Source organism: Pristis pectinata, chromosome 18 (assembly GCF_009764475.1).
Source record: "Pristis pectinata isolate sPriPec2 chromosome 18, sPriPec2.1.pri, whole genome shotgun sequence".
Taxonomy (NCBI): Eukaryota; Metazoa; Chordata; class Chondrichthyes; order Rhinopristiformes; family Pristidae; genus Pristis; species Pristis pectinata.
Genome location: NC_067422.1, coordinates 2229431 through 2373609, shown reverse-complemented (window position 1 = coordinate 2373609; position 144179 = coordinate 2229431).

The following is a 144179-nucleotide window of genomic DNA, read 5'->3' as shown; positions in this document are numbered from 1 at the left end:
TGGAAAGAGGCCATTCAACCCATCAACTCTATGTCAGGTCACACAGCAATCCGATTTCCCTGTAACTCATTTCTCTCCACATCCTCATCAACTCCCCTCAGATTCCATCCCTAGCCCACACACTAGGGGCAATTTACTGTGGCCAATTAACCAACTAATCCACACGTCTTTGGAATGTAGGTGGAAACCAGAGGACCCAGGAAATCCCACACGGTCACAGGGAGAATGTGCAATTCCACACAGACAGCACTGGAAGTTAGGATTAAACCTGGATCTCTGGAGCTGTGAGGCAGCAGCTCTATGAGCAGCACCTTTCAAACTTAAAAGTTTATTCTTAGAGAGTCACAGCATGGAAGCGGACCATTCAGCCCATTGAGTCCATATCAGATAGGATAGATAGAGTCTTTTTCCCAGGGTAGAGGAATCTAGTTCTAGAGTGGCAACCAGAACTGTACACAATAATCTTAAGTGCGGTCTAACCGATGTGTCGTCCAGCTGCAACATGATGTCCCAACTCTTCTACTCAATCCCTCAGCCTTTGAAGGCAAGCATACCAAATATCTTTTTCACTACACCATCCACCTGTGTTGCTACTTTCAGTGAGCTATGGACATGCACTTCAAAGTCCTTCTGTTCATCAATTCTCTGAAGATCTCTGCCATTTACTCTGTATGTCCTACCAGAATTTGACTTCCCAAAGTGCATTAACTCACACTTGTCTGGATTAAATTCCATCTGCCACCACTCTGCCCAACTTTCCAGCTGATCCATGTCCCACCGCACCTTAGACAGACTTCTTCGCCATCAACAACTCCACCATGCTGTCTTCAAACTTACTAATCAGACCACTTACATTCTCATCCATATATTACAAACGACAAAGGTCCAATACCTCACCACTTGTTACAGACCTCCAATCAGAGAACCACCCTCTGCCTCTAATCACCAAGCCAATTTTGGATCCACTTTGCCAAAATGCCTTGGACCTCTTGTGGCTTAACCTTCCCAGACTAGCCTACTATACAGGACCTTGTGAAAAGCTGAAGTCCTTGTAAGTCACATCTACCACTCTGCCTTCATCAATTTTCATAACCTCTTCCCCAAAACACTCAATCCATTTGTGAGACATGATCTCCCCTGCACAAAACTGTGCTGACTTGTTCTAATCAGTCCCTGCCTTTCCAAATGAACATAGATCCTGTCCCTCAGAATTTTCACCAACAATTTCCCCACCACCAATGTTAGGCTCACTAGCCTGTAATTTTTGAAGAAGGTAACAACATTAGTCGGGCAGGCACAGTAGTGTAGCGGTTAGCCTAACACTATTACTGCGCCAGCGACCTGGGTTCAATTCCGGCCGCAGTCTGTAAGGAGTTTGTACGTTCTCCCCGTGTGTCTGCATGGGTTTCCTCCGGGTGCTTGAGTTTCCTCCCACATTCCAAAGACGGGTTAGGAAGTTGTGGGCATGCTATTTTGGCGCTGGAATCGTGGTGACACTTGTGGGCTGCCCCCAGAACACTCTACGCAGAAGTGGCATTTCACTGTGTGTTTCGATGTACATGTGACTAATAAAGATATCTTATCTGATATCTTATAGTTATCCTCTGGTCTTCTGGTACCTCATCCATTGTTAATGAAGATGCAACAATCTCCATCAGAGGCCCAGCAATCTCCTTCCTTGCTTCCCTTAGCAGCCTGGGATAAATCTTTTCAGGCTCTGGAGATTCATCCACCCAAATGTGCTCCAATGCTTCTAATACTTCCTCCTTCGTGATCCAGAATATCAACATACTCCCCCCTTTACTCTCCAGCCTCCTTCCCTTGGTGAATATCAGTGAGAAGCATTCATTTATAACACTGCTTGTATCCCCTTGCTCCATGCATAGATTGCCTCTCTGGTCCCCAAGGGGATCTATTCCTTCCTTATCTACTCTCTTGTTTCTAATATACTTATAGAAGGTTTTGGGATTCTCCTAAATCCGACTTTCTGAGGTCATTTCAGACCCCTTTTTTGCCTTCCCAATTTCTTTCTTCTCTCCTATATCCCCTAAAAACCATAAACATTGACCTTCACCGGGGGACGGTACCACACACATTGACCCTCACCGGGAGACAGTCCCACACAAACTTCCCATCTTTGCTTCTTACCCTTACAGAGACATGCTCTCAGTGACTGAGCAGCTACAGCTCCCTGGGGGAGAGATTCCACACATTCACAAACCACCCACAAAGGCAATTACTCTTACCTCACACCCTCTATCCTGAGACCCATGAGCCCTGATTCTAAACCCCCAGCCAGGGGAAGCAAGCTCTCAGCAACTTCTCTTCCTTAAGTCCTGTGTATCTCTGAGATAGACCTAATGTCTCCACAACAGGCCATTTGGCCTCCAATTGTACTTCTTCCCAATCTTTTTCAGGAACCTAAGAAATAGAGGCAGCTGAGGCCATTTGCCCTCATGCCAGCTCCATCACGCAACAGGATCACGGCTGATTTTTCTACCTCAGCACCATTTTATTGCATTAATCTCATATTCCTTGATTCCATAAAATCTAGGAATCTATCAGCCTGTGTCTTGAATAAACTCAGTGGCTGAGCATCCACAGCCCTTTTGGGAAGAGAATTCCAAAGATTCACCATCCTTTTGAAGACACTTCCTTGTGGAATGGCCAACCACATATTTTATGACTGCAACCCCTGGTTCTGGACAATACAGCCAGTGGAAATATCATCCCTGCATCTGCCTTGTCAAATGCTGCACGTATATTTATTGCATGTTTCGATGAGATCACCTCTTTTTCCAAACTTGAGAAAGCATGGGGCAAGTCTGATATCTCTCCTCCTGGCACAAAGCCACCATCACAGGGATCAGTCTGGTGAACTTTTGCTGACATGTTTTTCTTTCTTATAGCAGTGATTGTTTCTTTAGTAGAGTCATAGAGCACTACAGCACAGAAACAGGCCCTTCGGCCCACCTAGTCCATGCCGACCTGATCTTCTGCCTGGTCCCATCCACCTACACCTGGACCATATCTCTCCAAACCCCTCCCATCCATGTATCTATTCAAACCTCTCTTAAATATTACAATTGAACCCGCATCTACAACTTCCGCTGGCAGCTCGTTCCACACTCGCACCACCTTCTGAGTGAAGAAGTTCCCCCTCAGATTCCCCTTATATATTTTATCTTTTGCCCTAAACCTATGTCCTCCAGTTCTAGGCTCACCCAACCTTAGGGGAAAAAGCCTGCATGCATTCAGCCTATCTATACCCCTTATAATTTTGTATACCTTCATAAGATCTCCCCTCAATGTCCTGTGCTTCAAGGAATAAAGTCCTAACCTATTCAACCTTGCCCTATAACTCAGGTCCTCAAGTCCTGGCAACATCCTTGTAAATTTTTTCTGCACTCTTTCAAGTTTATTGATATCTTTGCTGTAGGTAGGTGACCAGAACTGCACACAATACTCTAAATTTGGCCTCACCAACATCTTGTACAACTTCAACATTACATCCCAACTCCTGTAGTCAATGCCCTGATTTATGAAGGCCAAAGTGCCAAAAGCTCTCTTTACGACCCTATCTACCTGTGACACCACTTTCAAGGAACTACGGATCTGTATTCCCAGGTCCCCTTGTTCTACCACACACCTCAGAGCCCTACCATTCACTGTAAGTCTTACCCTGGTTTGTCCTACCAAAGTGCAACACCTCACACTTATTTGCATTAAATTCCATCAGCCATTTTTCAGCCCATTTTCCCAGCTGGTCAAGATCAATGAATATTGCTAACCCCCTCTTCAGGGAATCGTGGAATCATACAGTACAGAAACGGGCCCTTACAGCACACCTCAACTATACTGACCATGGTGCCTATCTACACTGTTCCCATTTGCCCACATTACGTCAGTATGCATCTACTCCTTTCCAATCTAACTACCTGTCCAAATGTCTTTTAAACTTTGTAATTCTATTTGCCCCTACCACCTGCTCTGGCAGCTCATTCCAGATATTCAGCAGTCTCTGTGTGACAAACTCACCCTTCAGATCTCTGTTAAACTTCTCCATTGTCTCCTTAAACCTGTGCCTTCTAGTTCAAGACTCCCCTGCCCTGGGAAAGAGATTCTGATGATCTATCCCATCTAAGATAAGGTTATTTATTAGTCACATGTACATTGAAACACACAGTGAAATGCACCTTTTTGCGTTGCTGAGAATGTGCTGGGGGGCAGCCCACAAGTGTCGCCACTCTTCCGGCGCCAACATAGCATGCCCACAGCTCCTAACCCGTACGCCTTTGGAATGTGGGAGGAAACCAGAGCACTCGGATGAAACCCACACAGACATGGGGAGAACATACAAACTCCTTACAGACAGCAGCAGGAATTGAACCTGGGTTGCTGGCGCTGTAATAGCGTTACGCTAACCACTACACTACCGTGCTGCCCCATCATAATCTTATAAACCTCAACAAGGTCACACCTCTACCTTCAAGTGACAATAAACCCAGCCTATCCAATCTCTCCTTATAACCACAGCCCTCCATTCCAGGCAACGTCTGGTGAATCTCTTCTGCACTCTCTCTATTGCTACCACATCTTTCCTCCCCTTTTTCTGACTTCTTGTGTCAACCTTTCCAACTCACTCTCTACAACCGCAAGAGAGGGCCAGTGAACCTTCCACCTTCAGAGGCAGCTTGAAGACTGGACAACCTGCCTCACGTGATGGGTGACACCTCATCTCTCAGTGCACTTTAGGGAGAGTGTGTTCTTGCAGCTGGGGGACAGGAGTATGAGGAGGCAACTCACGCCTGTCGATTATAACATTCGATGGACTGTTTATTCTTCAGCTCTCCGCCTCATTCTTCAATTATTATATGTGCAATACTGCTCTTTCAAACCAACAGAAACAGTTTTTTTTTAAATGGCGTTGCAGTGGAATTCTGAGCAGCTCACAATTATTCAGCAAAAGACAGTTTTGCTTAGAACTGGATTTCCATGAAGAGCAAAAGACATTCTGAAATCTTTGCAGGATGCTTTTATATATCAAAGATGCCAAAACTTAAACCACGTGGTATAAAGTGTTGATTCTCACTGGGGTATTGTCCTACACACTGACCCTCACTGGGGTACATTCTCACTGACACTGACCCTCAGCTGGAGACAGTTGCACACATACACCAACCCTCACAGGGGGACAGTCCCACTCACAAACTGACCCTTACTGAGATACAGTCCCACACACATTGACTGTCACTGGGGGACAGTCCCACACACACTGACCCTCACTGGGGGACGGTCCCACAGACATTGATTGTCACTGGGGGACGGTCCCACACACACTGACCCTCATCGGGGGACGGTCCCACACACACTGACCCTCACCAGGGGACGGGTCCCACACACACTGACCCTCACTAGGGTACAGTCCCATACACATTGACTGTCACTGGGGGACAGTCCCACACACACTGACCCTCACCAGGGGACGGGTCCCACACACACATTGACTGTCACTGGGGGACAGTCCCACACACACTGACCCTCACTGGGGGACAGTCCCACACACACTGACCTTTACAAAGATACAGTCCTGCACACACCGACACTCACTGGGGGACAGCCCCTGACACACTGATCCTCACTGGGGGATGGGTCCCACACACACTGACCCTCACTGGGGGATGGTCCCACACACACTGACCCTCACTGGGGGACAGTCCCACACACACTGACCCTCACTGGGGGACGGGTCCCACACACACTGACCCTCATTGGGGGACAGTCCCACACACACTGGGGTACAGTTTGTTGGTTGTTTAGTCTTAGGGATGCTGCTTCTCTCCAGTGACAGGACAGAGGATCGGGAACCTTCCCAGCAGGGAGAGCTTTTGCCAGTGCAGGCAGGTGCAGTTTGTTGCATACAGGAGGAAGAATGGAAAGGGACCAGTACCAGAGAGGGAGGAGATAGATGGGCTGGAGTGTGAGAACTAACTGACCAGTATCTATTGCTTTTATCTCCAACGACTGCAGTATTTTGCCTTTGGAGCTTTCTCCTACTCTGCTTCCTGTAAGGACTCTTCTTTTTTCTCAGATCCTTTGTCTCCATTGTATTTGCTTCAATGATGAGACTTTCCAAACCAGTGTTTTCCTTTCTCCTTCACCGTGGCTTCCTCTCTACCAGAGTTAACAGGGATCTGAATCACGTCTCCTCCGTTTCCCACATTTCAACTTTCATCTCCTCTCCTCCCGCTTAGCACAAGGAAAGGCTTCGTCGTGCCCTCACTTTCCTCTCCACCAGCCTCCACAGATCATATTCATCACTTCCTACATCTTCAACAGGATTCCACCACCAGGCATGTTTTCCCCTCCCCTCCCCTTTCGTCATTCTGAGGTGAACGTTCCCTCCCCAAATTTCTAGTCCATTCTCCCACCTTCACCAGACCCTCCCCTACAATCACTGGAGATGCAATGTCTGCTCTTTTACCTCATCTTTTCCCGCCCTCCAGGCACTCAAATAGTCCTACCAGGTGAAGAAGTAATTCACTTGAACTTCTTTCAATTGGTCTCCTCTGCATTGGGTGACCACTTTGAAGAAGATCTCCATTCAGTCCACAGTGGTGACCCTTAACGTCCAGTTCTCCATCTCACTCACACTGTGATGTCTTTGTCTTTAGCTTCCTACACTGTTCTACTAAAGTTCAACATAAGCTCCAGGAACTGCTATTCATCTTCCTGATGCAAGGTTTTGACCTGAAACATCAACAATTCCTTTCCCCCCACAGATGCTGCTTGGCCGCTGAGTTCCTCCAGCAGATTGTTTATTGCTCCAGACTCCAGCATCTGCAGACTCTTGTGTCTGCACCTCATCTTCTGTCTGGACACATTGCAGCCCTTAGGACTCAACAATGAATTTGACAATTTTGTGTTATCGGTGACTCTGGTACCGTATCTCACATTTCCAGCATTTGGGAGGTGAAAGGCAGGGCAGAAATCTAAGCTCGTTCTCTTATTTTCCAGCAGGTGACCACATTTCGGCAATGTGTTGGAACTAACACTTCAGTGCACCCAGAGGACATCACGGCCTAGTGGCTGGGAAAGGAGTCAGGGAGACAGCAATGACTGATGAGGAGCAGTCACGGAGCCTGACAACCTGTAGAGAAAGTGAATTAATGCACGCAGTGGATATGACAAGATATTGCAGCCCCTGGAATTAATGCCTGCAGTCTTTGATAGTGCAATTGATAACTCCCCAACACAGCATGAATTCCTCACCTCCTCAACAGTCCACTCAATGACCTTTCATCGCACTGGCAGTGCCAACAATTACAAGTAGGCAGGGAGGTCCTTGGGGAGGGAAGGAAGGAATTTCACCACATAGAAATTCTGCACAGGCACTGATTAGAAATAAATTCATCTGCCACCTTGTAGATGACATGATTTATCAGTGTGTGTGATGGGACAGGGAAGAGGGAGCTTTACTCTGTGTCTACCATTTATCTTATATTTGTCTGTTTCCCTTTTATTGTTTTAAAATAAATTTACTTACAACATTTAAATTAAAATATGATTTTCGCTACCCAGGGTGCACTCCAGCCCCTGCAGTGTCACTGATCCCAGAAGACCTCCAACAACTGCGCGCTCCTAATCGGTTTTACCTAATCCCTTTACCCCTTGGTGTGTATTTTTTGTTTATTTCATTTGGTTTCAAAAATAACATGATTAAGGTATTAACAGAACTTAACTTGAAATGTTGTCTTTGGTCTCCAGGATGTAGTCCAGCCCTGAGGTGCCCACCAGTCCTAGAAGGTCTCCAGTGATCCAATGATCACACCGCGCAATCCCATTAATGCATCCTCGGAAGTTGTGCAGAGAGCCAACTTGGACAGAACACCCTAACATCTCCCTATCAACCACCTGCTCTGTGGATCTCAGATTGGCTAGACGGTCATGGAAGTCCCTGGACCCACCTGCCCACCTCCCTGTTCCCGCACCTGGTGCCCAAAGATCAGGAGCAGGGGGCTGAAGTGCAACCAGAACATGGACTGCACTCCTTCAGCAGGGATGCAACCTCTCAGAAGCCAGGTAAATATGGCAAGTGCTTCCAGTGTAGAGGGAGCTCCTCTAGTTTTTAACCCCGGCTGTAGCTGCACAAGGAGCTATTGACCTCAGCACTGCTTTTCTCCCTTGTTCCATCTTCCACTGTACAAAAACAATCTTAAAAATCAGTCACCATGTTAATAGAAGAAGCCCTGTATAAAGAAAAGATTCTGGGGAAATGACCAGGAACAGCTACAGCGACAGAATCTGCCTCACAGACCCTCAGACCGGCAGCTCACCCCTCAGTTACATTGCCATTTCTGGTCTGCAGCCACTGATTCCTCACTCTGCCTGGTCCAATTCCAAGCAAACCTCCTGCTCACACCAATGGAAACACTGCGATCACGTCACAAAATTAATCAATTCTACTGGACTGTCACAGAACTGGAGAGTGCAAGAAACAAGTGTGCAAGGCCTAGGATGTACAAAGGCCTGAGCATTCAAGGAGCTTGGGTGTGTAAGGATCTGAAATGTACAAGAATCTCAGGTATGCAAGGACTTGGAACGTGCAAAAGCCTGTAATGTGGAACGACCCATAAAATGCAAGGAACAAGTGTGAAAAGACCTGATGTATGCAAAGTCGTAGAGTCAGTCATACAGCGCAGAAACAGGCCCTTCGGCCCAACTCGTCTATGCCAACTAGCCCAGTGAGCTATTCCCGTATTTGGCCCCCAGCCCTCTGAACCTCTCCTATCCACGTACTTGTCCAGATGGCTTTTAGATGTTGTTATTGTGCCCGCCTCAGCTACTATTTCTGGCAGCTCATTCCAAATACGCACCACCCTTTGTGTGAAGAAGCTGCTCCTGATGTCCCTTTTAGATCTCTCACCTCTAATCTTAAACCTACGTCCTGTTGTTTCTTGCACCCCCTCCTTGGGAAAAAGACTATGTGCTTTCACCCTGTCTATGCCCCTCATGAACTTATACACCTCTATCAGGTCACCCCTCAATTTCCTATGTTCCAGGGAATAAAGTCTTAGTCTATGCAATTCAGTTGTAACTCAGGTACCTAAGTCCAGGCAACATCCTGGTGAACCTTTTCTGCACTCTTTCTAGTTTTATAACATCTTTCCTGTAACAGGGCGACCAAAACTCTACACAACACTCCAAGTGCAGCCTCACCAATGTCTTATATATCTGCAACATAACTTCCCAACTCCTATACTCAAAGCCCTGACTGATGAAGGCCAGCATGCTAAATGCCTCCTTCACCTTCTTGGAGTCTGTAAGGACCAGGAATCTGCAAGGACCAGCCACGTACAGAGGCTTGGGGTATAAAGATATTGAATGTGAAAGGAACTGGTGTGCAAGACCTGTTGTGGAGTGACAGGTCCTGAAGAGTCTAAGGATCTGGAGTGACAAGTTTGCAGATGATACCACCATTGTAGGCCGTATGTCAAACAGCGATGAGTTGGAGTACAGGAAGGAGATAGAGAGCTTAGTGGCATGGTGTCATGACAACAACCTTTCCCTCAATGTCAACAAAAGAGCTGGTCATTGACTTCAGGAAAGGGGGTGGTGTACATGCACCTGTCTACATCAGCGGTGCTGAGGTCGAGAGGGTTGAGAGCTTCAAGTTCCTGGGAGTGAATATCACCAACAGCCTGTCCTGGTCCAACCACGTAGATGCCACAGCCAAGAAAGCTCACCAGCACCTCTACTTCCTCAGGAGGCTAAAGAGATTCGGTTTGTCCCCTTTGACACTCACCAACTTTTATCGATGCACCATAGAAAGCATCCTATCTGGATGCATCACGGCTTGGTACAGCAGCTGCTCTGCCCAGGACCACAAGAAACTGCAGAGAGTTGTGGACACAGCCCAGTGCATCACGGGCACCAGCCTCCCCTCCATGGACTGTCTTTACCTCTCGTTGTCTTGGTGAAGCAGCCAGCATAATCAAAGACCCCACCCACCAGGGTCATTCTCTCTTCTCTCCTCTTCCATCAGGTAGAAGATACAGGAGCCTGAGGGCACATACCACCAGGCTAGAGGACAGCTTCTACCCCACTGTGATAAGAATATTGAACGGTTCCCTTATACGATAAGATGGACTCTGACCTCACGATCTACCTTGTTGTGACTTTGCACCTTATTGCACTGCATTTTCTCTGTAGCTGTGACACTTTACTCTGTACTGTTATTGTTTTTACCTGTACTACATCAATGCACTCTGTACTGACTCTATGTAACTGCACTGTGTAATGAATTGACCTGTATGATTGAACTAACCCTAACCCTAAAGCAAGGCAAGTTTTTCACTGTACTTTGGTACAAGTGACAATAATAAACCAATTCCAATACCAAAGATCTGCAGAGAACAAGGTGAGCAAAGGCCTGGGGCCATTCCATTGTTCAAGTGGGATGATGGCTGATGTGTTCTCTCCAAAGCCCCTAACACCTCTGGTTCACGAAAAACTTTCAGTCTTAGGTTTTAAATTAACAACGGGCCCGGCATCAATTTCCATTCATGGAGAAGAGTTTCAAATCTCTCGCACTCTCTGTGTCCAGGCCTGCTTCTGAACATCACAACTGACAGAGAGACAGAAAGTGCTGGAAATACTCTGCAGGTTAGGCAATATTTTCCATTTTTATTTCAGATACAGAGAGAAGAAAGAGAAGGCCAAGAGGTGGCAGGGACAGCCAGGTCAGAGGTCAGCTAGGAGGTGGCTGGACCGGTAGGTCAGATGTCCACCAGGAGATGGTACCAACACTTGGGTCAGAGGTCAGCCAGGGGATGACTGGTACAGGCAACCTTACGAAAACAGAACCAGGCAGTCCTTCTGATGAGAAGAATATGGCTAGATGCTCAGCTCTATGATATTCCAAGGGGTTTGGCTCAACTGGATGGGGTGGTCCGAGAACAGACAAGACAAATAATGAGATTGTCACGTCATTGAAGATCCGATTCCAAACCTAAATCCTGGAACACCCTGCACAACAGCACTGTGGGAGACACAAGAGACTGCAGATGCTGCAATCTGGAGCAAATATTAAACTGCTGGAAGAACTCAGCAGGTTGAGCAGCATCTGTGGAGGGAAAGGAACTGTCGACATTTTGGGTTGAGACCCTGCATCAGGATTGTTGGGAGCAAGTTCACCAGAAGTTCTGCAGCAGCTTAAGATGCTGATGAACCATTGGATCCTCATCACCGCCTTCTCAAGGGCAATTGGGGATGGGGAACAAAAGGCAGCAACACCTACATTCCATGTATGAAGATTTACATTAAATGCTGTGAGGGATTTTCTGATATGAAAGGTGCTGTTTAAATGGCAGTTCTTTCTTTCTGTAGCTTTCTTAAAACTACATCTCACTGCAGGTTTTAAAACAGGTTTCCAATTACTGCCAGTCTCATTGGTTATAAGCGTTGCTCCTAAATTGTTCCAATGCCAACAACACTGGTAAATTTGCTAGAATACGATAACAGTGTGTCACTAGCTTTCAACATTATTGGGATAAAATGCCACGCAGATTCCTTTCTCCCGTGTGAAAGGAAATAATAATCTGGTGACCACTCAGTGCCTTTCAGGCAAGCTTGGCTTACTCGTCAGTTCCAAATCTCAGAGGAAGAAATCACAACTGTTCACTGTTTCTATTTGACAGCCAGTGCACCCATTGTGGGAACCTAGTTCTATTATGCCTGAAGAACTCAGTGCTAGTTACTCATTGCCCAGTTTCACTGGTGCTGTTACATTTTACCTATCTGAAATCATACTCTTATTGCCGCACCACCTGGGCCGTGTCATCTTCTCGCAGCTACCATGGGGCAGGAGGTACACAAGCCTGAAGTCCCACACCACCAGATTCAGGAACAGCGACTTCCCTTCAACCATCCGGTTCTTGAATCAACCGGCACAACCCTAATCACTGCAGCTTAGCAACTATGACCACTTTTCACTAAAATGGACTTTGTTTTTATTGCTCTAATTGTGTTCTTTCTTGTAAAAATTGTGTATAATTTATGTTTAATCTATATTTTTCTTGTGAATGCTGCTTATCTAATGCTATGTGCCTGTGATGCTGCTGCAAGTAAGTCTTTCATTGCACCTGTTCATACACGGACTTGTGCAGATGACAATAAACTTGACTTTGGCAATGAAGGAGGCCCATTGAATCTGCGTTGCCTCCTGGTACAATAATTCTGTCAGTCCTGTCACCATCCTTTATCCATGTAACCGAGCAAATTACTTGCTCTCACATGCCCAGACAACTCCCCTGTGAGAGCCCACCACAAACTACCTAATAGTGATGACTGATTAACAGGACTACCTGCTTCATAGAGCCCAGATTCACTATTAACAGGTACAAGGACCTGCATTCATTTCTTCATTTGTTCACCCTCAGGATGTGGGAAAGGCCAGCACTCATTGCCCACCCCTAATGGCCCATGAAGTGGTCGTGAGCTGCCTTCTTGAATTGCTGTAGTCCTTCTGATGAAGTTGCTCCCAGAATGCTACTGGAGAGGGAGTTCCAGGATTTAAACTCAAAGATTATTCCAAATCAGGATACTGTGCAACTTGATGGGGAACCTTCAGGTGGTGCACATGCTGCCCTTTCCCTTCTTGGTGGGAGAGGTGGTGATTTTAGGAGGTGCTGTTGGAGTAGCTTGGGTGAGTAAATGCAGCGCATTTTGTATCTGACGCACACTGTAGCCACTGTACATTGGTGGCGAAGGGAGTCAATGTATAAGGTGATGGATTGGGTGTCGATCAAGAGGGCTGCTCTGAGCTGGATGACAGTGAGCTTCTTGAGAGTAATTGGAGCTGCACTAATCCAGGCAGGTAAGGAGAATCCCACCACACATCTGTCCCTTGTAGATGGTGGAAAAACCTTGGGTTGTGAGGGGGTGAGTCACTCGCCACAAGATACCCATCCTCTGACCATGGTATTTATGTGGGGGTCTTGCGAAGAATACCCTTCCAGGAACGAACAAAGAGCCACACAGTGAAGTGGCAGAAGGATGTGCATCCATGCCATGACAGCCAAGAACACCCGAGAGTCAATTAGTATTTTTCTGAAATGGAGCAAGTATTTTGGCAAAGTGCCACAAACAGTGAGATAAATGACCAGTTAATCTCTGCAAATAACAGATAAATTTACCAGGGTCTGTGGGAGGGGCAAATGTGACAAACACTTTACAATGATGAGGGTGAGAATGATAACACACCATCAGTTGCAGAAGGTTCTGTTGCTTTTTGCTCTTTATTTGAAGCATCTTTGAATCCATTGGGATTCAGACATGAGGTGGCTCCGTTGGCTGCTCTGTCAGTTCTGAGGCAGAAGCCTGTGGGCGCGAGTTTCTCTCCAGGGATGTGAGTACGAGTCCGTCTGCCAATTAGTTGTAAAACACCTGGTGTTGTTGTCAGAAGTAAACCTGACCTCAATTACAATGTCCTACCACACTTTCTGATCTTCATTCATTTGTTGGCGAGCTCTCAGAAGTGGGATGGTGTAAGATTTTGGCTCAGTCAGCATTCCAGTCTCTAAATCTGAAGCTTCAGCAATTAAACACAAATGGAGATGGAAAATCTGCCTCTGCATTTGTTAGACATCCAGTAGGGTTCCTGTACCTGCTGGGCATGGGTTCTCTTGCTGTCTCACCCCCCACTCTGTCCCACCAACTGCCTCATTGACTGGAAGAAAAATAGTAATGGCACAGTAGTGTCCAAATCCTTCTAATACAATCCTTCATACTTTTCACCAGGTTTCAAATATTAAAATAGGAACACAACAGTTGGATCTCATTGACAGCAAACCACACTGCATCCCAGCAAGATTTTCTTCAAACCATGGGCATTTTCACCAGGAGCTGCTCTGTCCTTGCAGCCCATTAGTAAGTTCTTTCATGAAAACTATGTGTTTGCTGTGTTGGGCCCTGAGTTGTTCTGCCATAATAATTCAAGGAAAAATGCCGCACAAGAGCTTGTTCTGCCCTTCAACAGGACTGCAGTTGGATCTTCAACTTTAGCCGTAATTCCTCACCCAATTCCCATATCTCTCCAGTATGTTCTCCTGTCTTGCTTTCAACCCCATCTACTCAATCAGATCCATCTCAGTCCTGAATACACCCAGCACCCACAGACCTCAGACATTAACTGCTCCAGGTGTTGGGGGAGGTTTTACATTGAATCTCCAGGGGTGGATGGCGAGGACCACCTCATCAGGCACCTCCTGCCCCAACTCTGGCAGAGTCACACACTGGACCGATTAACCACCTCAGAAACCACCAAGCCGGAGTGGAAACATCCTTGATCCCGAGGGAACCTGCAAGTGGAACAAGATATTGCAACTGAAGGAGTTATTCACCTCGGTGGCCGTTTAATTGGCGGTCGGTGTGGGTAAGCTCTCCGGACCCATCCGAGGAGCCACCGAATCCTTTCGGAGCAGAAAGCACCGGGCACCGACGGACGGGAGGGAGGGGGCGCACCGATGGCGGGAGCGGTTGCTAAGGTGACGCGGCCTAATGGCCGCTCGGTGGCAGTGGCCGGACGGAGAGACGGGGAGGCTGGGCAATGGCGAGCAGCGACGGTGCCCCCGGGCCGTCATCCGGGGAGCGGCTGGACACGGCGGCGGGTGGTGAGCGCGGGGAGTGGGCGGTCCGAGGGCGGGGTGAGGGTGAGGGTGAGAGGGGGGTGAGGGAGGGGGTGAGGGAGGGGGTGAGGGAGGGGGTGAGGGAGGGAGGGGAGGGAGGGGGGTGAGGGAAGGGAGGGGAGGGAGGGGGGTGAGGGAGGGAGGGGAGGGAGGGGGGTGAGGGAGGGGGGTGAGGGAGGGGGTGAGGGAAGGGGGTGAGGGTGGGGGTGAGGGAAGGGGGTGAGGGTGGGGGTGAGGGAGGGAAGGGGGTGAGGGAGGGGGGTGAGGGAGGGAGGGGGGTGAGGGGGTGAGGGAGGGAGGGGGGTGAGGGAGGGAGGGGGGTGAGGGGGTGAGGGAGGGAGGGGGGTGAGGGAGGGAGGGGGGTGAGGGGGTGAGGGAGGGAGGGGGGTGAGGGGGGGAGGGAGGGGGGTGAGGGGGGGAGGGAGGGGGTGAGGGGGGGAGGGGGTGGATGGGGTGAGGGAGGGAGGAGTGAGGGGGTGAGGGAGGGAGGGGGGTGAGGGGGGGAGGGAGGGGGTGAGGGGGGAGGGGGTGGATGGGGTGAGGGAGGGAGGAGTGAGGGGGTGAGGGAGGGAGGAGTGAGGGGGTGAGGGAGGGAGGGGGGGAGGGAGGGGGGAGGGAGAGGGAGGGAGGGAGGGGGGGAGGGAGGGAGGGAGGGAGAGGGGGGGAGGGGGGAGGGGGAGGGGGGGGAGGAGGGAGGGAGAGGGGGGGAGGGGGGAGGGGGAGGGGGGGGGAGGGGGGAGGGGGAGGGAGGGAGGGGGAGAGGGGGTTGGGTTGGGTGAGGGGGGAGGGGGTGGATGGGGTGAGGGAGGGAGGAGGGAGGAGTGAGGGAGGGAGGAGGGAGGAGGGAGGGAGGGGGGAGATGGGGTGAGGGAGGGAGGGAGGGGGTGAGGGAGGGAGGGGAGGGAGGGGGGTGAGGGAGGGGGGTGAGGGAGGGAAGGGGGTGAGGGAGGGGGGTGAGGGAGGGAGGGGGGTGAGGGGGTGAGGGAGGGAGGGGGGTGAGGGGGGGAGGGAGGGGGTGAGGGGGGAGGGGGTGGATGGGGTGAGGGAGGGAGGAGTGAGGGGGTGAGGGAGGGAGGGGGGTGAGGGGGGGAGGGAGGGGGTGAGGGGGGAGGGGGTGGATGGGGTGAGGGAGGGAGGAGTGAGGGGGTGAGGGAGGGAGGAGTGAGGGGGTGAGGGAGGGAGGGGGGGAGGGAGGGGGGAGGGAGAGGGAGGGAGGGAGGGGGGGAGGGAGAGGGAGGGAGGGAGAGGGGGGGAGGGGGGAGGGGGAGGGGGGGGAGGAGGGAGGGAGAGGGGGGGAGGGGGGAGGGGGAGGGGGGGGGAGGGGGGAGGGGGAGGGGGGGAGGGAGGGAGGGGGAGGGGGAGAGGGGGTTGGGTTGGGTGAGGGGGGAGGGGGTGGATGGGGTGAGGGAGGGAGGAGGGAGGAGTGAGGGAGGGAGGAGGGAGGAGGGAGGGAGGGGGGAGATGGGGTGAGGGAGGGAGGGAGGGGGGAGGGGGTGAGGGAGGGAGGGGGGAGGGAGGGGGTGAGGGGGGGAGGGGGAGGGTGAGGGAGGGGGGAGATGGGGTGAGGGAGGGAGGAGGGAGGAGGGAGGGAGGAGGGAGGGAGGAGGGAGATGGGAGGAGGGAGGGAGGAGGGAGGGAGGAGGGAGGGAGGGGGAGATAGGGGGGAGGGGGGGAGGGGGTGAGGGGTGAGGGGGGAGGGGGGGAGGGGGTGAGGGGTGAGGGGGTGAGGGGTGAGGGGGTGAGGGGGGAGGGGGTGAGGGGGGGGTGAGGGGAGGGGGTGGGGGAGGGGGTGGGGGGGGAGGGGGTGGGGAGGGGGTGAGGGGGGGAGGGGGTGAGGGGGGGTGAGGGAGGGAGGGGGGAGGGGGTGAGGGGGTGAGGGGGGGAGGGAGGGGGGAGGGGGTGAGGGGGGGAGGGGGTGAGGGAGGGAGGGGGGAGGGGGTGAGGGAGGGGGGAGGGAGAGGGGGGAGGAGGAGAGGGGGGGTGGGTTGGGTGAGGGGGAGGGGGTGGATGGGGTGAGGGAGGGAGGAGGGAGGAGTGAGGGGGGGAGGGGGTGAGGGAGGGGGGGGAGGGAGAGGGGGGGAGGGGGTGAGGGAGGGAGGGGGAGGGGGAGAGGGGGGGTGGGTTGGGTGAGGGGGGAGGGGGTGGATGGGGTGAGGGAGGGAGGAGGGAGGAGTGAGGGAGGGAGGAGGGAGGAGGGAGGGAGGAGGGAGGGGGGAGGAGGGAGGAGGGAGGGAGGGGGGAGATGGGGTGAGGGAGGGAGGGAGGGGGGAGGGAGTGAGGGGGGGAGGGGAGGGGGTGAGGGGGGGAGGGGGTGAGGGAGGGAGGGGGTGGGGGTGAGGGAGGGAGGGGGGAAGGGGGGAGAGGGTGGGTGGGTGAGGGGGGAGGGGGTGTGGGGGAGGGGGTGAGGGAGGGAGGGGGGAAGGGGGGAGAGGGTGGGTGGGTGAGGGGGGAGGGGGTGTGGGTGAGGGAGGGAGGGGGGTGTGGGTGAGGGAGGGAGGGGGGAGAGGGTGGGTGGGTGAGGGGGGAGGGGGTGTGGGTGAGGGAGGGAGGGGGGAGAGGGTGGGTGGGTGAGGGGGGAGGGGGTGAGTGGGTGAGGGGGGAGGGGGTGGGTTGGGTGAGGGGGGGAGGGGGTGGATGGGGTGAGGGAGGGGGGAGATGGGGTGAGGGAGGGAGGGGGAGGGGGTGAGGGAGGGAGGGGGAGGGGGTGAGGGGGGAGATGGGGTGAGGGAGGGAGGGGGAGGGGGTGAGGGGGGGAGATGGGGTGAGGGAGGGAGGGGGAGGGGGTGAGGGGGGGAGATGGGGTGAGGGAGGGAGGGGGAGGGGGTGAGGGGGGGAGATGGGGTGAGGGAGGGAGGGGGAGGGGGTGAGGGGGGGAGATGGGGTGAGGGAGGGAGGGGGAGGGGGTGAGGGGGGGAGATGGGGTGAGGGAGAGAGGGGGAAGGGGTGAGGGGGTGAGGGAGAGAGGGGTGAGGGGGGGAGGGGGTGAGGGGGGGAGGGGGGTGAGGGAGGGGGGGAGAGGGGGGAGGGGGTGGGTGGGGGAGGGAGGGAGGGGTGGATGGGTGAGGGAGGGAGGGGGAGGGGGAGGGGGTGGGGGAGGGAGGGAGGGGTGGATGGGTGAGGGAGGGAGGGGGAGGGGGTGGGTGGGGGAGGGAGGGAGGGGTGGATGGGTGAGGGAGGGAGGGGGAGGGGGTGGGTGGGGGAGGGAGGGAGGGGAGGAGGCGGGGTGAGGGAGGGGGAGAGGGGGGGTGAGGGAGGGGGGAGAGGGGGGGTGAGGGAGGGGGGAGAGGGGGGTGGGTGAGGGAGGGAGGGAGGGGGAGAGGGTGGGTGAGGGAGGGAGGGAGGGGGAGAGGGTGGGTGAGGGAGGGAGGGAGGGGGAGAGGGTGGGTGAGGGAGGGAGGGAGTGGGAGAGGGTGGGTGGGTGAGGGAGGGAGGGGGGAGAAGGGAGAGAGGGTGAGGGAGGGAAAGGGGAGAGAGGGAGGAGAGGGTGAGGGAGGGAGGAGGAGGGTGAGGGAGGGAGGGGGAGAGGGTGAGGGAAAAGGAGAGGGTGAGGGAAAAGGGGGAGAGGGTGAGGGAGGGAAGAGGGGGAGAGGGTGAGGGAGGGAAAAGGAGAGGGGGAGAGGGTGAGGGAGGGGGAGAGGGTGAGGGAGGGAGGGGGAGAGGGTGGGTGAGGGAGGGAGGGGGGAAAGGGAGCGGTGAGGGAGGGAGTGGGGGGAGGTGATGAGGGAGGAGGGGGAGAGGGGGGCGGGAGGGGGTGTGGAGGGAGGGAGGGGGTTGCGGGGTGATGGAGGGGGGTTGAGGGGGAGGGGGAGGGGAGGGTGAGGGAGGAGGCGGGGAGGGTGAGGGAGAAGGGGGTGAGGGAGGGAAGGGTAGGAGGTGGGTGGGGCGGGGGAGAGGAGGGGTGAAGGAGGGGAGGGAGAGAGGAGGATTGAGGGAGGGGAGGATGCAGGAGGGGAGGGGTGACAAAGAGGTGAGGGAGGGGGAGTGGGAGGGGGTGGGCCTGGGTACGGAGGCCCGTGGGTGGGTAAGGTGAGGGGTGGGTGAGGGAGGGAGGGAAGGAGGGCGGGCTGAGCCGGGAGGGTGAGGGTGGGGAGGGAGCCGAGCCGAGCCCTGGAGGGACGGTGGGGTGGGTGGGTAGCTGCAGAGAGGGGATAGGCCGGGGTGAGGGCGGGTCATCCATCAGTGGTAACCAAGGTGGATGGACATTAAAGCAGTGGCTCCGGTGCGTGTGAGGAGGGCAGGCAGAGGGGCAGCAGGTGGGGCAGCCCCCAGGGTGCGGGGAGGATCCGGGCTCAGCAGATCGTGGTGGGAGTTTGGGTGGAGCTTGGAAGCAGCAGGCAGTGAATCATTGGTAGGAAGCCCAGCCATAAGGTGGTACAGCACAGACGCAGGCTGTTTGGCCCACCTCATTCATGCTGACCCACTTGCCCGCATTAGGACCATATTCTTTGCATCTTTAAATGCCTCTTAAACACAGTGATTGTATCCGATTCCACCTCTTTCTCTGGCAGCTCATTCCTGAAACTAACTCTGTTTCTCTCTCCACAGACATTGCTCAAGTGTTTCCAACATTTTTTGTTTTTATTTTAGATTCCAGCATCTGCAGTTTTATAGATTTTCAAACATTGGTGAGCCTCTGAGTCACAGTGGTGATGTCTGGAATGGAGTAAATAATTAAATTAGAGATCCATTGAACAGAGCTATTGCAGTAATCACGGGGAACTTAAATTTATGAATGGACTGGGCAAATCAAAGTAGCACCGACAACATAGATGGCAGATACTTTGATACCACTTTTTTGCTCTCTTCCCACACCCCTTGACTTGCTTGTAGTTCAAACAATTGTCTAACTCCTCTGCACATATTCAAGACATCTTCCATCACAGCTTTCTGTGTTAGAGTATTCCAGAGACTCACAACTCTCTGCCAGAAGAAATTCCTCTTCATTCCTGTCTTAAGTGGGCAACCCTGTATTGTGAAAATGTGCTCCCTAATTTAGATACCAACTCTAGAGGAAACATTCTCCAGCATCCATCCTGTAGAAACCCTTGGAGTCTTAATGAGCATAAAAGGAACACTGCAGATGCTGGAAATATGAAATAAAAACAAAATTCTGGAAACACTCAGCAGGTTAGACAACATCTGTGGAAAGAGAAATTGAGTTTATGTTTCAGGTCTGACACACTTCATCAGAACTGGGAACAATAGATTAAAAATTATATAATTTTAAATTGCAATGAAGGTGGCAGGAAGGATGGAAGTCAGAGGGAATATCTTTGAAAGGGTGAGGCCAGGGTTAGTGGGACAGTTAGAGGTTAGTTTTGCTTTAGAATTTTCTAAGTTTTAATAAGATGACCACTTATTCTTCTAAACTCTAATGAGTGTAAGACCAATCTGCTCAACCTGTCCGTACATCAACCCCATTATCCCAGGTATCAATCTAGTGAGCTTCCCTGTACTGTGTCCAGTACAGGTGTATCATTCCTTAGATTATGGAGATAAAAACTGGATGCAGAACATCAGGTGTGGTCTCATTAGTACCCTATAAAGCTTTATCAAAATTTTCCTACTGTTATTTTCCATAATAAATTCCAATGCTCCATTAGCATTCCTAATTACTTGTTGTACATGCATGCTGATTTATTATGTTTCACGTACAAGGACCCTGAGATGCCGTACACCATTTTGTAGTCTCACTTTATTTAGATAATAATTAACTTTTCCATTCTTCCTTCCAAAATAGATAGCCTCATGTATTCCCACATTATAGTTCATCTGCCAACTTCTTGCTCACTCACTACCTATCAATATCCCTTTGCAAGTTCTTTGTGTCCCACAGTTTGTTCACTACCTACCTATGTATCATCAGCAAATTTAGCTACAGTGTGCTTGGTCTCTTCAAACAAGAGAATTGTAGATAGATGAGGTCTTTTCACTGATCCCTCTGGTACCCTTCATTTACTGATTGCCAATCTGAAAGTGACCCATTTAAACTGATTTGCTAACTAACAGAAAACAATCCCCGCCCTTTGCCAATATATTACCTCTAATCCAGTTTGGATTTAATCTTTGCTTCCTTTATGTGACACCTTAAAGCCTCACATTTGGATGTCAAGAATGGCATTCCTGTCAATGGCTTTCATCCTCCCACTTTACAACCGAGAGGCTGTGTGGAGAGATGACCCAGCTCCTGTGGCAGTTCCTACTGAGCAAGTTGATGTGTGTTCAGTGGTTGGCACTCATGGCTACATCCTAGTGTAAATCTTGAGACCTGAATCATCCAGCCCCTCCAAGATTCCCTCTTTCTTCCTCTCCACTGTTCCCTCTAATATCCCTCCTTCACACCAATCTCTGTGACTGAGCCTTTGGCTGTCTGTCCTAATATCTCTGCTTGGGCAGTGTTTGTCTGATAACCATTCCTGGGAAATATCTTGGGATCTGTTATTGAACTAGGGGTGCTGTATTAATTGAAACAGTTGGTGTTCTGGATCAACTGGCATTTAGAAGGTTAAGGAGAGATTTGATTGAAGTTTTAAAGTTTTTGAGGGGCAACTGATGATGTGCATGGTTTGAAGGTATTTCTGTTGGTTGGGGTGTCTGGGACTAGTGAGTAGAATCTAAAATTTAGAGCCAGGGTTTTGGAAATAAAGCTTTGAAACACTTCTACATGCAGAGATGGGAGAAATTTGAAACTCTCTTCCACAAATAGCAAATAATGTTGGCTCAATTGTTAATTATAAATCTGAAATTGAGAGATTTGTTAACCAAAGGTATTAAGGGATATGGGGTTGGGTCACAGCAAACAAGCTCAGTGGAATAAATGTCCATCTCTTATTCCCAATGTTATTAATTTGTGTTTCTATCACTCACACCTTGAGGCGGGAGATTTGTTTTCCAATTGATTATCGACATTTCAGTGCCATGAGATTTCAGTCTTAATTATTTTTATTAATATTTAAGCAGAAGAAAAAGAAGATAAGTTATTTTAATCCAATGCAAGTTGAATTACAGGCTCCAGGTGCTCACCTGGCTTTGTGCATTGATCTTATTCTCTCTCCCTGTTAAATGTTCAATAAGATCCCAGTGTCTTTTACATTATTAATATTGGGAGGAGGTGTGAGTTCTGTTTCTGTCCCGGAACTGGTTGCGTGTTTAAAGTTACAAATGAGTTTCAGCTGCATGGTGCTACTGGACAGCTCCCATTCTCACAGCTGGGTTTTTATTGTGGAGGAGTTAATTTATTCCATCAGTCGTATTCTTGTTATGCTTTACTGGACTAGTAATCCAGAAGAGAGACCAGAGACTGCAGATGCCGGAATCTGGAGCAAAAACTAAACTGCTGGAAGAAATCATCAGCTCGAACAGCATATGTGGAGACAAAGGGATGGCTGACATTTTGGGTTGAGACCTTGCATCAGGACTGAAAGTGTTGAGGGAAGACGGCCAGTAAGTAGAGTGAGAAGGAGGGGTGAGACAGAGGCTAGTACTCCAAAGGATTTGAGCTTGTAATTGCGCCATAGGCAGTTTGAGAATTTGTGTTCAGTTTTCTGGAATAGCTGGTCCCATGGAAGTGAACATTAAGGAATGGACTGTCATTGATCTTATTTTGGAGAAAAAGATCTGCCATCTTTACCAGTCTGCCAACATGTCACTCCAATCCGCCAACAACATGGCTGACTCCTTATTCTTTTCTGAAGTTTACCCAGCAGAGTCTTTAGATTATGTCAAAGGATCAGTCATTGTTGGTGTATGTTTACAATTTGGGTTTTAGTATTTTGAGACAGAGCGCAATGAAATATCTTCAATTTTTCCCGGTTCTGCTAGTGCCCAATCTCGGAATAAATTAGGAAAACAAGGCATTTTAACTCCATGAACCAGTTTTCGATTCAGGGATGTAATGGCTGGTTGTTGCCTTTGCCCTGTTTCCCTTGTTACTTTAACCAAAAATTTATCGATAGGTTTAGAAAAATGGTATTGGTAATAGATGCAGCACCACATGGTGTTTGTGGAGAGGGTTTCCAAATATCCACCATCCTTTGAATGTAGAATGATTAACAGTATGCCCTGATCCAAGCTACCTGCTGATGGCCATTCCGCCAGGGTTGCAGATCAAATATTGCTGCATCTGTGCTGCACCTGTACTGCATCTTGCACACAATTCGCAGTTCTGTCCAGAAGAACTGGTGAGAATGAATGCTGGAAAGAATGAACATTGGACAGCACAGTGCTGTCGTCAATAGAGCTGCTGCCTCACTGCTCCAGTGACCCAGGTTCAGATCTGACCTCCAGTGCTGTCTGTGTGGAATTTGCACGTTCTCCAATGCACTGACAGCCTGGGTTTTCCTCAGGTGCTCTGCTTTCCTCCAACATCTGTAAGATATGTGGGTAGGTAGGCTAATTGGCCACTGTGAATCCCCCCTAGTGTGTAGGTGAGTGGTTGAATCAGTTATAAGTTGATGACAACGTGAGGAGAATAAAATGGCATTAGTGTAGGATTAGTATGGATAGGTGGTTGATGGTTGGCATGGACTTGGTGAGCTGAAGTGCATTTTTCAGTGTTGTACGAGTCTATGACTCAGCAGTCAGATAGCATCTGTGCAGGGAACTTGTCAGGTAAATGACTTCCTCAGACTGCCATATCTTAAACCATAATTTTCTGTTGCTTCTGAGAATCTACAGTGCAAGCGACCCATATTGCCAATTACTGGTAAATATAATCTTTAATTGTTTGTTTGCTTGGAAGACACTGAAATTGCACCAAATCCACGTTATGCCTGTCATTCTTATTTTGTGGCTTGTTACCTTGAAATGGCTCCTTGACCTCTCTATGGCCCAAATGGCATTTTGAAGTGAATACAGATTTGTTAAGTGGGTGGGGTACCTAGTCTGGGCAGATTTAATTCAGTCCATGTTAAACTTTCTGTCATCTGTGCATGTGTTGTCGAAGAATCTACCTGCAAAAGCTGCTAAAACAAATTAACTGATCATCATCACATTGCTGTTTGTAAAATTTTGTACATAGAAATAATGCCAATATAACAGCAGTATTAATTAATTAATTGTAAAGTTTTGGTGTTATTCTGATGATTTGTAAGGCACCATATAAATGCAGGTACTTTTTGCCTGGTTGCTTTAACTAATTCAGGATTTGGAGTGTTATAGTGGAGCTCTGTCAAGATTGCAGTGGGAATTCTGAAATTACATCAGTTTTTTTGCCGCTACGCTTTCAAATGGAGCTCAGAAAGAAAAGTAAAATGGCCACGTTATAACTCTGTTATTGACTGTATGTTGTTATGCATTTGAAGCTGTATAAAATGCTACTAAAGCTTTGTAGAAATCACAGCTTGAATCTTCTTTTCCACATTTGTAATGATTTGGGTAAGAAAACAGGGCAAAGTAATGGGGATTTATCCTACCACGTCTCTCCAAGTGGGACAAATCTCCACTTGCTTCTGAGGGAATGTAGCATTCAGAGAACAGATGTGCTTAATTACTGTGCTAGAAAGGGAGAGAGAGAGAGGGACGTACCCAGATATTCAGTCATGTGGCATGGGTTTTAATGGGATACATGACAGATTTGAAGAGAAAAATTGAGAGATACAAATGACACTTCCATGCGTGTTTGAGACACAATGGGAAATTGATTAGGGGTCCATTCACATGACATGCCTATGCACAAAGGTCACTGAGCAGAGCAGAGTTGTCAGTCAGTGATGATTGGCTTTGCAAACTTGGAGTGCACACACACACTGAAGAAACTGCTGGGATTTTGACTATAAAGCCCTTAACGGTAGCATGAAGACCCGGTCAAGCATGAGCTAAAGGACCCACTTTTACTTGAGCTGTTGTCATTTGTCACTGAAGCCAGCCATGGAAATCTCACCGATTGGCCAGATGTCTCCCTGGTCAGATGGACAGGGAGGCTTGGCAGTGTGGATTCAGAATTGGCTTGCCTGTAGAAAGCAGAGGGTTGTGGTGGAGGGAGTGCATTCGGATTGGAGGGCTGTGACTAGGGCTGCCCCACAGGGATTGGTTCTGGGACCTCTACTTTTTGTGATATTTATTAATGACTTAGATGAGGGGGTGGAAGGGTGGGTTAGCAGGTTTGCAGATGACACAAAGATCGGTGGTGTTGTGGATAGTGTGGAGGGCTGTCGAAGCTTACAGAGGGATATTGATAGGATGCAGAGCTGGGCTGAGAAGTGGCAGATGGAGTTCAATCCAGAGAAGTGTGAGGTGGTACACTTTGGAAGGACAAACTCCAAGGCGGAGTACAAGGTAAATGGCAGGATTCTGGGCAGTGTAGAGGAGCAGAGGGATCTGGGGGTTCATATCGACAGATAACTGAAAATCGCTTCACAGGTAGATAGGGTAGTTAAGAAAGTTTAAGGGATGTTAGCTTTCATAAATCGTGGGATTGAGTTTAAGAGCCGCGAAGTAATGATGCAGCTTTACAAAGCTCTGGTTAGGCCACACTTAGAGTACTGTGTCCAGTTCTGGTCGCCTCATTATAGGAAGGATGTGGAGGCGTTGGAAAGGGTGCAGAGGAGATTTACCAGGATGCTGCCTGGTTTAGAGAGTATGTATTATGAGGAGAGACTAAAGGAGTTAAGGCTTTACTCATTGGAGAGAAGGAGGATGAGGGGAGACATGATAGAGGTATACAAGATATTAAGGGGAATAGATAGAGTGGACAGCCAGCGCCTCTTTCCCAGGGCACCAATACTCAAAACAAGAGGACATGGCTTTAAGGTATTGGGTGGGAATTTCAAGGGTGATGTCAGAGGGAGGTTTTTCACCCAGAGAGTGCTTGGTGCATGGAGTGTGCTGCCTGGGGTGGTGGTGGAGGCTGATATGTTGGTCAAGTTCAAGAGATTACTAGATAAGCATATGGAGGAATTTAAGATAGAGGGATAAGTGGGAGGAAGGGGTTAGATAGTCTTAGGTGTGGTTTGAAGGGCAGCACAACATGGTGGGCCGAAGGGCCTGTATTGTGCTGTATCGTTCTATGGTTCTATGGTCTCTGCTGTCAAGGGAACACCTGATTCTTACTGTAGAAGTGTTGGGGATGCCAACTGCTCTGATGATTCCTGAGGCATCTCCACTGCCTTAATGCTGTTCATCTGTTGGAACACCTCTGTGCCTGCATCTGTCTCTGACTCATTGTCTTGCCTCCAAGCTGCCCGTTCTGATTGGGACAATCATTTCAACCCCACCAGTAGAAGGACAACCCTTGTCGAGAACTGGTATTTTAAGAGCTCCTGCCATGGTGGGAGATTTCACAACTAAGTTCATGCCTTTCCTGCAAATTTTGAAATTACGCACATTATATACATAACTTCTCTGGAGGCTGGGGAGAATCATGAAGCTCGTGCATACAACTTCTCACCCCTCCCCTGCTGACATACACAAAACTGACTCTGGCCCCCTGTACTTTAGCATCTGATTTTAAATGTTACGCAATTTCTAGCTCATATGTTAAGAAATGAGGTTGACTAACTATTTAGCTTTCTTCACACTTAGTGCATCATGGTTTCCAGAGCAAACAATAACATTGTAATTTTGATGTTTTAACTTCTAAAACCATTTTGTGTAAGGAAGAAGCTAATGGAATTGAGGAACAGCTTGGAGACTTTGCTGTACTGTAGAAGAATGATGTGGCTGTGTATGATATCATTAGTGGATCTACTTTTTGCCAGCTTCCTGTGGATATGGAGCTGCAGAGCAATGATATCTCTGAGCTTTTTCCATAACTATAATTGGAACAAAGAAGAGTGGCAGTAAAATGACTATTGGCCCGTGGTTGCAGTGGTTGTAACTGACAAACACTTCAGTTACCGCTGCACTCCAGAACCCACAGCTATTGTGCAAACTCACTGAAATTTTAATTACCAGAATTGGCAACTCCTCCATTCTGGTATTGGATTTCTGGTGAGAAACAAATATTTGTCTGTGTTCAATGGCATGTCACCACGTCAAAGAGGGCAGCCTTTTTGGCGAATTCCCACATCCCCTCCTTTGCCCAAAGTCCTGAGGAATGTCCTTCTATAGCTTGTGTTAACTCTCCAGGGTAAGCAAGTGACCCTGATATCTTTTGACTGATTCAACTCAAAATTAAAGAGGCTGGTACATTTATTCTGATGAATGGTCACGTATCATTTCACATAGGAAGTCGTAGTTTAGAGAACAGTAGATTTCTTTTGGACGAGGCCTTAAACCAACATCCTATCTGCCAGCTTAGGCAAAGGTAAACAATCCTATGTTAATATTTTGATGGAGATCATGGAATTTCTCCTCCGTGTCCCTCAATCATAGAACATAGAAAACCTACCGCACAATTCAGGCCCTTCGGCCCGCAAAGCTGTGCCGAACATGTCCCTACCAATCAAAATGTGATCCAATTACTTATTTTGTTGCCCTTTCTGACAGCTTGTAGTGTGCAAACTGATTGGCCTGTTTTCTACATTCTGAGATGAGGAAATGAAGAGGAATAGTTTCCCTCAGGGCATTATGAATCTTTGGAAGTCTCTCCCCAGAGAGCTGAATCATTGACTTAGTTCTAGGTTGAGATGGATTTTTGGACTATTGGGAATGAAGGGTTTTGGAGTTCAGGGAGGAAAATGGAGTTGAGGCTACAAACCAGGTCAGCCATAATCTCATTGAATGGCACAGTGGGTTTCAGGGTTGTATGGCCATACCTCTCCCATTTTTGTTTAAGTCCATATGTTTATTACAATAAAGTTTACATGTCAGAAGTATTTCATTGGCTGTAAAGTGCTTTGGCACATCCTGAAGTTGTGAAAGGCACTACAGAAATGTAAGGCTTCCTTCTCTGAATCTGGTGCCATTGAATGTCAACAACTAAACGAGCAACAAATCATATTCATTTAGCCCTTTTCATGTAGTACAATGCCCCAAGGTACTTTGTATGGGCATTATTAATGGAGATTTTGCACATAATGAGATGCTAGAACAGAATCAGGGAATGTTGCTCTGACTTGTCGTATTATTTTGAACAACAAAATGCATGTGCAGATTTATAACAATACAGGAGTAGTATCTCATTAGGGATTGCTGCACGGTAGTGTAGCGGTTAGTATAACGCTATTACAGTGCCAGCGACCCGGGTTCAATTCCTGCCGCTGTCTGTAAGGAGTTTGTACGTTCTCCCTGTGTCTGCGTGGGTTTCCTCCGGGTGTTTCGCTTTCCAAAGACATACAGGTTAGTAGCTGTGGGCATGCTATATTGGCGCCGGAAGAGTGGTGACACTTGCGGGCTGCCCCCAGCACGTTCTCAGTAACGCAAAAAGAGCATTTCACTGTGTGTTTCGATGTACATGTGACTAATAAATAAATATCTATATCCATAAAAATATCTATTGTACCCAATTCACAGATGTTATCCATACAAAATAATATTAAATGCCATCTTCACCTTTTGATCTCTGAATTCCAAGTATGTCATCAGTGCCCCAGAAGATACAAGGAGTGATTAACATAGACATAATGCCCAAGTCAACCTTTTTATTCTTTTAATCACTTTATAACCAAATTTATGATGTACCTTTGACATGTATTGCCATCTTTGCTGATTTTCTTGTTAGAGAAATGCATCTGCCTTAAGCTATGTGATTTGCTACATGGGTATGAGTGAATGCTCATCAGAAAGCTGTTTTAACTCATGGGTCACTGATCCTGTAATTTGTCCAGGGCATTGAGGTAACCTAGGAGAGTGGGGAGGTGAGATTGGCTTTAATGGAATTCTTACAGGAGAAGAGGTAAAAGGGAAGATGGATTTGGAAGGAAGATCTTGTGGAACCTGTCATTAAGGAATGGCATTGTACAACCATAAAGTGGGCTGATTTATGAAGAAATAGATGGTATGGACTGTTGGAGGATGCGAAAGAAAAAGTTCTTTTTGGGTGAATTGAAGATACAGACAACCATATACCTGGAATGGTGTATTATTCAGGGCTGCTTGTTGCTCCTGTATTCCATTGAGTTTAAGCTTGCTTACAGTTTCAATATCTCCCTCTGGTAGTGGCTGGTCTTGCCAAGGTGCCTTATGAATTCTACATTGCTGCAGGCAGTTTACATTGTAATTTTATAAAGCAAGCTGTCTGGAGAAAAGCTGCATTTTTTTGTATGTGATAAGTCATTGAGTTGCTGCCATGAAATTGGCTAGTCCTAGCTGCACATTCACACACACACACAAATTATTTTATTCAGAGTAGTTGGCTTCTTTACACATCACGTGACAGCAGGGCCATTAATGAAACATGCAATGCTTATAGCTGAACAAGCTAGGAACTCTGCACACCTCTTTCAGAGTAGCAGCTGCATGTCATGCATGAAGTGGCATGTTGCTATTCTCTGATCTGCCAGAAGACCAGTAGATCTGTTGCCATGCTGTCCTCCTGTCCTTGCTTGTTGTCTTAATATCTTAGCAGCATGCTGCTTCCAGTATGTCGTGCTGTTTGGCATGCTTCCATTTCTATAGTCACACTGTTTCAAGAGGTGCTGAGCAGATGCTTGGTCCTTGCATTTTGTGATGGTTGGAAAAATCAGCAAAAGAAACCCTTAGATCACTTTTTGCCCCAGCTCCCTATGATCATGACCAATCATTGCTGGATATGGTTATATTGCAAAAGTAAGGAATTTTGCAGCACTAGGGGAACAGATATACAATATAGCAAGGTGGGACTTTTGGCATTCCAAGATTCCTGCCTTTGTTTTGACACTGTAATGAGCTTGCGGAAGAGATTGAGTGTGAAAAGTTGTTGACCTTAGTTCCCTAATGTAAACTTTCCTCAAGAGAAGTTCCATACAGCATGGCATCTGAAAATTATATACCTGATCTGAAAACAAGGTAAGCATTAAGCTCATTGCATTGAATGATGTGTCCAGCATCCAACTCTGAGAGTGACCCTGTTATCTCCAGAGATGTAGTATATGTTACACCATTGACCAGAAACTGAACTGGAGTAGCCATATACACAATATGGCTACCAAAGCAGGTCAGAGGCGAGGAATCCTGTGGTGATTAACTGACCTCCTAACTCCCCAATGTTTGTCTACTATCTACAAGGCGCAAGTCAGAACTGTGATGGAATACTCTTCACTTACCTGGATGAGTGCAGCTTCAAGAATCTCGACATCATATAGGACACAGTAGCCCACTTGATAGGCACCCCATCCACACCCATTCACTCACTCCACTACTGATACATGGTAGCAGCAGCTTATACCATCTATAGGATGCACAGCAGCAACTCACCAAGACTCCTTAGACAACACCTTTGTAATCTACAACCAGCTAGATGGACGAGCAGCAAAATCATTGGACTACCATCACCTGGAAGATCCCCTCTGAGCCACACACCATTCTGACTTGGAAATATATAGCTGTTCCCTCACTGTCACTGAGTCAAAATCCTAGAACTCATTCTCTATCAGCATTGTGGATATACCAACACTTCAAGGACTGCAACAACCCTTCTCGAGCAATTAGGGATGGGCAATTAAACGCTGGCTCGGCCTGTGAAGCCCACATCCTTTGAATGAATTAAAAAAAGGCTGTTCCTTAACCACTACTACTTTGATTGCAGATAACGTGTATCTCACTAACAAAGAAACCTGACCAAGGAATTGCTTGATTCATTGCAAGTAAATGGAAGGATGGGAAGAACTTTAACAGATCAGATACAGCATGAAAAAGGGAAAGCCAATATTCCCACCGTGTTCTGCGTATAAATACTGTGTAAGTGTCTTTCCAGTGCTGCAAGATTCCTTACTTTTGAAATGTAACCACGTCCAACAGTGATTGCTCATGATCACAGGGAGGGGGGGCAACAAAAAGGAAAGATTTACAAATCCAAACATGAATCTTTTGCCATTCTTGTGAGGTAGAAAGTTAACATGCTTCCCTGTCTCAAGGTTGTCAAGCTCCATTGTCTGGTGGGATTTCCCCACTGGCTGGTAGCACAATCCGTCATGCAGATTTGATGATGTCGAGATCAAACACTGTACAGCTTACTCAACTGAAGACTTTGATAACAGTTATCAAGTTTTGAATCCTATTCAGTAGATCTGGACAAGAATTATGACTTTAAAAATGAACGATCTGAATGGATATAATTTTGCAGTCACTTGAAGGATGTTTTGAATTGCGATTTTGTTTAGGAGCAGGAAAGATCATTCAATTCTTTGAGTATGCTCTAGCATTCTGGAAGATCATGGCTGATCTTCAGTTGTGTACTCATTGGTTTTGATTACACTAGTTCCCCATATTTATTTGATTTGTATTTGTGGAATCTTAGAATATTCCTTTACAGAAATGAAATAAGGCATCCTGGTCACCAGGTTGAATCCATCTTTGCTTGCTCTCTGATCCTTTCCTTCAGAATCTTTTTCTCTTTCTTTGCTCCTCTACTTCTTGCCCATCTGCTCTTTTCCAATATCTTGTGACAGTTGTCTACACAAGAAAGTATTGTGCCACAGGCGAAAAGATCCATGACAATAAAAATACCCGCCACCCCAAAATAAAACTACTGTGGTATTTTCCACACTCTTTTTTAAAAAAAAATCTGTCTTGTATGCCTTAAAAATCCCTGCCTCAAGAAACTTTCCCTTTAAACTATGGATAGTAAATGCATCTCTGCTCTAGTATGTTTGCAAAGCAGTTTGTAGATTGGCTTAGCTGACCTGACTAGCAGGTGTTTATATTTTTATGGAGTTTTTTTTAAACAGTGAGAGGCCTCAGCAGATCAGTTTCTGACTGTTCTTGCTCAAGAGATTTGAGTCACTTGTGGTAGCAGCAATACTAAACACCAGGGATTAAAAACTGAGTCATGCTATATATCATCTGCAGCAGTGTGTCTGCATTTTCCTCTGATGAAAACATAAAAACTTCCAGAACCGGCCTTGTCCCTGCTTGTGAAGGATTGATTTTTTTTGTTGTCAAGATCTTTTTTGTGGTGAATTTTAACTGAATTTAGTGCTGGGGAGCATTGTACCTGCATTTTACTTTCTGTTTTTGCCTCAATTGTGGGTTCAGTGTGCATGAGTTTTTGGCCTAATGTCTATGATTGTGAACTCTTTATTAAATTGTTTGGCAGTCTGTTCTAGGGGGAGAGAAAATCTATTGAAAAGTGTTTGCAATGCGTTTTAGTGCAGGCAAATTGCTGCAGCTGTTCTTCTTTCTCATGAAGAAGTTGTCTAAAATTTCTTTATAAGAAGCAATTTTGTCGTCTTCTAATGGTTCTTGCTGATTTGTATGAATATGTGCTTCCTGACTACCGGGCTCTAATTTTAAGATTATGACCGCTGTTCTGAATCACTCCAGTGGTAGAAACAGTTTCCTTCCACCTATCCTGTAGAATTCCTTATTCACTGTAAACACATTAATCACATCATCCACCATATGATCAATGAATACAATTCCAGTCTCTGCAACCAACTGTCATAATTAACTGTTTTTAGTTCCAGTATCATAAGTTTGAACTGTCATTGCATCCTCTTCAAGGACAGTACACTTTGTTGAGCTGTAATAGCTACACTCAGCCTTTGAAAATAGGCCGAGCACAATTTACCAGGCTTGGCTATCATGGCATTTGAAGTAAGTGTTTTTTTTAAGCCAACCTTTGAATATTTACACCCTCATTGGTTGAGAATTGAATGATGTTTTAGACTGTAGAATGCAAAATATGTACAACTCTTGCAAACATTGTCCACCTCTGAGGCTGCTAGTTAAAATCTTCTGAAAAGCAGTGTCATCTGCTTTACCAAAACTATGTTTTTGTTGGTGTACATCAGCAGAATTACTATGTTAGGAAAATGACAAGTGAAGAAATCTGATGGTGCATTGGAGATTTGTTGTTGTTATTTAGAAACATAGAAACATAGAACAATTACAGCACAATTCAGGCCCTTGGGCCCACAAAGCTGTGGTGAACATGTCCCTACCCTAGATATTACTAGGCTTACTCATAGCCCTCTATTTTACTCAGCTCCATGTACCTACCTAACAGTCTCTTGAAAGACCCTATCATATCCACCTCCACCACTGTTTCTGGCAGCCCATTCCACGCACTCACCACTCTCTGAGTAAAAAACTTACCCCTGACATCTCCTCTATATCTACTCCCCAGCACCTTAAACCTATGTCCTCTTGTGGCCACCAATCCAGCCCTGGGGAAAAGCCTCTGACTATCTACCCAATCAATACCTCTCATCATCTTATACACCTCAATCAGGTCCCCTCTCATCCTCCGTCTCTCCAAGGAGAAAAGGCCGAGTTCCCTCAGCCTGCTTTCATAAGGCATGCTCCGCATTCCAGGCAGCATCCTTGTAAATCTCCTCTGCACCCTTTCTATGGCTTCCACATCTTTCCTGTAGTGAGGCGACCAGAACTGAGGACAATACTCCAAGTGGGGTCTGACCAGGGACCTATATAGCTGCAACAATACCTTTTGGCTCCTAAATTCAGTGCCCCGATTGATGGACAGTACACCATAGGCCTTCTTAACCACAGAGTCAACCTGCGCAGCCGCTTTGAGCGTCCTATGGACTCGGACCCCAAGATCCCTCTGATCCTCCACACTGCCAAGAGTCCTACCATTAATATTATATTCCGCCAACATATTTGACCTACCAAAATGAACCACTTCACACTTATCTGGGTTGAACGGCATCTGCCACTTCTCAGCCCAATTCTGCATCCTATCTATGTCCCTCTGTAACCTCTGACAGCCCTCCAAACTATCCACAACACCCCCAACCTTTGTGTCATCCACAAACTTACTAACCCACCCCTCCACTTCCTCATCCAGGTCGTTTATAAAAATCACAAATAGTAAGGGTCCCAGTACAGGTCCCTGAGGTACACCACTGGTCACAGACCTCCACTCAGAATACGACCCTTCAACAACCACTCTTTGCCTTCTGTGGGCCAGCCAGTTCTGGATCCACACTGCAATGTCCCCTTGGATCCCATGTCTCCTCACCTTCTCCATAAGCCTTGCATGGGGTACCTTATCAAATGCCTTGCTGAAATGCATATACACTACATCTACTGTTCTCCCTTCATCGATGTGCTTAGTCACATCCTCAAAAAAATTCAATCAGGCTCGTAAGGCAGGACCTGCCCTTGACAAAGCCATGCTGACTGTTCCTAATCATATTGTACCTCTCCAAATGTTCATAAATCCTGCCTCTCAGGATCTTCTCCATCAGCTTACCAACCACTGAGGTAAGACTCACCGGTCTATATTTCCCTGGGCTATCCCTACTCCCCTTCTTGAATAAGGGAACAACATCCGCAACCCTCCAATCTTCCGGAACCTCTCCCGTCTCCATCGACGATGCAAAGATCATCGTCAGAGGCTCTGCAATCTCCTCCCTCACCTCCCACTGCAACCTGGGGTACATCTCATCTGGTCCCGGCGACTTATCTAACTTGATGCTTTCCAAAAGTTTCAGCACCATCTCTTTTCTAATATCTACATGCTCGAGCTTTTCAGGCTGCTGCAAGTCCCCACTACAATCCTCCAGATCTTTTTCCGTAGTGAATACTGACGTAAAGTATTCATTAAGTACCTCCGCTATTTCTTCTGGATCCATACATACTTTCCCACTGCTGCACTTGATAAGCCCTATCCTTTTGCGTCTTATCCTCTTACTCTTCACATACTTGTAGAACGCCTTGGGGTTTTCCTTAATCCTGCCTGCCAAGGCCTTCTCATGTCCCCTTCTGGCTCTCCTAATTTCCTTCTTAAGTTCCTTCCTTTTAGCCTTGTACTCTTCCAGATCTATAACATTACCTAGCTCTCTGTACCTTTTGTATGCTTTTCTTTTCCTTTTGACTTGATTTATTATAGCCTTCATACACCATGGTTCCTGTATCCTCTCGTGACTCCCCTGTCTCATCAGAACATGTCTATGCAGAATTCCACATAAATACCCCCTGAATATTTGCCACGTATCTTCCGTACTTTTCCCAGAGAACATCTGTTCCCAATTTAATCTTCCAATTTCTTTCCTGAGAGCCTCATAATTCCCTTTACTCCAAGTAAATGCCTTCTTAGTCTGTCTGTCCCTATCTCTCTCCAGTGCTAACGTAAAGGAGATAGAATTATGATCACTATCACCAAAATGTTCGCCCACTGAGAGATCTGATACCTGACCAGGTTCATTTCCCAATATAAAATCAAGCACAGCCTCTCCTCTTGTAGGTTTATCTACATACTGTGTCAAGAACCTTTCCTGAATACACCTAACAAACATTCATACTTGAATGCTCCTTCATTTCTCAGAGAAGCAAGTGAGAGTGCAGTCAGTGGGTTCACTGACCCTTCTAATATTTTGGTCAGTAGTGACAAATATCCCTGGCTAAATTGAACTTGAATAGATAATGATAAATTATAGTCATACCCATTAATACTGACCAGTCTACACTGCTCTTAACCTAGAAAGCATTTATAATTATCTAGCACCTTAAGTCATCTGACTGAGGACTTTAATACCAGTAAATTACTTTTGAAGCACAGTCACATTTATTATGCGGATAACCACTATAACTAATATGTACACAGCAAGATCTTGTAAATGTCAAATACATGACCTTGTTATTTTTTTTCAGATGAAGAAAATTAAATTATCTGTTTTTGTAGAATCAGAAAATTAGTCATTAATTTATAAATCTGCAATAATTGTGTAACATTAAGAATTTTATGCTGTATTTACAATTGTGGGCATGAAATTCCCATCGATAAGATGTATCTAATTACGTTGAGTCAGAAGTCACCCAAGCAGATGAAGCATTAAGTCAGAATCCAGTCCAGGTTACATTATATTGGTCTTTAGGTAAAACATTATATGAACAACATGGTTATAGATTGGCAGTAATGAACCATGATTGTTACTGTTCTTGGAAATTTGACTATTTCATGTCTGCACATGTTCGGTTCTATTCAATTTTAGTGCAAGTTACAGCACCCAATTAAATATAAAATGCTGGCTATGAGAAAGGCAAAGTTAATGCACCTGACCTGTGCTAACAGGTTGGTTTAACAAATGACATGTAATGCTTTAGTGGAGATGTTCATTGAATCATTGTATTCCTTTGTTTAAACTATGGGTGGTTTATGAGAACTATGAGTGGCTGAGCTTTGCTCTGCTCCAATGATACGACTTACTTGTTGGGCTCAGTGGATGTGAGAGTGCTGTTTCCATGGTAGAGCAAGAAATAGGTGCTGTGTGTGATGCATTACAATTGAAGTAGCCTCGGGCAGAAATTGGTGTTTTTGTCAGGTCATTTAGATTCATGCCCCAATTATATTACTGTAAAATCTGGAGTGTAATTCTGTCGGATCTGGCCTTGTTGCAACAATTGGTGCTTGGAGCACTCATGTCATAATTTGCATGACTGACATTCAGGGGGCACAGTTTAAGATTTTGATATGTTTTCCTGGAAATTTCCTTTGGTTTTATTCCTAATGGTGAAAAGGATCAACAATTCTGTCAAAGCTTTGGTCATTAGGCATTGCAAATACCCTTGGTACCAAGAATATTTATAGTTGGGCTCATGATGACAAACAACACATAAGTTTAATAGTATTAATGCTATTAAACAACTTTGCATATATTCTACTGCTATTATTAAATAATAGACATATAACAAGGCAACAAGGCATCAATGCACCAACTTCCTTGTTTAACGTTCACCCTATAAACTACAGCTGTAAATGCTTTAACAGTTTAGATATAACTAGGCAAGTTGTCAAATCAATAAAGTTTATTAGTAATTATTTCCATCTTTTTTCCACTGAAACTTAATATTTAACTGTTAAGTGTTTGTAATGAAAATATTTTAAAATATTCGTTCCTGATTCAGCAGCAAGCGATATTCACAAACAAAGGAGGCACTGTACATGTGTTAAAGGTTATAGAAACTATTTGAGTTATATAAAGAATAAAATACAGAAAGGAAGAAGAATACTTAAAATACAGAAGGAAGCAAAATAATACTTATCAACCAATCAATGAACTGATCTGTATAATGCAGTAGGGAACCTCAGGTGTCTGACGGCCTTTCACGCAGTCTGTGTCTCAGCACCGGTCCTGACCCAGCCGAAGGGAAGGTCCCAATTTGCACAAAAAAGGTGGTCCCCTTTTATACCCCTCAAAAACTTAACATGACTTTTACCCCAGTACTTTTCCATTCCTCAGTGGTACCAGACTGTACCTTCTTATCACTTGCAACTTCGGCCTAAACACGTAACTTAGAAACAGAGACAACAGTCCTGTAAAGAAGAAAACATTCTTCGCCGGTATCTAATCTCAAGGATGTGCATCTGTACTCCCGTAAGTTCTCAAAACATTCCCACATTCCGAGCTGACACCGTTCTGTCTTACAACCACTACTGCACATACTAAGGAGGAATCAGAAATGACTTTAGGCTAATTTAATTCTTTCCTTACAGTGTTCACTGTATTTCACTTGTGAAGTAAGTTAATTATAAGCAAGCCTATTGTAGTGTGTCTGTGCACAATCCAGACTGTTGAGTACCCTATAAAAGGTGACAATAATGTTGGCCAGTCATCCCAACACAACTTACTTTTCGCAAGGACTGTCCTCCCTATCTTCCCAATCATTGCAGGGGACTTCAACCAGGCCAGCTTGAAGAAGTCTCTGACAAACTACCACCAACATGTCACCTGCGGAACCAGAGGAGCCAACACACTCGATCGCTGTTACACCACCATCAAGAACGCTTACCATGCCATCCCGCGCCTGCACTTTGGCAAGTCTGATCACTCTGGCTGTACTTCTACTCCCACCATACAGGCAAAGACTGAGGACTGCAGCACCAGTGGTGAGGACCACGAAGGTCTGGTCAAGGTAGGCGGAGGAGCATTTATAGGACTGCTTTGAATCGGTGGACTGGACCATATTCAGGGATTCATCTTTGGTTCTGAATGAATATGCCACGGCCGTCACCGACTTCATCAAGACCTGTGTGGGATGAGTGTGTGCCATTGAGAACATACCGAGTTTTCCCAAACCAGAAGCCCTGAATGAACCAGGAGATTCGCAGTCTGCTGAGGGTTAGATCTGTGGTGTTCAAGTCTGGTAATCCAGAACCCAACAAAAAGTCCAGGTACAACCTACAGAAGGCCATTGTGAGAGTGAAAAGGCAATTCCGTGTGAAGTTAGACACAATCGGATGCACGACAGCTGTGGCAGGGTTTGCACGCCATTACTTCCTATAAGGCAAAACCTAACAGCATAAATGGCAGTGGTGCTTCACTCCCTGATGAGCACAAAACCTTTTATGCACACTTTGAAAGGGAGAATAGCAGTGCACCTGTGTGAATCTCCACAGCATCTGGCGACCATGTGATCTCTGTCACATCAAAACATCCTTCAAGAAGGTGAACCCTCGCAAAGCACCAGGCCCCGACAGTGTACCTGGCAGGATACTGAAAATCTGTGCCGACCAACTGACTGGAGTGTTCAAGGACATCTTCAACCTCTCACTGTTGCAGTCGGAGGTTCCCACCTGCTTCAAAAGGGCATCAATCATACCAGTGCCTTAGAAGAGCAGGGTGAGCTGTCTCAATGAATATCGCCTCGTAGTACTCACATCTACTTTGATGAAGTGCTTTGCGCGGTTGGTCCTGGCTATAATTAACTCTTGCCCGAGCAAGGACCTAGACCCACTGCAATTTGCCTACCGCCACAACAGGTCTACAGTGGATGTAATCTCAATGGCTCTCCATTCTGCTTTCGAGCACCTAGACAACAGCAAAACATACGCCAGGCTGCTGTTTATCGATACAGCTCGGCATTCAACACCATCATCCCCTCAGTACTAATCAATAAGCTTCAAAACCAGGGCCTCTGTACCTCCCTCTGCAACTGGATTCTTGACTTCCTTATCAGGAGTCAGTGCAGATCGGACGGAACATCTCCTCCTCACTGACAATCAATGCAGGCACACCTCAAGGATGCATGCTTATCCCATTGCTCTACCCTCTCTACATTCATGACTGTGTGGCTAGGCACAAATCAAACGCCATCTATAAATTCACTGATGACACCACTGTTGTTGTCAGAGTCTCAAATGGCGATGAGGAGGCGTACAGGAATGAGAGAGATCGGCTGGTTGAGTGGTGTTGCAACAACCACCTCGCACTCAATGTCAGCGAGACCAAGAAATTGATAGTGGACTTCAGGAAGGGGAAGTCGGGAGAACACACACCGGTCCTCATTGAGGGGTCAGAGGTGGAAAGAGTGAGCAGCTTCAAGTTCCTGGGTGTCAACATCTCAGAGGATCTATCTTGGGTCAAACATGTTGAAGAAGGCACATCAGCGGCTTCGTTTGAGGAGATTTGGTACATCACGAAAGACTCTTCAAATTTCTACAGATATACAGTAGAGAGCACTCTGACTGGTTCCATCACCGCCTGGTATGGAGGCTCCAATGCTCAGGATGGAAAGAGGCTGCTGAGGGTTGTAGACTCAGCCAGCTCCATCACAGGTATAAACCTCCCAGCCATCGAGGACATCTTCAAGATGCGGTGCCTCAAGAAGGCGGCATCCATCATGAAGGACCCTCACCATCCGGGGCATACCCTCTTCACATTCCTACCATCGGGGAGGAGGTACAGGAGCCCGAAGACCCATACTGAATGTTCCAGGAACAGTTTCTTCCCTCCCACCATCAGATTTCTGAATGGTCTATGAACCCATGAATACTACCTTGTTATTCATCTTTTGCACTATTTATTCAGTTTTTTGTAACTTTTATATCCTGCACTGTACTGCTGCTGCAAAACAACAAATTTTACGACATATGTCAGTGATAATAAATCTGATTCTGATTCTCTGTGTACTGCAGGAACTGAGTCCGCCCTTGTTCAAAAACAATCAGCTGCACTTTGCCACTTGTCATGAAAGAGAGAAAAAGACTGCAATGTTGCAGTAATGAGATAACACACTTTTCTATACTTTTACAAGGGAACTGGAAAATTAGAAATTTCTTGATGCACAGTCATTGAAGATGATAAAAGATTTCTTTAACAATTTAATCTACACAACTGTAAACATGAAAAATACAGTTAAGTACCTTTATCAAAATTCAGACAAAATAACTCCTTGTCCTCAGACAGGGTTCCATACTCTTCACTCAGCTAGCTACCTAATGTCTTGAGTTTTGGTAATAGCTGTCTCATTTTATTTATTTCCTGTGTTCCCCCCCCCCCCCAGTGTAAGGATACCTGCACTATTTGCATGAATTGCAAATTGATACAAAGCACTATTATTTACGTGCCTATTTTCCTGTACCCTCCCTTCTTAAAAAAAATATGCACATTACAACACACACAAAGTGCTGGAGGAACTCAGCAGGTCAGGCAGCATCGATGGAGGGAAATAAACAGTCGATGTTTTGGGTCAAGATCCTTCATCAGGACTGGCTATGCACATTACAACTTAACTCCTGCCAGTCTGTACTAGTTGTGGCTGGGGCACTAGTGGGGTTGCTTCAGGGAATTTAGTGCCTTTGGGTTAAAGAGGGTAATTTTCAGTCAGATTTTCTGAAATGATCCCTGTACAAAGTAGGATTGCCAACTCTAGTGTGGAATTTCTCACAGTGATTACAATGCTAACAGATTATTTAGTTTGGATGAGTTTTCACTGTTAATCAAATGGTTTTTTTTCTTATCTCCAATATTTTTATAACTAGGGGGGGGGGGAGGTGGGAACTGAACTGAAGAGACTGAGGAAGAGCCGGTTGGCTCTCAAATAGAGAAAGCTTGTAGACAGTGCGAGAGGGAGGATAGGCAGGTGACAGAGAAGGGACGCGCTCAGACCGACGGTTTGAGATGTGTCCATTTTAACGCAAGGAGTATTGTGAACAAAGTGGATGAGCTCAGAGCGTGGATCGGTACTTGGAGCTATGATGTGGTGGCCATTACAGAGACTTGGATGGCTCCGGGACAGGAATAGTTACTTCAAGTGCCGGGTTTTAGATGCTTCAGAAAGGACAGGGAGGTAGGCAAAAGAGGTGGGGGCGTGGCACTGTTGATCAGAGATAGTGTCACGGCTGCAGAAAAGGTGGACGTCATGGAGGGATTGTCTATGGAGTCTCTGTGGGTGGAGGTTAGGAACAGGAAGGGGTCAATAACCTTACTGCATTTTTTTTTAGGCTGCCCAATAGTAACAGGGATATCAAGGAGCAGATAGGGAAACAGATCCTGGAAAGGCGCGATAATAACAGAGTTGTCGTGATGGGAGATTTTAATTTCCCAAATATTGATTGGCATCTCCCTAGTGCAAGGGGTTTAGATGGGGTGGAGTTTGTTAGGTGTGTTTAGGAAGGTTTCTTGACACAATATATAGATAAGCTTACAAGAGGAGAGACTGTACTTGATTTTGTATTGGGAAATGAACCTGGTCAGGTGTCAGATCTCTCAGTGGGAGAGCATTTTGGAGATAGTGATCATAATTCTATCTCCTTTTCAATAGCATTGGAGAGAGATAGGAACAGACAGGTTAGAAAAGCATTTAGTTGGAATAAGGGGAATTATGAAGCTCTCAGGCAGGAAATTGGAAGCTGAAATTGGGAACCAATGTTCTCAGGGAAAAGTAGGAAGAAATGTGGCAAATGTTCAGGGAATATTTGTGTGGAGTTCTGCATAGGTATGTTCCAATGAGACAGGAAAGTTATGATATGGTACGGGAACCGTGGTGTACAAAGGCTGTAATAAATCTAGTCAAGAAGAAAAGAAAAGCTTACAAGAGGATCAGAGAACTAGGTAATGTTAGAGATCTGGAAGATTATAAGGCTAACAGCAAGGAGCTTAAGAAGGAAATTAGCCGAGACAGAAGGGGCCATGAAAAGGCCTTGGTGGACAGGATTAAGGAAAACCCTAAGGCATTCTACAAGTATGTGAAGAGCAAGAGGATAAGATGTGAAAGAATAGGACCTATCAAGTGTAACAGTGGGAAAGTGTGTATAGATCCGGAAGAAATAGCAGAGGTACTTAATGAATACTTCAGTATTCACTATGGAAAAGGATCTTGGTGATTGTAGTGATGACTTGCAGCAGACTGAAAAGCTTGAGCATGTAGATATTAAGAAAGAGGATGTGCTGGAGCTTTTGCAAAGCATCAAGTTGGATAAGTTGCCGGGACCGGATGAGATGTACCCAGGCTACTGTGGGAGGTGAGGGAGGAGATTGCTGAGCCTCTGGCGATGATCTGTGCATCATCAAAGGGGAAGGGAGTGGTTCCGGAGGATTGGAGGGTTGCAGATGTTGTTCCTTTATTCAAGAAAGGGAGTAGAGATAGCCCAGGAAATTATAGACCAGTGAGTCTTACCTCAAGTGGTTGGTAAGCTGATGGAGAAGATCCTGAGAGGCAGGATTTATGAACATTTGGAGAGGTATAATATGATAAGGACATGGCTTTGTCAAGGGCAGGTCCTGCCTTACGAGCCTGATTGAATTTTTTGAGGATGTGACTAAACACATCAATGAAGGAAGAGCAGTAGATGTAGTGTATATGGATTTCAGCAAGGTGTCTGATAAGGTACCCCATGCAAGGCTTATTGAGAAAATAAGGAGACATGGGATCCAAGGGGACATTGCTTTGTGGATCCAGAACTGGCTGGCCCACAGAAGGCAAAGAGTGGTTGTTGAAGGGTCATATTCTGCATGGAAGTTGGTGACCAGTGGTGTACCTCAGGGATCTGTTCTAGGACCCTTACTCTTTGTGATTTTTATAAATGACCTGGATGAGGAAGTGGAGGGATAGGTTAGTAAGTTTGCTGATGATGCAAAGGTTGGAGGTGTTGTGGATAGTTTGGAGGGCTGTCAGAGGTTACAGCGGGACATAGATAGGATGCAAAGCTGGGCTGAGAAGTGGCAGATGGAGTTCAACCCAGATAAGTGTGGTTCATTTTGGTAGGTCAAATATGATGGCAGAGTGTAGTATTAATGGTAGGACTCTTGGCAGTGTGGAGGATCAGAGGGATCTTGGGGTCCGAGTCCATAGGACGCTCAAAGCAGCTGCACAGGTGGACTCTGTGGTTAAGAAGGCATATAGTGTATTGTCCTTCATCAATCGTGGAATTGAATTTAGGAGCCGAGAGGTATTGTTGCAGCTATATAGGACCCTGGTCAGACCCCACTTGGAGTATTGTGCTCAGTTCTGGTTGCCTCACTACAGGAAGGATGTGGAAGCCATAGAAAGGGTGCAGAGGAGATTTACAAGGATGTTGCCTGGATTGGGGAGCATGCCTTATGAAAGCAGGTTGAGTGAACTCGGCCTTTTCTCCTTGGAGCGACGGAGGACAAGGGGTGACCTGATAGAGGTGTATAAGATGATGAGAGGCATTGATCGTGTGGATAGTCAGAGGCTTTTTCCCAGGGCTGAAATGGTTGCCACAAGAGGACACAGGTTTAAGGTGCTGGGGAGTAGGTACAGAGGAGATGGCAGAGGTAAGTTTTTTACTCAGAGAATGGTGAGTGCGTGGAATGGGCTGCTGGCAACAGTAGTGGAGGCAGATACAATAGGGTATTTTAAGAGACTTTTGGATAGGTACATGGAGCTTAGAAAAATAGAGGGCTCTGGGTAAGTCTAGTAATTTCTAAGGTAGGGACATGTTTGGCACAGCTTTTCATGCCGAAGGGCCTGAATTGTGATGTAGGTTTGTGTTCTAACTAATAAACAAAGGAACCTAGGAAAAATATGCTGTTTAAAAATTGCTGAATAACATCTATGCCTGTGGAATTCCACCCAGGATGATGCCAGTGATGGGAAACCAGACTAAAATTAATGAGATAAAGCAGATTCCTGCTAAAGCAGATAAAGCTACAAAGAGAAAAGTGGACGGATGATATCCTCTGGTTAGGATTCAGTAATGAGGGATAATGAACTTTGAAAGCCAAGTTTATTGTCACATGCACAAGCATATGTATGCATTGGTGCAATGAAAAACTTAATTGCAACAGAATCACAGGCACATAGCATCATATAAGCAGCATTCACAAGAAAAACATTCAGCATAAATTATACGCAATTTTTACAAGAAAATACAATTAGAACAAAAGAAAAACAAAGTCCATTTTAGTGCAAAGTAGTCTTTGGTGGTCATAAATTGTAATGATTAGGATTGTGCTGGTTGGTTCAAGAACTGAATGGTTGAAGGGAAGTAGCTGTTCCTGAACCTGGTGGTGTGGGACTTCAGGCTTCTGTACCTTCTGCCTGATGGTAGCTGTGAGAAGATGGCATAGCCTGGATGGTGGGGATCTTTGATGGATAGATACTGCTTCCTTGAGGCAGCATCTGCTGTAGATACTACCGATAGTGGAGAAGGATGTGCCCATGATGTATTGGGCAGAGTCCACTACTGTCTGCAGCTTCTTGCATTCCTTTGCATTACATTTGAATTGCCGTACCAGACCATGATGCACCCATTCAGGATACTTTCAATGGTATACTGGCATGCCTTCATTACAACTGCATCTATGTGGTGGGCCCAGAACAGGTCATTTGATGTATTAATGCCCAGGAATTTAAAGCTGTTGACCCTCTCCACCACTAGTCCCCCAATGTAGACTGGTGCATGTTCGCCCTCCTTCCCCTTCCTGAAGTCAACAATCAGCTCTTTAGTTTTGCTGATGTTGAGCGAGAGGTTGTTGTGGCACCACTCAACCAGGTTGAGAACTTGAACTTGAGAATGATGTAGGAGGATAGGAGAAACTTCTGAATGTAGAGTATTGTTGAAGAAAGAATGCTCTTGAAGAGACCAGAACATCCTTTAAAGAGAAAATAGATAAATATATAGTTTTAAGGGGTGCATGGGGCAAAGGAATTAGTCTCTGCTGAAAATGAACTGTTAAGTGCTTTGATTCCACTTGGATGATTGATGCATCAGAACTATACAGGCAAACTGGGTGGTGAATAGTCCATCAACTGCACTTTTTATGTCCTTTCTTCCCTTCTAACCATCCTGGAGCCTGAATAGTCCTTCCAGGTAAAGCAGTAATTTACTTGTTCTTATTACAATTTTGTGTATTGTAATTCACTGCTCATGCTGTGGTCTCCTCTGCATTGGAGAAACCAAACACACATTGGGTGACTGCTTTGCGAAATATTTTTGTTCAGACCCCAAGGCTGACTTTGTGCATCCAGTTTCCTGTCACCTTAATCTCCACCTCACCTCTACTCTGGTCCTTCTTGGCTTTGGCTTCCTGTATTGTTTCACTGATACCTAACATAAGCTTCAGGAACAGCAGCACATCTTTGTCTGGCTATTTTGTGGCTCTTGGGACTTAACATTGAATTTAACAATTTCAGGTAAATGCCTTTTCTCTCTCTCTCTCTCTCTCCACAGATGCAGTAGTACCGTTCTGTTTCAATTTCTTTATTTTTCTTCTGTTTGGTCTTTAATTGCTGGTTTTTAAAGTAATTGTTACCTTGGCAACCTTGGTCTACATCCAGTCAAAGATATTACCTCTGTTCTGTACATCTTCCACCTCTCTGCAACTTAAAGCATGCTTCTTTTCTCACTTGTCCTGTCCTGCTTCTCTCTGCGTGGATGCTACCTGTCCTGCTAAATGTTTTAGGCATTTTTATTTTGTTTCAGGTGTTCACAACGGTCTGGTGGTTACATGGTTACCATTACTGATAAAAGCCTTTTATTATGGATTATTCAATTAACATAATTTAAATTACCCTGCTGCAGTGGCGAGATTTGAATTCATGTTTCCAGATAATCAGTCACAAGATCACAAGACAAGGGAGCAGAAGCAGGCCATTCGGCCCATCGAGTCTGCTCCAAGGAAAAGGGAAAAAGAAATGGGGTGGGAAAGAAAAAAACTATTCTAATCCCATTTTCCAGCCTTATCCCCATATCCCTTGATACCCTGACTATTTAGATATCTGTCTATCTCCTCCTTGAACACCCCCACTGATCTGGCCTCCACTGCTGTGCGTGGCAAGGAGTTCCACAATTTCACCACCCTCTGGCTAAAGAAATTTCTCCTCATCTCTGTCTTGAAACTGTACCCTCTAATTCTAAGATTGTGCCCTCTGGTCCTGGACTCGCCCACCAAGGGAAACAGCCTAGCCACATCTACTCTATCCTTTCCTGTCAACATTTTAAATGTCACTACGAGGTCCCCTCTCATCCTTCTGTACTCCAGTGAGTACAGTCCAAGAGCCGACAAACGCTCATCATACGTAAGCTCTTTCATTCCCGGAATCATTCTCGTAAATCTCCTCTGAACCCTCTCCAACGTCAGCACATCCTTCCTAAGATGTGGGGCCCAAAACTGCGCACAGTATTCCAAATGAGGCCTCACTAGTGCCCCGTAGAGCCTTGTCAACACTTCCTTACTTTTATACACTATACCTCTCGAGATGAATGCCAACATAGCATTCGCTTTCTTAACCACCGATCCAACCTGGTGGTTAACTTTTAAGGTATCTTGTACGAGTACCCCCAAGTCCCTTTGTACTACCGTACTTTCAATCTTCTCTCCTTCTAGATAATAATCTACCCGCTTATTTCTGCTTCCAAAGTGTACAACTGCACATTTCTCAACATTGAATCTCATCTGCCATTTCCTTGCCCATTCTCCTAAACTGTCTAGGTCCCTCTGCATCCTTTCTATTTCCTCTATGCTCCCTACTCCTCCACTTATCTTGGTGTCATCCGCAAACTTAGCCACACAACCATTTATTCCATCATCCAAATCATTGATGTACAAAGTAAAAAGGAGCGGCCCCAACACCGACCCCTGCGGCACACCACTAGTAACCGGTAACCAACCAGAACGAGATCCTTTTATTTCCACCCTTTGCTTCCTGCCAACCAGCCACTGCTCCACCCATTCTGCTATCCTACCCATAATTCCATGACCTCTCATCTTATTAATCAGTCTCTTCTGAGGCACCTTATCGAAGGCCTTTTGAAAGTCTAAATACACAACGTCTACTGCCTCTCCCTTATCCACCCTACCTGTGATTTCTTCAAAAAACTCCAATAGGTTGGTCGGACAGGACGTCCCCTTCACAAAACCATGTTGACTAGGTCCAATCTTGCCTTGTGCCTCTAGGTATTCGGTAACCTCCTCCTTGAGGATAGATTCCAATAATTTTCCCACCACTGATGTCAGATTAATAGGTCTGTAATTTCCTTTGTGCTGCCTCCCACCTTTCTTATACAACGGAACTACATTCGCTACCCTCCAGTCCTCCGGAACCATGCCAGAATCTATCGATTCCTGGAAAATAATCGCCAATGCCTCCGCTATCTCTACAGCCACCTCCTTCAGAACCCGGGGATGCACCTCATCCGGTCCGGGAGACTTATCAGTCTTAAGCCCCTTTAGTTTTCCTAGCACCTTCTCCCTAGTAATCTCAACTGAACTCAGTTCCAATTCATGAGACTCCTGACTAACTGGCACATTGCTTATGTCTTCCACGGTGAAGACCGATGCAAAATATTCATTCAATTCCCTTGCCATCTCACTATCGTCCATTATAATACCTCCTGCACCGTTATCAATTGGTCCTATGTCAACCCGTGTCTCTCTTTTATTCCTTACGTATTTAAAAAAGCTCTTAGAATCCTTCCGAATGTTGTCCGCCAGCTTCCTTTCATAACTCATCTTTGCTTTCCTAGTGACCTTCTTAGTTTCTCTCTGCAGATTTTTAAAAACTTTCCAATCTTCTGTTTTCCCACTAATTTTTGCTACTTTGTACGCCGCCCCTTTTGCTTTTATTTTATCCTTCACCTCCCTTGTTATCCACATCTGTGCCTTTTTTCCATTCAAAACCTTTTTTCTTGGAATATATCTATCCTGCATTTTCCTTATTTCCTGTAGAAATTTCTTCCATTTCTCCTCCGCCGTCCCTCCAGCTAACTTACTCCTCCAATCAATTTGGGCCAACTCTTCTCTCATACCTTTGTAATTTCCCTTATTCCACTGAAATATCGATACACCAGTTATCAGCTTCTCCTTCTCAAACTTGAAAGTCTAGGATTCTGGTTTGCTCTTTGTTAATCTAACCACTATGTTCCCAAACTCCTTACTTAATATTTCAGAAATTGCGTATAATGAAGAAGTATGCATTTGAAGTTGTTCATTTGGATAATTACTAGAGGCCAAATTCAAGAATTCTAAATGTACATTCCCTGAAATTCTCACAGTCAAGGATTTACTAAAAATTTTTAGTAGGAATTCTATCAAAGTAAAATGGCTCTTTTCCATTGAAGGCTTGGAATTTATTTTTCTTATATTTCTTATCTTCCCAGCTTCTCTGACAATCATCTTCAGTCTGTGTTCTTGACTACTGGCTCTACTGCCTATGGAAACAGTTTCTCCTCATTTACCCTCTCAAAACCCTTCATATATTTGAACACCTCCATCAAATCACACTTTAACCTTCTCTGCTTAGAGGAGAATAACTTCAACTTATCCAGTTGCTCCACAAAACTGAAGTCCTTTATCCCTGAAGCCATTCTAGTAAATCTTCCCTGTGCTTTCTCCAAGGTCTTGACGTTCTGATTTATTTAAACCAGCTTCACAATGGTACTTGAGCTGGTACCTTCAGGAGAGGATGCAAAAATATTCTAGAGATGAAAATTTATTTTGTCTTTAATTTCAGCCCTCCCCCACCCCCCACACTCCATCTCCTTGTCATCTCTGACTTTGTAGTAAGGCACTAGGCCCATAATCATGGCTCTGCTAACAATTTGACAGATTTAAAGCACTTCATGTGGGTTATCAATAGATACAATTCCACGGGTACTCTTACCAAAGCATTACTTAGGTGAGGTCCTATATTACAGGAAGCAGTTCTTATAAGTTGGTTTGTAAATGTACTTAGTGACATTTAATAGTACAACCAGCGAGAGATCTGAATTGAAGCATGCTGTGATCACAGATGGTAGGCAACAAGGGTGGTATTGTTAGAATGATAGAAACAAAATGGAAAGAAATGCTTTGGCTTCAGTTTAAGCCAGGCAATATTATGGTGTGGAAAAGAGGAGGGACTGCTGCTGTGAGGACATGCAATTTGTTTCCCTTAATGCTGAATATCGATGCAACAAATGTTGTATGGTTCCGTATCACTCAGTGGCAACAGTGTTTGTTCGTTCTGGCCTTGTGCCCACAACATAAATATAACTGTTGGGTCGGACTAGTTGGGAATTTAATACTGAATCTTGATTTTTATTTTAACAGCTAGTTTCTTGCATTAATTATGAATTAGACTTGAGCAAGTTGGGAAGGATATGGAGGAGATTTAATAAAGTGGTTCCACATATTCCAGAATTGGTTGTTCTTCATTGAGCAATGAAGTTTAGGGAAAGATTTACTAGGGGGTTTTGAAATATCATGAGGGTTTTCAGTAAGAGCAGATGGTGAGAAACTGTTCAGTGGGCAGGATGGTGGATAACCGTACGACAGAGTTTTCAGATAATTGCCAGAAGAGTCAGGGTCAAGTGAGCCTTCAATATATCAGTTGTGAGCTGGCTGAATGTGTGGGGGAAGCAAACTCAGAGGGAATTGTATAAGCGGGAAAGGGGCTCTTTGGAATATTCTGCCAAAATATCAGTGTAGCCATGATGGGCCAAATGAGTTCCGGTCTTCTGAGTTGTATTATTCTGATTCTAAAAAAGTGAATAGAGAATTGAATGTGGCTGAACTAAATAAAGTCTGCTCTCACTGAGATTTTGTGGATGTGCATGAGTGTCTGAGGCCATTTGACATGTGGGAAGCAGCTGGATGATTAAGAAAACTCTATTGTGAATAGATCTTTCTTAATCATCAATCACAAGTCATTAATCAAAGGTTACACAGTGCACTGAGAGCTGTGGGTACTGAGAGCTGCTGCAGGTGGTATTAGCAAATCAAGGGAATAACTACAAAACATTTCATAATATTAGAGCCTAATATTTATTGTCCACATAGTTAAACCAGCAGGCATCCAACCATATCATAAAATTAGTTCATGGTTCAGAAACAAGCCTTTGATTGGTTAGCTGTGATAGAAGGAGGATACTTCAATTAACCTCAACAGCACTCAGTAAGATGACATATCTGAGGGTGTTTGACACCGGTCAAAGCCCTACGCCAGCAGTCAATTTACACCTTTAGGAGAAAAGGTGAGCAATATTTTGAAGAGCAGGGAAAAAAAAATTACTGTTGTGTGTCAATGTCCTAAGTAAACAGTCAATGTAATGAATGCCCCTCTGAGGGAGAGTGGTGGTTTCAGTTTTCTGTTCTAATGGCCACCACTGTTAGCTGGTCTTACAATGTTGCTTTCTTCTGAAGTAAACTCCTGAATATAAACTGTTTTCATAGTTTATGTGCCGTGCTGTTTGCAGGACCTGAAATGATTTGCAGACTTTCCTTTCTCTATTATGTAATTACTTATTTACAAAATAACTTAAATGATTTAATTAACTTGAACTGATTAACTTTAGTCACCCCCATTCTGTAATTTTTGACTTGTGGTGTTCGGAGGAGATCACAGTCAAAGTGCTATTTGCGCTGATAGTGGTCTTCTTTCATTTGAGGCTTTGTTTTGTATTGCCCCCTCCTTCTGGTGTACTATTACATGGTGTTTAACAACAGCGGACAGTGCCTTTACCATGAATTTAATGTGTTAAATTCAGAGTTGACCAGGGAGAGGGACTTAGACGAATGTGAGGTCAGTGTAAAACAAGCTAATATGCTGGAGCATGTCAAGGTTAAGAAGGAGGCAGTGTTGGAAGTTCTGAAAAGCTTTAGGATAGATAAGTCCCTGGGGCCGGACGAGATATACCCTAGGTTGCTACGGGAAGCAAAGGAAGAGATTTCTGGGGTGTTGACGATGATCTTTGCGTCCTCCCTGGCCACAGGAGTGGGACCGGAGGATTGGGGGTTAGCAAATTTTGTTCCATGTCCAAGAAAGGTAACAGGGATAATCCTGGGAATTATAGACCAGTGAGTCTTACATCAGTGGTGGGCAAATTATTGGAGAAGATTCTTAGGGACAGGACTTATGAGCATTTGGAGAAGCATAGTCTTATTAGAGACAGTCAGCAGTGCTTTGTGAGGGGCAGGTCGTGCCTCATGGGCTAATTGAGTTTTTTGAGGAGGTGACAAAACAAATTGATGAAAGTAGAGTGGTGGATGTGGTGTATATGGATTTTAGTAAAGCGTTTGACAAAGATCCCCATGGTAGGCTCATCCAGAAAGTCATGAGGCATGGAGTCCATGGAATCTTGGCTGCGTGGATTTGGAATTGGCTTGCCCACAGAAGGCAGAGGGCGGTAGTAGATAGAACGTATTTTGCCTGGAGGTCGGTGACTAGTGGTGTTCCGCAGGGATCCGTTCTGGGATCCCTACTCTTTATGATTTTTATAAATGACTTGGATGAGGAAGTGGAATGATGGGTTAGTAAACTGGCAAATGACATGGAGGTTGGTGGTGCTGTGGATAGTGTAGAACGTTGTCGTAGGTTACAACGGGATATAGACAGGATGCAGAGCTGGGCGGAAAAGTGCCAGATAGAGTTCAGTTCGGAGAAGTGTGAAGTGATACACTTCTGAAGATCGAACTTGAAGGCAGAGTACAAAGTTAATGGCAGGATTCTTAGCAGTGTGGAGGAACAGAGGGGTCTTGCGGTTGAAGTCCATAGTTCCCTCAAAGTTGCCTTGCAAGTTGAAGGCGTATGATGTGCTGGCCTTCATTAAGTGGGGGATTGAGTTCAAGAGCCATGAGCTAATGATGCAGCTCTATAAAACTGGTGAGACCACACTTAGAGTATTGTGTTCAGTTCTGGTCACCTCATTATAGGAAGGATGTGGAAGCTTGAGAGAGGGTGCAGAGGAGATTTACCAGGATGCTGCCTGGATTAGAGAACATGTCTTGTGAGGAAAGGTTGAGCGAGCTAGGGTTTTTCTCTTTGGAGAGAAGGAGGATGAGAGGAGACTTGATAGAGCTGTATGAGGGGCATTGATAGAGAGGACAGCCAGCACCTTTCCCCAGGGTGGCAATGGCCAATACCCGAGGACATCCGTTTAAGGTAAGTGAAGGAAAGTTTAGGGGAGATGTCAGAGGTAGGTTTTTTTTACACAAGCAGTGGTGGGTGCCTGGAATGCACTGCTGGGTTGGTGATAGAGGCTGATACCATAGGGACATTTAAGAGATAGGCACATGGATGTAAGAAAAATGGAGGGTTATGGGCTGTGTAGGAGGGAAGGGTTAGATTGATCATGGAGTAGGTTTATATAGGTCGGCACAACATTGAGGGCTGAAGGGCCCGTACTGTGCTGTACTGTTCTATGTCCTCTGTTTTAAGTGGAGGAAGGGGGAGAATCTGAACATGGACATTAATTTTAAAAACAGTGCTCTAATTAAATCTAACAAAGATTTCTCATGCAATTCTCTGTCCCCGAGGCAACCTTGTCATTTAGAACAGTAATGTGGTGTTAAAGTTTTTTGTCTCTAATTTTCTTGCATTCCAACAGTGATGGCATTTCAAAAATAATATCTTGAGGTGGTGAAAGGCAGGGTAGAAATTCAAGTTCCTTCTCTTCTTCCTTTCCAACAGGTGACCAGTGATGTGATGGAACTAATGCATCCTTCTGCATTTTAGTACATCCAGAGAAGATAGTAGCCTAGCAATAAGGAGAGGTTGGGCAAACTTGGATTGTCTTCTGTGGAGCATCAGAGGCTGACGGGCAACCTGGTAGAAGTAAATAAAATTATGAGAGGTATAGATAGGGTAGATAGAGTCTTTCTCCCAGGGTGGAGATGTCAAATACTAGGGGACATAGCTTTAGGGTGAGAGGGGAAAAGTTTAAAGGAGATTTAAAAGGCAAGTTTTTTAAATAGAGCATTAGGTGCCTGGAATGCACTGCCAGAGGAGGTAGTGGAAGCAGATACAATAGCAATGTTTAAGAGGCATCTAGACAGGCACATGAACAGGCAGGGAGTAGAGGGATATGGATCATGTGCAGGCAGATGGGATTAATTTGGATTGGCGTCATGGTCGGCCACAGACTTTGTGGGCTGGAGGGCCTCTGGAGCAAAAAATGAACTGCTGGATGTACTCAGCAGGTCAGGCAGCATCTGTGGAGGGAAATGGACAGTTATTGTTTTGGGTCAAGACCCTTCAACTGGACTAGGGAACAGTAAATGCTTAGAAAGTTCAGCCTGATGGATGATAGGCAATTATTCATGTATTTTTTTTAAGTGATCTCCAATGGGTTCAGCAGCTGTGTATTAATGGTCATTATGCTGGGAAATGGTAGATAATTCTATGCATCAGTACAGCTATTGACTTCCTAAGTTGCTGTGAATATCTGCAGCATTGATGTATATCAGGCTGACCAGCTGTATTTGGCTATCAATCAATAAAAAGCAGGACCTGTATTTTAGCCAGTTGGTCAGTTTTGTGCAGGGAGGAGATCCAATGAGGTTAGGATGGCCAGAAGAATGGGTTTCATGAATGAGGTGTAGAATTCAACTGGAAGGCTCCCTTTTTCATAGGGAACTTGCTCAATGGCAGGCTGATTGACAAGCTGGATGCCTTGCAGGCAGAAGCCTAGATCATAAGTTAGGGTTAGGGTTATATAGACCATATAAGAATAGGTCAGTGTACTGGGGGAATGTGAGGGGTTGTTATGCGGGTGGGTGGTGTCACATTGAGGGCAGGTGTGAAGAACAGATAGATGGGGTGGTTTGCTGCTTGGTTGGTTGGGCCTGGAGGATGCACTGTTCTTGGCTTGCAAAAGGCTTTTCATCATGGACCCAGCTCTGCTGTTTTCCAAAGCTTTGGGAAATCTAGCCATATAATATTTAAGATTGAATTACCACTAAAATAAGGCAAGCAGCCTTGCCATACTATTTAAATACCAACACACTGGTATTCACCTCAATCGCTCTTTGTGGTGGCAAGCTGCATGTTATAACCAGAGAATGGATTTCATGAATGAGGTGTAGAATTCAACAAGGGCGACTTTTTTTATAGGATTCCTGCTCAAGGGCAGACTGATTGACAAGCTGAAGGTTCCCTCCCCCTCCCCCTCTCCCTCTCCCCCCCCCCACCACTCTCCATCCCTCTCTCCCTCCCTCTCTCCCTAAATGAAAACATCTTCTCCATTTCTAGCCTGTCAAATTCTGTCATCATTTGAAAGATCTTTGTCAGGTTGCCCCCTCAGCTTTTTATTCTAGAGAAAAGAAGAAATCTGTTCATTTCAGACTATTTAATGTAGTGTAATGTAGTTAATATATTTGCCATTGGGCTGGACAAGATTAGAAAAAGGGAAAGACAAGGAAGGAAATGGAAACAAGGATGTGAATTTTGAAGTCAAGATACAATAATAACTGGGAGTCTTACAATGCAGAGGAGGCTTTTTGGACCGTTGGATCCATGATGACTCCATGTAGAGAAATGCCATCAGTCCCATTCTCCCTTTTCTTATTTCTCTACATTCCCGCAGCTCTTTTACCAGCTCATGACCTCCCTTTTGGTTCTTTTGCCACTTACCTCCACTTCGGGATAATTTACAGTAGCCAATTAACCTACCAGCATGTGTTTTGGGATGTGGGAGAAATAGAAGCACCATGGTAGAAACCCACATCACCCAAAAAGAATGTGCAGACTCCTGACAGAAGGCACCCAAGGTCAGGATCAAACTTGGATCCCTGGAATGTTGAGGCAGCAGCACTAACTGTGATGACACTGTGCCACCCAAATGCAGGTCAGCAAGCAAAGGAGTAGACGTCAGTAAACACTGGGACGGTGGATTTGACGATGCAATTTAGGGCATGGGTGCAGTTTTGAATAACCACAGGTTTATGGGGATTTGAATGAGGAAGCCAAGAGAAAGTTGAAGTAGTCTAGAGATAACAAAGGTGTAAATGAATGTGTCAGCAGCGGATTCAGCTGAGGGAGGGGAAAGGTCTCGTGAGGTAATAGGCAGTATTTCCAATGGTGCAGATATGGAGTCCAAAACTCAACTCAAGGCCACTAAAGTTCAACACTCAGATCGTAAATAATTTGGTTCAGTTTTGTGTAGTTACCATGGAAAAGAATAAAGATGTCCAGTTGGAGGAAATTTATGCTCAACCATTGCTGGAAGTCAGACAAACAAGAAGCAGTTCAAGAAGGTAGCCCACCACTATTTTCCCAAGGATGAAAGGAGATGCACTAAACCCAAATGAATAGGAATATTAGTCCAATGTTTGTGGATTAAAATTCAGGGCAGAATCTTCCTTGTGATTAGAAAGTTGGATCATCCCAACAATTGTGCATTATATGTATGTTAACAAGTGCAATAGGACACATTGCTCTAGTGGTTCATGGCCAAGTAATTTGCAGACAGTGATTAGTTTGCTTTCACTTCTGAAATTTTCATGTGAAACTGAGTAACTGGGCTGCTACTGAAGATGAGAGCCCCTCTAAATTTTTCCCCTGTTGCTCTCATGGCCCCTCTACCCAGACAGTAGCAATGACACCCTGAAGCCAGCTGTCAGTGAGTATTTCATGACAACAGAAGCATTTCCTCTGATTTTTATTTCACTTTCAATGGGAGCACGACTCAGGTGGAAACATTGGTGTTTTGGAATCGTGAATCTATTTTCCGTCACTCAGTGCACATGTGCATCAGTCTGCTATTACACTGCTTGTGGAAATTTTTAATGAAATATTCAGTGAACCAAAGGCAATGTTTGCAAATGTAGTATGTTTAATTAGGTCTGAGTGTTAAAATAAAATGATTCAAGCAGCAGTTTTCATTTTAATTGCATAATATTAAACTGTCCTGAGCTGGATATATAGGAAATGTGGAATGGTACTTTTCTCATTTCTCAGGTTATTACTGTGTTGTTACCAATTCATCTTTGCCCAGATTCAGTCAAAAGAAAAATGTTTCTTTCTCTCCATGGTTCATTCTACCTTTAAATCTGCTGATCTTTCTTCATGTAGACACAATCTGAGTATATACTGAAAGGACATTGTAGTTGAGCCAGAACTTCAGTCATTGTACTTTCAACAACATCCTTAGGTCCACACTCAGCTGGGATTATCAAAGCCAGCAAAGGCTTTTGTTCTATGAGAGTCAGTAATGTTGCTTATGATGCATTTGCCCATTTAATTACTGGAGTAAACATGCACTCCATCAAATGCAACTGCAAGTTGATGCTTAATAGTCCTTGCACTGCTATTGTGACGATAACAAAAATGCTGACTCAAGCACCATGACCTACTTAATTACCATGGTATACCTTTGCTAGTTTTGCAAGATGGAAGGAAATTGGTGCCTTTGTTTTGTCCCATGAACTAGCTCTTCCAGCTGGCCTTTTGAAGGAGGAACTCAAAGACGCCTCTGCTTATATCTGTAAGTTAGCTGGACCTGCACAACAAACTGGCATGACAATTGTATGTGCTGTAAAGCAGGGTGGATTGAAAAGGGAGAACCTTGAATAGCTTTTGAATTTGCTATTCTTTTTACAATTACAGTTCTTCATTATATCTGCCAACCTATTCATAAGCCTTAATGGTACATCTAAGTGCCCATTACCTGGGTGAGTTGAGTGATTGGCCTCTATACATAACTCACTCTCAACGGGACAGCTGGATAACCAGAATACGAAATGCTTTCCTCTTGCATGCATATGTAATGTGTGCAAGTGGGTATGTATTTTATGAGGTTGTGAACAATGTCTACATTTTTAAACATGTTTTAAAGATGGAGTGGTGGCTGCAATGAAGAATTTAATCTATGAAATTGAATCCTTCCCCTAAGAGAGAGGTAAGTGTGATTCCAGCTCTCTTAAATTTTGCAGATCTAATTTAGGAACGCAAGATTGACAGAGATCAGGGCAATGCCAGCTTCAGTCCTCGGTCTGAAGTAAATATAGCGATTTCAGTTTGGCCTCAGGAGGACTGATGCAGTGAACACAGAATGGGGAAGATGGGAGAAAATCAATTTGGATTCTGTCTTCTGATCATCCAGCAATCCCTTCTGAATGTGTACTGGCCAAGAAGACAAAATTGGAATTGACTGTGAGATGCTCAATGCCAAAACAACTTGTTGATACTTATTATTGAGGTTTGCACATGACCAGTGACCACTTGGGTGAATGTTTAGGAGAAGGAAAAAAATTGTGGGAAGCGGAAAAAAATGAGCAATAGATCGACCTGCTCACCAAAAGGTGAGAGAGCTTAGAAATAGAGTACCATTGATTTAGATGGTGTGAGTAAGAGTGTGACACTTTACATGTTGAAATGGTCAATGATCAATACTGTTCCAGCAGAGGATGTACATACCACCATTCACTGCATTGTCCTATCCAACCCCAAGTCCCCAACCAGATTTTGGTCATTTTTCCATGTATCACTTTGTCTTCCAATATTTCATATGTGTCAAACTTTGTCTGATTAATGCTTTTGTGAAGTACCTGGGACCTTTGTTTTAACAATCTTAAAGCAACTATATTAATATAATTGTTGTAAGTTAGAAATTGAACGTTGAGCAGGAAATTAGAGAATTGTTTTGAAGATGTGACTGAAGAGGCCATCAGTGGTGGTGGTGTTGGCAGTGACGGGGGTGGGGGAGGTGAAGGCGTTGGTTGTGGTGGGGGTAGCCATGATCCAAGCTCTGTAAAACAGCACGTGCTAGTTCAAGCGGAGGACCAGAGCGTGTTGTAGGGATAGAGTTACAGGCAAATTTTGCCCAGTGTTGTTTTCCACATTTTCATGTTATTTGTTGTCAAAATGAATGTCATGGCTGGAATCTATTTTTTTTTATTTTTGCTATGTCTTTCTTCCCCATTTCCAACTTCTAGATTAGCAGTACCCATATCTTGTTCCCCCTGAAGGTTACGGAAGCTAGAGTCACCACTGGGGAGACTGAGCCACCTTTTATTATTAATAATTAAATTCTTAACCTGTCTGCTGCTTTAAAGTGTTTTCAGCATTTTGGCTACCAATGAGATATGTAAATAATATGTACATTGATCTAATGGCTTGTGATGTGGGAGTTGTTGTAAACACTATGCTCGTATAACCATTTGAATGCTAATATTTGAGTACAAGAAAATAAGTTTTAACATTTTAGCAAGCATCTCCACTGGGTCTTTATTTGAATTTATTTGTTCCATTTTGCTCAGTCAGGGCTCTTTTAATATGTGTAGTATAAGAAAAATTAGGAAGTAAGTACATGTGAAATCTATTTGTGTTGACTAGCTGTTAAGAATAACAAAGTGTTTCCATTAATGGCTAAATGTAACCCTCTGCATTTGTGGTCATGGGATTAACTCCATTTCCTTTTAGGAGCCTGAGTAGGAGATCTGCACTCGACATTTCAGGAACAGCTTCTTCCCCTCTGCCATCAGATTTCTGAACAGTCCATGAACCCATAACACTGCCTCATTATTCCTCTTTTGCATCATTTATTTATTTTTATAACTTATAGTAATTTTTAATATCTTGCACTGCACTGCTGCCTCAAAACAACAAATTTCACGACATATGTCAGCGATAATAATTCTGATTCTGAGATTTTATTCTAACTTCTGAATCTCTTTTTCCCCTGATGGGCACTGGGGTCCTTGTCTAGTTCCATCTATGCTAATTACTTCTAGCGCTTCACCCTGTGCTCATGCATTAGGGGCTGTTTTGACTGGAGGAGGTATTGCTATTTCAATTGCTGGTTCAATTACAAACCAGATGGTACTGCAAATATTTATGAGAATTTTTGAACACATTGGAACGCATCACTGGACACTATTTGTTAGATGGTCGATAACTGTGTCACTCAAATAGGGGACTTGGCATGGAAGTAATAGGGGAGTTAATGAGTAGAGTCAAGGGAGATGAATGAAATTAAGTCAAAAGGTAAATTTTGAGGAGGTTTTTAAAGGTGCCAGGAGACCTGGGCAGTCATATTGTTTTAAAGAAAGATTATGGGAGAAAGGCCCAGAAGGCACAAAGGTTTCCCATTGAAGTAGAACAGGGTCTTAAAAAAAAATTCAGTCTATGTGGCTAGAAAAGGGTCCAGAAACAGGCCAAGGAAAGGCCAGAGGAGGATTTGTAAATAGGGAGGAATTTCAAATTTTTGCCATGGGCATTTAGAAGGTGTCGACAAGGAATTGGTAAAAACTTTAATAAAATTTGGAGATCAGGTGCCTTTGGTGATGTAAGCGGGGTTATAGTTCAGGAGGGAAGAGTGTGGGTTTCATGGGAACACTGGGTTGGAGACTGGTAGATCAGGTGATGATCATGGCCTGTTCCTTCAGATACTGTGGATATGGAGTTCAGGTGGTGGTTGGAGGTTTGGTCTGGATTTGGGGTGGGGATGTAATGATTTAAAGAGGTGTGAGTAAGTAATTGGCTTGGGTCTGAGGTGATTGGGTTCTTCTGAGAGTGCCTAAGAATGGTTACTCCTTGGACAGTTTGAACCAAGTTCCCCACAATCCTTCAAAAGATGTCACAGAGGGAATCTTGTGTACTCATGATGCAGAAATCAGTTTGGGACGGGAGGGTAGCTCCTGCCTGAACGTGCCTGGTTGAATTTCCAGAATGATGTGGAACAGCCTGGGAATGGCTGTTACTACGTTTCACTCTGGGGGTGGGTGGAGGGGTGGGAAGTAACATGTTCTATTGAATAATACTGTTATAAAAAAGTGTTATTTAATTTCTAGGCTTTTTTATTTTTGAAGTTAAGTTTTGTTACAGGATCATATTGGTCTCCTCTATAACATGTTGCCCACCATGCTTTCTGGTGTTCTTTGGATCAGATGTGAATCTGTCAGGCTGATACTCATCCCTTACGTTTTGTTGAATGCACAACATGGGAATAAGTTTAGTCAGCATTTTGCTCTCAGCTTTGTGATTATTCTTTTTCACCCTTCAAAAGAATGGATCAAGAAGAATTTATATGCATGAGCCTAAAAGCTTTCCTGTGTTTTGAGGCCCATATCTAAAAGGTTAAGGTGCAGGAGCAGCCACATCAATAACAATCCCTATTTACATTCCAGAGGTGCTTTACAGGGGTGATCAAAATGTAATACCAAGGAGATGTTTGAGCTGATGAGGAAAAGGTTGGTTGAAAGGGTAGACTTTTAGGAGTGTTAGTTAGAGGGAATTCCAGAGCTTCAAGCCCAGGCAGTGTAGGAGAGAAGAGGACTATTGATTGCTGCCTTGAATATTCTCAACAACTGAACCTCTGCAATTCTGGGTACACAGCAGGTCAGCCAGCATCTGTGGAGACAGAAACAGATTTAATGTTTAAGGTCAATGACCCTTCATCAGGATTCTGTCGGCAAATGGATGCTGCAGAAGAGAAGGAGAGAGCCTCTGGATGCAGTGAAAGACCCAGACATTTTCATTAGCGAGATGAGTGCCGGTGTTGTTTGTGGTGGGGTGGAAGGTGAAAGGTGGGTAGGAAGGGGATTACCAGAGACCCAGTTGGGCCACTATAGTAAGACCCTGGCAGCAGATGGTTTCAGCTACTCCTCCAGGAGAATTCCCACTCATTTGTGCAATGCAGAAAAAAATTTCATGTCTTTATAAGAAATATCAGAGTACGCGGAATGCCTCTGAGAACAGTAATGAAACATTTCAGTAACTGCATCAGGGGTTCATTCATTGATGTATTATAATCAGTGCTCCTTGCACAGCACGATGTGAAGGATTATTATGTGCTATATGGGCTCTCTCAGCTGATTATTAGTGAACTATGTTGGTGTTAAGGTCTGTAGTATCGAGAAAGTCATTTTGTTTACATTGAGGACTGTGATTTTGTGGGACGCTTATGTAAAGCATCTCTCTACTAGTAACTCAGTGCTCATGCAATCAATGCCTCCCTCTCCACTGCTGATGTCTGGTGAGATTTGCTCCAACTAGCCTTCTTTATACTCCTGCTCCTCTGTCCCTTGCTGTTCTTCAGCTTGTGCCCCATGACCCTCAGGCTTCAGGTCAGCATGCTGCTTTTCCTCTGGCACTGGCTGTTCTCTTCGGATTTCCAGGTTCTGTAGCACACAACACTCATCAATACAGTCTCCACACTTGCAGAGCACCCACAGTCTGATGCAAGCACCAAGGTCTCGTATTCAAAATGCCAGTGGCATTTTCCACAATGATTCTGGTGCTTGTGTGTCTGCCAATGTACAGCACTTTGGCTACCGTGGTAGGTCTGCGAGTTCTGTGAGGACCCAAGGAAGCAGGAGGTAGTCTTTGCTTTCCTGGGATTCATCCCTCTGAGCAGTGATTGATATGGATGTTGTCTGACAGTTCAACTTCCCTGAAGTTGATCATTATCATGTGCGCTTCACAGAAACCTAGCATTCAACTTCTGTGATCCACAAACAGGTTCACACTTAGGGAATGAAAACCCTTGCTGTTGAGGAATTTAATCTTCAGGTATTTAATGTCCACGTATTTAACGAGAGTCCTTTTGGCCACAAGATCGCAGTCAGAGGCTGCTTGTACACATGGAAAAACCGCAGTGCTGGCAAATCCCCATGCTTGAGAAGAAATTTGGTTCTTCACTGAAATCAAAGTGGTGAGCAGAAAATGATGAGAGATTGCAGAGATATGCTGTGAAGCAATTCTGCAAATTGAGAGTCAGCATAACCTTGACCTCCATGGAGAGAGCAGTCCAGGCACAAGAGTGTGGCAGAAGGTTTACCTGCAATATTTCACATGTCACAGGAATGACAGCCTTGAAAACCTGAGTGACCAAATGCATTGTTCGCCAGAGAGGACCAGGTAGGATACAGTGTCACTGAAGACGATATGGGAGCAGCTGTTCACAGGTAGGCACATCTTTGCCTGACCCCCTTGCATTGCTAGTCATTGGTCTCCCAATGCAGTGACAGATTGCTGCTGGCGGGGTCACCACTGAAACTGTCTTAATAGTTAAATGCTGGAGAAAAAACGTTCTAGCTTAAGCACACTCTATGAACTTTGTCAGGTACTTGAGCAATTTGGACTTAGTTCTGAAGCTACTTAATGTCAGCACAGTGTCTTTTAAAATAGTGATAATAGCCATAGAGTAGCACAATGTGGTCATCGAGGTTAAACAGTTTGGCTTTGTATTCTTTGGAGTTTAAAAGAATGAGTGGTGATATCCGATTCCAAGGGGGCTTGATGCTGAGTTGCTTCCACTAGTGGGAGAGCCATGAACAAGGGGACAAGGGTATGAAAAGAGGGGCCAGACATTTAAAACTGAGGTGCCTAGGAACTTCTCAGAGGACGGTGAATCTCAGGAATTCTCTGCCTTCAAAGGTGGTGGAGGCCGGATGATCCCGGAGATGAGGGGGTCAGCCTTTGAGGAGAGATTGAGTTGCCTGGGACTATACTCTCTGGAAATGAGAGGGGATCTTATAGCAACATATAAAATTATGAAAGGGATAGATAAGATAGAGGGAGGAAGGTTGTTTCCACTGGGAGGTGAGACTAGAACGAGGGGACACAGCCTCAAGATTTGGGGGAGTAGATTTAGGACAGAGATGAGAAACTGCTTTTCCCAGAGAGTAGTGCATCTGTGGAATTCTCTGCCCAGGGAAGCAGTAGAGGCTACCTCATTAAATATACTTAAGACACAGTGGGATAGATTTTTGCATCGTAGGGGAATGAAGGGTTATGGGGGAAAGGCAGGTATGTGGAGCTGAGTCCACGGCCAGGTCAGCCATGATTTTATTAAATGGTGGAGCAGGCTCGACGGGCCAGATGGCCTCCTCCTGCTCCTATTTCTTATGTTCTTATGATTAGATATATTTATTTATCGTTACCTTAAATATTCAAAAGATCAAGCAATTAAGGTTATGGGGAACTGCGCAGAAGAGAAATTGAGGCCAGCATAGATCAGCCACATTCCATTGAATGGTGGGGAAGGCTTGAGGGGCCAAGTGGCCTACTCCTACTCCTACTCCTATTTTCTTATGTTCTTGTGTCATTCTGTTTGTGGGCATGCATTGTTTATTTGTTTGAAATGGTATCAACTGGAAGTGAATACTTAAATCATCAGTGAATATTTTCCCTTCTGGCCACAGGAAAGGAAATACATTGCTGAAGCTGGTGGTTGGGTCTAGGATATTTTTCTGAAGAACTGCATCAGAGTTTCCTAGAGCTGGAATGATTGATCTCATTGACTACAAACATTTTGCCTTCTATCTGGCACCTCAGTCAATGGGGGCTATTCTCCCTGATTCCCATTGACTTTAATTTTACTCAGGCTCCTTGTGGCGACATATAACTACTTGTGACGTAACAAATGGAGCTGCTAGAAGGTGTATTAAAATGCATTTTTAATAAGAAAAGCTTCATTAACCCAGGTACCAAAAATCACTGTCTTCTTTGAAACTATAATTTTGAAATATTATGTTGCATTCAATTTTAGATCTAATTAAATATTGCAATTTACAGATTAAGATAATTTATGTGTGAATTTTGCCAATATTTCCTTAAACATAGAGCTGGATTGCTTTTTTGACCTTGCTGGAACTGTTGCCACCTCTTTTTGAGAAGCAATAACTTCTCTAATTGCAGTAGGTTTGCTGAAACTAAAAAAAGTATGATTCATCTGTTCTGGGCAAGTCAAGTGGCTGGCCAGTTTGGTAAGAAAGGAATGTTTTCACGATATGGAATTGTTTATTTCCCAACATTTCCCAAATGTGTTACTCAAGTGGAGAACAATGAATACCCAAAATTATGAAGGTGACTGGAGTCAAATAGACTGGTGCATGAAAGGCTTGTGTTTCTATTGTGCACTTCATGATATCAAACACCTTCCAACTAACAAATACAGTTTTTGAAGTGTGCTCATTATTGTAATGTAGAAAGCATAGCAACCAATTTCCACATAGCAAGGCCCACATGCAGAAATATGATTTTAGCCAGGATACTAGAGAGAACTCTCTTGCATTTCCTCAAAAGAACACTGTGGATCCTTTGCATCCAATTGAGAGAGCACGTGGGGCCTCAGAGTTAATATATTCAAAAAATGACACTTGCAACAATGCAGTGCTCATTTATCACTGTACTGGGATGTTAGCTGAGGCTTCCATACTCCATTCTTAGGAATCAGGCCTAAGCACCCAACCATCTGTCTCCATCAAAAGGATATTGCCCATTGATCCATAGTTGACTCTGGAATAATGACCCCTTGAGATTGGGATAATGACCTTAGTTTGGTGTTGAAAGGTGATTGCATCCTCTGGAGGGATACCTCAGAAAGGTATCTACAGGGGCATAAAGGTGGGGAAAAACTTGACATGCTGTTTAGCTCAGATAACATTGAACCTTGCCTTGATCCAGGCATTCTCATTCAAATGTTAGGGAGGTTGTTGTTCAGTGCTTTGTCTGGGTAATGCTCAGGATGTTGTTAATGTTGTTTGTCTGGGCAATACTCGTGCTGTTAATTCATCTAATTGTTAAAGTGGATTCTTTTACTTTTTTTTAGCTGTTTATAAGCTTGGGAAGACAGAGATTTGAATTCGCAACTGTGGGTTGATGACTCCACCACAATTGGCAAGAAGTGAAGAAAAAGAAAGAGAGAGGGGGCGGTGGAACTGCCAGGAGGAGGAAGATGGACAGGGTACTGACAAGGGTGGTTACAAGGGAGGTGCCAGAGCTGAAGATGTTTAAAAATAAAACATCTAGGAATGTTAAATAACAGTCTGAATTCATTTTTAATTCAACTCTTTTCTTCCCTTTTTTCTTGCTGTCTATTGTTTAATGGTTCATTTTGCCTTGGGCACCCTATCACACCTTGTTCAAAAACTTGATCTGAAGGTGTCAGCTGACTTTGCAGTGACTGGCAGTTAACTGATGTTCACACATACATGATGTTTCCTGCAGGGGTTAAGGCTGGTGATAAGAGCCAGCAATTCTTTGTTAATATTTTCACTCATTAACTACCCAAGAATATTTAAATTGAAGCAATTTAACTTGTATTCAGCCTTTGCTATTCAGCATGATGCCTCCCTTCCATTCAGATACATTACGAATGTATATACTAACTGTTAGCTGACATTGCATCAGGCTTGTAACTACCATCTGTGTTACTTCTCGTTGGATGGTGTCAGTTGTGTTCCTGGTGAGAATGTCTGCTCATCAGTTCCAACTTTAGCAATTACTTTTGAAATTGCAGTAGCCTTTTGAAGTGACTTTTTATGTACCCAATATGGTTCATTGAGTAATCTAAAAGCATAAACTGCAAATCCGGAAATCTGAAGTAATATCAGAAAACTCTGGAAAATAGAGGTCTGTGAATGGAGAGGCAGTTAATGTTTCAGGTTAATGATGTTTCTTGTGAAACGTCATTGACCTAAAACTTTACCTTTGGTTTTCTGTTTCTCTCTCCATAGATGTGGCCTGACCTGCTGAGTGTCTCTGGCATTGTCTATCTTTATTTCGGATTCAATGAGTAGATACATATGCACGGTACTGAGGGATAGGGAGGAAGTAAATTGAAGTGAGGTGACAGGATTAGTCAATGATTCTATTCTAATGCTAGAACAAACATGTGTACAAGATAGTTGTTAAAACAATATAGATTTTTATTTACTTATTTACAGATTGTGGGCATTAATGGCAAGGCCAGCCTTGATATTCCTCTTTAATTGCCAGGAGGAGGTAGTGGTGAGTCCCCTTTTATGAACTGCTTCCATCCTCTGAGGAAGCTGCTGTCACAATACTGTTGGATGTGGAATTCCAAGTCAGGATGGTGTTCGACTTGGAGAAGGAGCCATTGGGTGGTGGGATTCCTCTGCATCTGCTGCTCTCATCCTTCTTGGTTGTAGAGTTTGCAGGGTTTGGAGATGCTGTCGAAGGAGGGAGAGCGAGGAACTCCAGTGCATTTTGCAGATGGCATCTGTACACTGCAGCCAAGGTGCTCCTGCAGGATTGGGAATAAATATTTAAGATAATACACGGGGTGCCAATCAAGGATGGTATTGAGCTTCTTGAATGTTGTTGGGGCTGCACTCATCCAGGCAGTTGGAGAGTATTCCATCACATTACTGATTTTTGCCTTGTAGATGGTGGAAAGGCCTTGGGGTGTTAGGAGATGAGTCATGTCTGCAGGGTACCTACCCAAGCCTTTTACCTGCTCCACAATATTTATGTAGCTGGCCCAGTTCAGATTCTGTTCAGTGGTGATGGTGAGAGACTCAGTAATGATAATGCTATTGGATATCAAAAGTAAAAGATTGGACTGTTTTGGTGGAGGTGATCATTGCTTGGCAATTTTGTGGCATGAATGTTACTTACCACTTACCAGCTCATGCATGAGTGTGGTCTAGGTCTTGCTGCACAAAGGCATGGACCAATTTCTTTGCTGTGGATTTGCAGATGGAATGGTATGTTGAGTAATCACTGTGAACATCCTATGTTTGATACTTATTTATTAGTCACACGTACACCGAGACACACAGTGAAATGTGTCTTTTTGCGTTACTGAGAATGTGCTGGGGGCAGCCCACAAGTGTCGCCACGCTTCCGGTGCCAACATAGCATGTCCACAACTCCTAACCTGTACGTCTTTGGAATGTGGGAGGAAACTGGAGCACCTGGAGGAAACCCACGCAGACACACAGGGAGAATGTACAAACTCCTTACAGATAGTGGCAGGAATTGAACCTGGGTCGCTGGCACTGTTATAGCATTACGCTAACCGCTACACTACCGTGCTAGCCTGATGATGGAAGGAAAGTCATTGATGAAACATCTGGAGAGCTTTGAGCCAAAATTATTGTCCTGAGGAACTCAGCAGCAATATTCTAGCACTGAGGCAATTGACTTTGAAAAACTGCAACCATCTTGTTTTCTGCAAAGTATGATTGCAATCATTTGATGCTTATTGATTTTACCAGGGGTCCTTGATGCTACTCCCAGTTAAATACTAGATTTCAGCTCTTTTTCCACATTTGGACCAAGACTGTATTGAGCTTTGGAGCCATTTAGTCCAGTTGAAACACAAACTGGCATTGGTGAGCAGGTTATTGTTGAGTAATTGCTGCTTGATACCACTGTTGGTGACAGATTCCCTTAATTTGCTAATAAATAACATAAGAATGTACAAATTAGGAGCATGAATGGGACATCTGGCCCTTCAAGCTGTTCTGCCATTCATCAAGATGAAGAATCAACATGGTTGATCTTCTACTAAAGTATTTTTCTGTACCTATATCTCTTGATTCTCTTAATATCCAGAAATATATCAATCTCTGTTTTGAAAGAACTAAATGACTGAGCCTCCACAGCCCCCTGGAGTATAAAATTCCAAAGATCACCATCTCTCAGTTAAGAAATTTCTCCTAGTCTCAGTCCTAAATGACCTACCCGTTATCCTGAAACTGTGACGCTTGATGTTAGACTAATTGGCTAAGAGAAACAACCTCATGTATCCACCCTGTCAAGTGGGCACCTATCCGTATTAATCCCATCTTCCAGCACTTGGCCATAGCCTTCAATACCTAGGCGATTCAAGTGCTCGTCTAGACACCTCTTAACTGCTGTTAATGACTCTGCTTCCATTACTTTCTCCGCCAGTGCATTCCAGGTACCACTCTCTGGGTTTACAAAGGTACACCTCAAATCCTCTCAAATCTCTTTCCCCCTTACCCTAAATCTCTGTTCCCTATTTTTATTTACCTCTTAAGAGAAAAAGATTCTTGCCCTCTACCCTTTCTGTACTCATAATTTTATATACCTCAGTCATGTCACCTCTTAACCTCCTCCGCTCCAGGGAAAGTGGATCCAGTCTCTCTAGTCTCTCCTTATAACTAAAATAGTACATCCCAGGCAACATCCTGGTGAATCTCCTCTGCACCTTCTCCAGCACTATCACATCCTTCCTAGGGTGTGATGATCAGAGCTGTAGGCAGTCTTTTAGTTGAGGTCTGACTGATGTTTTATAAAGTTGGAGCATAACCTCCCTAATATTGTGTTCAGTGCCCTGACTAATGAAGTCCGGCATATGCCTTAATCATGTTATCTACCTGCGCAGCCACCTTCAAGGATATTTGGACTTGCACACCAAGGTCCTTCTGTTCCTCAATACTCCCTAGGACCTTACCATTCATGGTGTATTTCCTAGTCTCATTAGTACAGACAGTCCCCAGGATACGTAAAGGTTCTGTTCCTGAGAACTGTACATGAATCAATTTCTCCATAAGTCAGAAATGTCCAGATTTCTAATGGTAACCCATCTCTTGTCATAATTATTTCATTTCATTGAATAATCACCAAGGCATTATCCATACTTAAACTAATGGAATATATACTGTATCCAGTCATTAATGAATACCATGAAACGTTTTATTATTATTTCTACTAGCTTGAAAAATGCTTTAAAAATGCATGGGAGAATTTGCATAAAGCTGGATTTCTGTTAATCAAGTCATCCATAACCCAGGGATCCCCTGTGCTAACAAAATGCAACACCTCACACTTGTCTGGATTAAACTCCAACTGCCATTTCTCAGCCTATTTCACCAAAACATCAATATCACCCCATTATCTAAGACTGTCAACTAATCTTAATGTCATCTATGAATTTTGTGTAAGTTTCAATAAAATTTTCTCTTATTCTTCTGAATTCTAGGGAATGCAGGCCTAGTCAACTCAACTTCCCCTCATTCAACAAATCTATCAATCCAGGAACCAGCTGGTGAATCGTTGTTGTGCTGCCTCTGTGGCAAGTATACTATTTTTACGTACCAAAATTGTACGTTGGCGTGGTATCATCAAGGCTCTATATAATTGCAGTAAGCCATTTTTACTCCTGTACTGAAATCCTCCTGTCATAAAGCCCAACAGACCATTTGCAGTCCTAATTGCTTGCTATGCTTGCATGTTAGCCTTTAGTGACTTGTGTACAAGAACACCTTGGTCCCTTTGAACGTAAATATTTCTCAATCTGTTGCTATTCATAATAAAAAAAACTTTTTCAGTTTTGTACATAGAAGTGGTCACCTTGCAGATATATTCCATTTGCCATGTTGTTGTCCACTCACTTGGCTTGTCTAGACACCTTGTAGCATCTTTACATCATCTACCCTATTTGCAATCCCATCTAGTTTAACATCATTGGCAAACTTGGAAATATGATATTTGTTCCTTTCAGCCAAATCATTGCTATAGATTGTGAAAAGCAGGGGCCAAGCACGGATCCCTGGAATTAATAGCCTGCAACCTGAGAAAGACCCATTTACTTGCACTCTTTGCTTTCTGTCCATTGAGCAATTCTCAGTCTTTGCCAGTGCATTACCCCCATTTCCATCTACTCTAACCTTGTTGACCAATCTCCTACTGGATTGAAGGCCTGTTGAAAATCTAAATACACCACATCCATTGGATTTCCTTTAAATATTCTGCTAATCACATCCTCAGAGAACTCCAGTAGATTAATTAAACATAATTTCTCTTTCATGAACCCACGCTAACTCTGGTCCTTTTTTTTTCTAGCCATTCTGTGATAGCCATTCTTTACTATAGATTCTTTTCTAGCCATTCTTCATAACAGATGCCAGTATTTTCCCTTCTACGAATGTGAGGTTAACACATCAGTTATTAAGTTTTCTCTCTCCCTCCTTTCTTATATATTTGGGTTACATTTGCTACCCTCCAATCTGCAGAAACTATTCATGAATTTAAAGAATTTCAAAAATTGATAACCAGAGCATCCACTATCATTACATCCAGCTCTTTCAAAACTCTGGTATGTAGGTCATTGGGTCCTTGGGATTTATCAGCTTTTAGTCTCATTAATTTCTCCCAATACTGGTTTCCTTCAGTTGTCCAGTATTTCCAGCAGTTTTTTTTGTTGCATCTTCTTCCATGATCGGTGCTGGGTCACCACCATTTGGGTCATGCCCTCTTCTTGCTGCTACCATCGGGCAGGAGGTACAGAAGCCTGAAGTCCCACACCACCAGGGTCTGGAACAGCTACTTTCCTACAACTATCAGCTTGTTGAACCGACCTGCAATGGAATACTGTGGACCACCTCTTGCACTACCATGGACTTGTCTCTGATTGTGCTTTCATTTGCAGTAATGTCTTGTTTTGTACAGTCTTTTTTTCTCACTGTCTTGTATAACTTATGTGTAACTTATGTTGTGTCTGTTGTCATCTGAAATCAAAATGCCTGCGATGTTACTGCAAGCAAGTTTTTCATTGTATCTGAACCTCACCGTACTTATCTACATGACAATAAATTCAACTTGACTTGAGTCCAATGTTGTTTGTCCTCTATATTGATGATTTGGATGACAATGTTGTTAACATGGTTATTAAGTTTGCAGACACCAAAATCAGTGGTGTAGTGGACAGTAAAGAAAAGTTATCTAAGGTTATAAGAGGATCTGGTTGAACTAGGGAATTAGCCAAGGAATGATAGATGGATCTTAACTGGGACAAGTGCGAGGTGTTATATTTTTGTAAGTTAAACCAGGGCAAGACTTGCACAGTAAATGGTAGGGCCCCGGAGGGTGTTGTAGAACAGAGAGGGGCAGAGATAAGGTGGATAGCCACAGTCTTTTTCCCAGGGTAGGGGAGTTTAGAACTTGAAGACATAGATTTAGGTGAGAGGGGAAAGATTTAAAAAGGACACCGAGGGTGATGGATATGTGGAATGAGCTTGCAGAGGTGGGCACAATTACAGTGTTTAAAAGACATTTGGACAGGTATATGGAAAGAAAATGTTTAGAGAGATATGGGCCAAATGCAGGCAAGTAGGACTAACTTGAATTGGTTGGCATAGATGAGTTGGGCCAAAGAATCTGTGTCCGTGGTGTGTAACTCTGAGTCTAGGAAAGTAGATACAAGGTATCATTTAATTTCTCTGCCATTTCCTATTCCCTATTATAAGATAAGATAAGATCTTTATTAGTCACATGTACATCGAAACACACAGTGAAATACATCTTTTGCATAGTGATTTTTTGGGGGGGGGGGGCAGCCCGCAAGTGTCGCCACGCTTCCGGTGCCAACATAGCATGCCCATAACTTCCTAACCCGTACGTCTTTGGAATGTGGGAGGAAACCAGAGCCATGTTTTCCTTGTTTGGTTTTTCCTTTTTATGCAACTATTGTGGCACTTACAGCCAGTTTTTCACATTACTTGTCAGTTTGCTCACATATTCCTTTGCTCACCTACCCTTCATCAATTGTTTAGTTCTCCTTTGCTGGGTTCTAAAATGCTCCCAATCCCTAGCCTAATCCTATTTCTGGCAAGTTTTCCTTTGATTTAATGCGATTATTCAATTCTCCCATTGGCCACAGAGAAATCAATTTTCCTGTTGCGTTTTTATGCCTTACAGGAATTTTAATTTTTAAACCATGTATTATTTCTTTAGATGCTAGCCTGACCACCACCATACCTTTTTAATATAATTTCTCAATCAACCACAGACAACTTGCCCCTCATAATTTTTAATTTTCCTTTGCTAATGACCTAGCTTCAGTTTGTACGACATCACTTTCAAACTCAGTGGGAATTTCAATCTTATTCCAGTCACTCTTCCCTAAAGGCACCTTATCAACAAGATTATAAGCCAATCCTTTCTCATTTTACAATACTTGATCTAAGCCTTTTCTTGGTTGGTTCCTCAACTTATTAATCTAGAAAACCATCCAATGTACATTCTATGAATTCATTCTCCCATCTAACTACGAGCAGTTGACTTATCTTTTTTATGTGTAGATTAGAGACCCCGTGATTACCATATTAGTCCTGTTAAAAAACACCTCTGTTTCCTGCTTTATTTCATGCCTAATATTACAACTGCTACTTGGTGGCCTTATAAGTAAATCCTAACAATGTTTTCTCATTTTGCTGTTTTGTTGCTCTAACCAAACTGACTCTAATTCTATATCATTATCTCCCAAGTCAAGACAATTTCTCACTAACATACTGATCTCATACTTTCTTAACAAAACTACAAGCTACAGCACCTCCTTTTTTGTCTGTCCTTCCTAAATGTTGGACATCCTTGAACATTCAGTTCCCAGTTTTGGTTACCCTACAGCTAGTTTACTGTAATAGCAATTAGATCATATCCATTTCTCTACTTATTTGTCTGTCTATCTTGCCAACTATTTTTCTAACTCCCACTTCCTGCTTTGTTTCTCTTGTTCCTGAATTCCTGATAAGATTCCTATTTCATTCCAAGTAGTTTATACTTTCTCCAACAGGCCCAGCAAACCCTCCTGTGATGGTATTGGTCTTGGTTCTGATGAGTTGTAACCTGTCTGATTTGTACAGTTCCCACCTGCCTCAAAAAATCTGAAGCCTTCTGCCCTGCACTATCTTTCCAACGATGCATTCATTTACTCCTATTCCTGTAATTGTTAGCATGTGGCGCTGGGGGTAATCTGAAGATTACTGTTTTTTGTTGTCCTGTTTTTAAATTTCTTCTCTAGCTCCTCTGTTCACAGGACCTCATCCCTTTTCCTATGCATGTCATTTGTATTGATGTAGGCCATAATTTCTAGTTGTTCACCCTCCCCTTTGTGGCTGCTGTTCAGCCATTCAATGACATCTGTGAGAGTAGACTAATTGTACTTGTTCTGGTTCTCAGCTGAAGACATTACCTGGGCAATTTTCCACATTGTTGGGTCAATGCCAGTGTCAGAACTGCACTGGAACAGCTTAACTGGAGGTGAGGCTAGTTTTGGAGCACAGGTCTCTGGTACTACAGACAGGTTTTTGTCTCATCCGATTGTCAATGTTGTATACAATGCTTTCAGGTTTTTCTTGATATCACATCACTTGGAATTGACCAATGACTGGCTTCTGTGATGGTGAGGTTTTCAGGATGAAGCCAGGAAAGAACTTCTGTCCGATTTAATAAATTAAGAAAATTGTAAATTTGTGATGTGTGACATTTTCTGTTAGAGTTTCGACGGGAAGATATGATGAAGTGGTTTGCAAGACTAACAGTGGTGTAATATTGAGCAATTTGAACAATTCTGAGACAGACCTGACTAAGTTGTAGGCATGCTACGTTGACGCCGGAAGCGTGGCGACACTTGCGGGCTGCCCCCCAAAACACTCTATGCAAAAGATGCATTTCACTGTGTGTTTCGATGTATATGTGACTAATAAAGATATCTTATAAAGCTAAGACAGATGACAAAATTGGGAAAGAGTTTTTAGACTTCAGCTTAGCTTGGTTGCCTAGCATTGGTTCTTTTTGTTATGGGAAGTGAAGTGTGACAAATGACTGATGTGAGAAGAGCTTTACAAATTGGAGAATGGGCCAGAGGTTAAAGCATTAAACTGGAAAAAGACAAAGGTCAACAGCTTGAGAAAGAGCTAACCAAAAGGAATTGGACAGAAATGCAAACAGCTAAGTGTAATCTTTAAACGTGAAATATTTATGTCTCAAATAGGACATATTTTTGCAGAGCTTAGTGTATAAGACAACCTGTCTATTTTAGGTATCATTCTTGTGAACCTTATCTGAGCTAATTCCATTGTGTTAACTTACTTCCTTAAATAAGAAGACCAGTACAGTACACAGTAGTCCAGATGGTCTCACCAATGCCCGATATAATTGAAGCATGATCTCACTACCCCTGTATTCAATTCCCCTAGCAATAAGTAATAACATTCTGTTAGCTTTCCTACTTACTTACTGTACCTGCTTATTAGCCTTTTGTAAGTCGTGCACTAGAATACCAAGGTCCTCCTGTGTCTCTGAGTCTGCAATCTCTCACAATTTAGATAATAAGCTTTTTTAAAATGATTTTTTCTACCAAAATGGATAATTACAAATTTTCCCCCATTGTATTCCTTGTCCATTCACTGAACATGTCTATATCCCTTTGGAGCCTCCTTGTATTCTCTTCACAACTTACTTTCCTACCTCTCTGAGTTCTCAGCAAATTTAGCAACCAGATCTTTGGTGCCTTCATCCAAGTCATTTAAATAAATTTCAAATGGTTGAGGTAAATCCAGGGCTAAGGGAAGTGTTTAGGGCAGTGGATTATTCTGTCTCAGATGAGATAAACTTTAATATTAGGGATTGGTGATCTAAATTCCTATGAACCTTTCTGGACCAGGTGGTCCTGGGTTTATTTTCCAGTCTGTGCTGAGTCAATTGATTTGCGGTCCCAGGGTCCCACCTTTCCTTGGTTAAAGTCAGCCAAGATTCCCGCGCATCGGGATCCGATGACTCTGCTTGTGCTGAGAATATTTCTAAGTGACCACCAAAGTGTGCACAGGATTTGGGCCAGTTGTTTCATCCTCTCATTAGACTGCTGATACTTACTTGTAGGCTTCTAAATGGAAAAGTGGGGTGGGACCTGGAGGAGAGGTGGGACAGTTGGAGTAGGGCCCTGGACAAAAGTAATAATTAAGTGATCTTGCTTTTGGGAGTTTATTTTTAAAGAAATCTTAAATGCTTTATTAAAGAACAGTGTTATTTTTCAAGAGATAGATCAGTGCTGTATTTCTGCAACATTTCTGTCCGTTAATAGATGAATTACAGAAAGTGAGTCTCTTTGTGTTTATATTGATCCGATCTTAATTGCTCATTGCAAAACTGTACACTTAATCCTTACTTAATATTGTATTTTGCCAGTTCAGTAGGAATACAGTGGGGGATTTGTATAATTGCCTGGAAAGAGAAGTGTCAGATTATCACATTCATTGTGACAATAAATTTTGGTTGCTCTGGGCAAAAGACTAAATGCAGGTATTCAGAAATGAATACTGAATGAGTTAGCTTGTGATTCTGTTTAGCTGGCATCAGGCCAGGAGGCCATTGGCACTGTTAATTGTTTTATGTACATTTAACAATTTTTTTGCTTTCATTTAGCTTTTATTTAAAAAGAAGGGATTTTAAAAAATTTTTTGAAGATGTGTCATTTTGCTCCATGGCTCAAGGGATGTACTGTTGCAATTCAGTTCATTGACTCTGCAGTTACACTTCCTTTGACCTTTCCCTTGCACCCTCACCCTACCGGCATTCAAACCTTCCTGAGATTGTCATCAATCATTAACCAAGTCTGCGTGGGTGTGCATAGTCGGAGGACCCCTGCATGGCAGTGTAATTTGTGATTTTATCTGCTCTTCCCACTATCATCGGCATGAGGTGAAGTGGATGGCTTTTTGTTGGTGTAGTGGTGGTTTAAGCATCATGATTTCTACACTAGAATATAACCAGATCTGAAAACATGACTCACGCGCAGTGCAGGAGAACGGAAAGATGGCCTGGTTAGGCCCATGAGATGCGACCATTCCTGGATGGAGATCATGGTCATCTTCCCCCCTGCTGCCCACTAAAGGGATTGCTTTTCTGAAGCTGAATATTAAAGACTTCAGTATGTACTTGTGCTTTATAGCAGGTACTTGTGGGAATTTTGGTTTCCAAACACTATTCTGTGAAGTTTGAGCTTTTGAGGGAGAACAAGGATGTTGCCATGAAATTGGCCAGAGGCACTAACTGTTCTGCCAAAGAGGAATGGTTAAGGCAGAAGTGGAATGAGGGAATAGTTACTTTCAAAGTAACTCATGAGTTGTGTAAGTTCTTAGGCTGAGACTCGTATTAATTTTTCAAAAATTCAGTTTATCATCTGCAAATTAAAAAATTGACAACCGTAAATTACCCATCTACACTAACTCTATTTATCAGCATATGGTCTGAACCTTCTGTGCTGGAATGATTCAGTTGTTCATCTAGATGCTCCTCAAATGTTGTGAGAGTACTTACCTCCATCACCCTCTCAGGCAGTGTATTCCAGATGCCTGCCACCCTCTGGCTGAAACAAATTCCTCCTCAGATCTTCTCTAAGCCTATGCCCTCAAGTTTTAGACACCTCTGCAATGGGCAAAGGTTTTCTACTGTCTACCCTATCAATGCCCCTCAAGATTTTGTATTCCTCTATCAGGTCTCTCCTTTGCCACCTCTATTCCAAGGAAAACAAACATCTATCAAGTCTCTCCTTATAGCTGAGGCACTCACTCCTGGGTAACATCCTGGTGAATCACTTCTGCACCCTACTCAGTGCAATCATATTCTTCCAATACTGTGAGCACTGAGGTGTGTGGTGGAACAGAGGGACCTGGGAATACAGGTCCATAGTCCCTTGAAAGTGGTGTCACAGGTAGATAGAGTCATCAAGAGAGCTTTTGGTATTTTGGCCTTCATAAATCAGGGCATTGAATACAGGAGTTGGGATGTTATGTTGAAGTTGTGCAAGATGTTGGTGAGGCTGAATTTGGAGTATTGTGTGCAGTTCTGGTCACCTACCTACAGGAAAGATACCAATAAACTTGAAAGAGTGCAGAGAAAATTTACAAGGGTGTTGCTGGGACTTGAGGACCTGAGTTACAGGGAAAGGTCAACTAGGTTAGGACTTTATTCCCTGGAGCGCAGGAGAATGAAGAGAGGGTCCTACCATTCTGTATATGTTCTACCTTCCAAAGTGCATTTATCAGGATTAAATTCCATTTGTCATTGGTCTGCAACTCATAGCAAGTGATCAACATCACCCTATAGCCAAAGACTATCCTCACTATAAACAACCAATTATCATGTCATCTGCATACTTACTAATCATAGCTCCAACATTCATATCCAAATTGTTAATACATATAACAAACAGCTTCCAATAACAAAAAACAAATCCTCCATCATCATTCTCTGCCTTCTATTATCAAGCTAGTTTTGGACCTAATTTACTAACTTGCCTTTGATTACATGGACTCTAACCTTTTGAATCGGTTTCCCAGGTGGGACCTGGTCAAAGGCCTCACTGAAGTCCATGCAGAAAACATCAACCATACTCCCCTTTACTTCTTCTCTTTCCCGTCCCTTGTCCTCACGACCTGCCCATCACCAACATCTTCCTCCCTCTGGTTCCCCATCTCCTTCCCTTTATTCCATGGTCTGCTGTCCTTTCCTAGCAGATTCCATCTTGTTCAGCCCTTTTCCTCTTCCATCTGTCAACTCCCAGCTTCCCCCAACTACCTACCTTCCTCCCCTCAACTGGATTCACCTATCACCTGCCAGCTCATGCTCCTCCTCCCTCCCCCTCCCCCCATCCTTTTATTCTGGCTTCTGCCCTCTTTCTTTCCAGTCCTGATGAAGGGTCTTAGCCCAAAACGTCGACTGTTCATTTCCCTCCATGGATGCTGCCTGACCTGCTGAGTTCCTCCAGCATTTTGTGTGTGTTGCTGCAGATTTCCAGCATCTGTGGTCTATTTTGTGTCACCATACTGCCCTTATCAACGCATTTTGTTATCTTTTCAAAAAGTTCAATCAGATTGGTCAGACAGGACCTCCCCAAACAAATCCATTCTATCTTTGATTAATCCCTACTTTTCCAAGTGAGCATTAATTATGTCCCTCAGATTTTTTCCCAATAACTTCCAATATCTACATTAAGAAAACTGAAATAATATAAAGTGGTGATGGAATTATTCAGATGAATCAGTTTTATGCAATCTGCAGAGTAGCTGGCCCCTTCTGTACCACATTTTGCTATTTTACATCTGCTGTGGGTCAATGATACTTGACCCGGTATGGCATGATCCACCAGGGTTTAAGGGGTAGCCCCACAGAAATCCAATTTTGTTATTCCCCTTTTTGGTTAAACGTCCTATCCCTTTTTCCAAACCAATTCATCTTTTTGTGCGTTACATAGAATACATCGCACAGAACAAAGTAAAAACAGAAAATGCTGAAAATACTCAGCAGTTTAGGCAACATCAATGAAGAGAAAAAAAAGTTAAACTTTCAGCTTGATGTCCTTTCATCAGAACTAGAAAAGTTGGAAATTGGGTATGTTTTAAGTTTCAGAGAAGGGGAGGAACGGAGAGAACAAAGAGAATGTCTGTGATAGGGTGGAGACCAAGGGAGTGAATGACACACGTGGTTGTGGTGAGAGAGGATGCTGAAGACTTGTTAGCCACAGCTGAATTGTCTGGAGGAGATGCATGAAAATAGAGGAGATGCTGGAACTCCGAGATATAGAACACTGTGGATGCTGGAAATCTGAAATAAAAACAAAAAGTGCTGGAGATGCTCGTTTGGTTAGGCAGCATCTGTGGAGAGAGAAGCACTTTATCTCTCTGACTTTGGCCTCTTGCACTGTTCCAAAGAAGGCCAAAATAAGCACAAGGAGCAGTATCTCATCTTCTGACTGGGCATTTTATAGCTCTCAGGACTCAGGATCTAAATCCAACAATTGCACATGACTAGCTTTTCCAGTTTGTGTCTTGACTGGTTCTGATGAAAGGTCATCAGCCTATCACGTTAACTCTGTTTTCCTCTGCCCTTTGTGCTGTCTAACCTGCTGAGCATTCCTCGCATTTTCTATTTTTATTTATTAGGAAGTTACCAGAGCTGGAGAAAGGCTGGGCTGAAAATCAAAAACTGCAGATGTTGTGAAACTGAAGTAAAAACAGAAAATGCTGGAAACATTCAGCAGGTCAGACAGTATCTATGGAAAAATAGAGTTAATATGTCTTGGCTGGGTTATTTGGAATAGTTGAGGTTGAAGGGAGATTTAACTGAAGAGTATAAAATTATGAGGGACCTGGATAGAGTGGTTAAGAAGCACCTTTTCCCACGAGCAGAGAGGTCAAAAAGTAGGAGCATAGATTTAAAGTAATGAGTAAGAGGATTGTTGAGGACTTCTCTTTTACCCAGAAAATAGGCGAGGACCCAAAGCTCACTACTTTAGGCCTCTTAAGACTACCAGCCATTCAGTAAGATCATGGCTGATATTTTAACTCAATCCATTCTCCTGATTTTCCTAATCCCTCCCTATACGACATAACCACCATCCCAGGAGTCAATCCGGTGAACCTTCACTGCACTCCCTCTGCAGTAAGCATATCCGTCCCTATTAGTGGGGCCAGATCAGTATGCAATATTCTCGTTGCAGTCTCGTCAGGGCTCTTTAGAAGTGATGTAAGACATCGCTACTCTTGTAATCAAATCCTCTTGCAAGAAAGGTCAACATACCATTTGCCTTCCTAATTGCTCACTGTATCTACATGTTAACTTTCAGTGATTTGTGTACAGGGACATCCAAATCCCTCTGAACACAAACACCTTTCAATCTCTCATCATTTGAAAAATACTAAGAATTTCTATTTTTTTCAAACAAATGCCCTCACATTTTTCCGTTTCATATTCCATCTACCATGCCTTATCGATTCACTTAACCAGTCTATATCTCCCTGAAGTCTCTCTACAATGTTCCCACAACCCACACAACCACCTAACTTTGTATCATCAGCAAACTTGGATAGATTATTGTTGTACCTTATACTACCTCAATGCACTGTGTAATGGATTGATCTGTATGAATGGTATGCAAGACAAGTTTTTCACTGTACCTTGGTACATGTGACAACAATAAACCAATTTACCAATTGAACAATGCCCTCATCTGTGTTATTGATATAGATTGTTACCAGCACTGATCCCTATAGCACCCCCTGGATACGGGCACCCCACTGGTCACAGGTTCCTAAACTAAACCTGACTATTTCTACTCTTTGTTTTCTGTCTGTTGACAAACCTCAATCCCTGCCAGTACTTGCCTCCCATTTTGTGAGCTCTGATTTTGCTCAACCATCTCTTGTGCAGCACCTAATTGGAAGACTTCTGAAAGTCCAAATACGGCTGTTTTTCCCTAACATATACTGCTCGTTATAATCTCAAAATATTACAGCAAATTTGTCAAATTTGCTTCCCTTTTCTAAATCCATGTTGACCCTGTCCATTCCTATTATTACATTTCAAGTGCCTTGTTACTACTTCCTTAATAGTAAATCCCAGAAAAGGTAGTGAAGGCAGAAGCCTTCAGCACACATATTAAAACAAATCAGATGAGTATTTGAAATGCTGTGACTTATAAGGCTCCAAATTAATAACTGGCCTGTAGGATTAGATGCCACAGTTTTTGTGCGGCTGGCCAGTAGATCATAGAACAGTACAGCACGGTACGGGCCCTTCGGCCAACGATGTTGTGCCGACCTATATAAACCAACTCCACAATCCATCTAACCCTTCCCTCCTACACAGCCCATAACCCTCCATTTTTCTTACATCCATGTGCCTATCTAAGAGTCTCTTAAATGTCCCTATTGTATCAGCCTCTACCACCACCCTTGGCAGTGCATTCCAGGCACTCACCACTCTCTGTGTAAAAATAACCTACCTCTGACATCTCCCCTAAACTTTCCTCCACTCACCTTAAACTGATGTCCTCTGGTATTGGCCATTGCCGCCTTGGGAAAAAGGTGCTGGCTGTCCACTCTATCTATGCCCCTCATAATCTTATACACCTCTATCAAGTCGCCTCTCATCCTGTGTCGCTCCAAAGAGAAAAGCCCTAGCTCACTCAACCTTTCCTCATAAGACATGTTCTCTAATTCAGGCGGCATCCTTGTAAATCTCCTCTGCACCCTCTCTAAATCTTCCACATCCTTCCTATAATGAGGTGACCAGAACTGAACACAATACTCTAAGGATGGTCTAACCAGAGTTTTACAGAGCTGCAACACTACCTTGAGGCTCTTGAACTCAATCCCCCAACTAACGAAGACCAGCACACCATAAGCCTTCTTAACTACCCTATCAACTTGCATGGCAACTTTGAGGGATCTATGGAGTTGGACCGCAAGATCCCTCTGTTCCTCCACACTACTAAGAATCCTGCCATTAACCTTGTACTCTGCCTTCAAGTTCGATCTTCCCAAAGTGTATCACTTCACACTTCTCTGAATTGAACTCCATCTGTCACTTCTCCACCCAGCTCTGCATCCTGTCTATATCCCGTTGTAACCTACGACAACCTTCTACACTATCCACAACACCACCAACCTTTGTGTCATAAGAAATAGGAGCAGGAGGAGGCCATCTGGCCCGTCGAGCCTGCTCCGCCATTCAATAAGATCATGCCTGATCTGGCCATGGACTCAGATCCACCTCCTTGCTCTTCCCCATAACCCTTAATTCCCCTACTATGAAAAAATCTATCTAACTGTATCTTAAATATATTTAATGAGGTAGCCCCTACTGCTTCCCTGGGCAGAGAATTCCACAGATTCACTACTCTCTGGGAAAAGCAGTTTCTCCTCATCTCCGTCCTAAACCTATTCCCCTGAATCTTGAGGCTATGTCCCCTAGTTCTAGTCTCACCTACCAGTGGAAACAACCTTCCTGCCTCTATCCTATCTATCGCTTTCATAGTTTTATATGTTTCTATAAGATCCCCTCTCAATCTTCTGAATTCCAGTGAGTATAGTCCCAGGCGACTCAATCTCTCCTCATAGGCTAACCTCCTCATCTCCGGAATCAACCTGGTGAACCTCCTCTGCACCACCTCCAAAGCCAGTATATCTTTCCTCAAGTAAGGAGACCAGAACTGCACACAGTACTCCAGGTGCAGCCTCACCAGTACCCCGTACAGTTGCAGCATAACCTCCCTGCTCTTAAATTCAATCCCTCCAGCAATGAAGGCCAACGTTCCATTTGCCTTCTTGATAACCTGTTGCACCTGCAAATCATCCTTTTGCAATTCATGCTCAAACACTCCTAAGTTTCTCTGCACAACAGCATGCTGCAATCTTTCACCATTTAAATAATAATCTGATCTTCTATTCTTCCTTTCAAACTGGATGACCTCGCATTTACCAACGTTGTACTCCATCTGCCAGACCCTTGCCCACTCACTTAACCTATCTATGTCACTCTGCAGACTCTCTGCATCGTCTGCACAATTTGTTTTTCCACTCAATTTAGTGTCATCAGCAAACTTAAATACGTTACACTCTGTCCTCTCTTCCAAATCGTTAATGTATATTGTGAACAGTTGCGTGCCAAGCACTGACCCCTGCAACACCTCGCTCACCACTGATTGATAACCAGAGAAACACCCACTTATCCCAACTCTCTGCCTGCTTTTGGTTAACCAATCCTTTATCCATGCTAATACATTACCCCCAACTCTATGCATCTTATGAATAAGTCTTTTATGCAGCACCTTATCGAATACCTTCTGGAAATCCAAGTATACAACATCCACCTGTTCCCCTCTATCCACTGCACTCATTATATCCTCAAAGAACTCCAGTAAGTTTGTCAAAGAGGATCTGCCCTTCCTGAATCCATGCTGTGTCATCTGCAAACTTACTAACCCACCCTTCCACTTCCTCATCCAAACCATTTATAAAAATCACAAAGAGCAGGGGTCCCAGAACAGATCCCTGTGGAACACCACTGGTCACTGACCTCCAGGCAGAATACTGTCCATCTACTACCACCCTCTGCCTTCTGTGGGCAAGCCAATTCTGAATCCACATAGCCAGGTTTCCATGAATCCCACGCCTCATGACTTCCTGGATGAGTCTACCATGGGGAACCTTGCCAAATGCCTTACTAAAATCCATATACACCACATACACTGCTCTAGCTTCATCAATTTGTTTTGTCACCTCCTTGAAAAACTCAATTAAGCTCATGAGGCACGACCTCCCCCTCACAAAGCCATGCTGACTATCCCCAATAAGACATGCTTCTCAAAATGCTCGTAAATCCTGTCCCTAAGAATTCTCTCCAATAGTCTGCCCACCACTGACGTAAGACTCAGTGGTCTCTAATTCCAGGATTATCCCTCTTACCTTTCTTGAACAAATATTGATATGGTGGAAACATCTTTTCTGTGTTTATTCTATCGCTACCTTTGATAATTTCAAAATCCTCCATAAAGTCAAACCTCAGCCTTCTTATTTCAAGAGAAGAGACATAACCTGTTTATTGTTCTCTTATTAGTGTAACTCAGGATTTCTTTATTAACCTTGTTTATCGACTTTTTGCACCCTCTATTGTGCCTTTATTATTTTTATAACATGGTGATCAGCAGCTGTACATGGTTCTCCAAGTACATGGTGTCAGGCACTGTGTGAGTTTACACAACTTTTCAATTCTGTCCCTCTAGAAATAAACCCCACTCTCTGGTTTATTTATAGAACCATAGAACAGTACAGCATTATACAGGATCTTCGGCCCACCATGTTGTGCCGACCTTTAAACCTCGCCTAAGACTACCTAACCCCTTCCTCCCACATATCCCCCTATTTTAAATTCCTCCATATGCTTATCTAACAATCTCTTGAACTTGACCAACATATCAGCCTCCATCACCACCCCAGGCAGCGCATTCCAAGCACCAACCATTCTCTGGGTGAAAAACCTCCCTCTGATATCTCCCTTGAACTTCCCACCCATTACCTTAAAGCCATGCCCTCTTTTATTGAGCATTGGTGCCCTGGGAAAGAGGCACTGGCTGTCCACTCTATCTATTCCTCTTTATAATCCATACTCTCTAATCCAGGCAGCATCCTGGTAAATCTCCTCTGCACCCTTTCCACATCCTTCCTATAATGAGGCGACCAGAATTGGACACAGTACTCCAAGTGTGGTCCAACCAGAGTTTTGTAGAGCTGCATCATTACCTCGTGGCTCTTAAACTCGATCCCACGACCTATGAAAGCTAATTTAAAGCTTTCTTAACTATCCTATCCACCTGTGAGGCAACTTTCAATGATCTGTGGATATGAACCCCCAGATCCCTCTGCTCCTCCACACTACCCAGAATCCTGCCATTAACCTTGTACTCCACCTTGGAGTTTGTCCTTCCAAAGTGTCCTTCCTACACTTCTCTGGATTGAACTCCATCTGCCACTTCTCAGCCCAGCTCTGCATCCTATCGATATCCCTTTGTAAGCTTTGATAGCCCTCCACACTATCACAACACCACCAACCTTTGTGTCATCTGCAAACTTGCTAACCCACCCTTCCACCCCCTCATCCAAGTCATTAATAAACATCACGAAAAGTAGAGGTCCCAGAACCGATCATTGTGGGACACCACTAGTCACAGCCCTCCAATCTGCACTCCATCCACCACAACCCTCTGCTTTCTACAGGCAAGCCAATTCTGAATCCACACAGCCAAGCCTCCCTGGATCCCTTGGCTTCTGAAGAAGCCTACCATGGGGAACCTTGTCAAACGCCTTACTAAAATCCATGTAGACCACATCTACTACACTACCCTCATCAATCTTCCTGGTCACCTCCTCAAAGAACCCTATCAGGCTTGTGAGGCAGAATCTTCCCTTCACAAAGCCATGCTGGCTGTCCCTAATCAGTCCATGATTCGCTAAATGCTCATAGATCCTATCTCCTAGAATCCTTTCTTTAACAGCTTACCCACCACAGACGTAAGGCTCACTGGTCTGTAATTCCTTGGACTATCCCTACTACCTTTTTTGAATAAGGGGACAACATTTGCCACCCTTCAGTCCTCCGGTACCATTCCCGTGGACAACGAGGACCCAAAGATCCTAGCCAACAGTTCAGCAATCTCCTCCCTTGCCTCGCGAAGCAGCCTGGAGAATATTGCATCAGGCCTCAGGGACTTATCTATCCTAATATTTTCTAACAGCTCCAACACATCCTCTCTCTTGATATCTACCTGCTCTGGAACATTAACCCTACCAACACTGTCCTCAGCGTCATCAAGACCCCTCTCCTTGGTGAATACTGAAGAGAAGTATTCATTGAGAACTCACCACTTCCACTGCTTCCAGGCACATCTTCCCATCTTTGTCTCTAATTGGACCTACCTTTACTCTCGTCATCCTTCTGCTCTTCACGTACGAGAAAAAAGCCTTGGCATTCTCCTTAACCCTACTCGCCAAAGCCTTTTCATGTCCCCTTCTTGCTCTCCTCAGACCCTTCTTAAGTTCCTTCCTTGCTACTCTATACTCCTCACAAGCCCTATCTGATCCTTGCTGCTTACACCTTATGTATGCTGCCTTCTTCTTCCTAACTAGTTGTTCCACCTCCCTTGTCACCCACGGTTCCTTCACCCTGCCATTCCTTCTCTGCCTCACCAGGACACATTTATCCCTAACATCCTGCAGGAGATCCCTGAACATCGACCACATCTCTATAGAACATTTCCCTTCAAAAATGTCATCCCAGTTCACACTCCCAAGTTCTAGCCTTATAGCCTCATAATTTGCCTTTCCCCAATTAAATATCCTCCCGTCCTCTCTGCTCCTATCCTTTTCCATGACAATGCCAAAGGTTATGGAGCAATGGTCACTGTCCCCCAAATGCTCACCCACCAAGAGATCTGTCACCTGACCCAGTTCATTACCTAATACTAGATCTAATATGACATTCCCTCTAGTTAGCCTGTCAACACACTGTGACAGGAATCCGTCCTGGACACACTTAACAAACTCCGCCCCATCTAAACCTTTGGCACTAATCAGGTGCCAATCAATATTTGGGAAGTTGAAGTCTCCCATGATAACAACCCTGTTATTATTGCACCTTTCCAAAATCTGCCTCCCAATATGCTCCTCAATATCCCTGCTGCTATCGGGGGGCCTATAGAATACTCCCAGTAGAGTAACTGCTCCTTTCCTGTTCCTAACTTCCACCCATACTGACTCTAGAGAGGATCCTTCTACATTATCCACCCTTTCTGCAGCTGTAACAGTGTCCCTGACCAGTATCGCCACCCCTCCTTCTCTTCTCCCCCCCTCCCTATCCCTTTTAAAACACTGAAATCCAGGAATATTCAATATCCATTCCTGCCCTGATGACAGCCAAGTCTCTGCAAGAGCCACAATATCATAGTCCCATGTACTTATCCAAGCTCCCAGCTCATCACCTGATACTTCTTGCATTTAAGTAAATGCACTTTAGCCCATCCACCTTTCTATTTTTATACCCTGTACTCTGCTTCTCCTTCCTCAAAGCCTCTCTGCATGTTAGATCTGACTTTTCCCCATCCACTTCTTCCTCTGACCTACCCCTCCAGTTTATATCTTTATTAACCTGCATTGTTACTCCTGGCAATCAGTGTATGTATATATGCTCTTTCACCCTATTTATATTCTTGTTTGCTGATTACAAAAATATTTTAAGAAGCCATAGTGTTATCATGCCCATGTATTTCAGTGTTGACCATTTTGGATCTATATGTGGCCATATATACAGTATGTAAACTAATGTTACATTGTTCGCTGTCTTGTCTCTGAAAATAATGATTTTTTTTCATCTCTTTCTACTTACTATAATGAATTTCATTTGTCATGTTTCAGGCAAATTTTGTCTCTCACTGAGGTGCTTTATTTCAGATTATATTTTTTGAATTTATGACCTGCACAAGTACTGGTAGAGGAAGAGTTGACTGTAATTCCTAGTGTGGGTGGGATATGATTTCCCATTTCTGTGAAATGTTGCTGATGGTTTCTATGGTTTTATTCAGAGTGGTTTCTTCTCTAGTTGAGCACATCACTAAAGTTGAAGATTGTGCTCTTGTTTTCCTTAGTGTCAATGAGTTATGAGGAAGGTCTGAAATTTGAATTCTGAGCATCTCAGGAATTGGGATGGTTTAACTCAGGGCATTTTTCAATACTTGTTTCACTGTGTCTGTAAAGTAAATGGGGCAGATTAAGATAAGATAAGATCTTTATTAGTCACATGTACATCGAAACACACAATGAAATGAAACTTATGCGTTGAGTGTTCTGGGGGCAGCCCGCAAGTGTCGCCACGCTTCCGGTGCCAACATAGCATGCCCACAACTTCCTAACCTGTATGCCTTAGGAATGTGGGAGGAAACCAGAGCACCTGGAGGAAACCCACACAGACACGGGGAGAACATACAAACTCCTTACAGACAGCAGCGGGAATTGAACCTGGGTCGCTGGCGCTGTAAAGTGTAACGCTAACCACTACACTATGAATGGAGAAACCAATCACAAGGTTAAGAAGTCTAAACAAGTCTTAAAGTAGCACCTGCCACATATTATTTCTTTCTACCTTTTAAACCAGACTCTTGAACAGATCTCTTGTATATTAAAGATCAACCCTTGACTTCACAATCTATGTCATCATGGTCCTTGCACCTTATTGTTTACCTGCACTGCACTTTCTCTGTAACTGTAACCATAGCACTATATTATGCATTCTGTTATTACTTTTCCTGGTACTACCTCAAAGTACTTATGGTTTGAAGTGATCTGTATGGATGGCTTTCAAAACTAAGTTTTTCATTGTACCTTAGTACATGTGACAATAATAAACTAATACCAATAGTCCTAAAATCTACCTCTTAGCCTTGAATGTACCCCACGATCTGGAGGATGGAATTGATGGCTTTGTGGCCAAGTTTGTGGATGATACAAAGATAAGTGGGGGGGGCAGGTAGAGTTGAAGAAGCAGAGAGTCTGCAGAAGAACTTGGACAGTTTGGGAGAGTGGGCAAAGAAGTGGCAGATGGAATACAGCGTAGGGAAATGTGGGGTTATGCACTTTGGTGGGAAGAATAAAGGTATGGACTATTTTCTAAATGGGGAGAGAGTTCAGAAATTGGAGGGGCAAAGGGGCTTGGGAGTGCGAGTGCAGGATTCCCTAGTGGTTGACTTGCAGGTTGAGTTGGTAATAAGGAAGGCAAATGCAATGTTAACATTCATTTTGAGAGGACCAGAATATAAAAACAAGGAAGTAATGCTGATGCTTTATAAGGTGATGGTCAGACCAGATTTGGGGTATTGTGAGCAGTTTTGAACCCCATTACTGAGGAAGGATGTGCTGGCATTGGAGAGGGTCCAGAGGCGGTTTATGAGAATTATCTCAGGGATGAAAGGGTTAACATATGAGGAGTATTTGATGGCTTCGGGCCTGTACTCACTGGCATTTAGAAGGATGAGGGAGGATCTCATTGAAACTTACCGAATATTGAAAGCTCTGGATAGAGTGGACATGGAGAGGGTGTTTCCAGTAGTGGGAGAGTCTAGGAGCAGAGGGCACAGCCTCAGAATAAAAGGACACCTTTAGATAAGATAAGATGATATATCTTTATTAGTCACATGTACATCGAAACACACAGTGAAATGCATCTTTTGCATAGAGTGTTCTGGGGCAGCCCGCAAGTGTCGCCACGCTTCCAGCACAAACATAACATGCTCACAACTTTCTAATCTGTACGTCTTTGGAATGTGGAAGGAAACCGGAGCACCCAGAGGAAACCCACGCAGACACAGGGAGAACGTACAAACTCCTTATGGACAGCGGCCAGAATTGAACCCAGGTCACTGGTGCTGTAATAGAGTTATGCTAACTGCTACACCACTGTGCCTGCTTTAGAACAGAGATGAGGAGGAATTTCTTTAGCCAGAGGGTGGTGAGTCTGTGGAATTCATTGCCACAGACAGCTGTGGAGACCAAGTCATTGGGTATATTTAAAGCAGAGGTTGATAGGTTCTTGATTAGTAAGGGTGTCAAAGGTTACAGGGAGAAGGCAGGAGAATGGGGTTGAGAGGGGAAAATAAATCAGCCATGATTCAATGGCAGAGCATACTCGATGGGCCGAATGGCTTAATTCTGCTCCTATATCTTATGGTCTATGGAAAATTTACATAGGTCACCCTATCGACCTTGGCACAAATTCCATATGAGAGTGCACAGGATAATATCATTTCTTGTGCAATGCTCCATGACTCCTTCGGAGCATTGCAAGGGAAATGGAGAAGTGGAGTTTCATCGATACTGATTACACTATGTTCTCTTGCCAAATGGCCACTCGCATGAGCTCAGGCAACGAATTTTGCAAGGCTGTTGATCATAGATGCCATCAAAATTAGTGGCCTATATTTAACTGAGTTGGGGCTTGGGCCTCGCACATCATTTGGAAAAATCTGATCATCTGTTTTAGTGAGGTTGATTGAGGGATTATTATTGGTTGGATATTGGGACGAGATCTGCTAATCATCTTCAAAGAATTTAATTTTGTCCATCCAAGAGAACAGATGGAGCCTTGGTTTAATGTCTCATTTGAAAGAAGGCATCTCTAGTGATGCTGCACTCACTCGAGAATGCACGAAGAATTTTGTGCTCAAGTTTCTAGCGAGGGATTTGAATACACAATTTTCTGACTTGAGGTGAGAATGCAATCTAGTGAGCCATAGTTGACTGGTAATACCCCACCAGCAACTGGGAACTGTAGGTCAATTCTACTCTAACAGAGGAACTGACTGACTGGATTAAAGCTGTGTTCTTCTGCAGTTGGTTGGATTGGCTAATAGATATGAACATTTGTGAGTATTGCTGGTAGTATGCAATGATACAAGCTAATGGTCTGATTTGGTGAGTGATAAACTGATACAGTAATGCTGGCAGCATTAGCACTCAGCAGGACAACCAGAAAGGTAATGGATCCAGGGTAAGTGCTTGACATCTCTTCCCGTATAGCCTTTGGTTTCCACAGGAATATGGAGTACATTCCAATTCGTTCTGTAATTAATTCTGTTTTGTGTAAGTGATTCTGCCAAAAATTGATTAAGATAGGTTGTTTTAATACTAGTCCTCCAAATTTAGTAGATCAAAAATATGCAAAGCTCTAGGACAATAATAGCAACTTCTAGTTCATAATTATGAAAAAAAGTCTGCTCCCAGTTCATGCTGGGAGAAGTTTACTTTCCCAATTTTACTCACTTTCTTCTAAATATTTTGATCATATTATTGAGAAGTCAAAACAGAAGATGTTGGAAATAATCAGAAGGTCAGATAGCATCTTTGGAAAAAAGAGTGAACATTTCAGAGCAATGGTCTTTCCTCAGCACATGCCATGACGACCGTGCATTAAACTTCATTGCTAAGCCTAAAGAGCGTGCTTGACAGATACAGCTGCTGGCTGGGTAAGTCATCAAATGTTGCATATCTTGGACTTGATCCTCACTTATGAAGGCAGCCTCAGGAAGTTGGTGGCCTTAGGCCTGAATTGGCCTGTATCATAGCTGAAGGTGCAAGGGGTATTGTAGCGCAACATTTGGTGGAAGTGGGGTTAACCGTGGGTTTGGGAGTAGGAGGCAGGCAACTCGACTTGGGAACTGTGGGAGAGAATCAGGAGAGGTAGAATATCAAAGGTGGGAAGATGGTGGGGTGGAAACAGATTGGGCTGCGCAACAGGATTGAGTGGCGCGATATGGTGGGGTTAGGTTGGGATTGGCACTTACACTGGTGGATGGATTGCCAGCTCTAGGAGGTGGGGCCACAAAATGAGGAAACTGGTTTCATTGCAGGAGGTCTCAGAGATGTAGATAAGCAATTTGCTTACCTCGCAGATATTTAAGTCCTTCGTGGAGCTGGTGAGATGTAGTTGCCTGAGACTGCACAGCAGTGAGCACCTCCAGGATAAGTTAAAGTTTTCCTCCAATGCTCCAAAAGGAGTCATAGAGCACTGCACAAGAAATGATATTATCCTGTGCACTGATATGGAAGTTGTGCCAAGGTCGATAGGATGACCTGCATCAATCTTCTAGTTATGGAATAGGTTCAAGGCTAACAGGTAGATTTTTGGACTTCAACAAAATTGAGGTTTATGAGGATTAGGCAGGAAAGTATTGAGGCCAAAGATCAAGTAAGACATGATGTTGTCAAATGGTGGATAGGCTCGAAGGGCTTTAAGGCTGATTACTGCCCCTATTTCTCAGGTTCTTACATGATGCAAAACAACTCAGAAATGGACGCTGGGTCTTTCACTCCAAAAAATCTCAATTTTCAGAGTTTTTTTCTGAAATTAAAACCCACAATGCAATTGAATTTCTAATCATTTATAACTTTAAAAATTGTGAAAATATTTCCCTTTTAGTACTGTACAGCTGTGGTTCTATTATGGCTTCTGTACAGTAATATTCATTCTATTGTCAGTCTGGTCTTGATTAACATGCTCCTTTATTTTATTCTGTGCTGATGTGATGTGTACCTGATAGGTTTGAAGCTACCTGAGCGATTGTACCTAAATTAACACAGCATTTTGGATTAAATGTGAAGATATTTTAGCTCTTCTAAATCATCCAGTTTAAATGTAGATCCATTGACACTGCACCCAGCCATCTAGACCATGTCAGCCTTGAGGGCTCCAAGAAATAAAATGTTCCCAAATTACCCAGAATTTATATGCAAGTGCAAAGATTGACAGAAAATAAACTACCCTGGAAACAAACCTAGATTTGCATGCACCAGCAGTTCTGTTGTGTATTTATATCTGTTTTTTGCATCATTATTTTGTCTTGCTCTTCCTCTCCTTTTGGCACCTTTGGCGACTGTGCACTATTGTGTGAATAAAAGGTTCAGGAAGTTCTTCGACAGAAGCATTAACAATGAACAGTTAGTGTGAAGATCATAAATAGGCCAAATAAACTCATTTTTAGTGTCCCAGATTTGGAGTTATTTAGTAGTGTCAGTCTGCAGAAGGACTCCTGCAGATACCTACGTAAATTTGTTCCATGTTCCTTCTTGCTTCTGAGACAGGAGGACCAAGTTATTCAAGTTATTCAACTTGATACAGTGAGGCCATATACTAGGCTAGCATTGGCCAATGGAAACAACTGATTATCAAAAATGTGGCTATGGCAATACAACTTTAACATTAATGTTAATGAAAACTTGCCCGATGTAGGTAAATATACTTAAAAAATTCATTCAGTTGTGGGCATCACTGTCAATGCCAACATTTATTGCTCACTGCTAATTGTTGCTGAGAAGGTGGTGGTGTCCTGCCTTCTAGAACCACTGCAGTCCATGCATTGAAATGCTGTTAGGTTTATGACTCAACAGCAATGAAGGACTAGGGACTTATTTCCAAATTAGGCTGCACTGTGACTTGGAGTGGAGCCAAATTAGTGGCTTTCTCATGTGCCTTCAACTCTAGAAGGTAGAGGTCAGGGTTTTGGGAGGTGTTATCAAACACATGTTGCCATGTCACTGTGATTTATTGTATATCTGGTACCAGTGGAAAGAGTGAATGTTTAAGGTGCTGGATGGGATGCTTATCAACTGACTATTTTGTCCTGAATGATGTCAGACTTAGAACATAGAACATAGAACAATTACAGCACAATTCAGGCCCTTCGGCCCACAAAGCTGTGCCGAACATGTCTTTTTATGTGGACTTACACAGGACCTATACAGGCAAGTAGTGAGTGCTTATCACATTCATGACTTGTAATTAGCAAATGTTAGAAAAAGTGGGGAGTCAGTTGAGTCACCTCATGCAGGATACTTAAGCTCTAATCAATTCTATTAGTCACGGTGTTTATATGGTTGGTTGAGATAAGTTTCTGTTTAATAGCAACCCACAGAATGTTAATTGAGGGAAGGAGAAGTTTGGCAATGGGAATGTTATTTAATGTCAAATGAAGATGATTAGACTCTTTTGTCAGAGACAGTCATTAATTCTCACTTATGTGGTATGAATGTTACTTGCCACATATGCCTAAATATTATCCAGGTCTTGCTGCATGCAGGCAAGAACTGCCTTATTATACAAAGTCTTGTAAATGGAACTAAACACTGTGCAATCATCAGCAAATGTACTCATTTTTGGCCATATGATGGAAGCAGGGTCATTGATGAGGCTGCTGAAAATGTTTGGACACAGGACACTTGCAGGGAGCTTCTGAGGTAATGTCCTCAGGCTGAGATGATAGATCTCCAAAATCCACAACCATCTTCCTTTGTTCAAGTTATGACTCCAGTAAAATGAAATCCCCCCTGATTCACATTAGCTTCAGTTTGACTTGTGCCCTTCATTACCAAAGTTAGACAAATGCTGCTTTGTTGTTAGTGCCAATTATTCTTAGTAATTAGCGGAATTTAACTCTTTTCATCCATACTTCGACAAAGCTTGTGTTCCTCAGGAGCTAACTATTCCTGAGGAACCCAGATCAAGCACCTGTGAGCTTGTTATTAGTGTGTGTCCCTTGAAAATACTGTCAACATCATTCTGTTGAGGATTGAGGGTAGAGTGAAAGTTCAGTGATTGGCTGAATTGGAAGTGTCTTTTGCATACACGACTCTGGGCAATTTTCCACTTTGTCAGGTAGACGCCACTGTAGGAGCAGCAGGTCCTGCAGCACGTCTTCAGCACAAAATCCGGCATGATGTCTGATTTAATCAAGTGAAAACGTTGCCATTTTTTAATGAAAGATTAAATATAAAATGTCATGTGGAATTCTCTGAACAATCACTTCAAGCCTCTTAATGTATTCAGTCCATTTGGCGAGAGAGCATCTCATTTTCCAAGATCAGACTTTGGTTTCTGAATAGTCTTTGATCTTTTAACATGCTTTCACATCACATCCTCATAGAATCCTTGAGTAACAAACTGACCACAACTGAAGTTGAACTGATAGGTTGATAGAATTTATGCAATTTATTTTTGGGCTTTTTAAACAAAGCTGTCATGTATGTTTCTTTCCAATCCATGAGAAGATAAGATAAGATCTTTATTAGTCACATGTACATCGAAACACACAGTGAAATGCATCTTTTTGTGTAGTGATTTGGGGGGCAGCCTGCAAGTGTCGCCAGGCTTCCAGCGCCAACATAGCACGCCCACAACTTCCTAACCCGTACGTCTTTGGAATGTGGGAGGAAACTGGAGCCCCTGGAGGAAACCCACGCGGACACAGGGAGGACATACAAGCTCCTTACAGACAGCGGCGGGAATTGAACCCGGGTCGCTGGCGCTGTAATAGCGTTACACTAACCGCTACACTACCGTGCCTGCCCTATACACTACCTAGGTATCTGATGCTGGCTTACTTTATTTTCAAAGTAGTCTAAAAAGATAATTGTTCTGTAGATGAAGAACAGTTGATCAGTAGTCTCACAGCACAAGAAAAGTGTCACTTGATCCTGGGAAGAAACCAAGATAGGTAGTCTGAATCTGCTAACAACTAGGAGGTGCAGCCAGTACACAGAGCACAATCTCTTGTTTTAAATCCTGTGGCTACCTCACAGCCATAATGTATTTGTGGTATACCCATGATTTTATTTTCTGGTTGATCCTTCGAAGTTGTTTCACCAGCCTACCTGAACAGTGCTGTGACTCCAATGAATGATAAGCTTTGAAACAGGTCTGGATCTGGTTTAATGTCCGCAGAATTATTGAACATACAGCATAGAACAGTACAGCACTGAACAGGCCCTTTGACTCATGATGTTGTGCCGAACTAATTAAATTGGTAATCAAATGCCCAACTAAAATAATCCCTTCTGCCCACACAATGTCCACATCCCTCCATTTCCTGCACGTTTATGTGCCTATGTAAGAGCCTCTTCAAATGTGCGTTTTGCTATTTTGCATCTATGGGAAGGTCCATGATTTGAAAGTGTTTAAAAACAGTTGAAACTGATATATTGTTATAGTTATTATTCTTAATAACCCTAATACCATAGTTTATATCCTAAGCCTATGACATTCCACTTTGTAGAACTTAACATGTCAAAGGGGGACTTGTGAGATAAAAGCAATAATGAGCAGTTCTCTCTGACCTCTGGGAAATACTAGCATATACTGGATATTTAATCTGATAGCTCACTTAAGCAAACTGACTGGTCTTCACTGCTAAACTCACAAAAAATCCAAGTACAATCTCAGTATAGAACTGCTTTGGTTTGGCTACAGTGGGGAGAAGATTAAGGTAACTCTACAGAGGGTAAGATAGGCATAGATAACATCACTATTCATAAACCAGCAGATCATTCTAAAATTTGGAGCATTTCCTCAATTGTAATTATTTTTTGAAGTTCCAGTCTTTTAAGGTGCACCACTTATAGCAATAACTTTTAGGGTTTAGGGGTGCAAAACTAAATCCTGTTTCAAGAAAACATGTTTCTGATTTAAGCCAGTGACAAAATGCCTTGGAGTAAAACTGTTTGTAAAATTTAGCCTCTGCCTAAGCAATATAGTTTATGTTATGTAGTTTTGTTACTTAAATTTTTGAGATATTACATCAGTTTCTTCTGAGACTGCTTTATCCAACTATGGGCAGACTGGGACTGCTAACTGCGTCTTACTTTGCTGACTGAAATGAACACTTTCAAATAGTCTTCCCAAATTAAAAATGCAGCTTAATGTTTTAATCAAAAGCTAAAGATTTCAAGCTCCTTTTAGAGGCAAGTCCCTCCTGGAAAATATTTCTCTTTGAGTGCTTTCAGAATTGTTAATGAATTCAAGTAAATTACTGCCTGGTAAGGCACTGTAGAGTTTCATCAATTTCTCTGTGAAGGAAAGGTGATTCTTTTAATAAAGTGAAATGTCAGATTTAAAAAAAAATTATTTTAAATTAGCATAAAATGTAAGATAAATAATATTTGTAGTTTAAAGGTCAAAGACAGCATTGTGTTGCTGGATATGTTCTTCTGCCTTATGATACATGCCATTAGTGTGTTCTCCACACAAGAATGGACAGAATTGCAAACAGTCTACAAAACCACTGGTTAAACTGCAGGTCTTGGAAAATTCAATTATTCTGTGGTAACTTTATGTGGCTCCTGCATGCAAGAAGGAATGGATGAGGCGAGGCTATATCAATTTTGATGAAAGGCAATTTGACCTGAAACATTAAATTTGTTTCTTCCTTCAGAGATGCTGCCTGTTGTGCTGAGTGACACCAGCATTTTCTGTTTCACTTTAGATCATTCCAATGTGCATTCTTCAAATCATGTGACCGAAACCAACCTTTCTCCAGTTTTAACTTGCTTTGATTCAATTTGTGCATCAGATTCATTCAAGAGTGAAATAATGAGAGTTCAGGGCCAATATGTTACCATAAGACTGAAAGGTAAGTACAGCAAGTCAAGGGACATCGAGGGTGACCTAAAGAAAAAAAGGGAAGCATTTGGCAGGTATAGAGAACTCACAATGGATGAGGCTCTTCAGAAGTATAGAAAGTGTAGGAGGGTATTTAAATAGAAATTAGGAGAGAAAAAAGGGGATGTGAAATGTCACTGGTGGACAAAATTAAGGAAAATCATTTTATAAACATAATAAGGACAAGAAGGAAACCAGGGAAAGAGCTGGGCCCATTTGGGACCAAAGGGGCAATCTGTGCTTGGAGACAGAGGATGTAAGTGAGGTCTTAAATGAATGCTTCTTATCTGTAACAATTAAGGAGAAGAACATTGTAGTTGGAGAATTCATGGAGGGGGACAGTGAAATTCTAGAACATATTATTAAAAAGGAGATATTAGGTGTATTGGTGGGCTTAAAGTGGATAAATCTCAGAATCTGATGTACCCTAGATTGCTATGAGAAGCAAGTATGGAGACTGCTGGGGTCCAACAGAGATTTTTACATCTTCATTTGGCCTTAGATGAAGTGCCAGATGTTTGGAGGATGGCAAATTGGTACATTTCTTCAAGAAAGTCAGCAGGGATAACCCAGGTAATTTTAGGCCTGAGAATCTAACAACAGTGGTAGAGAAGTTGTTGGAAAAAAATTCTGAAGAACAGGATTAAACTTGGAAAGACAGAGATTAATGAAAGGTAGTCAATGTGACTTTGTTGGGGAGAGATCACGCCTGACTAATTTGACCGAATTTTTTGTGGAGGTGACTAAGTGTGTTGATGAGAGTAGTGTGGTCGATGTAGTTCACATGGACTTCAGTGAGGCCTTTGACAAGGTCTCACAGAAGAAGTTGGACAAAAAAGTTAGAATCCATGGGATCTAAGGCAGGTTGGTAAATTGAATCCAAAAATGTCTTAGTAACAGGAGGCAGAGGTGATGGTGAAGAGTTGTTTTTGTGTTTGAAAGTCTGTGACTAGTGGTGTACTACAGGGAATGGTGCTGGGACCCTTCCGATTTGGATATGAATTTAAGAGGTATGATTAGTAAGCTTGCAGATGACACAAAAATTGGTGGTGCAATTGATATTGAGGAGAATGGTCTTAGGATACAGAATGATATTATCAATTCACAAGATGGGCATAGCATTGGCAGCTGGAATTTAATCCTGATATGCTCTTTCGGAGAACTAATAAGGGTATGGCATGCACAATGCAGGGTAGGGCCTTAGGGAGTATTGAGGAACAAAGACAACTTGGTATACAAGGTAGTTGGTTTATTTTGTACTGAAATACAGTGAAAAACTTTGTTTTGCATGCCACCCAGACAGGTCATTCCAAACATAAGCGCATTGAGGTAGTACAAAGGGAAGAGCAATCACAGAATGCAGAATATACTGTTGCAGTTACAGAGAAAGTGCAGTGCAGATGGACAAATAAGGTGCAAAGATCATCTCTGAAGCTGACAGGATAGAGAGATGAGGTGATTAAGTAGGAATATGGGATACTTGCCTTCATTAGCTAGGGCACAGAATATGAAAGGTTAATGTCACTTGGATTCAATATGCACTGCCAAATTGGGTTGAATGTGGCAGGTAAACCCCAGGTGTTTGGCATAGAGGAAGCATTGAATTGTAAAGTATGGATAAACTCTTCACCCGTAATAGTGTGAAGGACGAGGTAAAGTAAATTACCTTCTTAGAATGTATGGTTTAAAGTGAGCCCCAGCTTGAATAGGATGTCTGAGTTATCTGGAGAGAATGGCAAGGGAGGTGAGCTGGATCAGTGTCCGAGAGTGTTTCATGATAAGGGATACTGTCAAATCAGGTCCTGAATTTCATACTGAGGAGTGGAAATTTTTGTGTGTGACTTCTTTTAATGTGGGGTAGAAGTTGCACATCAGCTACCACACAGAGCTGGCAGAATAAAGCTTTGATTCTCAACCCAGTGAAAAGGGACATCAAAACAATTGGAGATCAGGCTCTGCTGGATATCAATGCTCACATGTTGGTAGGCATATGCGTAGATGCCTCTTAGTATGTAAATGTGTATACTCACACACATGCACATATAGAAAAGGCATCTGTGGCTGAGCTCACCCTTCTCATAACCAACATCCTGCTTCATCAGAGAAGTAAGCACAGAACCTCTTGGCAACATCCATGCACTGGAGCCTGTTATTTCACCATTTGAGATTGGGACACAGGGATGCCGGGTAGCAATGACAGCTGAATTGATCACTGCCTAATCTGCTTGGTTATCTCCATTAACCTGCCCGCAAACAACATTGATACAGAATTGTTGTCACAAAAATATCAATGCTGAATCTCTAAAGGCCCTGCAAAGATAGCCCTTTGACAGTACCTCAAAAAAGACCTAAAGACTCCTAACCGACAGGAGACACCGAGTGTCCACAACACCTGGACTGCCTGAAGTCCACCATAATGAGCATCTGTGAAAAGACTCTTGACCTCTTTAGTGGAAAGATCAGAACTGGAAGAGACCCAGAAGCTAGTTAACAGACGACACAAGGCTGTTCTTTTCCTGGATTGTAAAAAGAACAGCTTCAAAGTCACCTGGCAGCCAAGATCCAGCAGGAGCCCATGACCCAAAGAACAGGTAGTGGATGGAAGGAGTACAGCAGGCCCAGAAACTTGTTGACAGCCATAACCTGTGTGGATTCTTCAGTGCTGTCAGACCATGCACATCTCAGATACCCAAAGACCCACACCACTGAGAGTCAAGGATGGAGGTGAACTGACCAAAGGCAGATAGGCAGTCAGTGTCCACTGATAGGAACACTTTGAAGAGCTCCTCAACTCCAACTCTGTCCTTGATGAAGCATCCTTGACTCTATCCCACAGCAATCAATCTGGTCCAGCCTTGCTACTATCCCTGACTAACAAGAATCTGTGAAGGCTAGATTGCAACTGAAAAACAACAAAGTCGTGGTAGCAGATGGATCTTCACTGAAGTTCTAAAACTTGGCAGTGAGAATGTAAGTCATAAATCCACAATTTCACCACACATGTGGAAAATGGAAGTTATGCTAGGGGATCTCAGAAGACGTAATCATGATCACCTTCAAGAAAGGAGACAAATCTGACTTCAGTAACTTAGAGAAGGATCATAAATTTGGTTTCATAAATCTCACCACAAATTTTCACCCCACTCTCCAATTCACTTGGACTATCTCTGACACCTCTCTCTCCTTCTTCTCCATCTCAGGAGATTCCTTATCCACGGACATCTTCTACAAACCCACTGACACCCACAGCTACCTTGATTACAGCTCCTCCCTCTTGCAAGGATGCGATCCCTTTTTCTCAATTTCTCTGCATCCAGTACATCTGCTTCCATGATGAGGCTTTCCACCCCAGGACATCCGAGATGTCCAACTTCTTTTCTAACTGTGGCTTCCCCCGACTGTGGTTGAAAGAGCTCGCACCCATATCTCTGCCATTTCACACACCTCTGCTCTCACCCCCACCCCTCCCAGACCCAACAGGGATAGGGTCCCCCTTGTCCTCACATTTTATCCCACCAGCCTACGTATCCAACACATCATTCTCTGCCATTTCTGCTATCTCCAACGGGACTCCACTACCAAGCATATCTTCCCCTCCCCACCCCTTTCTGCCTTTTGCAGGGACCGCTCTCTCTGTGACTCCCTAGGACTCCCTAGTTCACTCATTCCCCACCCCCCCCCACCCATCCTGCTCCCACCCCAGGAACTTTCCACTGCCCCCACCATAGGTGCAACACCTGCCCCTACACCACCTCCATCACCTCCATCCAGGGACCCAAACAGTCTTTTCAGGTGAGACAGAGATTCACCTGCACCTCCCTTAATACCATCTACTGAATTCGGTGCTCCAGGTGTGGGACTTCTGCATTGGCGAGACCAAACGCAGACTAGGTGACCGTTTCGCAGAACATCTGCGCTGTCTGTAACCGTGACCTGCATCTCCCGGTTGCCAGTCACTTCAACTCCCCCTCCATCACAGGTATGTCAGTCCTCGGCCTCCTCCACTGCCAGGAGAATTCCACTGGCAAATTGGAGGAACAGCACCTCATTTTCCATCTTGGAACCTTGCAGCCTAACGGCATGAACATTGAATTCTCCCACTTTAAGTAATCCCCTCAACAACATCTCCCCCCAACCGCCCCCCCCCCCCCACACACACACACACACACACACACACACACACACACACACACACACACACACACACACCTAACCATGCCTCTTCTTTTCTTCCCTTTCCTAGCCTATCTCTCTTTTCTGTACACCCCCCATTTTTCTCTCCTTACCTGTGACCCATCCCCCAGTGGATCTGCTCTCCCCTCCTCCCCAGCACCTACCTATCACTATCTCTTACCTGCTTCTACCTATCACCACCCTGTGCCCATCCCAGCTCCCCTCTTTTATCCACCTATCACTGCTCTGCTTTTCCCTCCTATATATTGGGCTTCCCCTTTTCCTATCTTCAGTCCTGAAGAAGGGTCCTGACCCGAAACGTTGACCGCCTGCTTTTCTCCACGGATGCTGCCTGGCCTGCTGAGTTCCTCCAGCATCATCGTGTTTTTCATCTAGATTCCAGCATCTGCAGTCCTTTGTTTCTCTTAGAGAAGGATCTCCCTGCTGTCTGCCACTGAGAAAATCGTCGCCAAGACTCTCCTCAACTGCCTTGACTTGATGGCTGAAAACCTGGTTCCTGAGTTACAGTGTGGATTCTGTTCATTTAGAGGCACAATGATTTTCATTCAGTGACAGCTCCAACAGAAATGCAGGATACAAGTGTACATACAGGGCCTTTTTCAACCTCATTAAACCCTTGATTCATTCAAACAGGAGGTTCTATGGACTATCCTTCTCTAATTTATTGCTGGCAGAAATTCTGAAAATAAAGGTTCACAGCAAGACCATGGAACTTGTGGACCACATCCCACATTGCGGGATCCAGACATCGATGATGAAATTCACCATTGCCATCAGGATGCCAGCACAGCACAGTGAGCCAAACTGAACACAGCCCCTCTGTAAGTTACTGAAGTCAGATTGATGTAAAGATTATCTGAAGACCTCAGAGCTGCCAGAAAATTAATGCTCAACCAGGCTGCAGTGATCCCTCAAATGGTGTTTAATGTGGGAAAATGTGAGGTCATGCACTTTGACAGGAAGAATCAAATGGCATACTATTATATAAATAGAGAGAGATTGCAAATGAGTGGAGTACGGAGGGATCTAGGTGTTCTTGTGCATGAATCACAAAATATTAGCAGGCAGGTGTAGCAGGTAATCAGGAAAGCAAATAGCATATTGGGCTTTACTGCAAGGAGCTGGAGTTTGAAAAGATATGTCTTAGAGGCTGACCGCATTGACATAGGAGTGGAATTATGACAGCATTTTCGCAGAGCACCACAGTAGCAAATCATAGAATTGTACAGCACAGAAAAGAACCCTCTCAGCCCACCTCGTCCATGCCAACCATGACATCTATCTACACAAATCCCATTTGCCTTCATTAGTCCTGTATCTCCCTACACCTTTCCTATCCAAGTACCTGTTCAAATTCCTTTAAATGCTAGAATTGCTTCTGTCTCCACCACCTTCTCTGGCATCTCATTCCAGGTAACCTCCATCCTCTGTTTTGCTCCCTTGGCAGTAAAATAAATAACCTTTATTAGTCATTTGGAGAAAGGTTAAAGGAGAACTTGTGTACAACACTCAGGAAAACATCCAGCAGGGTCAAGTTGGACTCTTGAGAGACAAAGGCATAGAGCTAGGAGGCAACAAATTGTTAGAAGCTAGAGGTGATTGGTCATTGTAGAAGACTGACTGATTTTGATTGGGGCTTTTAAAAGGGAGGAGGATGGTGTCTTTTAAATGTTACTAAAGCATCTCCCAAAAGAATTAACTATCTTTTCAGTGAGGATGTGCTCTACTTTCTGTTCTGAACTTTTTATAATCTATGTTCCTATGTCCTGTAGCTATGGTTTAATTCCAATCCTCCTTCCCCCCACCACTCACTTTTGCTCCACCCCTAACCTCTCCCAAGTTCATCTCTTTTCCCCAAAGGTTGAATTCTTCTAACTTCACCCTAATGGTGCAAGAGAAACCAAGGCTCAGTCTTGATCCTCTTTAATACATCTCCCAGATTTGGAAACTTCCAGTGTTCCACGGTGAGCCAAACTGAACACACCACTAAAGATCAGGCTAAAGTAGGGTAATATTCACTTTGATGTTTGATGTTATCTTCTGTTCTGCTCACTTGGGAGTATATTGTTCAGGATTCTGTTTTGTTTTATTGTTGTTCCACACTAGGTGCATCAAACCTTGATTTAATAGTCAAGAACATTTCTTAGCTAATTTGCTAACATTTCTCAGCCCCTTGCTAATTCAACATTATTCACTTCAGTAAGTCTTCAGCCAATATGGAACTCTTTGCTTCTGTGCCTATTGAATTTCATTTGAATTTCATTTTCTATTTTTTTGCCTACTTGTGTTTTTTAGTTCTTCCTTGTCTTGGCTTGACTAATCTCTCCAGTTAAATTTGATGTGCAAATATATCCAATTTACATTGTTTCTGTAGATCATTTACAAAGCTCCCAGCATTGACCATGGGCACTCCATTCACTATTTACGTGCCTCCAACATTTTATTGGATTGTAGTCTTTATCCTTGCAGCAAGACTTTAAGCAATTGCTAAGCAATCCTGCTGCCAGGGTTGACATAACTTATAGCCAAGTTAATTAAATTATGGTTGGTCACTAAATTTAATTCATACAAAGGACACTGTTTGTATGTATATTATATAAATTCCTTGAGATTCGTGTAAAGTCATGTTGACCAGTGAGGGAACTTGGCAATTTGTAACAACCAGAAATATTAGCAGGTTTTGAATTTTGTCAAAAGATGGTGCTGAGAGAATAATTTATTTAGTGTGTTTTAATAAAGTTGCATCACAGCCAGTGAATACCTCTGAGTGTTTAACACAGATTAAAGATTAGGCAGATCAAAGCAATTGCCTTGGACTCCTGCCACACATATCCTCCACAGCCTCACCAAGCACACTCTGCTGCCTTGCCACAAGCACTCTACATATTCATCGCACTCATTTGGTGCCTTAACCCTTGCCCTACACACCACATACTCAGCATTGATTCTTCCCCACCTGGCATTGCCTCTTACCTCTGGTTGAACCAGCCTGTTCATTTATTCAATGTTGTTTATAACCCTGCAAACCTAATGCCTCCACCACAAATATAACGAGCCTCCTATTGTGTGCTATGGTCTTGTGCCTTCTTCGACTCCTTCATGGCTTTGGCTTTGGTTGATGATCTGCATTTCAAAGGACTGAAATATTCGGGTGCAGAAGAGCAGTAATAGGATGAAGACTTGTATCTGCAACGTTACTGTATGTCTGGAGAACTCTTCTTACATCTTTTTTTCCAACTGGATGTTGGTCTTGTTTAGTCATGTGCTTATTTTAAGTGGGAGGTCTACTGCTTGACTGATGTGTAGTGTGAAAGAAGAAGGTAAAAGAACACAGCACAGCTCAGCACATCACGGAAACCAGCCTTCCCTCCATGGACTCTGTCTACAGATCTCACCGCCTGGGTAAAGCAGCCAGCATAATCAAAGACCCCACCCACCCTGGACGTTCTCTCTTCTCCCTTCTCCCAACAGGCAGAAGATACAAAAGCCTAAAAGCACGTACCACCAGGCTCAAGGACAGCTTCTATCCTGTTGTTATAAAACTATTGAATGTTTCCCTTGTATGATAAGATGGACTCTTGACTTCACAATCTACCTCATTATGGCCTTGCACCTTATTGTCTGCCTGCACTGCACTTTCTCTGTAACCATAACACTTTATTCTGCATTCTGTTCTTGCTTTCCCTTGTACTACCTCAATGCAATGTTGTAATGAATTGATCTGTATGAACAGTATGCAAGACAAGCTTTTCACCATACCTCAGTACATGTGACAATAATAAACCAATTTCAATTTCAATATCATCTAGATCTGTGTATTCCGTGAGTATAATGTGGAAATATGTGAAACTGTTCATTTTGGCAGGAAAAATGAATAAAACAAGAATACTATCTAAATGGTGAGAGATTATAGAGCTCTGAGATGCAGAGGAATTGGGTTAGAGAGTATTAGCTAAACGTAGAGGTTGGACAAACTTGGATTGTTTTCTCTGGAGCATCAGAGGCTGAGGGGTGACCTGGTAGAAGGAGATAAAACTATGAGACAGTCAGAACCATTTTCCCAGGGTGGAAATGTCAAATACTAGAGGGCAAAGGTTTAAGGTGAGAGGGGGAAAGTTTAAAGGAGATTTATGAGACAAGTCCTTTTACATAGAGAATGGTGGGAGCCTGGAACATGCTTGCAGGGGAAGTAGTGGAAGCAGATATAATAAGAAAGTTTAAGAGGCATTTAGGCAGGCACATGAACAGGCTGGGAATGGAGGGATATAGACCATGTGTAGGCAGATGGGTTAAAATTGACATCATTGCGGCACAGACAGCATGGGCCAAAGGGCCTGTTCCCATGCTGCACTGTTCTGTGTTCTGTGGGTCTTGACCAAGTGGATATAGAGTTGATGTTCTTTATTGTTGGAGAATCTAGAATCAGGGTTTTGGATATTTTTAAGGCAGATATAGACAGATTCTTGGTAAATAAAGGGGTGGACCGGAATGTGGATCTGAGGCCAAACTCAGATCAGCTGTAATTTTATTAAATGATTGAGCAGGTTGTAAGAGCAAGTGGCCCATGCTTGCTCCTAAATTGTATGTTTGTGTAATTATGGTGAATAGGCAACCTGGAGGCTCATGATTTCCTCTATTTTTATGGTCCAGCATAAACATGTTGGAATTGTGTGAGTGACAGCTCTGGGAGATGTAGCCTTAGGGATCCAAAGGATCTTTATGATTTGAAAATTGATATAGTAATGCCAGTGAACTAAGGCTGGCTTCGTCATCAGTAAACATCTGCTCTGCTTTAGAGTAAATATATAGATAGTTTAACCATGACTGGAGTTAATCGTACAATATGTAGTGCTGGTTTTGTGAGATGAGGTGAAAATATACCTTAACGTGCACTATATTTTCAGATGATATGATTCATCACCAATCCAACATGCTGTCAAATGTTGACTTATTTGATTTAGTGCGTTTAGAACTCATGCAGTTTATAAAAAGCTAAGTTGACATTGAGTTACACATGAGCCATAGGGTAGCAGATGTTGGTGAACAGCCTGCTTTTCCCCTGCGTGTATTGCATATGTATGGGATCCAACATCATGATGCATGCTAGCTGTATGATATCAGTTTGGTGTGAACTGTTGATTATTATAAAGGGTGTTGGATAAAAATGTAATTTAATTAATTTTCTAATATGATTGATATTTAGAAACATTGGGGGCAGGGGTAGAATATGCTCTGTGCATGATAAATAGTTTGAGTGCATTTGGGTGGGGAATTGGTTAATTTTCACCTGCAACGTTCCCTGTAGGTTAACTGGGTCATCTCCAATAGCATGTTACTTTAAGGAGTGCACGCTAAATGGTCCCTGAGAGAGAGGGCAGCCTGGACTGTGCTGACCTTTGCCAGTGGTCTCTATTGTCAGCATTCAGCCATTTGAAGTAAAGAGCATGCAAGGTTTCCAAAAGCAAAACACCGCAAATCTGAAATAAAATACTGGAAACAGTAGAGTTAATGTTTCAGTTCAATGTGCTATCGTCAGGACTAAATGTTTGCTCTGTTTTTCTCTCCACAAATGCTGCGTGAGCTGGTAAGCATTTGCAGCGTATTCCGGTTTTATTTTAGGTCCCGGACTTTGTGCTGTCAAGTCCTTAAGCCCAGAACTTATTGATCGAGTCAATGGGCTGAATTTGTTAGTTTTGTCTGCTGCTGGGATTCCATTAGAGTCCAGTGATGGAGCCCAGTCTTCCTGAGAATCCCCAACATAACACTGGAAATCACTGTTCCATTGATTTCAATGAGGTACGTTGGGTAAAGATTTAGGTGGCAAAGGTAAAGTTGAAATACTTTTTATAAAGTACTTTGCTTTAGTTTGACATTTTAAATTTTTATGTGTTTTAGCTGTTTTATTAATCTTTTGCTTCATTTTTAATAATTTTTAGTTGTCATTGAATATCAGAGACGTTTAAAATATTAAAGACACTTACAGTTTTCACAGCCAGCAAAGCTTCAGCTTCAATTTTGGAATGAGGCCTCCACACGATGCCACCAGCAGACAATGCACAGAGCTAGTGAGATATAATTTTCAATTTGTACAGAGCAAGCTCCCGCAAATAATAATAAACTAAATTGAAATAAATTGGGATAACCTGCTTCTGGTGTCTGATGGGGCAATAACCAGAAGACACAGATGTAAGGTAATTGGCATCAAAACAAGGGGAACAATTTTTTCTGCAATTCAGTCCAGATGAAAGGTCTCGAACCGAAACATCGACTGTCCATTTTTTTTTGCTCCAGATTCTAGCATCTGTAGGCTCTTGTGTCTCTAATTTTTCTGCAATACTTGATTAGGACTCATTACAAGATTTTGATGGCGTCAGACAGGAACTAGCACAGGTTGATTGGGAGAGGCTGTATGCAGGTAAAAGGACACCTGGCAAGTGGGAGGCTTTTAAAAGTGAGAGAGAGAATTCAGGGCCAGCAGGTTCCTGTTAGAGTGAAGGGCAAGGCTGGCATGATTAGGGAACCCTGGTTCACGGGGGATATTGATGCTCTGGATGGGAAAAAGGAGGGATATGTCAGGTATAGGCAGGTTGATTGACCGAGGCTGATTGAAGTCAAGGGTTGCCTGGCACGTGGGAGGCTTTTAAAAGTGAGACAGGGAGAGTTAAAACTCCTCAAGCGAATCCCTTGAGGAGTATAAGGGATGTAGGGGTACACTTAAGGGGGAAATCAGGAGGGGAAAAAGAAGACATGAGATAGCTTTGGCAGATATGGTAAAGGGGAATCCTAAGAGATTCAATAAGTATATTAAGAGCAAAAGGGTAACTAAGGAGAGAATAAACCCCCTTAAGGATCAGTGTGGTCAATTGTTTGTGGAGTCCCAGGAGATGGGTGAGGTCTTAACTGACTATTTCTCGCCTGCATTTACGTGGAGAAGTTCATGGAAACTCGGGAATTGGGGAAGAGAATAGTGATGTCTTGAAACATATCCACATTACAAAAGAGAAGGTGCTGGTGGTCTTAAAATGCATTAAGGTGGATAAATCCCCGGGGCCCAACCAAGTGTATCCTAGGCCATTGTGGAAAGCCAGGGAAGAAATTGCTGGGGCCCTGACAAAGATATTTGTGTTATCATTAGCCATGGTATCAGAAGACTGCAGGGTGGCGAATATTCTATCTTTATTTAAGAAGGGCTGTATGGACAAACCAATGAACTACAGATCGGTGAGCCTAATACCAGTGGTGGGTGAGTTACTGGAGGGGAATCCAAGAGACAGGATCTACCTTTATTTGGAAAGGCAAGCACTGATTAGAGACTGTCAGCATGGCTTTGTGTGTGGAAAATCGAATTTGACTGAGTTTTTTTGAAGAGCTGTCCAAGAGGATTGACAAGGGCAGGGTGGAAGATGTTGTCTACGTGGACTTTAGCAAGGCCTTTGACAAGGTCCCACATGGTAGGCTGGTCTGGAATGTTAGATCACTTGAGATTCTGGGTGAGCCAGCCAACTGGATCCAGATTTGGCTTGGTGGTAGGAGTCACAGAGTGGTAGTGGAGGGTTGTTTTTCAGATTGGAGGCCTGAGACCAGCGGTGCGCCACAGGGATCGGTGCTGGTTCCATTGTTGTTTATCATCTATATAAACGATTTGAATGAGAATGTACCTGGAGAATGACACCAAAATTGGTGGTGTGGTGGACAGCGAAGAAGATTATCTGAGATCGTAGCACAATGAAGATCAACGGGGTAACTGGGACAAGTGTGACGTATTGCATTTGGGAAGTTAAACCAGGGCAGTGCTTGCACAGTAAATGGCAGAGCTCTGGAGAGTGTTGTAGAACAGAGACACCTTAGGGTACAGGTACATAGTTCCCTGAAAGTGGCAACGCTGGTAGTTAAGTTGGTGAGGAAGCCGTTTGGCATGCTTACCTTCATTGGTCAGGACACTGACTACAAGAATTGGATCATCATGTTACAGCTGTACAAGACATTGGTGAAACTATACTGTGAAGCACTGTGCGCTGTTCTGATTGTCCAGCTACAGGAAGGATGTCAGTAAGCTGGAAAGGTGCAGAAAAGATTCACAAGGATGTTACTGGGACTGGAGGGATTGAGCTATAAAGAGAGACTGACAGGCTGGGAGCATTTTCCCTGGAGCGTAGAAGGCTGAGGGTTGACCTTATAGAAAGAAAATCATAAGGGCCATAGCTAAGGCTTTGCCCCAGGGTAGGGGAGTCTAAAACTAGAAGGCCTAGGTATGGAAAGGGGAAATATTTAAAGGGGACCTGAGGGACAAGGTTTTCCACACAGAGGGTGGTGGGTATATGGAACCAGCTGCCAGAGAAAGTAGTTGAGGAGGGTACAGTTACAACAGTTAGACAGGTACATGGAAAGGAAAGGTTTAGAGGGATATGGGCCAACATAGGCAAATGGGACTGGCTCAGGTAGGCAACTTGGTCAACATGCACAAGTTGGGCTGAAGGTCCTCTTTCTGTGCTATATAAGAAAGAGGTGCTATATTAGCTGTGGTTACACATTCAAAAGTGGGTTTCAAAAAGTAATCTGGTAAATATTTAAAGGAGAAAAAATATTGCAGGGAAAGGAGAATAGAATAATTACGTTGCTCTTCAAAGGAGCTGTGCCGATGTGGTGGGCTAATTGTCTTCCTAAGGCTGTGTTGGTTGTAACATAAATATTGACTGGGATGTCTAGGAGAATATCCAAGATCTTCCTTAAATGGTCTCACAGGATTTTCTGCATCCACCTGATGGGGCCTCGGTCCAACTTTCATCAGACTGATGGCACCTGTGACAGTGCAGCACTTTCTGAATGCTCCACCAAAGTGTCAGCCTGGATTATGAGCTGAAATCCCTGGAGCTGGCATAAACCCACAATCCTCTGACTCAGAGGTGCGAATGCTGTCCACTGTGCCATGGCTGACTCTTAAGTACGCACCATTTCAGAGCAGTGAACCTAGGCACCAGTTAGTCGCCATCCTGCCCCTGGCCCCACCTGATGTCCGGTGTAGACACAAGAGAAATGCCCTCAGTTTTATTTTTCAAATTCCCATCCAGAACAGATGTATTTCAAGTGAATTATTGCATGCTTTATATCCTGTTTTCTCAGCTTATTTATGAGATTACTTTTCAATTTGTATTGGAAATATGTCAGGCATGGAAGGCTGAGTTACAAACAAAAGCTTTCCAGTTTAATTAAAAACACAGCAATTTGTGTGTCATCTGTGTTCAATCCAATCTGCCCCCAACTCGATTTCAAAAGAAATGCTTTCGAGTTAATCCTGCGGGTTGTCACAGGAGTAGTGAAGCTTCTGGAAAAAATTACTAATGCAGCATGCAAATTAAATTTTAAACATACGAAGGATAACAGAAATTATTCTGGTACATGAGCTTGAAACAAAGATGTTTTGACGGGAATGGGTCATATGTTTCCACTTGTGCAAGCACTCCAGTGAGCAGGAAACGCCGCATTTCTCTGGTTTAGCTGTAATATTGAGAAGATAACCGAATGCACCAATTTTATAATGAATTTGGTATAAACTGGCCTTTGGGGAAGAATTCATTTCAATTGAAGTGTATTTTGTTTAATGAAATGATGATTCTCAAATTTGTTCTGATTATCACAAGAATGGTGTGCGGAGTGTTTGCTGTTCTGTGCACAATGTAATCAACGATATTGGATCTCCACAGCAGGGTGACACAGCATGCAGGAAGTTAAGTTTTATTTTGAAGTGTTTGCTTCATGTTTCCACTCATTAACTAAGGACAAACTGTGCATGAATTTTAGAAAACGCAAAGTGTTCAGTAATTGAAGGACCTGAAGCTCTCTTTGTTATTTTCATGACTAAAGTGAGTTTAAAAATCACCATTTTACATCTTTTTCTCCTAGAATAATTTTTGCTAGAACCTGTGACGATAGGAATGGTGGCCCTAAGCCAACGTGAGATTTAAAAGGAGAGAAAAATTAGGTAATTCTGAAAATGGGGCTAGGGATTGTGACGTGTTATTAGCCAGTATCCCCAGCTTGTAGTGCTGACAGCACACCAACTTCATGCTGCACACATACTTGTATGATTATTCTGTGAAGGTAGCATTAAGCACCCTGTTTAGTGGGTTTTCACCTCAGAAAAGGGCCCAAATTTTAAAAGATTAACATAACTGTCGCTAACTTGCACCACTTGAAGTCAGTCCTGCTAATCTTTCAAGGCCAGTGAATCAAGCTGCAGCAGGTACTGGTGGGCATTCTAGAAACCATTATGACCTGGAAAACATTCAAGAATGCACTTCACAGGAGAGAGCAAAGTCAAGGCTTTACAATTCTGCACTGGCGAGGAAGGATAGAATAGCAGAGGTGTCCGTTTTTATTGGAGTTTGCAAGGAGGCCATCCATGACAGTGGGAGTGGTAGGAGAAAGCTGTGTGGAGGTTATTGCAAGGTGTCAAGTTCTGATGATCTGGTGCACTGCTACCTGAAAGAAGTTCGGTGGCCTTGCGAATGTCACTGAGGTCAAAGAATGAGTCTTCAAATAACATATCCTACCAACTAAGCTACCTGTCTCAGGCACTGCTCAGTGCACCACAGTCCCAACACTGGCCTATCAATAACCTGGATTAATCAGGACTCATATCCAACATTAAATGTTTCAATGTGCTCTCACACACTTGCCGCAGCTATGTGTCTCAAATTAATATCTCACAGTTTGCACATGCTGTCAACTGTTCATCCATGTCTGGGGTCATCACCCAAACACATTGCACAATACTCATGGTCAACACTGATGTGGTGGTTTAGATACTAGACAGTAACCCGAAGGCCTGGACTAATAATCCAGACATGAATTCAAATCCCAGTGTGGCAGCTGTAGAATTTAAATTCAGTTAAAGATAATATGGGATTTTAAAATGGTAACTATAGTCACAAAACTACTGGATTGTCATTTATTAATGCCGTTCAGGGGAAGAAGTTTGCTATCTTTACACAGTGAGATCCTGGAGAAATGATTCTTGATTAAAATGACCTAGAAAGTTACACCTGGCCCTGATGCAGTGTTTCGACCCGAAACATCAACAATTCCTTTCCTCCCACAGACACTGCTCGACCCACTGAGTTCCTCCGGCAGATTATTTGTTGCTAGTAAGCTACTAAGCAGTATCATAACTGCTGAGTTAAAACAACTGGGACCTCTGCTGTTTGTGATGTATATAAATGACCTGGATGAAAAGGTACATGGGTGGGTTAGTAAGTTTGCAGATGATCTGAAGATTGGTGGTGTTGTGTACAGTGTAGAAGACTGGCAAAGGATACAGCAGGACATAGATCAATTGCAGATGTGGGTGGAGAAATGGCAGATGGAGCTCAACCCGGCCAAATGTGAAGTGTTGCACCTTGGGAAATCAAATGTAAAGAGACAGTACACTGTTAACAGTGTTGATGAGCGGAGGGATCTTGGGGTCCAAGTTCATAGCTCCCTGAAAGTGGCTACACAGATTGGGAGGGGGGTAAAGAAGGCATATGGCACGCTTGCCTTCATTAGTCGAGGCATTGAGTTCAAGAATCAGGAAGTTATGCTGCAGCTTTACAAAACTCTGGTTAGGCTGCATCTGGAGAATTGCATTCAGTTCTGGTTGCCCCATTATAGGAAGGATGTGGAGGCTTTGGAGAGGGTGCAGTAGAGGTTTACCAAGATGCTGCCTGGATTAGAGGGTATGTGCTATGAGGAGAGGTTGGACAAACTTGGGTTGTTTCTCTGGAGCAGCAGAGGCTGAGGGGAGATCTGACAGAGGTTTTTTATGAGAGGCATAGATCGAGCAGACAGCCAGTATCTTTTCCCCAGGGCTGAAATGTCTAATACCAGAGGGCATGCATTTAAGATGAGAGGGGGTAAGTTCAAAGGAGGTGTGCAGGGCAAGTTTTTTTTACACAAAGAGTGGTAGGTGCCTGGAATGTGCTGTCTGGGGTGGTGGTGGAGGCAGATACGATAGGGGCATTCAAGAAGCTCTGACAGGCATGTGAATGTGAGGGAAATGGTGGGATATGGATTGTGTAGGCAGAAGGGATTAGCTTAGTTGGGCATTTTATTACTAATATAATTAATTCTGCACAACATTGTGGGCTGAAGGGCCTGTTCCTGTGCTGTACTATGTTCTAAATAAGGTATTAAACTGGACAGGCCACTTGGCACCAACCTGGTCACCAAATCTGGATTTGGCGCCAGTGCACTCCACCTTGCAAGGCCCTCCTTGTGAACACTGGTGTCTAAACTGAGAGAACTATCCCACAGACCATCTAAAAACACTCCCAGAATCCTTACAATGTGCCACTTTCCTCCATCACGATCTCTGGATATGCCCTGTTCCACCAGCAGGACAGACAATAGTTCATGCCTGTATTCTACAAGATCAAGACATCATTCACTGTATTGGAGTTACTCATCTCGGTTACTGTGACAGTATCAGAATCAGATTTATCATCACTGACATATGATGTGAAATTTGTTGTTCTGCGGCAGGAGTGCAGTGCAAAGACATAAAATTACTATAAGTTACAAAAATAAATAAATAGTGCATTAAAAGGAATAACGAGGTACCATTCATGGACCATTCAGAAATCTAATGGTGGAGAGGAAGGAGCTGTCCCTGAATCACCGAGTGTGGGTCTTCAGGCTCCTGTACCTCCTGCCTGATGGCAGTGATGAGAAGAGGGCATGTCCTGCATGGTGAGATTCCTTAGTGATAGATGCCGCCTTCTTGAGGCACAGCCTCTTGAAGATGTCTTTAATGGTGGGGAGAGTTGTGCCCATGATGGAGCTGGCTGAGTCTACGACCCTCAGCAGTGTCTTGTGATCCTGTGCATTGGAGCATCCCTACCAGGCTGTGATGCACCAGTCAGAATGCCCTCCACTGTACATCTACAGAAATTTGTAAGTCTTTGATGACATACCGAATCTGCTCAAAGTCCTAATGAAGTATCTCCCAAATCCACAATTTCTATTACCAAGAAGCTGCATGAGAACACTGTCACCTACAGGTTCCCCTCCTGGTCACACACTGTCATGATGGAAATATATCCCAGTACCTTCATTGTTACTGAGTCTAAGTTCTAGGACCCCCTTCTTAGTAACAGGAAGAGAACACCTTCACCCACAGGACTGTAATGGTTCAAGAAGATTTCTCACTGCCACCTTCTCAAGGGCAAATAGGGATAGGCGATGTTTGCTGACCTTGTCAGTAATGGCCACAGACCAAAGAATGATTCTGCTTCTCCCACTGGTCTCTTCCCCGACCTCACAACAAACCTATTCTTTTCTTTCTCATTTCAATTGGCCAAGAACTGCAACATAGCCAGGTAATAGTGAAGGTAAGACAGGAATGATAATACAGAAGGGACCAGTGTTATCAGAGCAATTCAAGAAGACCCCCACAAGTGGCTCAACTTCCCAGGAACTGGTCAATAGATGCAGTCTAGTCAATGTCACACATATCCTGAAAACAAACTTTTTAAAATCACAACTCTGAACATTCTTGTGTAATGTGGGTATCTGAAAGGCAGAGTCATTCTTTTTAAGCACTCTTGAGTTTAATAAAACCTGCCTCATTTCTCCAAAGAATTCTTTTACAAATAGTGAGTAGAATTAAGTATCAGAGCAGCACATGTAAAAATGAGAAAAAATGTGTTCAGAAGCAACTAACCGGTCAATTGTGTGGGCTAATGTCAGATTAATTTAGTGTATTGAAGGATAAAGTTATGCATCTTAATCAAGTGATGACCATTAAAAAGTTGGGAAAAGGATGAATGTGATTCTTGACTTTTTTCCAGTCAATTTGAAACTATTACAAGCAAAGCTAATCAAATATTAGGGTTCAACTTGACAGACTTCTTTCGGTCAAATCAAATTGGCCGAACATTTTGTGTAGGTCATTATGTGTAGGCTACACTTGGAGAGTTTGTATGTTTCCTGCCCAACCTTTAAAAGACATTGATTCAGCTGAGACAGTTTGGAGTGGGTGTGTGATAAGAATGGTTTGGATATTTGGATTTGGTGCTCCCGGGAAACTTGCAGGACTGAATGTTCTTTTGTTAATGAGAAGGAAAGTCAATAAGAAATAATACATATTTTTCTCAATGAGAGGTGTATGCGATGTAGAAGCAAGCTGCTAACATAAGTATATAACTGATGAAGATAATTTGATTTTAACAAGTATAATATATTACTGTAGATTAGAAGATCTTTCCTGCCATTGCTTCTCTGCACTTTATTGATTATATTCCCAACAAAAGCAGCTAGTTGTTGAATATCAATTCTTTCAAAAAGGAACTGAACATGTATCTAATTGTGGATAGGACTGGAAGCTACATACACCTAAGTACTGAGATGATAAATATAGTGCTTACTGGATTATGAGCATAATGATGGAAAAATGAGGATGAATGAATGCTATGAAGTTTTACCTTATTGCTTTCATACTCGAGTATAGTAATATAGAAATTTCCCTGGGGAAATTACATGAAAGGGGAAGGAGAGGGAGGGAGATTACAAACAATGTAGATTATACATGGTACAAGAATGAAATACAGTTGATATGTCAACTGGTCTGCTGTTTCCATGCTTGGTTTGTTAATTTAGGACTTTTGTTATGGTGGAATCGCAACATTATGCATTCAGATCTTTTACAAGTGTTGCCTGCGGTCTTTTGAAGATTCTGATGAAGGCGCTGCCCGAGGCCTGTGAACAAGTGTCTGTCTTTTACTTAACAGAGAGCATTATTTTATCTTTACTACTGTACAGTCATGCTTCAAATAATTAGAAAGCTACTCTGTTTGCTTAGGTCAAGCAATATTGATTGAACCTGTTATGCTGGCAAGGTTGTATGTATATAGAGGGTGCTGCCTTAGGCCGGTGAGATTGTATTCTCATCAGCAATATAGAAATGAATTCATAGTTTGCTTCATATCATAGATAATTCCACAGGCCGGGATTTTCATATGTTCTAGCAGCACTGTTAACAGATGCAATCCATAAACTGTTAAATAATTTCTTGAGTTGTTTCTCATAGCTAGTTTTATTTCGAGATCTTCAGATCTTCAGATCTAAGCATTTTCTAAATCTTTAGATCCATGTATTTTGAGTAAATCCTGGTTCTTTTATGAAATGAGGAGGTGGAACAGGATGGATAGTGATGAAGTGAGACCTGGTATCATAAGATCTTCAGTAGCTTAATCTTAATTGGAGGTAGCATGAAAAATGTTTTTGCTTTTAAGTTAGACAGCAGTACTTTTTCCCAAAAGAGTTTTGACCTGCCAAATAAGGTCTTCATGACTTTCTAAAGGCACTATTACTACTACTAGTGGTGAGATTTGAACTTGCATTTCAGCACTATTTGTCTAACCCTTTGGATACCAGTCCAGTAACAAGTGACTATGTTACCCATTCTCCCCCATATTGCAAAAAAAAATGAGCTGCTGGATGAACTCAGTAAGCCAGGTGGTATCTGTGGAGGGAAATGGCAGTCAATGTTTCGGGTTGAAACCCTTCATCTACACTGAAAGAGTAGAGGTGAAATAGCCAGTATAAACAGGTGAGGGAGAGGGGTGGAGAAAGAGCTGGTAAGTGATAGGGGGATCCGGGTGAGGAGGGGTGGAAATAACGACAGAGGCTGGGAGGTGATAACTGGAGACAACAAAGGGCTGCAGGTGACGGAATCTGATAAGAAACAGAGGTGAAGATCGGAACCCAATAAGGGAGGGAAAGTGGGTCCAGATCCACCTATCACTTGCCTGCTCTTGCCCACCCCTCCCTCTCAGCTCTTTATACTGTATATCTCCCCTCTACTCTTTCAGTCCTGATGAAGGGTCTTGACCTGAAACATTGACTGTCCATTTCCCTCCACAGATGCTGCCTGACCCGCTGAATTCCTCCAGCAGCTCATTTTTCACTCCAGGTTCCAACCTCTGCAATCTCTTGTGTCTCCCCATATTGCTCTGTACCAGTAATGAAACTATCCCTTTTGTGAACAATCCACTTGCTTTTATCCAGCTTTGTTCTTATTTACAGCCTCATCTTTTCTCTCCATGTTTATGAGTTTATCTTAAACTAAACTATTCCTCCTCACTCTAAAGGGGAGAAAAACTGAAGAAAATGGTAAGAAAATGGGATTTTAAGAGTGAATCATCACATAGGTGCTAGTTAAATGCCATATTGTGGAGTTTAAGAATAGATAAAGCTTAATTTGCCATTCACCTTTGAGATTAGTTTTTAGCTTGTATTTTTGTGTCATTCTTGTAGGTCTAATATGAGCAGTAGAATAAAAGAAAAAGAACTTCCATTTTCATAGTGCCTTTCACAACCAAAGACATTTTATAGCCCATAGACCACTGTTGTAATCCATCTGCTTCTTAGATAGTTTCTCAGGGTCAAGATGGCTTATTTCCACCATTTCTGTGGGCTCTGAAGTGGCTGATAAGGGCAAAGTGAAGCCGAAATGCATAATAGGGTGGTATAGTGAGTAATCAGTGTGGTGTGCCTAGCTGTCATTTATCCTGGGCTTTTACATGCTCCTGATGAAGGGACTCGAGGTTGACAGTGTCATCCTGGATACTGCAACATTTTGAGCAATCCTAGGCTAAGGATTCCCAAAAATCAGTGAGGATGTTACATTCTGCAAGAAGGCTTTGAGGATGTCCTTGTATCAATTCCTCTATCCTCCAGGTAATTTCTTCCCTTGAAGGAGTTTGGAAGAGATGCCTGTTTGGGTATCTGGTGTTGGGCGTGTGGCCCACCCACTGCAACAGGCTGAACACAACTGGAGCCTCGATGGTAGAGCTGTTGTCCCGGGACAGAAGGCTGACTTTGTATTTCCTCCCAATGGATTGCAGGATTTTGTGCAGATTGCATTTATGACATGTCTCCAATGCTTTGAAACACCTGCTGTAGTCCATGTCTTTGAAGCATAAAAGAGGGTGTGCATTAGTGCTCCCCAGTAGACCATGAGCTTAGGGGCCAAGTTTGAGGCTTGGTCTTCACATTCTTTTTCATTAGATGGCTAAAGGATGTAGTGCTCACTGGAAGTAGTGGTGATTTACTTCATTGATGCCTGACTTCACAGAGAGGTGGCTCCCAAGATCTGGAGAGCAGTCCATGGTTTCCAGTGTCTCAACATGGACCTTTATTGTCTGAACACAGAGGGGGTTGTTGGTAGAGAACCTTTGTTTTGCACAAGTTCAGTGGAAAGTTTATTTTCTTGAATGTTTCAGTGAATGAGTGCATGATGACTTGAGGTCAGTTTCCAGCTGTGCACATATGTAATTTGTGTACTGCAACTCGATGACTGAGAGTGACTTTGGTTCTGGAGAGGAGGCAATGTAGGTTGAATAATTTCCCATTCTTCCTGTAGATTAGGTCACTCCAGTGGGAAGCTTTTCAAAGCTGAGGTATGATATTGCAGTGAGAAAGACTGAGAAATGTATCAGAACAATGGCAACTTGGACCAAGTCTGCACTAGTATTTGGTGTGTAGTGAATCCAGGCCTCATGTAGCAGAGGTAGAATCAAGATGAATTTCTAAGGCAGCCAAATTGGAGGATTTTCCACAATTCCCCTTAATTAACAGAGCCAAAGTCTTTTGTAAGATCATACTTGTGATTGATGCTATACCCTGCATTTCTCTTGAAGCTGAGGTATGGTGAAGTTCATGCCCATTGTGCTTCTAGATGGACAAAATCCACACTGCAATCCAGGGGACAGCCCTTTGGCCACTGGAAGGAGATATCTGGGGGGGGGGGGGGTTCCTACAATTAGTTTCCCTTGTGATGTAGGAAACAGGTAGACAATTTATGAAGAAAGAGCTATGTGATGGTTGGAATTGGTTTATTATTGTCACTTGTACTGAGATATAGTGAAAAACTTGTCTTATGTACTGTTTATACAGATTTATTCATTGCACAGTGCATTGAGGTAGTACAAGGTAAGAGAATAACGGAGTGCAGAATAAAGTGTTACAGTTACAGAGAAAGTGCAGTGCAGGTAGACAATAAGGTGCAAGGTCATAACGAGGTAGATTGTCAGGTCATGAGTCCATCTTATCATACTAAGGGACCGTTCAATAGTCTTATAACAGCAGGATAGAAGGTGTCCTTGAGCTTGCTGGTCATGCTTTCAGGCTTTTGTATCTCCTGCATGATGGAAGAGAGGAGAAGAGAGAATGACTGGGGTGGGGGCATCTTTGATTATGTTGGGTGCTTTACTGAGGCAGCGAGAAGTGTAGACAGAGTCCACGGAGGGGAGGCTGGTTTCCGTGATGTGCTGAGCTGTGTTCACAACTCCCTGCAGTTTCTTGCAGTCCTGGGCAGAGCAGTTGCCGTACCAAGCTGTGGTGCATCCAGATAGGATGCTTTCTATGCTGCATCTATAAAAATTGGTGAGTGTCAGAGGGGACATGCTAAATTTCTTTAGCCTCCTGAGGAAGTAGAGGTGCTGGTGAGCTTTTTTGTCCGTGGCATCTATGTGGTTGGACCAGGATGAGCTATGTTCACTCCTAGGAACTTGTAGATCTCAACCCTCTCAACCTCAGCACAGTTGATGTAGACAGGAGCATGTGCACTGCCCCCTTCCTGAAGTCAATGAGCAGCTCTTTTGTTTTGCTGACATTGAGGGAAAGGTTGTTGTTATGAATCATGGCATTATGGCACAATAATCTATTTTAATAATGTTGATAAAAGGATAAATATTGGTTAGGACACTGGGGAGAACTCCTTTACACTTCTTTGAAATAATGTCATGGAATGTGAGAAGGCAAGATAGAAATCTCAGTTTAACAACTGAAGGATTACTCCTGATAGTGCAGAACTCCTGCAGTACATCACTGTGAGTGTCAACCCAGCTCCTGTGCTCAAGTATCTGGTATGGGACTCGAACCACAACATTCTGAGGTGAAATAACTACCCACCAAGCTGCAGCTGATACTTGGCAATGCCAGTCTCTTAGCACCAAAAAAAACGGCTAACTGTAAAGTTGGCACCCAGTTTGTGGTGAACCTTTCAGACTGCAGTTAATAAACGAAGCAGTGTGCTGAATTTCAATGCATCATTGATTGGTGTGGGTTGAGAAGCATAGGCTACTCTTCGTAAGTGGAAATTGTGGAAAAAGGCTTTTGGAAAAATGTCCCTATTATAGTACATGAACAGACTGGGAGAAAAATCCATTGTTGATCAATGAATACATCACTGCTATTAATTCACAGTGAGCAGAAATCATTTTTTTTGGTTGAAGTCAGACATTAATTAAAACATTAAATATTAAACTGAACTTTAATATAGACATTTTACCCTTTCAGTTTGTTTTGTGCTGAATATTCCAAGTCTGTGCTTTATTGAGTGGACATGTCAGACTTAACACAACTCTGCTTCCACTGTTTCTCGTGAGATCAATTGTTTTATGAAACCACAGCTGACAGAGGACAAGTCTTTCTTGTATCAGTACTTCTGTATTCCTGATATTGTGCAGTCCTGTACACTGTGCAGCTGTGCTCTCTGTATTTGATAGATATGAACAAAATCTATTCCACTAAGTAATACCAGGTCTGTGCAGTTACTTGCTTGTGTCATTTTGCATTGTGAACCTCCATGTTTCTACTGATTTTCTGTCTCTTACTTTTACTTTCCTTTTCATGGAATGGTAGAATAGTACAACTATTATGAAGGAGCTTATGTGACCCAAAGATTACTCATTGACAGTAAGCGGGTTTTGCTGTCAAGGCCAGTATTTATTGGCCATCCCTAATGGCCCATTGAGAAGGTGGTGGTGAAGCACTGCATTTTATGTGGCAGCACTCCCACGGAGCTGTTGGTTAGGAAGTTAGACCCAGTGAAAATGAAGGAGCAAAGTCTATTTTCCAGTCAGGGTTGGTGTGTGATTTGGAGAAGAACCTGTGCCCTTACCTTTCTTAGAGGGTGAATTTGTAGGTGAGGGAGTGTGGTGAACAGGGGAGACCCATGGTTGGCAGCAAGCTCTGGCTCACCCCTACACGTCAGAGCTGATTACTGTTAGAATAACCTTGCCTGATGTTTGTTACTTGTTTTCACCCCTCCACCACTACCTTTGTCCCACTGCTCTCCCCCTTTTCCATTGCTTTTTGGGTTTGTTGCTTCTCTGTTTGATCTGTTCTTCCAGCTAGCATCGCCACTCTGGCAGATCTGTCGTTTTCATCAGTTGCGTATAATGTTTTAAATCTGGTCCCAATGCTGGTTTCAGATATCTGTGGTCGTTTTTGTCTGAGGGGATCAGCAGTATTGTAGCTGTGTTGATATCTGGTGAACTATCTATTTTTGCATATCCAGTGCATTAAGGAGATAGGGGAAGTAGGTCATCAGTTCTTCTCCCTCAGATAAAGCAGTAAAGAATTAAAAGTGCTGCAAATCAGAGATAATAATTTAGGGATTATACAGCTGGTCTGTTAACACTTGGAAAGGTGGTTAATGTTTCAGTTGCAAACATTGATGAACCCCATTGACGGTGAAGGTTTAGGCACAATTCAACAGTGTTAACAGACCTACTGTCTCTGTAATCTCCTCTTATACACCAGTGAGTTTGGCCTGTTAACAAATGTGTCCATGCCTTAACTCACATCATGTTCTGCTTCAGTGGTCAAGGCACTAACTCTGGAATTACTTCTATAAATCTCTGTCCCACTCTCCCTCTATTCTCCTTTAAGGCATTCCTTAAGCCATAGTTTCATTTTGTTTTGGGTCATTTGCCCTAATATCTCCACTTAAAGCAAATTTTGTTGGTTAACAAACATGCAAAGTACCTTGAGATGTCTTGCCACAATAAGGTGCTGTGTAAATGGAAGTTTTGAAGTTTTCTTTTAACTTATTCTGCTGCAGGCCAGTGAGGATAATTATCATCCATTCTAATAGCCTCTGAACTGAGGAGGCAGCTATATGATGATATATACGCTAATACCGGCAGATTGGGGATAGACGACAGATGTCCTTCCCGGGAAGGACATTGTTTGACCAGGTGAGGTTTTATGATAATTCAATAGTTACAGTCACTATTAATAAGATTCTCTTTTTAAATTCCCCAGTCGGTGAGGTGGGATTCAAATCATCCTTCTAGTTCAATGGACCAGGCCCCTGAAATAATAGCCCAGTAGCTTAACCATGATGCACCCATAACTCTTATATGGACATTACTGTTGTAAGTTTCACTGTGTGTTACTCACTGTGTGACCATTCAAACCAATACAGTGATTCATTTTGTGATTGCAACAGCTTGCTGCTCCACACTTATTTGGCAGGCTAGAGACATTCCCTGTGCTGCTTCCCGCATCCCCTCTCACCATCTCCACAGCTGTCTCACGCTCTCTCACTTCAAATATCTGGCAGTTTCCAATGTTGCTCCCATCTCACTTAATCCCTTCCCCAATACCTCAATTAGTCAGCATGCCCTACTGGCCCTCATACCATCTGAGGTTGTTAAAGATTGTTTTACCGCAGGCATTGCCACTCTACCTTTCAAGATTGAATTCATCAGTCATTCTCTTTAAAAGGAACCTGCCCCTTGATCTTCGTGCTCTAGTGTCTTTAACCTTCCCCTTTTTCTCCAGTAAATTCAAGTGGATAGAGTCATACAACACAGAAATAGGCCCTTTGGCCCACCATGTCCATGCCACCCATTGTACCTTTCCATGTTGATGTAAAAAAATCTTAGAGTATATTTTTCCAATAAAGAGCAATGTGCTTTCTGGACAACATTCATCAGTCAACCAACACTTGAATAAACAGATTTATTGATTCCTATTTGCTGTTTATGGAATCCTGTGGCATATACGAATTAGACACTGTGTTTGCCTGTAATCCACTTCAAATAAATGCAACAATGATTAGATATTGAGTCTCACTTAGAATGTGAAGACCAGCATATCAGATGGTTTTCTTTCTTGAGTACGTAGTGTGCTCATCTACCTCAAACATTACTGTTAAATCCTGTCACATTTGGCTTCCACACAGCTTGTACCTATGAAAATGCCCTGGAAAAGTGTGTTATTCCACGAACGTGGCCCTAATACTATCTTTGTACTTCTCAACCTACCTTTGTACTTCTTAACTTGTATACTAAACATTTAAATTGTTGAAAGTGCATATAAACTTCAAAAACTTTGCAATTTTTGCCCATTGATAGCTTTTATAAATCCAAGTATAACCTATTAAGGACTTTTTTCCTTACCAAATCATTTTGATTGCTTGCCAATATATGGACTAGAGTTTAAGTTGCCCCTTGATAAACTCCATGTTGCATTCTGCTCAGGAGGACATCTTAAGATCATACAGAACAATAGTTTTCTAATAGATGATTGGTGAAAATTGGTCATTGAACACAATTAATAGTCCTATCTCCTTGTTTGTGCTTGGCAAGTAGTTGCTTTCTTTAATCACTGTTGAAATATTCTGGCAGAGTTACTTAGCCATTCTCTTGTACTTCTTTCTATTCCTTGGGTACTACCAGCTCCATTGAGTTATTCTCATTACCCCATGTGCAAAGTTGGTCTTATCATTATATTAACAGATTGAAATTATTATTTTATATGTTTTTCACCTGCAGTCAGTTTGCTTGTTGACAGGTGGAGATTTAGCAGTTAAACCATGGACTTTCACAGATGGTACTGAAGAAAAGTGAACTGCTACATAAGAATGGCTCTTCTAACTTTGTATCAGGGTTCATGTTGGATAGAATCATAGAATATTGCAGCATGGAACCAACTCTACCCCAGCTCTCTTGAAAATCAAAAAAAACGCTTCTCTGTTTTATCTCCCTATTCCTTGAACATTTCTCCTTCAAATATTTTACATCGATATTTTTGAAGGTGAATAAATTGGGTTCAGAGACTAAGGATAAGGGATCAGACAGAAGATCATTTTGTAGGATTTAGTTTCTTTGGATTATTTCTGTTTATAGGCACGGTAATTTGTACTCATTCAGTATCATTAATGGGGAGACGTTTTTTTGTAACCTGGAGGGTAATCATGGAGTTCTGTGCTCTGCCTGTTCCCGGTAGTCAATGCATTGAACTGAAGAGCCTCTAGTGTTAATGCTTGATGCATTGCGTTTGCAGATTGATAGAAGCATAAAGGAACAGTTGAAAATCTTAGAGGAGATTGAGTTATTAGGAATTGTCTTTTAAATACAAATAAAGCAAGAACAGCAATGAAGGAGATAAACACTTGAGAACAGACCCCAGAAGAAGTAAGCTCACATCAATAATTTATCAGATCAGATAAGTGAACAGAGGCAGTTACTGTCTGCTTTGCTGCAACACTATTCACCCATGTTCAATATTATTAAGCTGGCTAAGAGTGTTCCCAGATAACTCATGTGTCAATAAAGGTGGACTCATAGAGACTGGAATAGTGCAGAAGGAGAGGAGGCACGTAATTCTGTGGTCTCAGGAGCCTTCTATTTTCCATCCTGCAATGCTCAGATCCCTCCACTCTCAGGATGGATGTTGCTGTAGGTCATTCAGATTTTTCAGCCATTGCCTTTTTCTTGCTTGCTTAATTTAGTTTTAGCTAATGAACTGGGGCGAGGAAACTCATTCAATGGTGTGGTGCACTCAAGTGTACTTCTGAGCCGTCAATCAATTAGATCATGGAACTTTGTGTGAGTATAAAAGGAAAGATTAATATTCATTTCTAGTTATCCACCCTCCTCTCCTGAGTATCAGCTTCACTAAGCTAAAAATTGAAAAGGTGTAGCAACTCACTGAAGTTCTGCTGTGCATGAGACCTAAGACCTTCAGTGAGGGACACACAGGAACCATTTCTCAGCGAGCTCCCAGCACCTCAGAGGAAATGAATGTTGGAGTAGATTGTGGGAAGGTGGTGGGTTGGGTGTCATATGGAAAGACATTTATCATGATTGGTCAGGGAGGCATTGGTGAAAGAGATGATTGTGGGCCTAACAACACCACTGATCGTCGGTGCAAGGGTGATTTGAGGGATGCATAGGGAGTAATTACGAAGAAGCATAATAAAAGCATGTCCAGCCTGAAAAAGACAAACACCTTGAATGTATAGGAGTGGTGCAGGTAATGTTGGGCTCTCTCTTATCTCTTTTATCTAAGTAACTATCTCAGCCCTGCAGTTAAGACCTGCTTCAGTTGAAAGTCGAACCTTTCAGTGATGTTGAAATGAGTCTTGGTGCCATTGAATTCACAGTCCTGTGCCCATCATACCCACAGAGCCCAGAACAAAAATCCAGAAGTGCACTAAAGGTTTGGTAAGCATGATTCAAGTTTTGAAACAGATTTATTGCATAGACCACAAACCACTGTGCAATGTAATAGAATTTCTGGGCCATTAAATAGAGACCAGACTTTCAGCCCAACTAGTCCATGCTGGGATTTTTGCTCCACAAAGGCTTCACCTCGTTATCAGCATTCTATTCCATAGAACCATAGAACACTACAGCACAGAGAACAGGACATTCGGTCCTTCTAGTCTTTGCCGAAACATTATTCTGCTAGTCCCATTTACCTGCACCCAGTCCATAACCTTCCAGACCTCTCCCGTCCATGTATCTATCCAATTTATTCTTAAAACTTAAGAGTGAGCCCGTATTTACTACATCAGATGGCAGCCCGTTCCACACTCCCACCATTCTTTGAGTGAAGAAGTTCCCCCTAATGTTCCCCCTAAACCTTTCCCCTTTCACCCTAAAGCCATGTCCTCTCGTACTTATCTCTCCTAATCTAGGTAGAAAGAGCCTACTCACATTAACTCTGTTTATACCCCTCATAATTTTGTAAACCTCTATCAAATCTCCCCTCATTCTTCTGCGCTCCAAGGAATAAAGTCATAACCTGTTCAATCTTTCCCTGTAACTCAACTCCTGAAGACCCGGCAACATTCTAGTAAATCTCCTCTGCACTCTTTCAATCTTACAAATATCCTTCCTATAGTTAGGTGACCAGAACTGCACACAATACTCCAAATTTGGCCTCACCAATGTCTTATACAACCTCACCATAACATCCCAACTCCTATACTCAATACTTTGATTTATAAATGCCAGGATGCCAAAAGCCTTCTTTACAACCCTGTCAACCTGTGACGCCACTTTCAGGGAATTATGTATCTGAACTCCCAGATCCCTTTGTTCCTCCACACTCCTCAGTGCCCTACCATTTACTGTGAATGTCCTACCTTGATTTGTCCTTCCAAAATGCAACACCTCACACTTGTCTGCATTAAATTCCATCTGCCATTTTCTGGACCATTTTTCCAGTTGGTCCAGATCCCTCTGCAAGATTTGAAAGCCTTCCTCGCTGTCCACAACACCTCCAATCTTAGTGTCATCAGCAAACTTGCTGATCCAATTTGCCACATTATCATCTAGATCATTGATATAGACAACAAACAACAATGGCCCCAGCACAGATCCCTGAGGCACACCACTAGCCACGGGCCTCCAGTCTGAGAGACAATCATCCACTACCACTCTCTGTCTTCTCCCACACAGCCAATTTTGAATCCAGTTTACAACCTTTCCATGGATACCTAGTGTCTGAACCTTCTGAACTAACCTCCCATGTGGGACCTTGTCAAAGGCCTTACTGAAGTCCATGTAGACAACATCCACAGTCTTTCCTTCATCTACTTTCTTGGTAACCTCCTCGAAAAACTCTACAAAATTCGTTAAACACGATCTACCAGGCACAAAGCCATGCTGACTATCCTTAATCAGCCCTTGGTTGTCCAAATACTTGTATATCCGATCTGTCAGAACACCTTCCAGTAATTTACCTACTACTGATGTCAGGCTCACTGGCCTGTAATTACCTGGTTTACTTTTAGAGCCTTTTTTAAACAATGGAACAACATGAGCTACCCTCCAGTCCTCTGGCACTGCACTCGTGGCTAAGGACATTTTAAAAATATCTGCCAGGGCCTCTGCAATTTCTACACCAGTCTCTCTCAATGTCCGAGGAAATATCTTATCAGGCCCGGGGGATTTATCTACCTTTATTCGCTGTAAGGCAGCAAGCACCTCCTCCTCTTTAATCCCTATATGTTCCATGACACTATTGCTTGTTTCCCTTCCTTCCATATCCACTACGCCAGTTTCCTGAGTAAATACTGATGCAAAAAAACTATTTAAGATCTCCCCCATCTCCTGAGGCTCCACACATAGAAGACCACTCTGATCTTCTAGGGGACCAATTTTGTCCCTTACTCTCCTTTTACTCTTCATATACTTGTAGAAACCTTTTGGGTTTACCTTCACATTATCTGCCAAAGCAACCTCATGTCTTCTTTTTGCCTTCCCAATTTCCTTTTTTAGTATTTTCTTACATTTTCTCTACTCTTCAAGTACTTCATTTGTTCCTAGTTGCCTATACCTGCTATACACCTCTCTCTTTTTCTTAACCAGATCGCCAATATCCCTTGAAAACAAAGGTTCTCTATGCTTGTTAACTTTGCCTTTAATCCTGGCAGGAACATGCAAACTCTGCACTCTCAAAATTTCACCTTTGAAGGCCTTCCACTTACTGAACACATCCTTGCCAGAAAACAACTTATCCCAATCGACTCTTCCCAGATCCTTTCTCATTTCCACAAAATTGGCCTTTCTCCAATTTAGAACCTCAACCCGAGGAACAGACCTGTCCTTATCCATAAGTAACTTGAAACTAATGACATTATGGTCACTGGACCCAAAATGCTCACCTACACATACTTCTGTCACCTGACCTGTCTGGTTCCCTAATAGGAGAACAAGTATTGCATTCTCTCTCGTTAGTACCTCTATATATTGATTTAGAAAACTTTCCTGAACACATTTGACAAATTCCAAGCCATCCAGCCCTTTCACAGTGCGGGAGTCCCAGTCAATATGTGGAAAGTTCAAATCCCCTACTATCACAACTTTCTGTTTCTTATATAGGTCTGCTATCTCCCTACAGATTTGTTCCTCCAATTCCCTCTGACTATTGGGCGGTCTATAATAAAACCCTGTTAGTGTGGCCACACCTTTCCTGTTCCTCAGCTCCACCCATATGGCCTCAGTCGACGAGCCCTCCGGGCCGTCCTGTCTACACACAGCTGTGATAATTTCCCTGACTAGTAATGCCACTCCTCCCCCTTTCATCCCTCCCCCTCTATCACGTCTGAAGCAACGGAACCCTGGAACATTAAGCTGCCAGTCCTGCCCCTCCTGCATCCAAGTCTCACTAATAGCAATAATGTCGTAATCCCACGTGCCAATCCACACCCTAAGCTCATCTGCCTTACCTACAATACTCCTTGCATTGAAATAGATGCACCTGAGAACACTTCTATCATGTACAAACCTTTGATTTCTGTCGATACCTGCAGTCCTCGCATGACCTTTTTCCTCCTCCATCTCTCTATCTGCTCTAACACTCTGCTTCCCCTCCTTTCATCTTCAGGGGAATTTCCAGCTTCCTGTTAAATATTTCTGCGCAATTCATGTCAACCCTGCCATGAGGGAAACTGACCAATCCCCTATTCTCTCCATTAGCTGGACTACTTAGTTTTGTCGTAAATTTGGCCGATCATGCTTACACAGTCATAGTAACAACATCACAGCACCATCACCGTCCGTCCAACAATAGTCACATCATTGCCCAGGAGAGGCAAGAGAGCTTTGGAAGAGTTTGGGAAGTTCCTCTCCTGACCTTGAAAATGCTCAATGAAGTTCCAAGAAACCATAGAGAAAGGGAAACACATTGTCAATATCCCAAGCTACCTTTCTTATTTTATGATATCAGCTGCAGTGTGAACTTGCACAGTGCACTAAAAAACATTTGTTGAATAGAGCAGGGCGTTGGGGCTTGCCCAAGGCGTAAAGGTTATTGTGGATTTAAATGCCATTGCAAATCAGTAGTATTGACAGAAAGTCAGCAAAATAAGAGTGGTGGTTCACATTACTACACTTTTGATGAAATCATCTTATTAAATGATTAAGAAAGAATTGCCTCTGAAATTGTTTGAAAAAGTGCTTGCAGTTTCATTGGTTTGACCTTTTGCGGCTTTTGTTTTGCACACTGTCTTTTTGCCAGATAGTCCTTTCAGTGGTTTCCTCCATAATAGGTAAATGTGTTTTGGGAAATTGCAGCAGTAGCCACCAGTGCTAGGCAGCAGGCCTTCTTTGAGTGTTTTGTTAGCTGGATGTTTTGGGTGCTCAGTTTGTACTCCAGGTGTAACGGCAGGAGGTGAACAGATATCTGATTCCTACCTGACCTGCTGCTTGTAAACTGGTTCTATTCATACCTTTGTTGTTATACAACAAATAAACCTTGATGGCAGCTGGCTGCCTTTGAAGTTGTAGTTCCCCAATTGATTAGTGAGATATAAGATGTTCTGCACTCTGGTATTTATGGCTCCTAGTCACGCTGGCAACTTTCTTCGGTACATTGGTTATTGTAGTATTGATCGATGTAATGAGGAAAGCGATGCTTGTGAAGGGAAATGCACAAATTAAATTGCATGGTTATTAATGTGCTTCCATCTACAGTGTGAATTGGACGTGGCTTTGTAACTGCCTGAAAATGAAAGGGATGATATCAAAGTGAAAGAATCACGCTGGTTTGTTGCATCCTCTTTGTTTGTTGAATGTCCATCACTCACTGCATGACTGCTGCTAAGGAGATTATTAATAGCTTAAAAAGTCAGACATAGGCAAACTGAAAAGTTCACGCAACACAATTTTCACTCTTTCACACATTAACCTTCTGAAAATTGCATTTCCATTGTAGAGTAAAAATGAAATTTTGAAGCTGTGCATCAAACTCCATTTGAAGAAAAATCACTCATTATGGACAGGAGGAGTGGAGAGATGGTACAGAAGGTTAGACAATGCTTTTTAACCTTTGGCAGCTCGATTCAATTCAGCCCAGACAACAATTCCAACAATCTCCACTTATATAGCAAGAATGTAGCAAGGTGCTTCATATGAACAGTAAACTAAGTTGGTGATAAGCCATGTATGGTGATAATAGTCCTGATGAGTTTTGATGCAGAGTTTCGACCTGAAATGTTGACAATTCCTTTCCCCTTGCAGATGCTGCTCGTCACACTGAATTCCTCCAGCAGGTTATTTTTTGCTATAGAGGTAATAGGACAAGAGACCAAAGTTTGGTCAAGAAGATTTTAAGCAGTATCTTAAACTGGGGAAGAAATTTGGAAAGATCGAGGGAGTTTGGGGCTTTGGCTGCTGAAAGCACCGCTACCAATGGTGTAGCAATTAAGTTCAGGGTTTCTGAAAGGCCAGTATTAGAGAAGGCTGTGGAGCTAGGGGATATTATAAAGATAAGAAGGGACATTCACAGGGAAATTTGATAAAGAGGATAGGAATTTTAAAATCACATAACTGGGACCAGTAGAAGACCAGGAAAACAAGACTGATGTGTGAATGAGACTTGGTATGAGCCAGAATACAAAGAGCAGAATTCTCGGTGACATTAAGCTTACAGGAAGTAGAATGAGGGAAGCCAATGAGGAGTGCATTGCAATAGTAGTGCTGAGCAGTAACAAGTGCACAGATGAGGGTTTCAGCAGCAAATGAGCTGGAGTGGGTCGGGTGAGATAATGATTCAGTGGTGGAAATAGGGTTTTCATAAAGGCACATACATGAGATCCAAATCTCAAGTCCAAATATGATGTTGAGGTTGTGAACAGTGGAGTTCAGTGCCAGACATTTGTCAAGTGTTGGACTTGGCTCAGGAATGGAGTTTGTGGCATGAACTGAACACAATAATGTTTATCTACTCAATATTTAGTTGCTACTCATCATGTTGGATATCAGATAAACACTTTGACTATTTTGGGCAGTGGAAGACTTGAGACTATCAGCAGTGTGTAGTGTACAGCATTTCCTCAGACCAATAAAATTAACCAAAAGGAAAACACTGGAGATGCTGAAACTCAAAAGCCCAAAAATTGGACCATGTACTACTGTGATTTCTGGTTTACGTGATTAAATTTTGATATTTTATGCATAAATCATGAAAACTTGGGTTATTCTGTACTTAGTCATTCTCTACTATGGAATGAGCTGCCGGGGAGGTGGTAGAGGCAGCCACAACTACAATGTTTATAAGGCATTTGGAGAGGTACATGGATAGGAAAGGAGTAGAGGGATATGGGCCTAATGCAGGCAGATAGGATCAGTGTAGATCGGCATCATGGTTGGCATGGAAATGAGGGTCTGAAGGGCCTGTTTCTGTGCTGTATAACTCTGTGACTCTTTGGCTAATTAAATACAACACAAAATTCGATGCAGCACCTCTGGGTATGGTGCAGCCAGCACTCATCAGATATACACAGAGTGATGTCATTGATCATGCAGCCCCTGTTTGCAGCATTGGCAGCTGGAAATGGTGTCTTGTTTTCTTCTATTAAAAATCATTGGTCAGTTTTAAAGTAGAGAACCATTTTCTCACAGCACATCATTCAGCTGTACCACTTATAGAGCTACTCAGCCTGCTTTCAGGGAGCTTTGGAGACTGGACGGCTGTTCAGGAGCATACTATAAGCAGACAAACAGATATTGGATAAGAACATAAGAAATGGAAGCAGGAGTAGCCCATTTGGCCTCTCGTGCATGTCTGTTGTATTATTTCAGAAGATTATTGCTGGTCTTTAATCAGCACCACTTAACTGCGCTAACCCCATGTGTAAGGATGAAGTCTACTGCCACTTCACATTACCAAGGGTGCTTTTGTGGTGCTTCAGTGGGCTTGAAGAACAGGGTTCAGAAGCAAGGCATGAAGGCCCCAATGAAAGAGGGGAAGAAAGGCTCATGTTGGCAAAGCCTACCTCTTAGTGTGTTTAGGGTGTCCTTATCTCCAGGTGTTTGAGGAATAAGCTTTTCAGAGTTGTACATGAATCACAAAATTGTTGACTCCTTGAAGGTATGGCTCACATATGACCATGAGAAAAAAACTGCTTCTGATCAGTGCTTTGTATCTGGGGAATTCCCTTGGCACTTTGTCTGCTGTATTTCAGCTGCCAGTCTGCACAGAGGGCACAATCTTTGGGGATCTTCACTGTTGGCATCAGACTTACGTCTTTGCTCCAGTCATTGCGACTGTGCTCCAGGGGATCACCAGGATCTCAGTAGAGAATCCCATTGGGACTCTAATGTCTACATCACACAATAGCTCTGTGTAGCACTTTCTGGAGGGGTTGAATCTTTCATTGTTGTCTATTCATCCTTCATTACCTCACCATCAGAAGGACTCAACCTTTGCCTGAGGAGAGAAGTGGTGGTAGAATAAGTTGAGATGCAGGAGGAGGGTGCTGGCAGATGACCCGCTAGGGCTAGTCTCATTGTCTTGAAGATGCCTCTGCATGGACATCTCTCCCAGGCAGCAAGGAAATAATTGAGGAAATGATGGGTCACTGTCACACCACCTAAATTTGGTGTACATATGCCAAGGTGTCATGCAGAGAGGTGACTGTGTGGCTCACACTTTATTCTTCAACCACAATAGTCTGTACTTACAATTATGACTGAAAGCTATAAATAATGTTTATAGTCAAAACTGCAGTAGGCTTGCACAAAGCTGACCAGTTTCCTCTGAAGGTCAGCGCGTTTCTCGCCCATTACTGGGCAGTGACAATAGAATAGACCTCTGGCTTACCTGAAAAAGTATTCTCTTCCTTAACCAGCCAGTCAGTCAAGGTGATTCTGACAGTTTCATTGTTGGCAGCTGTACTCATGTGGATTTCTCAGAATACCCAGAAGAATCACTCAGTTAATTTCATTCAAGATCCTTGCAGGGAAGTGTTCTGACTGGTCTGCACAATTGATACTTGGTTGGACATCAGTACTGGTTAAGCCAGGGATTTGAGTCTCTGACTCTCTCAGCCAAACCAACCACAACAGAAGTTCCAACTGCATTGACATGCTATTTGCTCAGCTGTAGAACTAAGTCCAGATAAATTTCTTATTGGAGGGTCCAAAAGTTATGAGAGTACTAATCCTTGACAAATCAATATCATCTCCTGAATAATGTGATACAAAGGCAATGCTACACAGAGCAGGTGGCTTAAACCTTGACCTCCATTAGTGCAAGGGATGGAGATAATGATGACTGTTGGTCACTGGTCACCCTTGGGTACCTTTACCGTAAACTTCCCTCTGGAAATTACTTATGACTGCAACAAATACAGAACGAGCAAAGTTGACCATTTCATTTAAATATTTTAAATCACTTGCACCATTTTCGAATCTGAACTAAATGAAAAGTTGACTTTTAACTGGGAACAATGTCTTAACATGTTTTTCAGAATTTTCTGAGCCACTGCACTGCCCTATTCATCCAGTTACTTTGATTCTGTGTACTAGTTAAAGCTAATTGTCTAATCATCAGAATGCCTTCACCTTGAGAACTCTACTCCATTATCATCCACATCTTATGGATATGGCCAAGAAATCATGGCTTCCTCTGAGTGATACTAAGGATTTGCCCCTGAAGTAATAAAGAGCAGGTCTGAATTGAATAACAAGATAATCTGAGCAATTGGCAATTATAAGACTCTCTGACCCAGTTCACTTGATACACATCTGCCAGAAAGTGACTTCTGCAGCATCAGTTCCATCTCCCTGTTACCAAGGGGATTGCCAAGGTCCTTTTGAAATTTGCACACATTGAACAGTGTGTCTACTTTTGCATGTCTATATTAAATGAAAGATAAGGGTTATACTGACAAAGACCACTGTACCATGCACTGCTCCATATTTTCAAAGCATCCGTGCCCACTCCATCTCCATATTTCATTGAGTTGATCAGGCTGGAATGGTTGGAAAAAAAGATTTTAATAAGCACAATTTTCAGTCCAGACACAAGAGATTCTGCAGATGCTGGAATCTGGAGCAACACACACAAAGTGCTGGAGGAACTCAACAGGTCAGGCAGCATCTGTGGAGGGAAATAAACAGTCGATGTTTCGGGTCGAGATCCTTCATCAGGACAATTTTCAGTCTGTTGTGTCTCTTGTAAATTTCCTGACTGAAAGCTTTACACAACACTTTTCCCACTTTCAGCAGTAACATGGATAACTGAAGGTTGCCCATAAAGGGCTGGAGACCTGACATCACTTAGACCAGGATGGGTCACTAGTTGCACAGCACAGAGTCACTAACCAATAAAGGAAGCCAAAAGTAAACTCTGCCAATAACATGAAAAGTAGAAGCTGGAGAATGCCATTTGTGCCTGTTGTGCATTTGATAAAATCGTGACTGACCTTTTACCTCAAGTTTACTTTTCTGCAGTAACCCCATATCCCTTCAATCGGTAGTGTAGCGGTTAGCATAATGCTATTACAGCACCAGCGAGCAGGGTTCAATTCCAGCCACTGTATGTAAGGCGTTTGTGCATTCTCCCCGTGTCTGCATGGGTTTCCTCCGGGTGCTCTGGTTTCCTCCCACGTTCCTAAGACGTACGGGTCAGGAAGCTGTGGGTATGCTATGTTGGTGACGGAAGTGTGGCGACACTTGTGGGCTGCCCCAGAACACTCAAAGCAAAGATGCATTTCACTGTGTGTTTCGATGTAAATGTGACTAATAGAGATATCTTATCACAATATCTAAAAATCTTGCCCTGAATATACTGAGCAACTGAGCCTCTCTTGGGTGGAGAATTTTAAAAAAATCAGTACCCACTGGGTGAAGAATGTATGTCTCATCTCTGTCTTGAACAGCTAGCCGCTTATTTTGAGACTGTGACCCCAGGTTCTAGAGACACCCACCAGGAGAAGTATCATCTCTCTCAAGCCTTGTAAGAATTTTCTGTATTTCAATGAGATCACCTTTCATTCCTCTACACTCTTGCCTTCCCAATTGCTTGCTCTACCTGCATGCTAACTTTTAGTGATCTGGCTACAGAGGGGATGCAGTGGTTAAATCATCAGGTTTGTAATGGACTAATAATCCTGAGTTCCAAGTTCAAATCACACTACAGCAGCAGTGGAATTTAAGTTGGATTAATAAACTGGAATTTGCAGAAAGAATAATGACTAGTTTGAGTGGTAAAACTGCTGGTTAAAATTCATCTGCTTCACGAGTGCCCTCCGTGGGCAGAAAACCTGTTATCTTTATACAACTTCCGGTAACTTGATTTCTCCGTCTATATCAGTTGTCCATCTGTGATGTTGGCTCATTTTATATTTTTTCTCCTTTTTTCTCTCCGCAAATGAAGAACATGACCAGCATGACCTGCCAGGCATGTCTTCCCACTCTGCACTTCACAACCCCTACATTCTTTTATCTATGTCCTCGTTTTCTAACTGCTCCCATTCACTCACTGACCAGATCACCTCATTTACAGCTGATCCCCACGGTCACCTTGATTTTACCCTATCAGAGACCTCTGCTTCCTGCATACTCCGTGCAGCCTAGCAAGCTTCTTTTCTCTCCTTTCCAGTTCTGACAAAGGGTCTTTGACTGAAGTGTTAACTCTGTTTCTCTTCCCACAGATGCAGCCTGACCTGTTGAATATTTTCAGAATTTTCTGTTTTTATTTTAGATTTCCAGTATTTGAAGTTTTTTTTGATTTTCATCCTTATATGTGGCTCTGGTCTGTATGTAGCTCCAGAACCTTCTCATGTAGTTGACTCTTAAATGCTCTATGAATTGTTCCAGCAAATCACTCAATGCTCATTCAGAGAAAGAATAAGAACAGATGGATCAGCTCACAGCAACCTAGACGCTGAATTCAGACACGGTAAAGTCACTCCCTGTCCAGTCAACCTCGTGAAGTCCCTCTCACAAACATCTGGGGACTGCTGTCTACATTGGAAGTGTTGTCCCACAGACCAATCAAGCACCAGAGAATCCCAGCAGAACAGACCCACCTGAGGTGGTGGCACAGTGATACACAGGCAGGAAGGAGTAGTCCTTGGACTCCTCAGAATTAACTAAGATCCCATAAAGTCTCATGGCATCAGATCAAATATGGGCAAAATACCTACCTCCTAATTACCATCTACCATCCTCCCTCAACTGATGACTCCATGTTCAACTCTGATGTACCTCCTGCAGACTTCAGACTCCATCACCACTAGTGTCTTGGTGGCACCAGTGTGAGCTGACTGAGTCCTGAAGGATGTGGCTGCAAGACCAAGTCAGTGAATAAACCAACGTGAGGTCTTCTAACTGTGGCAGACACACCTGTCCATGATAGCATTGATAGAAGTGTCCCTTGCACAGCACATGTGGGGACAAAGTCCCTTTTTTGCACCAAGGATACCCTCCATTGTATTGTGTGGCCTTCAATTGTGTTAAATAGGAGAGACTCAGAACAGATCTGTCAGCTCAAAATGGCCATCCATAAGGCACTTTGGGCCACCAGCAGCAGAAATGTACACTACCATAATCTGTCATCTCAAAATTCAGTATATCCCTTACTCTCCCATTAACTGACAGACTACTGATCTTCCTCTCCCTTTGTAAACCCAGAGGTTAATTTATGCATTTGATAATTCTGCCTCTGTATCAGTGCCCAGACAAATTGCAGAGGTCTCAGATTGGAACTGCTGGAGGAATCAATTTAGCCAATTGAGATAGCATAAATGCTGCAATTGTGCCTCGCTGATTTGAGAGGGTGTTTCTCGTTAAAAGCATTTCTTGGGATCAGCTTGATAAGCAATGCAAGACAAGAGATCTTGAAAACAATATTATTGGCAGGAATTCAGCACTTCAATAATGAACAAATCTTAAGTGTTCATTACTTGAGGTCAGTAACAAATGCTAGGGATTTATCATCTGGCTCACTTTACTAGATTAGGTTGTAGATCATGCATGGTTCCTAGAAGAAATGGGGATAATTTGATCAAAAACTATTTTCATGATTCATACTTTAGTCTTTCTAAGATAAAGTCAATTGCAGCTTAATTTGAAAGTTGCAAACCTGCACTGAACCCTTGAAATAATAGAACAGAAGCTTAGGAGCACATCTTCCTCTGATATTATCTCCCTCTGTGTTCGAATATTTCTGGCCTCCCTCTTTCATGTCAGTGGAGACATGCCAACACTTTGTCAGTGCGGAGAATTGAAACTGTGTTCCACCATTCAGTGCGCTGTGTTCGTTCTCTATTATATTGCTTTGTATACAAGTGGTTACAGCAGTTTACCATATTTCCTTACAACATAGGAGGTCATTTCAACCCATGTCGGCTCAAAGTGCAATCCCATTCCCGGGATTTTGTCCATAATCTATTCTCCCCACATTCCCATCAACTCCCACAGTTACCGGTTAATCTACCAACATACACAATTTAGGGAATTGGGAGGGAAACAGGGGGAGTGTGCAAACTGCACACATACAGCAAAGGATGCTAGGATTGAACTTGGATCATTGGGGCTGTGAGGTAGCAGTTCTACTAACTACATTACTGTGCTGCTGTTGTCCATAATCAGCATATGTCAGGTTAAAAATGGTACAGCACATTAATTGATGCCTCCTCTGTTATTGACTTGTTGACTGAGCAGTGGATTGCAACCATGGTGACCATTAATTTTGCTCTGATTTCTGTCTGTAATGCATCAGTAGAAAGCTGCTTCTTAACATGTGTCTACAGGATAGATTCAAGCAACGTGTCCTTTTCACTGGAGCAGAATGAAGTGGGGAGAGAAGGGGTTTTGGAGATTGCTGAAACTATTCTATTATCATGTCCAATTGGGGAGAAGCAATGTCCAGGCCCAAGAAGAAAAGCTATTGTTAAAGCTCAGCAGAAAACCTAACAGTATTGGGAATCTGCATTTTGATTTGGACCTTTTGAATGGATGGAATTGAGCTGTGTGAAAGGTAAATAAAACACTAAGATCCAAAATTAATTAGAGAATTTGTAAGAGTTTTTAAAGGGTCATAGTTGATGCACATGCATTTGTTTGGTGATAGTAAAATGTTTAATATTTGTAATTGGGTGAAATGGTACTTTACATTCTTTTTTATTATTAATTTTGATACATGAAAGGGGACTGATATCATGACCAGGTGTAGAAATGCCTACGATGTGCATACATGGTAAATTGGCCAAAAATTAGTAGAATAAAATGTTAAATGATACTGAATGTTAATTTGGCAATTATTTAAGATAACATGTTTAGAACTGGTTATATGCTTATCGCATGGGATGGGGATGGGGTTCTCAGAGCAGGATGGCAGAGGGAGAGTGTGGTGAAATGAAAGTGCAGGGAGAGCAAAGGGCCAGAGTAAAGACCGATGAAGGGATGTCCAAAGCGGGGAAGGAGGAAGGGGGCCAACTGACGGTGTAAAAGAGTAGGAGCAGGACAAAAGATTTGAAGGAAGGGAAATAGAAGGAGGTCCAGGAGGTGAGGGGACGCTGGTGGTGTGGAGATTTATGTACATGAGAGTCGAAGGTGAGGAGGTCATGTGATGGGGCACGTGTTGTGGGGGTGGCACTGGGCAAAGGCAATGGACCTGACCCCATTCCTCGGTGTGCGTGTGGGGTGTGCGTGTGGGGATGTGGGTGTGGGGATGGGGGTGTGGGTGTGTGTGCGTGTGGGGCATGTGTGTGGGGGTGTGGGTGTGTGTGTGTGGGGATGTGGGTGTGTGTGCATGTGGGGTATGTGTGTGTGGGTGTGGGTGTGTGTGTGTGGGGATGTGGGTGTGGGTGTGTGTGGGTGTGTGTGCATATGGGGTATGTGTGTGGGGTGTGTGTGGGGGTGTGGGTATGTGTGCATGTGGGGTGTGCGTGTGGGGTGTGCGTGTGGGGTGTGCGTGGAGATGTGGGTGTGGGTGTGTGTGCATGTGGGGTATGTGTGTGGGGGTGTGGGTGTGTGTGTGGGGGGATGTGGGTGTGGGTGTGTGTGTGGGGATGTGGGGATGGGGGTGTGGGTATGTGTGCATGTGGGGTATGTGTGTGGGGGGTGTGGGTGTGTGTGTGTGGGGATGTGTGTGTGGGGGGGTGGGTGTGTGTGGGGGGTGGGTGTGTGTGGGGTGTGTGTGTGGGGGGGTGGGTGTGGGGATGTGTGTGTGGGGTGTGTGTGTGTGGGGGGGTTGTGTGGGGATATGTGTGTGGGGTGGGTGTGGGGATGTGTATGTGGGGTGGGTGCGTGTGTGTATGTGTGGGGATGTGGGTGTGTGTGTGTATGGGGGGGGATGTGTGTGTGTGGGTGCATGTCTATATCTGTGTACCTGAGCAGATGTCCGCATATGCTGACAAGTCCCCACACTCACATCCACCCAGTGTCTGTGTTAATGTCCATGCAGTAGAGCCTGGACTCCACTTGAGTTGGATTTCCTTCCCACTGGATCAAGTTCTTTCACTATCAAGTCTATGTGCAACGGCTATCCCACTCAAAAGAATTTGAGCACAAACCACGTCTACTTCTCTGTATAAAGGTTGATAGATCTGGAACATCAGAATGGAGAGATCTGAGTATCACTGAGTTGTACAACAAAGAAACGCACCCTTTGGTCCACTGTGTCCATGCTGACCATTTTGCCCATCTACACCAATCCCATTTGGCCCCATTGGGAGCACATTGGAACCTATGCTTTGCCTATTTATGAGTATATCTAAATATCTCTTAAATGTAGTGGTAATTGGTTTATTATTGTCATACGTACCAAGATACAGAGAAAAGCTTTTGTTTGCCTGCCTTCTAGGCAGATCATTCCATACGTAAGTACATCGAGGTAGTACAAAAGGGAAAAAAAACACAGAATACAGGATATAGTAATTGGTTTATTGGTAATTGGTAAATGGTTTATTATTGTCACATGTACTGAGATATTGTTTTGCATGCCATCCATACAGATCATTTCAAAACATAAGTACATCGAGGTAGTACAAGGGAAAAGCAATAACAGAATGCAGAATATAGTGTTACAGTTACATAGAAACGTCTTCCTGGTGGTATTACAGTTATAGGGAAAGTATTGTGCAGAGACAAATAAAGCGAAAGGGCCACGACGAGGTGGATTGAGAGATCAACTTCATCTTTATCGTATAAGAGGTCCATTCAAGAGTCTTATAACAGCGGGATAGAAGCTGTTCTTGAGCTGGTGTTATGTGTTCTCAAGCTTTTTCTGCAATGGGAGAGGGGAGAAGAGAGAATGTCTGGGGTGGGAAGGGTCCTTGATTGTTTTGGCCGCTTTTCTGAGGCAGCGGGAACTGTAGACAGAGTCAATGGAGGGGAGGCTGGTTTTCATGATGGCCTGAGCTGTGTTCACAACCTTCTGCAATCTCTTGCGGTCTTAGGCAGAGCAGTTGCCATACCAAGCTGTGATGCATCCTGATAGGATGCTTTCTATGATGCATCTGTAAAGATTGATGAGGGTCATTGAGGTCATGCCACATTTCCTGAGCCTTCTGAGGAAGTAGAGTTGCTGGTGTGCTTTCTTGGACATAGCGTCCACATGGTTAGACCAGGGCAAATTGTTGGTGATATTAACACCTAGAAACGTGAAGGTCTCAACCATTTCTACCACAGCACCATTGATACAGACAGGGCTGTGCACTCCGCCCTGCTTCCTGAAGTCAGTGACCTGCTCCTTTGATTTGCTCACATTGAGGGAAAGTCTGTTGTCTCATCCCATTTAATTAATAATTTGCTTTTTCCAATCTTCCATCCAAAAAGGATAATCTCACATTTTTGGGCATTATGCAACAATTGTCTCCAAACCACCTGAAGAAATACAACATTCTCATGACCATTTAAAATGGAGTAGGAGTATCCATGTTAGAAATGATAGCCTTAAGTCCATGTGCGCAGAGAAACTCGGGTAAATGCGGAAGGAGCACACCATCTTGCAAACTTTCCCACTGGCCATCCCATCAAGTAACTCTGCACCACTTGTGTCAAAGTCTACAGGTCCCACAATTGTCTCATTGATCACTTTAGACCCCACAGAGTGGAAGTGGATGCAATTCATCCTTGATTCTGAGGGGCTACCTAGCAAGCAGATTCTTTGGTAACTAATGTTATGTACTTTACATAAAACACCTTTTGCCTTTGATATGTGGGAGCTGGGAGAGTAATTGAAATATCTATAATTGTTGTGAAGTTTTACCTCCCTCGCTCTGCTGAATGTATTGATGCCTTGCCTGAGATCTCATTCCACAGGCATTGTATGCACCTCAACCACGATGTTAAAGTGGCCTTGAGTAACGTACTGTGCTTGATAGTGAGTGCCAGCAGGGTATATGGAGTAGGTTGCAGCTGAACTGATCCTATCCTCCTCTGGCAGCTTCTCCTCTTTTCTGATCTCTGTAGGAATCTTCACATCTGGTTCTCCAGCTGAAACCAGATAGGTCAGCAGTGGCCAAAGATAGTAGCTGTGACCTCTTTGTTGTGCATCTTGGCTAGTCAGCAGGTAAAATTGCTGAGCCATTGGGAGCAACTTTTAGTTGTTGTGACTTTTATTGAACATTCTTTGTTGAAGTGGGCAGGGTTCCAAGACTGATATGTGACATTGAGCACTACAACTTTGGTTTGATATATTTCTGGATTACTCAGTGTTCTAGGTCTCATGTTGAGTATGCAGTGTGCGGGGAGAAGAGTAGGATGTTGCTTCCATTGATTGTTTCCCCAATAGAATTAGACACATAATAATCCCAAAAATCATTTTGCTCATTATTCCAATTTCTTTTGTACTCAGCTTTTAAATATGCAGTTTTTAAGGGAGTGTTTTTGTGCATCTCGTGTGAAGCTTTAGTGTGATGTGGATTTGTGTATTTGGCACTCTTCAAACTGTGCATTCCTGATCTTAGTGACCAAGGAATGGAATCCTGCTCCTTATACATGGGCATGGAGGGTTTGCCCTGAATTGTTGTGCCAGCTTTATTGGTACAGTCCCAGGAATAAATGGAGGCCATCTTCCTGACTTCCTAACCAGTGTGGACATATGAGATAAAAGCAAAAACACTCAGCAGCTCAGTCAGTATCTGTGGAAAGAGAAACAGAATTAACCCTTTGTTAGAACTGAGATATGATCTGGGTTTAACCAATAGATAAGGGGAGAGAAAGAAAAGGATAGATATATTTCTTAGACAGATCTTCATAAATATGAATTACATCCTGAATTTGCCTCCAAATATTCAGAAATATTTCTGTTGTATTGACAGGATTTTGAGATCTCACTCAATGTGTGAGGAATTCCTGCAGATGAAATTTGCATATGTCCGATGGTTTTTTAATAAGGGAAGTCTGAATATCAAGTGTTTATTCCCCAAGCGATTAGATGGCACTGTGGATTAGAACCTTTCACCAGACTTTCCAAGAAATATTAAAGTGAGATAACAGCTTTGCTCAGCTGCTGTTAATTCAGCACTAATAGTGGTCGTATTCAGATGGAGCTTAAAACACGGAACTTGTGGAATAAGCGGGTTATCATAAGAAATAAAAGCAGAAAATGCTGGAGAAACTCAGCAGGTCAGACAGCAAGTGTAGAAAGAGAAACATAGTTAGCACTGCAGATCAATGAACTTTTGCCAAAAATTGGGTTCTTGTAAGATTAGGGCAAATTCACATTGATAAGGCAGTATCGAGTGAACATTGTTCTGCATCTAATTCAAGCTAAATTTGACCTTGGTGTTGGAATAGTGCAGATAGTATGTTCCTCTGCAACTGTTTTTTTTCCCCAATCTTTGTTTTCATCCCAGGCCCTCATTTTGTATATTTTTAGTTGTATCTTTTTTGTTTGTTTTAAAATAATTGCAATTAAAACAGCAATGAAAAGTTAAACGGTTAAGCTCATTATTCAGGATATACTCTAGCCCCAGTTATACTTAGTCCCAAAAAATCTCCAGTGAATCAATAGACAGGGCATGCTCCCTCTCCAGAGACCTTCTGGTGTGGACTCAGCCTCAGAGGAAATGCAGTTAGCACTGATGGACCACCTGACGGGCCTATGAATAGCCACCCTAGCAAGGCCCAGGGGCAGACTGGCAAGGAGTTCTCCCCACCCAACTCAAGAGAGGTTAATGTCAAGGGAGCTTTACTTTGTACATAAAATGTGTGTCCCTGCCCTTGGACTGTTTGATGGTATAGTGTAGAGGGAGCTTCACTCTGTATCCAAGTTAGGCTGTCCTAGCCTGGGAACATTTGATGATTCAAAGTAGAGGAAGCTTTACTCTGTATTTTACCAGCAGGATACCTGTCCTGGGATGTTGCTGGGTGGAACAAATTAAATAAAGTTCCATTTTCATTGATTAAAAAACTTGCAGAAAGATTTAAAAAAAACAATTGCAGTGCCTATGCCTGTGAGTATTCTTTAGACAGGGGCAAAGAAAAAAAATTAAATGTAATTCTTGTGCGGTGGTTAAATTTATTCATGTTAAATATTGGTTCAGTGTGGAACAGTTGTATAGTGATTTTTTTTATTGAAAAATTAATTTCTTAAAAATTGATTTTCCTAGTACATTTAATTTTAATTATAGAATATGTGGCTCTAACCATGGGCTGTTGGAACGCATCCAAGATGTGTTGCAATCTGCAATACTGTTTTAAAAAATTATGACAAGGGAAGCTTATAAATCTCCAACTTCCCGGCTGATAAATAAACCCTCATCACTAAGGAAATAATGGTGGTTTCACTTCTCCTGCTGCCATGGTATTAAAGGGAATTGTACTGTGGCAAAGGACTGCACTGCCTCATGTTTGCCTGGTGTGTGATAGAGCCCAACTCAATATAGAGGAGATCTGCCATAGCTTGCACTGTGACATCAGTGCAATCCTTTTGTAATTTAGTTCTATAGAGATGCTTCAGCCTAAACCAACCATTCCTGATATCTGTCTTATCCCGTGCAGCATCCTGGGCCAATTGCTCAAAAGAAATCAGGAATCTCTCGTAGATTTTTAAATTGCTGTCTGCAGGCTATAAACTAAGGAATGTTCTTCATTATTTTATAATGCCATTGTATGATTGAAAGGTTAAAATTTATTCAAAGACCCTTAGGACATAAAGCAAAGTTGAAATTCTACCTTGAAACTTCAACCTGCCCATCTAATTCTATCTATTAATGAGACACAGATCATGTCCCTCTTTTGAAGAGTCGACATGTATTATACAAGACTTATTGGTTTCTGACATCACTGGCTAGAAGGTCAAAAGAATGGAGTAGTTCAGAGACAGTGAACATTTTCAGAAAGAATTTCTTGTTTCTAGTAATCCCACATCTTAAATTGTAACAGTGCCATTTGCTGACCTGCTGACACTGAAACTGGGGAATGAGACTTCATATAGCCTTTCAGGGTTTTATTGAGCATTTTGCTTGTATGTACCAGTAGTTAAGGCAAAACAATAAGTCTCATACAATTGAGGAATATTCACAAATATCTGTTTCCCATTGTTGATTCATTATTTTTATCACCTTCACCATGCATTGGAGGAAAAAAATCCTGTCAAAAATTGTATGTTTTTAGCTTGCTTGCAGTACCTCTTGTGAGCAATTGTTAGGCGGCTTTATAATACCAGATGCTTGGTGTGCAGACTTGTGTGAAAACTCCCTGAAACTTATTTTAAGTTTATCTTGAAGAGCCATATGCAGCTGAGGTAATAATGTGATATAGTTTTATAGAGTTAATGGTGTTTGAAAATGCTAACAAAAAGCAACTGAGATTTAACTAACATGCTCCAAGTTAGATGGTCGAGACCAGAACAATCCTTTAGACACCAGCCTATTCAACGACACAAGGCGGTCTTTTTGATTTACTGGGAATATAAAGAATCCTGCATCCCACAAACATCCAGCCCAAACCCACCACACAGAATAATTACATTGAACCACAATAGTTGTTGAGTGGATGAATATTGTCACACATTTTGTCAGGTAACTGAATATTTTTGACCCTACTGGATAAAGGAAAATTATTGTCTAGTCCCTCTGTTCCTTGTTGAACCAAGCTCTCAGACTCTTCTATATTGTGCCTTTGCTTAACCTTGTTTCACAACAAGTCATCTCTGACCAGAATAGCACCATTGTCTGCTCAGAACATTGGCTGAAGATTTGCAAGGATGTTGCTAGGACTTGACAATTTTAGCTACAAAGAAAGATTGGCAAGGCTGGCCTTGTTTTCTTTGGAAGAGAGGAGGTTGAAGGGAAATTTAATAAAGGTCTATAAAATTATAAGGAACATAAATAGAGTGGGTAGGAATGGCCTTTTCCCTTTAACAGGGAGATCAATAATCAGAGGGCACAGATTTTAAATATGCGGTAGATTGGTCAAAGGGAAGTAGAAGAGAAATTGTTTTCAACCGAAGGGAATTGAGGGAGAGGGATGTGGGGGAAGTCAAGTACTTGCTGCCTGAAAAGACGGTAGAGGCAGAAACCTTCAAAGTATTAACATTTGGACACACACATGTTGCCACACTCTGCAAACATGAAGAGCTGGAAGGTGGGGTTTAGCCAGACAGTACTTCTTCACGATGGAGAGGAAAAGACGAATAGTCTCTTCTAGCGCTGTAAATTTCTATGATTCTCCTTGGCAACAACACACAACTTTGTGATTCATGTAAGCATCTACCGATGAGATAAGCTGGCATTGAAATTTAAGTCTGTTGAAA